The sequence below is a fragment of the Gracilinanus agilis genome, chromosome 6, assembly GCF_016433145.1.
Source record: "Gracilinanus agilis isolate LMUSP501 chromosome 6, AgileGrace, whole genome shotgun sequence".
Lineage (NCBI taxonomy): Eukaryota > Metazoa > Chordata > Mammalia > Didelphimorphia > Didelphidae > Gracilinanus > Gracilinanus agilis.
Window position 1 is genome coordinate 193,215,515 of NC_058135.1, and position 144,179 is coordinate 193,359,693.

At 35.8% G+C, this 144,179-nt stretch overlaps 2 protein-coding genes across 2 annotated transcripts; both read right to left on the minus strand.

Annotated features, from left to right (window-relative positions):
- Positions 1–1,477: 1,477 nt before the first annotated feature.
- On the minus strand, positions 1,478–42,659 carry ANAPC4 (anaphase promoting complex subunit 4). The gene is made up of 28 exons (XM_044680618.1): positions 42,552–42,659; positions 37,482–37,587; positions 34,560–34,692; positions 33,355–33,429; positions 33,199–33,225; positions 33,066–33,110; positions 32,191–32,275; positions 31,179–31,289; positions 29,258–29,341; positions 28,047–28,133; positions 27,475–27,539; positions 27,281–27,323; positions 26,826–26,902; positions 26,071–26,171; positions 25,942–25,993; positions 23,124–23,179; positions 18,399–18,445; positions 15,928–15,984; positions 15,520–15,576; positions 14,736–14,829; positions 10,344–10,441; positions 8,826–8,887; positions 8,706–8,744; positions 8,508–8,609; positions 7,445–7,519; positions 6,022–6,195; positions 2,444–2,567; positions 1,478–2,119 (listed from the first exon to the last, which is right to left on the minus strand). Exons 1-28 carry the CDS (start codon positions 42,657–42,659, stop codon positions 1,895–1,897), a joined length of 2,409 nt encoding a protein of 802 aa, XP_044536553.1. The 3' UTR covers positions 1,478–1,894.
- A 2,849-nt stretch (positions 42,660–45,508) lies between these two features.
- ZCCHC4 (zinc finger CCHC-type containing 4) lies at positions 45,509–114,011 on the minus strand. The gene is made up of 13 exons (XM_044680570.1): positions 113,864–114,011; positions 112,328–112,446; positions 109,401–109,483; positions 103,617–103,892; positions 102,928–103,008; positions 91,330–91,402; positions 82,214–82,364; positions 79,139–79,239; positions 59,936–60,057; positions 59,607–59,682; positions 58,474–58,525; positions 56,623–56,767; positions 45,509–46,380 (listed from the first exon to the last, which is right to left on the minus strand). Exons 1-13 carry the CDS (start codon positions 114,009–114,011, stop codon positions 46,245–46,247), a joined length of 1,563 nt encoding a protein of 520 aa, XP_044536505.1. The 3' UTR covers positions 45,509–46,244.
- Between the last annotated feature and the right edge of the window lie 30,168 nt (positions 114,012–144,179).

Below are 144,179 nucleotides of genomic sequence, written 5' to 3' on the forward strand. Positions count from 1 at the left end.
CAATGTAGAATTGAATGGTAGGTCTATCAGAGCCTGATGGTATAAGAAATCGAAGGAAAGAACAAAATTCCAAGTTGAAAGTGATCACAGCCATATGTTAATGCCATTCATTTGTCCCATCTTTAGTATTTAAGTAATTATAGTCATTTTTATATAAAAGCCTATTTTACAGGTTCATCTTAATCTCTACTTTTTCCAGCTCAGAACTTTATCAAATAGATTATATGAAACAAATGAACAATCATAGCACATTAGATTCTTATGATCTCAAAATTCATTCTAAGAGTAAACATTGTATTTATCCTCTAAACCTGGAAATGTGGGAGTTTCATCACAAAATGCTCTCAGTACATAAAACCAGGGATCTGCTCATTAATGTTTAATAATCTGCTCTCTGGAAAAAAAAAAAAACAAAACAGATAAACTGCACCCATGAGACGTTTTAAGATTAATCTGCATTAATATTTTCTCCATCACTTTCTTAAGTCTAGATAGCCAACAAAAATAAATAAACTGAGCCCTGATTTGTAGCATTGGCTGATTTCCAAGGTGTAAGTGTTCATACTGAAAACGGGACTGGCTCTCTGACAAGCCAGGATGAGCTTTCTATCACATCTCTGTCTATAGCTCACACTTCTTCCAAATATCTCATCCTATCTTATAACTAAAAAAGTGTTGTAATATGGCCTAAATACTCATTAACAAGGAATTAATAAATCTATGAATGCCCTCTGTGTGGAAGGCATACTGTATTATGCTAGATACTGTCATATTCCAAAAGAACTCAATTCTGCAGTTTCAAGTTTGCCACAAAAATAATTCTCTTCCATTTTACCCAATCACTTCCCCAAAGTACAGAACAACAGACATTCTGACAAATCTATAGCAGTGTGCAAGGAAAGAAGCAATAAATTAAAGAGACAAACCATATAATAGTCTTACAGATGACCATTCATCTGGTTGTACTTTCCAGCATAAAGAAATCTAGTCTTTACAAACTGATTTTTATATGGTCCAACAAGCTGCAGCTAAGGTTGAGGTAAGAAGCTTTTGACAGTCGCACGGGAACCATACCCATTAATTTGGGAAAGAACATTAAGAAATCAACAGTGCACAGGAGTTCATTAACACTAATGCTAAATTATATTTAGTTGAACCTATTACTCCTAATGTTCCCAAGGAGTAAACTGTGCAGATGTCCGCTACACGTCCTTAATACCCAATCATTCTAGCCATGAATATTGTTGACTCAAAGAATTAAAAGCTCAAGTATAGTAACAGGATGAGGAAAGATGATAACGTAGGGACAAGCAGTATCTTTGGTATTTAACTGATAAGGTCAATATCAATCTTTCCATAGCTTACAACTCACCATTGCAGGTATTCACAATTTTAAACTGAACATGGAAATTTTAAAATAACGAAGACAACATTCAAGGGTCTTATGAAGAAGAAATGGAATAAAAAGAGAAATACATTTCACTGATTAAAAATTTTTTTAATGATAAAAAAGCCATTAAATAGCTTCCTTCAATAACAAATGAAAACTGTTAAAATGTGAATTCTTTGTGTTAACAGGAATAAACCCCTAACACTTACTTTCTATGAGGCAGAAAAGACTGAATTCCCTTCCTCAAATTCACTTTATGTTTGCTTTTAAAACTACAGTTCTTCAGGCATTTTAAAAAAGAAACAGCCACAAAAGGAAATGTTTTCCTAATGGCTATATTTCTGGAAAATGAAGCAGATTTAAAGAAGATGAGCACTGTTCTTGAACATAATTTACTGTTTATTTCTTTGGTACAAAGAAAAATTAAGGTGTTCTAAAGAAGCATCTTATTAATCCACCTCCTTACTAACAAAATAAGAACATACAAAATAATCGCAGCCTAGATTATGAATCTAGATTGGATTCATGTTCTTCCACTGAGTCTACCAGGCCAGCAGATCCATTGGCAATACTTTCTGGGTTATCCACAGACTGAATTAATCCTTCCTGCTCACCAGGAACATGATGGGATGAAGATTCCTCCTCCTCTTCTTCATCCTCCTCTTCTGCCTCCCCATCATCTTCTACATCCATTTCAAATACTCTAACATGACGGAGATTTGAACTTAACTAAAGAAATATAAAAGTATTTCATTTTAAGATATTAAAAAATTTTAAATCAATACCTTTAAGCAGCACAATGTACTTTTCCAGTAATTATAAAGAAGCAGAAAATGAAATTTTTTTTTTAAAGGAAAACTCATCTCAATTTATACCAAAATCACTAAACTTAGCTATCCAAAATATAAAAGGAGCACACAGATTATTAAAATTTTTAACTAAGTTTTAACTAAGTACTCCCTGAACACAAAACTAAATAGCCAAGGATCCAAAGTATCAATTTATCATGTCATAATCAACTTAAAAAAATCATATTAAAATTTAAATACTTACTACACAAGAGACTTTCCGAAAACCATTCACAGCAACATACTGTGCTTTCATATTCTCCAGTATTCTCCACTGACTTTCCAGGAAGACAGTATGTATAGGTATGATATCACTCTGTTCATCTAGCCTATGTAGAATGAAACCATAATAAATGGAATTAATTTTTTTCCTCATTTGTTGGAGAAAGAGGGAGGCAGTTAAACAAACCTATGACTGTAAATTGTATTCAAATTCATCTAGAATGGTTCTCTTGAGAAACTCAGAAAAAAAAATCAACAATTTCTCTCTTAATTTAGGACTACAAGATCATAGATCTAGAGTTGGAAGCAGTGATGGGCAACCTTTTGAGCTTGGTGTGTCAAAATTCACCAAAAAACCGAGCATAACTCAGGTGGTGTGTCACTTCAAGAAAAAAACCATAATTTTGCAATATTTATATTTTAAATAACAAAAATGTATAATTGTAATATATAACTGTATTTAATAAACCAAAATAGGTAAATTAATATAGGTAGAATTGTCATCTATAGTGCACAGAGTGTCTATACTACACTATAGCAAATGTTTCATCCTCAGCATATAGCCCCATACTTCTCTGAATGTAGCCACGTGCAATTGAAAATGGCCATGCATGTCAGTGCTGACATGTGAAAGGTTTGTCATCACTGGTTGGAAGGGACCTCAAAGTCCATCTAGTCTAATCTCCTCATTTTACAGATGAGGAAACTGAGGCTCAGGCAGGCTAAGGGACTTGTTCAAGGCCTTACACTTAGTAAGTATCAGACGGACAATTCAGATTCAGGTCTTTGGCCTGGCTAAACAGAAGTTAGGAAAATCAACCTTGAAAAATCATTCCCCTGAATAGCTTCTATTCAGTAAACAATCACCAAGTCCTTTTTATTTCTCATTATCCCACTACTCTTCATTTCTAATACCATTGCTAGAACCAGCAGAGCCTTATACACAGAGACAGATACACTGTGGCACAATCGAATGCAATAGACTTCTCCACCAGCAGCAATGCAATGATCCAAGACAATTCTGAGGGACTTATGAGAAAGAATGCTATACACATCTAGAGAAAGAACTGTGGGAGTAGAAACACAGAAGAAAAACTGTTTGATCACATGGGTCAATGGGGATATGATTGGGGATGTAGACTCTATAAACGATCACCCCAGTGCAAATATCAATAATGTAGAATTAGGTCTTGATCAATGACACATGTAAAACCCAGTGGAATTACTCATTGGCTATTGGAGCAGGAGGGGAGGAAGGGAAAGAACATGAATCATGTAGCCATGGAAAAATATTCTTTTTGTTTGTTTGTTTTTTAAATAAAATTTTATTTTAATAGAAAATTTTTCCATGGTTACATGATTTATGTTCTTTCTTTCTCCTCCATCCTCCCCCATCCCCCTATAACCTATGCGCATTTCCACTGGGTTTTACATGTGTCATTGATCAAGAACTATTTCCATATTATTGATAGCTGCATTGATGTGGTCATTTAGAGTCTACATCCTCAGTCATATCCCCATAAACCCATGTGTTCAAGCAGTTGTTTTTCTTCTGTGTTTCTGCTCCCACAGTTCTTCCTCTGAATGTGAATAGCACTTTTTCTCATAAATCCCTCAGAATTGTCCTGGGTCATTGCATTGCTGCCAGTACAGAAGTCCATTACATCCGATTTTACCACAGTGTATCAGTCTCTGTATATAATGTTCTCCTGGTTCTGCTCCTTTCATTCTACATCAACTCCTGGAGGTCATTCCAGTTCACATGGAGTTCCTCCAGTTCATTATTCCTTTGAGCACAATAGTATTCCATCACCAGAAGATACCACAATTTGTTCAGCCATTCCCCAATTGAAGGGCATGCCCTCATTTTCCAGTTTTTTGCCACTACAAAGTGCGCGGCTATAAATATTTTTTTATCATGTCCTTTTCCTTATGATCTCTTTGGGGTATAAACCCAGCAGTGGGATGGCTGGATCAAAGGACAGACAGTCTTTTAGCGCCTTTTAGGCATAGTTCCAAATTGCCATCCAGAATGGTTGGATCAGTTCAGAACTCTACCAGCAATGAATCCATGTCCCAATTTTGCGACATCTCCTCCAACATTTATTACTTTCCTTTGCTGTCATGTTAGTCAATCTGCAAGGTGTGAGGTGGTACCTCAGAGTTGTTTTGATTTACATTTCTCTAATTATAAGAAATTTAGAACACTTTCTTATATGTTTATTGATAGTTTTGATTTCTTTATCTGAAAATTGCCTATTTATGTCCATTGCCCATTTATCAATAGGGGAATAGCTTGATTTTTTGTACAATTGATTTAGCTCCTTATATATTTGAGTAATTAGACCTCTGTCAGAGTTTTTCGTTATAAAGATTTTTTTTTCTAATTTTGGTTGCACTGGTTTTGTTTGCACAAACCCTTTTTAATTTAATGTGAACAAAATTATTTATTTTATGTTTTGTGATTTTTTTCTAACTCTTGTTTGGTTTTAAAATCTTTCCTTTCCCAGAGCTCTGACAAGTATACTATTCTGTGTTCAACTAATTTACTTATAGTTTCCTTCTTTATATTCATGGCATTCACCCATTCTGAATTTATCTTGGTGTAGGGTGTGAGATGTTGTTCTAAACCTAATCTCTCCCATACTGTTTATGGAAAAATATTCTAAATAAATTAAATTTTTCCCATTTAATTAAAAAATTAATAAATTATCTTCTAATACCACTGCTAGTTTTAGTCTTCATAATGCTTCAATTTCAAATAGGTAAAATACCTGTAACACTAACTTAGCTAACAAAGTTATATTTTGATTCCCTTACAGAAAAGTTGATAACTTTCAAAACAGGAGTAAGTATCTGGTTCCTCAAGCCTCAGTCAATCCAAGACATTTCCTTCGAAGGTGGCAACATATGGTTTTTATAGTCCCGAGGATTATTGGGTATGGCTTCTGATATTGTGCTACTGTGATAAGCAAGATTAGAAAGTGAGAGTTCTCTTTATTCTACTGTCAAGCTGACATCTCATTTTGAAAGATCTCTTTGTTTTAGAGGCAGGAAAAAAGTCAAAATCAAAATAACTAGTCTTCCATTATAGCTGTGTTAATATTGTTCCAGTACTTTCTTGGGATGTCAATTTGAGAAAATCACTTAATTCCACCCAATTATTGTCTCACTTTATTCTAAGAATTTCTCCTCTATTTCAGAAGGTAGAAGAATAGATGAGGAATCACTGTTTTTCTGTTTTTACTCAAAATTATAATGCACATATCAATTATACCTTAAATATTTGGGACTACAATTTATTTTATTTTTTTTTTTAAACCCTTGTACTTCGGTGTATTGTCTCATAGGTGGAAGAGTGGTAAGGGTGGGCAATGGGGGTCAAGTGACTTGCCCAGGGTCACACAGCTGGGAAGTGGCTGAGGCCGGGATTGAACCTAGGACCTCCCGTCTCTAGGCCTGACTCTCACTCCACTGAGCTACCCAGCTGCCCCCTACAATTTATATTTTTAAAAATACATTTAACTTTTAGGTGAGAAGTATCATTATTAGTGTCTGTACCTTTTACAAGTTGTCCCATTGTACTCCTTCTCTGGAATGTTTTCTCTAATATATACCAAAGACAATGGTAGCTGGGCCAAGACTCTTTCTTTGCCTTCTTGTTCTTCATTCTCCTTGAGAACTACAGTTATTGTTTCATCATCATAAAAATGTGCATCAAGACAGCTGTAGGAGCTAGAATAAAACGGATTATACTTAGAGATCATCTATTAACTGCATGATCACTTAAAGCACTGGCACCAAGAAGAAAGACAGATTAAAAAAAATATTAAGTCATACTTATTTAAGAATATATATCAAGATTCATTTTATTTGGATTCATTCTATTTTCTTCTAAATTCCCACTAACCTGCTATTCTCTGAATAAAGCTAGATAAGTTCACATTCACAAAACCAAGAATACAGAGAAAATTTGTTCAGGGTCATAGAACCTGCTTGAGATCAATGTTCAAGCTTTAAGCCCTTACTCTATTCAATCAGTGGCTCTGTGGAGAGCCCCAAAGGACTAACTCAGTGTAAGTATGCCTTATGGTAAACCTAGCTGTCCAGCACTAAGGTGAATCCTAGGTTTAAAGGCAATTCCACTTTACTCGAATTACAGGTTTTTACAATTTGCAGGAATTGGAGGAGTTGGAGGTAAAAGTAAGATTTCATGCAGGAAGATATACAATTCAAAACTTTGTCAAAAAAGTAATACTTCCCTTTTTTGGGATGAACAAGAGAATGTTTTGTTTTGTTTTTAAAGAGAATCCTGTCTTTAGATTTTCTGACTCACTTTTGTCAGCTGACAATTCTGAAAGATAAGTTATTTTTAATCCAAATTATGTACATAAAGAAAAGCAGGCAAAGTAATGGGAAAGATCTTCAGTACATATTGAATTGGATACACAGTAAATCTGGTGTGGCCAGGACCAGAACTTTCAGTAACCATACTATCTGTCTCTTTAATCGGTTGGCCAAAACTGCCTCCTTGGCACACAAACCTTAAACATCTTAATTACAACACACCTTTTCAAGTATGTTTAGAGGCAGCCAACAGATGGAAAGCCAGCCGCAGAATTAGGAAGACCTTCATCCCAGAGCTCTAAGCAACTCCCTAAAAATAAGTTGCAAAGAAGGGTCCAACCTACATAGGTAGAGTTTTCTCATCTGGAAGTTTCCTATATCATTGAAATCCCAAGTCTAGTCCTTATGAAACATACTACCATAGAATAATTAGTTCAACTACAAATTAAATTATTCTTCCATGTACAAAACAAAACAAAGTGTAAAGGATCTTTTTATTGCCATAGTATTTACTAACATTATAATATGACTGATGTTCCTTAAGTTCAATTTTAGATCACTGAAATATAAGTAAAATACTGGTATTCAAGAGCAAACTATAATGAATTGTTTCTTCTAGACAAGGCTCAAGATGTACCTGCTTTCCAAGCTTTCATTTGTTGTGTTCACAAAATTTCCAAACTCAACAGCAAGTAGTCCATTATTGACAGACCTTGGAGGAAAAAAGACAGAATACTTTGTAGGCCAATCTAGATAATTCAGTAATTCCAAAGCTTTTTCTAAGATTTGACTGGAAGATTCAGTATATTACTTACATAATATATTCTACTCTAAAGAAATCTAAATTTAACTCTCACTGCAGAAAATACATTAGTTGGATTAAAGCATCAAGATAAATAGAACCTATTATTAATACTTTATAGCTCCTAAGATTATGTTGTGAGTGAATTAAGGAGGATATACAACCACCATTTTTTTTCCCTTTTCTCTTCAGTCTCAAACTACCTTCATGAGATTTCCTTCAAACTCAGGCATAACACTTCAAGTTTTTAAAGAAAATGACAGACACTATAATCACTACTCTTTTAACTCTATCACTGGCCTCAGAACAACAAACGAAGTCATTAGGAGCAGGAGAGTGGAGTACACTGCTCCTCAGCTTACTAAAGGCAAGTCTGAAAGCTGAAGTTAACCTCAGTACTGCAGGAAAAAAGAAAATTAGACATACCAAGGAAACCTAGGTTCTCTTCCTGGCTTTGCCACTAACTGGTGTGATGATGGTCAGGTCACTTAACTCATGTGCCTGAGTTCTCCCAATTGTGAAATGAAGGCCTTGGATTCAATGAGAGAGATCACAGAACTCTAGAATTCTAAGATCTCTTCCCAAGGCAAGAAGTAGTCAAACTCTGCTGCTTCTCAGGGAGTTCATAAGAAAAATGTAACACACTAGTCAATTTTGGGGAATTTTTGTTTGTTTGTTTCTCCTTACTGCAGAAGAGACTACACTTAAAGAGCAGATTCCAATGCACTTTCCAATATCTAGAGAATCACAGAATTAGAGACGATCTTGTCCAAATCTTTCATTTTACAGATGATGAAGCTGAGATCCAAAGAGATGAAGTAACTTGTTCATGGTCATACAATTAATTAGTAGCAAAACAAACATATTCATTATTTTTTCATTTTTACTTAATACTCACTTTGATATGTCAGTATGTCTCCTCAAAATATAAATTTTAGAAGCTGAACTATCTGACATAGTAAAGAGTATGTAATGTAGATTTGAGGATTTGTTATTCCAGCTGAGAAAAACAAAGAAAAGTAAAATAAATTAAAATATGGAATTTAATAACTTCTACTATGAAAAACTGTCAAAGATGAACCAGATAAAAGCTTACAGGAAGGGCAATTTGAACAATCTAGGTGTAGAGTCCTCACTGAAACAAAAGAAAAAAAGCCAAGTCAGCAAATTCCAAATTTGCTGCTGAATTATACAATGAAAATGTTGAGAAAAATACCTTCTAGCAGCTTTGTATAAGGGAATACAGACAGCTTGATTCACTGATCTTCCAATAACATCCTATAAAAATGAATGTATTTTAAAATTGAATAGAACATATTTCTTGGGACATACACAGGTGTTCTAATAAAAATAAATCAAACTATAAAAAGTGACTGATGGTTACAGTCCAGGCTGCTGTATAAAATTATCTGATGATAAGAGTCTGTGTTTATATAATATTTTTACCAAGTATTTTCCTCACAGTATTCTCATAAAGTATGGAAAATAAGTAAAGTATCTGCCATATTTACCACTTTCTTCAAAATTTCTTTACCTTTTCACCTAATCTTCCAGTTTTCAACCTCCCCTGTCTCCAAAGCACATAATAATATATAATTATAATAATATATAATAATATATAATATATAATAATACTCCTAATGCACTAGTATTCCCTTGCCCTAAATTCACAAGTTTCCCGCTTGACTCAATCAGACTAGAATCTTTTTGGCCAAGTGTTTTTGGACTATCACAATGTACCCCTATTTTGTGTGACTATTTTAGACAACTCCAGTTGCCATAGGCTACTCACTATTTCCTAATCTGCAGCATACAAGCCCCGGCATGAGATCCCCTTCATCTCCTGCCTACAGAATTCAAGGACTAGCTCCGGTACTACTCTCTCCGTGAAGCTTTCTCAATTCTTCCTGTCTAAAAGTTCCTTCCTCCTTGAATAGTCTGAAAACCTCTCCTGAGGACTTAAATGATATTCTAACTTGTTAAAGTGAATACATTTAAATACATAACTCTTCCATTCTACAGATGGAAAGCTTCCAGAGACTCTATCATTTTTCTTCTTCATTTCTTCAGTACCTAGCCTAGAGTTGCTTATAATAGGCAGTTGCTAGCTCTTTATTGAGTAGGAGGGAAGCTCAGAGGTGAAGTGACTTCTCTGTCCATTGCTACAGAACTAATCAGTGAAAGGACCAGAAACTCAAACCCAATCTTCTGATTTCAAATCCAGTATTTTTTTCAATAAATATCATCACAGTGCTACTCAAGCTCAAACTTCTTTTCTCAAATAATCTGAATGTGTAACAGAAAAGAAAAAGACAATAAAAGAAAACTGTCCTCTCTTAGCTCACGTCACCCATTAGCTAGCTATCCCTTTAGACTAAAATGAAGACTAGAGTGGTACTAATCAAATCTCTGCATACTACTACTGTTCATAATGAATTTGTGTAATGACTAAAATACTCCAATGTTTTCAAAATGACTCTTAATTTTTCCACCCAAATTTTTTAAACTAATCACAACAATAATAAATGATTATTTGCATAAGTAAGATATATACATATTCATGCTCGTGAACTTCCTAACACTGTCAAAAGAATATTCTGAATGAAAGGTCCATTTCTTTGCTTAAAAATTATCAATGGCTCCTAATATTCTATCAAATAAAAATAAAACTCCTAGAATTCTAAGTCTTCCATAATCTGGCTCCAACCTACTTTGAATTTTATTTGAAACTTACTGCTGGTTTTTGTAAACAATGATCGATAATGCTTTCCATCTGTCTTTTCACAAAATGCAATGACTTTTCAGGATAATAGGGAAACAGCAAAGGACTTTCTGTAAACAAAAAGTTATGCTTTAATATACAAAAAGATTAGAAGGATGTATCAATAAATAAGTAGACACAACCAACAGTCCTACTATTACTACAGAATTCAATTTGAGTATTTCATTATGCTCACACAAATTTGTTCAGTCAACAGGAATTTAAGTACTTACTCAATATATTTTATTGGATACATTTTAAAGAATTCCATAAATACTAGTTAAATTTGTTCTTAAGTTTTGTCATTAGGAGGGCAACCATAATCTGGAAAATTCAATTAAGTGGAACATTTTACATTAACATACAAAGTGATTTCAATGGTAGAGGGAACTCCCAAGAGAAGAAATAATTTCTACCAAAGAAGATGGACACCTTCTCTGCAATTTAACTAAAGAAGTGCCTGAAACTCAGAGAAGTTAAGCCATTGCCCAGGCTCACTCAGCTAATTTTGTCAGAGTTCAAATGTGAACCAGGTCTTCCTGATTTTGAGACCGGCTCTCTTCTGTCTAGTATGTTATATTATTTCTCACAATACATATAGAAAAGAGTGAATCATTGCCCTTAAAAGTCTCATATTAAGGGAAAAAAATCATCATACAAAGTAAATAATTTTTACTTACCTGTAAAAGATATTTACTTATCTGGTTATATACTATTATTTCTCCCAATCCATTAGACTATAAATTCCTTGAGAGCAGGGATTTTGTCATTTAAACAAAGTTTTTATATCTCCAGTAGTATGTTGAATAGGAAAAAAAAATTATAATTTAATTTTAGATTTATTCTCAAGAAATTCCAGTTCATGTGGAAGATAAAGGCATAGTCAAGCAGTATCTCTTGTAATAAAACACTAGGATCTTGGGGAATAAATCATCAAATATGTCCATCTTGAAATATACACCATCAAATATGTCCATCTTGAAAAATACACCTTCAGTCAACCACAGTATCCACTCAAACGCCCATTCTAGATCTTTCCCCTGTTAACCAAACCTTGAAAAATCTGTCTATTCTCTCTGCCTCTAATTCCTCTCCCCTCAACTGCACTTCAACCCTTTGCAAACTGGCTTCTGATCTCATCGCTCAACTGAAAATGATCTGTCAAAGGAACGTTATCAATGATTTTTCTTTATTTCTTCTTCTTTTTTTAAACCTTTGCCTTCTGTCTTGGAACCAATACTATGTTATTGGTTCCAAGGCAGAAGAGTGGTAATGGCTAGGCAATGGGGATAAGTGACTTGCCCAGGGTCACACAGCTAGGAAGTATCTGAGGACAGATTTGAACCCAGGACCTCCTGTCTCTAGGCCTGGCTCTCAATCCACTGAGCTACCCAGCTACCCCTCCAATGATTTCTTAATTGCTAAATCTAATGGTCTTTTCTCAGTCCTATCTGCTGTGCTTCATACTGTTGGTCATCCTCTTTCTAACAAAAATCTTTCCTCTCTGATTCTTTATGATACTCCTCTTATTGATTCTCCAGCTACCTGTCCAACAGCTTCTTGGAGTCCTTCATTAGCTCATCATTCATATCACACCCCAGTGATAGGTATTCCTTAAGGTTCTATCTTAAGCCTTTCCCCTCCCCTACAACCATTCCCTTGGGAATCTCATCAGCTCCCTGGGTTTAACTATCTTTTCAAAGCAGATGACTCAAAAGTCTCTCCCCTGAACTTCAGTTCTAAACCAACAACCAACAGTGGACATTTCAAAACTCCATGCCCTTTTGATATTTTAAACTCAATATGTCCAAAACTAAATCCTTCCCATTACCAAACATCCTTATTTCTGTCTAATGTAACATCATCTTTCCAGAATTCCAAATTAGTAACCTTGGCATTATCAATAACCTCCTAATCCTCCTCCAACTCATATATCCAAGGAGTTGTTAAATCCTGCCATTTCTACCTTCATAAAGTCTCTCACTCTTTGCTTCTCAGGCCCTACATCTCAGCCAAACTCAAAAATGGTCAATCCTTGATCCTGTTATCACTCATAAATGTTATCACCTCCACATTAAAGAATCCTGGAATCTCCTTATCCAACCATAATCTATTGATTTATCAGCTCTTCCTCTGCCTTTCCTTACCAAAACCCTCCTCCTCCTCCTCCTCCTTACCATTATCTTCAATCCCTTGACCCCTCAATTCTCTTTCAGACCATCTCCCCTGCACTTTCTCTCTTTTTCTCCCCATGATGACCCCTGGTGAACCAATTCATCTGTACACTGTTCTCTCAGTCCCTGAGAGACTTTCACTTTATTTCACTGAATTATTCAGTGAATATGCCTTTATTTCACTGAATTTGCCTTGCTAAGCTTCAGCCTTGGAGTTGGGGCTGGCTTACTCTGATTTTGAGAACCCCCTTTGGAAGACCTCATAAGGATACAAGGACACACAAATGCTGCTTAATGAAGGCACAGGAAATCATGTCCCCATTCTGACCAGATCTGCCTCCAGTCTCAACCAGGCCTTTACTGCTGCTAGGCAATCCTATTATGCTTCCTTAGCAACTCACTATCCCATTCTCTAGAGCAACTCTCGAAAACTTTTTCATCCTTCCTTAAACGTTCCATGGCTTAAACCTTGTCTCATATTTTAGAGAAAAAATGGAGGCCATGTGTTAAAAACTCTCTCCTCTCTCCTTTCTCAGCTCCTCTCACTCTGGTGCCTTCTGCCACTCTCTCCTCCTGTGCTTGTCCCACACAATGAAGTGGCCTTACTCCTTACCAAAGCTATCCCCGCTGCTTGTCTGAGTCACATTCCCTCCTGTCTCCTCTCACAGACTGTCCCTTCTGTCATCTCAACTACCTCACTTATTTTCAATTTCTCCTCCTCAACTCTACCCGCTGGCTCCCCTGACTTCCTTCAAATGCCAGCTAAAATCCTGCCTTCTCTGGGAAGCTTTCCCAGACTCTTAATTCTAGTCCCTTGCCTCTTGGTCCCATAACATGGCTTGTTTGTACACATTTGCTGTCTTTCCCATTAGAGCTCCCTGAGGACAAGGACCCTCTTTTGGCTCTTTTTGTACCCCAGCCTTTGGCACTGTGCATGGCATAGGCAAGTGCTTAATAAAAATGTTTGCTGGTTGATTTCATTCTCTACTCACTCTTCAGTTTAAGGCCTCCTCCCTGAGCTCCATGCCTCAAGCCTCCTGCCCCTCTGGGCTGTCCAACATGCCGCTGCTAAAGAAATTTTCTTTAAGCATAAATCTGGCTATGCTGTTCCCCATCTCAGCTAATGTCCATGGTTCTTATAGCCTCTAGGATCAGATATTAACTCTTCAGTTTAGCTTTCAAAACTCTTCCCAAACTGGCTCTGATCTCTCTCTGTTTCACTGGCCTCCACTCTCCCTCCTGCACGCCATGTTCCAGCCATACTGGCCTTCCTCACAGAGGCCATTACATCCTCTGCATTCATGCCTCTGCACTGCTTAGCTCCCACATCTCCACTTGGCCTCAGAGGGGCCTACTCTTTAAGATTCAGCTTAAGGGGCAGTAGCCTCAGACACTTTCTAGCTGTGTGACCCTGGGCAAGTCACTTAACCCCCACTGCCTAGCCCTTATCACTCTTGTGCCTTGGAGCCAATACACAGTACTGATTCTAAAATGGAAGGTTTAAAAAAAAAAAGATGTAGATTAAGCAGCATCTTCTTCGTGAAATCTTTCTTCATCTTCCCAACAGCTAGTGTCTTCTCTTCCAAACAACACTGTATTTAACTATTTTGCATAATTTGTATTTATTCAATTTCATGTGTATGTGTTCATAGTATATGGTATATATGTATACACACATATATGTATTTTCTCCTCTATTAGAAAACAATATAGTATGTGCACTTTCTATTATAGAACATGAACTCCAAAACAAAGCTCAAATCAACTTCTTTAAAAATCAGATGTGTGGTAAGCAGGCTTTAATGTTCACTGATTTACTCATTAATCAATTAGATCTATGATGGCATCAACTTCCAAGCAAGCTCTTTGTTTCATTCTTTGTACTTGTATCCTTTGTGCCTAGCACAGTGCCTGGCACATAGCAGGTCATTAATAAACGTCTATTGACTGACTGACTGCTTTGAGCTAAACACAATTTTATAGTTATTTATTCATAGATCTCATATTTGATTCCTATTTGCTCTGTTCCATCATAAAACTGAAATGAACACAAAAGAACTACTGTCTACAAAGGTGCTTGGAGAGGGTTAATATATGTGCTTATTAAATAGTTGTTGATAAATTAACTGGGCTTATATAGATTTCAATGTGGCCAAAGCCTACTTATTGTACTAATAATATAATTAAATACCTTTAAGATGAGTGCTATTCTGAAGAAAATCATACCATTGGTTTCCCTCAATATTAGGTGGTGACACAAGATCATCATCTTCATCTTTCAAATACTAGAAATAAATTATTTAGAATTTAAACTCAAGAAAATAAAGAATTGGGTCAAAGAATAAGAAGTGCTTCTATTTAATGTTACTCTTGTATAGAGGATTATCCATTTCCTTTTTTAGATCATCTGGAAATGATTCATTACTGTTAGCTATTCAAAGTCAGGTAACCAGTCATACCAACTATAAAATTACTAGGTAATAAAGATTATTATTTTTTTTAAACCCTTACCTTCCATCTAAGAATCAATACTATGTATTGGCTCCAAGACAGAAGAGTGGTAAGGGTAGGCAATGGGGGTTAAGTGACTTGCCCAGGGTCACACTGGGAAGTGTCTAAGGCCAGATTTGAACCCAGGACCTTCCATCTCTAGGCCTGGTTCTCAATCCCTGAGCCACCCAGCTGCTGCCTAGCAATAGAGATTATTATACGCTGTAGTCAGTAAAAAAAAAAGATGAAATATTTAAATATGAAACATTCTATTTCTAGGAAATAAAAATTTTAATACTGTTATTAGTTATATAATCATTTCAAAATTAGTTATATAATCATTCTACAATTGTTTACAAATGATCATTATCTATTGTAGAACGTAGCATACTGTTATTTCTCAAGTGTTAAGACTGATAGTACCATAAGTTTTTATAGATTGACAGAAAAATAGCATGATAACTGAGTTCAATAAAAACTTTTACCTGTCCAACTCTTTCTACATTGAAGTACTTTCCTTTTCGATTATAAAGCTCTGGAGCCTAGAGAAAACAAATATACTATATTACTCAAGACAAAATCAATCTCACTTATTTTTAAAAGTAAATGAACAGTTTTACAATATAGCACGTGCATTTTCCATTATAAAATGTGAGCTCAAATGCAGCTTAAATTAGCTCATTTACGGTCAGATGTGTGGTAAAAAGGCATTACTGTTACTGCTTTACTCAGTAGCCAAATGGATCTGTGATGATGTCAGTTTTCAATATTTTAAAAATAATACAGACTTTTATTAAACTAGAATATACGTTGTTACTTCTTTTTTAATTAAACAGGGTCACAACTTTGGTTCTCAGAAAAAAGACAACTTTATAAAAAATTCTGGTCCCTACCTCGTTGAAATGCTCAGTAAGAAAATCAGCAACAAATGTGATATCTTTCTGAGTCATCTGCCAAAAACAGAAAAAGAACAAAATTTTTTAAGAAAAAAAATCTATACAAAAGGAAACTTCCCAAATAAATGTTGATTTTTCACTTAATGAATGATACAGAAACTCATGTAAACTTTTTTCCAGAGTAAGCTCAAACATTTAAAGTTCACACAATTCTAAAATTATGAATTCAATTCACATGGCTATATGAGATTTGGATAGGCATGTATTAAGAAACAAAAAGCCTACTCCTTGAAACAACCAAGCAAACAGCTCTTAAATTCCTTTTATCCTTAAGAAGTTTTTGAAGGGAGTTCACGGGACCAAGAGTGAGTCAGTTTCAACACCAAAAAGAGCCCAGGGAACTATTCTCTACAGCATTATTATTTTCTCTAATACTATCTCTCTCCTCTTATTTGGGATGAAGTATGGCAGCTTCAAATATCTTGACTCTGATTTCACCTTGATCTTTTACAGGTTATGATGCAGTTATGATTGGGTCACCTTTTTTAACCCAAATGAGGCTCTCTAAAGCTATTACATCTCAGTATAAGGAACAGAACTGAAAACTAGTAACCCATCTGGAACAGAGTAAGTACTTAATAAATGTTCATTGACTAACTGATCACTCAGTTTAAAAGTAATCTGACAGAAGACATACAGAGCATAGAGGATTAGGGAGATTGATTTTGTTCAATAAAGGCTGATTTAGTCCATCTGGCTCCAGGCTAGACAATACCTAACCCATCGTAGTCACTATTTTCTAAGATACTAAAGGGAAGGAGATTGCACTGCCAGCCATTTACATATTTCATAGTTCCAGAATTAGAAGAAAAAATTTTCATCACCAGAAACCAAAAATAAAGTATCTAAAACATATCATCAAAAGAAGCTACAAAGAAAAACAGACTTCAAAAAGGTAAGATGAAGACCATAAGGACACATTCTGTGTACAGTGAGATCACTGATTCATTAGAGCAAAGGTCAAAATGAAAACCAAATTAAAAGGATAAAGATGAGAAAAATGAAAACATTCTAACCTGATCTGATGACAAAAAACAGGAAATTAATAAAGAAAAAGAAACTGATAGACTATTTTTGTTGCCTACTGACATCTAAGTAATTGCAATAACTTGGTCAAAGAGCTAAGAAATTCTTTAAGCCAGCAAACATATATTCTTTTTAAACAGAGGATGGCAGACAAAAGAAACACTAATTTGGAATATAAACTTACATGAAAAGTGTTAAAGAGAAAAGACAGTGCAAGACTATGGGTAATACTACCTCCGAAATGAAAAGTTTTAAAAGGGAAAATTACTCTACAGAAAGCTTGGCATGAGATCCAACCAAGACAAAATTATCAAGAACTTTTAGAGGTAAAACTAGAAGACACCTAAAAGGGGAAAAAAAGATATGTTGGCACTGCCATGACAAAGATAAGCTTGAAAATCCACAAAGAGAAAACCAAATGAATGAATTTGCTATATGACCATATCATGGCAAGCAGCTGGATGGACAGCCTATTGAGTTACTCCAACAGTACATGTATCTTAGGCAGGCACTACAGATGACCAATGAACTGAGCACAGAATTGAAGGAAGAAAGTAAATTGGATTAAATTTGGAAAACTGTGAAATAGTATGGTGTTTAGCACATAATTAAGTTTGGTACTTAATAGATGTTTACTGACTAAGAAAGCATCTTCAAAGAGCTCGAACATAAAAAGTTTTTTCTTTAAACACCAATGTTCTTTTAATGATGCTATATGACTACAGCAAAAGAATCCTACAATCTCTGAAGAATCAAAATTGTTGGTGACCCAAAGGACAAAAGAGATGTGTATACAGGCTGCAGCATATTGCCAATGATGACTTACATGCAAGAAGTAGTATTAAAGATATTCAGGAAATATAAGATCAGAAAAGAGAAAGGATAAATCATATATAAAAGAAAGGGAAGACAGATGGGCATCCCAAGGGCTACAACTGCTAAAAAGGCCTCCAATGTGCCGAGTTGATTCTCGATGGAGGTTTCATGGAAGAACATGTATAAGAAACGCGCAAGATTAAAAAGGCATAATTGGGTTGTTATCAGCACCATGGAAAGGGGTATATACAATGATTAGATCATGGATTCTTTGAATTATTAAGGCATAAATGGCTAAAATTCAATGATTATTATACTACACTTTGTAAATAGAAGTTAAATAGTTTGACAAATCATATCTTAAATCTCTCTTGAGGCAGAATATAAATCTTGCAGGAATTTTCTTTTAGAAAAAGTTTGATAATGTATGTATACAATGTTGGCTATGAAACAGATGCTTGACATTTACTGAACTTCTAGATTAATTGTGTAATGCTGCTTGGACTGCCAAGATAGCTGGGGTCTCTAAATCCTAGCAATTATCTTCACTAGGAAAATATACCAACCTTGTTCAGTTCTGGAAGCACATGGTCTTCTGACATTCTCAACATTGCTGAAAAGGTAAAGTAAAAACTATCTTTCATCGAAAACTACAGAAACATTTAACAATTAGAAGAAATTTAGTGTATGCTTTTTCTTTCATGGAATAAATTTCCCCTTTCAAAATAATACCTTTTAAGCACACAGGCCAGCTTTTATCTCAGTAAGAAATACTTTCCTTCTAGGACTAGACATTACAAATTAGGATTAAGTTCTTCCCTGGTTCAGAGATGCCCTTCCTTCTTTATTCTGTTCAATTCTTTTATTCCATTTGGACAAATATCACTGACTTTTCATCTATTTTTCCATTCTGAATTCTGTCTTCCTTTGTTCAAATGAAGTTATTTGACGCATATGAAGTGCTTTACAAACCATAAAGCACTATATAAACGTTACTTTCCATTATGATAATGATAATGTTTATGTTTATAATCACTCTTCCTCCTTAGTCAGAAAAGCTCAATCTAAATATTTCAGATTTTTTCCCCACAAAGTTTGTTTCCTGTAAGGCATTTTTTTTTCAAAGTTTTCACTCCACTACAAAAAAAAAAATTGAACTGTAAATTATATAGAAACGCTTCACTTAAATGTGGCTAATATTTTAAGAGTTGTTTACATGTCACAACCTCGTCACATCTACTTTTAGGTATTACCTAAGCAAATGTACTTTGTACAATGCCCGATCCCAGAGATTATTACAAATAATTATTTAGGGATTTTAAGAGTTAGATGTGATTTAAGAAATCATCTGATTCAATTCCCTCACTCCACAGATTAGAAAACTAAGGTCAAACTACAAGTTAGTGGTAGAGCCTAACACAGGACCCAAGCCTCTTGTTTCCTCTCTTTCCTCATATGAAACTATGATGAAAAAGATTAAGCAGAAATTGCTTTCTTTTATTATTGTTTCTGTTACAGTTAAGACTTGCAATAAAGAAATAAAAAAGTGTCATTTCAATAAATCTCTGATTTAATCCAAGTGTAATTCCTCAACCAACAAAGGTTGTGACCTCCTACTCTTTAGTAAATGGTATTTGAGAATTGCAGCAAACAAGCAATAGTCATCATTTAGTGGCTACACTTCAGGCTCTGAGCCCCTTCATGATTAATGAGGCTGATCCTTAGGGAAAAGATCAAGTCTACTGCTGGGCTCATCAGCAAAGCCTTTTCAGCTTGACAGATTCTACTGGTTGCTGCAGCACTGCTGGCGCAGCACTCCAGAACCCAGGCTCACCTTCGAGGTAAGATCAGCAGAGCAGGAATTCAGGAGAAGAAATGGCCAATCACTATTACATAATACAGGCAAGGCAGTGGGGTATAGTGACTAGATGGCCAGGACTGGAGGAAAAGATGAATTTAAAGCATCCCTCTGACATAGGACAGCTGGCTGTGTGCACACGGGGAGTTACAGCTCTCGGTATTCCAGGCAACACTCTAAGACAAGTTACAAAGAAGTTGCCAACCTACATTGGTGCAAAGAGTTTCTACCCTGGGAGTTCTCTCATAAAAGTAAAATCACATGTCTGGGCCAAAAATAAAAAAATGTACAAAAAAGTATCTGTAGAAGTATAATGCTGACTTTGGAATTAGGAAAACCAGAGTTAGAAGCCTGCCTCGGATATTTGCTAGCTGTACAATCCTGAACAAAGCACTTCACCTCTGCCTGCCTCAGTTTCCTCCTTTATAAATCAGGGATAATAGTAGTACCTATTCCATAGCATTATTCTAAGGCTTAAATGAGATCATGTATGTGAAGATCTCTTCAAGATTTTAAGCACTATATAGACATCTGTTATTATTATTATTGTCATTTATATAGGAATTCTGGTAAAGACCCTCTAATTCCTCACTAGGCACCTCACCAATCTGAGCCTCATCTCTCAATTTTTTCATCTGAAAAATAAAGATAATAATAGCACCAACACCCTAGGGTTGTTGTGAAGCTAAAATGATATAATAGAGGGGAATCTCCCTACAAACTTTAAAGCACTATATGTATAAATGTATAGGTATAAATGGAGCTAAAGGGCCAACATTTGTTTTGAGCACAATGCAAAGCTCAAGTGTTAAATGCCTTTATTTTGAGTTTGGAGCTTCATTAGAAATGAACATTTGAACATTACTGCACATAAGGTTATTAACCTTTTTGTATTTCAGGAAATACTGAGTTTTTTTCCTCCAAAACTGAGAGTTGGAAGGGATTTGAGTCCACCGTACATCTAAATAAGAAACTACAGATTCCTTGACAATAAGTGGTCTAGCCTTTGATCTGCCTCTTTTTTTTTAAATGTTTATTAATATTCATTTTTAACATGGTTACATGATTCAAGCTCCTACTTTCCCCTTCACCCCCTGCTCTCCCCCCACCCATGGCCAACGCACATTTCCACTGGTTTTAATTTGCTCTGCCTCTTGTTGTGAGGAAGATTAGGTAGTTATTAATTAAGAAGGAACCCCCCACATACATCCTAGGGAAGCCCACTTCACTTGGAGGAAACAACAGTTTTTTTCTAATAGCAAGCTCAAATTCACTTCTTTGCACCTTCGACCCATTGCCAGTCTAATTCTTCTTTGGCATGATATTAAACACTTTAAGACAATTCTTACATTTTCCCAAGTCATCTCTTCTTTAGGGTAAACATTTTCTCATTCCTTCAACCAACCCTGATATGACACAATCTTTAGGTTCTTCACCTTTATACATGCCATTCTGAAAACACTGTTCAAATGTGGGCATAATCCTTCCTAAAAGGTAACACTCCCACTGAGCACAATACTCTAAATGTCATTTGACTATGTCCTTTATTATAGTCTACAATTACACTGACTTTCTGGGCTTCCAAATTCCACCACTGACTCATAACAAACTTACACCAAAACCCCCAAGGCTCTTCCAAATGAACTGCTTTCCAGCCATACCTTCTCCATATTCTACTTATGAAGCTAATTTTATTGAACTGAAGTAAATGAGATTTTACATCTACCCTCATTAAATTCTACCTTGTTAAATCTGGATCAAAGTTCCAGTCAGTCAACATATTTTGGGATCCTGAAGCTATCCAATGTTAGTAAATTGATAAAGATGTCACTTATGCCAATCCCTTTGTAATCCCCAAACATGCTCAATAGCTTGGGGGCCATGCACAGATCCCAGAAGCAATGTGTAACCAAAATCTTTCTTCTAAATTGACACTGGGCATGTTGGGTCCTGCTATTCCCCTGACCTATCCATATAATAGCTCTGTCCAAAAAGAAAATGTCACATTCATTCATCTTCCTCTCTCCCTCTTCTCTCCCCTCTCTCCCACCTCTCTCCCCTCTCCCCTTCTGTCTCTCTTCTCTCTTTTCTCTCTTCTCTCTCACCTTCCATCTTAGAATCAGAACTGTGTATTGGTTCTAAGGCAGAAGAGCAGTAAGGGCTAGGCAATGGGGGTCAAGTGACTTGCCCAGCGTCACAAAGCTAGGAAGTATCTAGCCCAGATTGGAAACTCGGACCTCCCATCTCTAGGTCTTAACTCTCAATCTACTGAGCTACCCAGCTGCCCCCGTCACATCCATTCTTGAGGAAGCCACACCAGCCTTCTGAAAGCACCACTGACTGGCCCAATAGTTTTCAGGCTTCATTCTTCCCTCCTCTTTAGAAAATACAAACAAATTTGTCCTCCAATCTTGCAGCACTCCTCCATTCTCAATAACCTTTCAAATATTAATAGTAGCAACTCAGCAATTAAATCTCCCATTTTTTTTGTGCCATAGGAGAGTTCATCTGGATCTGGTGACTAGTTCATCCAGAGCAACTGGCTGTTTTCCCAACCTATTCTCAGTATCATTTTTCTATTAGCCTTTCTTGTTCTGTTCTTACCTGTCATTTCTCCTGGCAGAGAAACAAAAACAAAATAAGAATCAAAGAGCTCTGCTTTCTCTATAACATCCATTAACACTATCCATTCCATCCCAACCATCAGCTCTACCCTTCTTTCATCTTCCTCTTTTCCTCTATATAGCTAAAAAAATCCCTATTTTGATATGTAACTTTTCTTATCAGCATTGGTTCTCCTCACATGTGCTATCTCAGTGATCTTAGACAAGTCCCTTAACCCACGTAGGATTCAGTTTTCTCACTGTAAAACAAGGGGGCCAGGACATATGATCCCTTAATACCCTTTCCATTCTAATTTCTAAAGTCCCCTGAAAAAGAAACTAACAGGAAATGATACTCAATACTTGCAAAATAGCAATAGCATTGTCTAAGAAACTGGTAGAGATAGAAAGCAATAAAATACTAGGCCCTTGTCCTCAAGGAATAAGAAATGCATACATTAAAAATTAAAGAGTTTTTAAAAAATACAAAAAAATACAAGGGATGACATGAGCATATGTATTATATGCATATATATAAATACATACGTAATTATGTTATGAATAAATATATGTGTTCTTTTTGGCCCAAACTTGTGATAATAGGAACTGTCAAAATGAGTGAAATATGTAAAAAATGTCAGAATATAGAGGGAGAGAGATTTAAAAAAAAATACAAGTTAGAGTTATACAGAAGAGTATAGCTACTATTTCCTGTTCAGTTGAAAAAATAAATTATTTTAGTAGAGTGACTTTAGAATTAAGTTATTGCCCTTCACATAAAGAACTGAAAGAACTAAAACAAGCAGGAAGAAATATTCAGATAATCTTACCTACATACAGCCACCGGAAAAATGCTTTGAAGTTTTTCATACTACTATCTATAACTCTAAACAAGCAAAATAGAAAGGGTTAGTAATAAGTTTATTTTGTGTACTTACACTTATTTTTAACTTAAAGTGAGGTAGAATTTGTCTAAAAATTAATGTGCATAATTCTCATTGCTATACTTCATTTTAACTACATGACAAATAGGGCTTTAAGGACAAAAATCATAAACCTAACAAATATAGAAATAATTCAAAAAATGAATACGTTTCCATTTTAACATCAAGGCAAATGTCTCAGATTCTACATGGTTCAAAGAAAACCTGCCATAAAATATAACATTTTCTCCCAGCATTCAGTAAAGTGTGTAATCCTTTTCTAACTTTGCAAATAAAGGAAATCAGAAAAACTGTTTTCAGCATTATCCTCAAAATTCAAAAATATGCTCACTGGTCAGTATAAAGAAAACACATCAACACCAAGAGAAAATCATTATTGTGGAATTTCTACTGTGGTAATTCCTGTGGTCTCAAAGGACATTATTTTTAGAACATAATTTCTAATGCTCACAAGTACTAATAGGATTAGGAAAAGTGAATTTCCCTCTGTTATATACAAACTTAAACCAAAAATAAGTTCTGTAAAGCAATTTTCATTTTGCTTAAAACCTTTTCTGGATACAGAAGTCGGAGCCATTTAAGCTTATAAATGTTAAGATTTTTCTTAAAAGTAAAAAAAACCCATGATACTTATACTGCATTTATCTTCTCTAAATCTCAAAGTCCTTTGCAAACATTAAAATCAAATATTTCCTGAGGATATTAAGGTCAGTATCTTTGACCCTGTATGTAGTAAGAAATTATTAGGTGACATTTTAGGTTTCTGAATAGCCTCTATGAGCACTGACATGATCACAACATCATTATTTGCAAGATAAAGAACTTCTTATCACTTCTATGAAGTTCAGAAATGTCAGACTAAAACATAACACCCAAGAGTTGGAAGAGATATTAGACGTCATCTAAATCTAATCTTCTATCCCACTGAGGAATCCTATCCATTCAATTCAACAAATTTTTATTAAGCATCTACTAGGCGCAAAGTATTGTGCTGAAGCACTGACAGGTGGTTATCTGACCTCTGCTTAGCATCTCTAGCAATGGAGAAGCACTACCAGAAGACACTGACCATTCCATGGCCAGCCTTAGCTAAATTTCTCTCTATAATTTCTTTCTTTTTTGCATTTTTAAAACCCTTACCTCCTGTCTTAGAGTCAATACTGAGTATTGGTTCTAAGGCAGCAGAATGGTAAGGGCTAGACAATGGGGATGAAGTGACTTGCCCAGGGTCACACAACTAGAAAGTGTCTGAGGTCACATTTGAACCCAGGACCTCCCATCTCTAGGCCTGACTCTCAAACTATTGAGCCACCCAGCTGATCCCTCTCTCCATAATTTCTATAGTTGATCCTCCTTCTGTTCTCTGGAATTACACAGAAGAAATTTAATTCTACCTTCTCAAATGTCAGCTCTTCAACTATTCAAAGAGAGCTACCGTGTTCTTCCAAGTTTTCTCTAAAAGTCAGTATCTCCCTTTGTTTCAACTATTCCTTGTAACAGGTTCCTCCCTCTAGCATGGTGACGAGCCCTTCTCTGGCCAGGATCCAGGCTCCAGGCCAGAACTAAACACAAGCAGCCTCTTGCACCCAACAGAGCAGAACCATTACTATTCCTCGCACAGCCAGCACTCAGGCATGGATGCAGGGAATCTCACCCAGCAGGACTCCTTTCACCACCTCTGTGTTCCTCAGCAGGTTCTAACTCATAGCTTTAGGGCCGGAAGGGTTGGGAAAGGTCATTCTGTTCCACCTCACTTATTTTATGGAGAACAATAAGGCTCAGAGAGAGTCAGGGATTTGCCCACAGTCACTACAGGTTGCAAAAGGCAAGTCCTAGGGACCTGCCTGAAGCACAAAGGTTAAATAACTTGCTCACAATCACACATTTAAGAAGTGACATTTTTAAAAAACCCTTCCCTTCCATCTTAGAATCAATACTGTGCATTGGTTCCAAGGTAGAAGGCCGGTAAGGGTCAGATAGTGACTTGCCCAGGGTCACACAGCCAGGAAGTATCTGGGGCCAGATTTGAACCTAGACTGCCTATCTCTAGGGATGGCTCTCAAATCACCAAGCTCCTAGCTGCCCCCCATTAGAAGGATTTTAAACAAGGTCTTGCAGACCTCAAGCCTAACATTTTATGCTCTATGCCAGGGGTGGGCAATGTATGGCTTCGGGCCATATCTGGCTCCACCTCCTAACCAGTCAGTCGGGGCAGAGCCCCAGGATGTGCCCCAGGGGGCCCTTCAGCCCCCCGCCCCATATTCCAGCTCCTTCCGCCTCCATCCTCCTCCTTCCTTCCGAAGGTGTTTATGGTTCTCAGGGCCAAAAAGGTTGCTGACTGTTGTTCTATGCCATACTACCTCTATACTTGCATGTAGTAGATAATTCACAAATGAATTCATGAGACCCAAGTCTACATTAGATATGTTTTTCAGTGATATCAGTCTTGATTTATATTGATTGGGTTGCATTCAACAGATACATCGAGGCATTCTTCCCCACCCCCCATTTTTAATATATTTAATCAATATTTAAGCATTTCTTCCTTTTCCTCTAAATGCTGTATCTCAACCACTTGAGTATTGGGACGAGGTATCGTGTTTAGCAGCTTTGCCCAAGTGATGCTAGGCTAAATGTATTAAACTGAGAGCTTATCATTTATATTAATCATTAGAAGGAAACCTTCATAATTTCTGATACTTACTGAAGAAGTTCATTTGCCTTTAATATGAAAGAACCCACAGAAGTAATAGCATCTATGAAAAAAAGACAAGATTTTACTTATAAGCAAAAATAAATTTTAATGTAATCAACTGAGTAACAAAGTGACTACCTTCGATTCCAGTAGCATCTAGTCCAAGAGGTTCATATTTTTGTTTCCAAGAAGCCATTCCTTTCAATTCACTTAAATGGTACAATAAGGCCTCAGAGCCACTATACCAGAGCAAAAGAAAACATAATTTCTCAGTTATTTTCATCACAACCTACCATCATTATAGGCACCTAACACACAGTCTAAAAATTTACAGTTTTTTAAAGTAAAAACTGACAATAAATTTATTTTGGGTTTTATTTCTCAAGGCTACCCTTAAGAACTTGAATGTATCATTCCATCCTCATGTCTCCTTAGGGATAAAATTAAAATGCAATTCAAATTATATTACAATGTCCCATGCTGATGTTATAAAACAATCTTATATTTAAATCTAAAATTAAAAAACTCAAAACCACTAAGATCGTGGGTAGGTTTTTACCATAGTTTAAATGTTAAATTCAACATTGCTTTCTGATTTATTTCATTTCCCCAAGGCAAAGTAACAATTCCATTTCCAAATCTAATAAAAACAGGTAGCAAAAAAAGACATCCAGTAGAGAAAAGTGTGGAGATGAGAGACAACTCAACCATTTGCTCTTTAAATTTTACTACTGTATCCAATTCAATGACTGTCCAAACAAGATGACTGCCTCAAAAAGACAAGAGAGTATGAAGCCATAGGTAAAGGATAGTTCCTGGGTGATAAATCACCATAAGATTTGAGTTAAGTAGATTTCATAGCTACAATGCTAAAGTATTCCAAAAAATCATACCTCTGCAAGTGACTTATGACCAATTTTTGTATACTGGAGTAGGAAGACTCTATAGACTGGCCAAGCTTTTTTAAGCCCTAATTAAGAAAAAAGAAATCATTTAGCATGCACCTAAGAGACTAGATGCTGCTTTAAAGGAAGCAATTAAACGTGTGTTTTACTTTCATAAGAGGCAACATGGCATAATTAGGATAAAATGCTAGCCTTAAAGCCCAGAAGACCTGGTTTCAGAGTTTCCTCTGACATAAAAACTACCTCTGTGACCCCAGGCAAACCACAAAACCTCTCTGGGTTCCAGGCAGAACTAAGACTATGCTTATAAGATGCTGCCCTACAGTGGTACAAGGGAACCTCCTCATCTGGGAATTCACCAATGAAAGTATAGATTCAATCCCTAGCCTTTGAAATTAAGTCATTTCCACACACAAACACACATACTGTATTATTAACTATACCTTTACTGTTAACTGGTTCATTAAGAGGGATTGGAGTTCAAGGCTAAAATTTAAAAACAAAAAATAGAATTTTGTTAATTTTTCTTTATTTACAACCTCAATTTCTCCTTTACATTTTTGAAACTCAAGGCACACAAACTCCATGAAAGAATATAGTACTCATTTATTGGACAAACTAAAAATTATCCCATTACCTTGCTTTCCCCCACAATAGTAGTTGCATGAATTCATCTTGCACCGATGTTGTTGTGTTCTTTTCCTGGTAGTCAAATATTATTGTGATAATTATTTTTATTTTACCAAGGAAATATTTATTAAAATAACAAGAATACAGTCCTCACCTTTATTAAGCCTTCCCTAAAAATTTATATTTAAGCTGGTCACTAGAATATTGATGAGTAGTTTCTATAGCATTTACTCTTCCTCGTTGTTTTCTTATTTTAAACATCCTGGTCTGTCACTCTAATCCCTATCTAATAATCCTCTCTGCCAACTTTCCTCAGATGACTACATCATTCTCACAATAAAGAAGTCAAACATTTCATATAATTAAGGTCAAAATGGAAAGCATGAATGACATTTTACAGGATAACTATTCTCTTATTTTTAATTTACTTGAGAAGTTAGATCAAACAGAAAAATTATAATTCCCAAGCTAATGTTGCTGTACTTGTGGGTTTTCTTAAATGCCTGATTATAAGAGCTAAAAATAAGTAAGGAAGTTAATGCATTCTTTAACTTTCAAATGGAGACTCAATAGTAATACCTGTACAAATTTGGTAAGACGAGAATCCATCTGCATCAATATTTCTTCCCAGGCCTCACACATGCATGTCAATGATAACCTTATATACTATTAATGAAAAAAGCAAAAAAAAAAATTAAAACAATAAAAAATATTTTAACCCTAGATGTTAATTTCAAATTTATGTTTTGATTGCTATGATTTATTACAATTTGAAATTTACCTTCCAGTTAACTTAGCTTTGGGCTTCATAGGAAAAAGACAAAAACAAAATTAAAAGTAGCCAGTGTCAAGATATATTTCCAGGGGGTGACTAAATGGCTCAGTAGATTGAGAGCCAAACCTAGAGATGGGAGATCCTGGATTCATATCTGGCCTTAGACACTTCCTAGTTTTGTGGCCCTGGGCAAGTCACTAAACCTCCATTTCCTAGCCCTTACTGCTCTTCTGTCTTGGAACCAATACACAGTATTGATTCTAAGATTGAAGGTAAAGATTATTTTTAAAAAGATATATTTCAAGGGGTAGCTCAGTGGATTGAGAGCCAGACCTAGAGACGGGAGGTCCTAGGTTCAAATCTGGCCTCAGACACTTCCCAGCTGTGTGACCTTAGGCAAGTCACTTGACCCCCATTGCCTACCCTTACCACTCTTCTGCCTTAGAGCCAATACACAGTATTGACTCCAAGAAAGAAGTAAGGATTAAAAAAAAAAAAAAAAAAAAAAAAAGATCTATTTCAAAGACTATCCTATTAAAGATATGGATAGACCTTCTGCTGAAATAACTATACTTAAAACATTTCTACAAATATATTTCAGATAATACTAATTGCTAAAATGAATGTTTGGTCAAATCATGAATGTTAATATAAACCAAGAGTTCTGAAGCAGAACTTAGATTAGATACTAACCTCCAAAAGTAAGTACACTGCCAATTGGACGCAGGTAAATAAAATACTGTATAGTTTACAATACTCTGTGGGATGTTTTCCAAATTAAACCTTTAAAAATTCTTAAAAGTAGCATTTCAAATGTCATAAAAAATGTTCAATTTTTTTTTTAAAGAAAGTCTCAATAAAATTTCCATTCCTTAGATTCATACAAAGTGATCCTTACATAAGCTATCATAGTACTGAAGAACTTCAAGAAGCCAAAGTTTATGTACTTGGCATATATGGGACTGAAGAAATCAGCAAACTTAAAAGTTGCATAAAACAAGTTTTAAATTAATACCTGCAAAAGAGTTGAAATATGAGTAAATTTTCTAGCCATCCGAGTAACTTCAGGTAAGTAAGTAGACAACAGGCTAGTATCAAGCTGTAAAGCACAAAAGAAGAAATTACAGTGAAAACCAGATATTTATTCTTTAACTTTATTTAAAGCTAAATCACTATCAAAAGATGTGTCCAGGGAAACATACTTCAAGAATACTTGAAGAATACTTCAAGAAACACAGATCATTTAAGGCAGTTTAGTGACCAAAATCCAATCCTCTACTTCAGATCTCCTGGCATTTTTTAAGGATCAACAGGTGACTAGTTTTTGCTAACTTTAGTAAAACATGCACACATTATATGAAATTCTTTTCTAGTTGTAAAACATGATGATTTTATTACCATATGCAAAAGAATGTTTTAGAAACAGTTTGAACAATGTTGGTTTTAAAAATAATATTTCAGTAGCTGAGCAAAAAGAATACAAATCCTAAGGTTTTTTAATATAAAATGGCAATAACCTATTTTAGAAGAATATGAGAGTTACCTAAAACAAATTACAATTCACATGGATGATTCATTCTTTAAAAATACATTGAAAAACAATCAAAGTGCACATTTCTGACCACACATAGCACTATTTACCTCTTATCATGTATTATTTTTATTTATCATAACATCTCACTAGTTGTAAGCTCCATGAAAGCAAGAGCTGTGTTTCATCCACTGTTTCTTTCCTGCCTGGTAGCGCTCTCTCTACACAAGGCATTTATTATTCTGCTGAACTGAAATGAAGAAGGGAGGCCAGATGTGTAAAGGTAATGGGATAATTTTTAGTTTGTCCAATAAATGAGTACTATATTCTTTCATGGAGTTTGTGTGCCTTGAGTTCCAAAAATGTAAAGGAGAAATTGAGATTGTAAATAAAGAAAAACTAACAAAATTCTATTTTTTGTTTTTAAATTTTAGCCTTGAACTCCAATCCCACTTCGTTTATTCCGTTTTCATGGGGGCTTTGTAGAGGTGGTTCCATACTTGAGGCAGGGAGAGCACAGGGAAATTTCTACATAATGGCAGGATTACTGAAATATAAACCATTCAACTTTGTCATTGATCAGTTCTCCTGTTCTATTAAATAAGATACTTGTAAAGCATTTAGTATAGGGATTGGCAACAAAGTAGGCATTTAATTTATGCTTCTTTACTTCCCTTAGCCTTATCCATACCTAGAATGTAAATATATAACAATCAAGTTTTTGTTATTTTCTGTTTGGCTCAGTTTTTTAAATTACTGAGTTTTTTCTGTTACATTATGACCATGGAAAAGACTCAAAGGGCAAGATTATTTGGTATATAAAGACTTCATCATAACCAGACCAACAATAGTACTGTTTTTATGGCCTATCCAACTAGGATACAGAACCAATTCTAATGTTTTTTTCTATTGAAATGACAATTCCCTGATGGTATTTTACTTACAAAAAATCATGGGAATTCTAAAGGAGAGCAAATGCTTCTTTTGTGAAAGATATAGTGACAGGGTATAATGGATGTGTAGCAGTTTTTATCATCAGAGAAGAAATTCTGGATTCACATTCTATCTCTGATAAAATATGTGTGTGGACATATCATTTTGACTGTATAACTATGGACAAGTTATTTTTCTCTAAGCCTCAGGTTTCTCATCTGTAAAATGGAGATAATCACACTTTTGGTACCCACCTCATATACTTATAAATGAAGCATAGGAGGCACAAATACAATAATATATGCAAAGAGCTTCATACATCTTAAAGAGCTCTTTAATTCTCAGCTATTGAAATTAAGCCATAGATCATCAAAATGGTCCTTAGTCACTGGAATTAGCAAATATAAATGGCATAAATGGCATAAAAATAAATGGCATGAATTACATTGCTTTGAAGTTTAATTTTACTCACCTGAAAATATGAAATTTCTGATATAATACTGTTGGAATCTCCCATCTCTGTAATAACTGATAATGATTTCAAGTCACCTGATAAGCATAACCCAAGACAGGAACCAGAAACCTAAAAAAGTAAAATATACCAGTCATAAATTTTATTTGTTCACTTAACACAAATAGTATTTTTAAACTTAACGCATTACTTTATCTTTATGTGTAATACACAAGGGAAAAAAACCTATGTAAAACCTAGAAAATAGAACAGCTCATGAACCTAAATCTCCCTTGTTCAGGTGCTTGCCTTCCCTCTGTTGTGGATACGTGGGGGTGTCAAACACACCTGCACATTTATACATTCAATGCAGAGAAAGGATCTTACTTTGCTTCTTCTCTCCCTTCTCCCCCTTGGTGTCAGCTACCCTAGCTAAAGTCAGTTTCCACAACTGAGTAGATCAGCAGCAAAAATCAGCACCTCATCCCTCACCAACTCTTCTTTCTCCCCACCAGGAGGTTTAGGAGACTTGAATTTAGTGGAGAATGAATGCAGCACTAAGCATTTAACTCTGGTGACAGGAAGAAAAAGAAAACTAGTTTTGATGAATTTAGCTCAGCTGTGTTTTAACCAAGAATTCTAGCTTTTGTTCTCCACAGGCTGGCAAAAAACAAAAACAAAAAAAGTTCATAGAGCAACTACAAGCATATCAATCTTTTTTTTAAAGGTTCCCTTTATTTCCATTAACAACTAATAGCTCCTGCTCTTTATGGAAGCCATATCTCTTATTTTTACACTCTGTATGAAATAGAAATGAAATCCCTAACTTCCAAACGGAATCAATTCATAGATTATAAGAAAATATGGTTTATTTCTCCTTCCTTTCAGAAAAAATATACATTTAGCATATTGGAAATTTCAATTTCAATCATTGAAAATGAGAAAAGTTAGTGTTGAAATCTTCTCTCATAAGCCAATCAGCTGCTGCATTTAAAAAGAAATTGTAGGGAAAATATAAAAAAGGAAAACTTACCCCTGTAACAGTAGCAATTTTGTACATTCCATAAGCATAGATCTCAATGAACCCAGAGTTTCCTCCAAGGACAAGAGCATTAAGCCTAATTAAAAGTAAGGCAACAAGCTGAGGGCCAATCAACAATAGAAATAATCAAGTTCTAAAACTCAGCTCTAAATGAGTACTCCTATATAATCTACATATTAAGGCTCTCCTGCAGTGGGAATTGATAAACCAAAACAAGGCTACTGATTTGTTGGTCAAATTTAGCTAAACATGCCTCGTCTTTTCAAAAGAAGAACAAAAATTCAACTGTGAAAATTAGCAAGCTAGTATCTCACAGCTCTACTATGATAACATTGACATTTTAAGATTTACAAAGTACTTTGCATACATTATCTCTTTGGATTCTCATAACAAGCCTGCAAAGTTGTTATCACAACTATTATTATCATCCTCCCTCTTTACAGACAAGTAAACTGAGGCTTAAAACGGCTGAGTAACTTGTCCATACTATGTCCCTGGCTCTTTCCCCTATATGCTACATGCTGCCTCCATGTCAAAAGTAAGTATATTGGGGTTGAAGATTTTAAAAATGCAATGCAACTTCCAGCTCTAAAACTCAAAGATGATTTCTTTAGACCTTTAATTTTCTTTTTTTACTGAAGAAAACACAAAAGGGATATTACAAGACTTTCAAAATTATTTAAGAATTGAAAAAATGAAAGGTTTTAGAGTAAAATCAAGTTAAATGATATATGTTGAAAGAATGCTTAATATGAGCAAAAAAACTATACAAAAGAACAATATATTTAAACATCCTCCTCAAATTAAGTGATTTTAAATATAAAACATTCATACTTGCCATCAGGGATATTTCCAAGAATATTTACCTGACATCACCCAAGAGCTTCATAATTTCATCTGATTTTTCTTCACTAAAATATGAAAATAATCATTACAACTCAATTTCTAAATGAAATAATAATACTCTTAGTTGAAAAAGTACCAAAGAACCTTTCTTACCTAAAAATTTTTGCAGTGGTGCTATAGCTGTATTAAAATATAAATTAAAAAATATTTTAAACAAAAAACTAAGCAAAATACTTTGACATATAGTTAAGTTTCAAATGAGTAAGAAAGTTACAACTAATTACAAAGTTATCCAACTCTGATACTTACTTTTTTGGCAATGCAGGTAACTTAGGCAGGAGAAGATTTGATTCATCCTCAGCATTATAAAAGGATGTTAAAACACTAGAGGAAAAAAAATGAATGTTCTAAAAACCTGAAGATATGACTTTTGTTTACAATTTTAAAATATTTTAATCTTTTAAACAAAGAGAAATGCTATAAAGTAAACAGTAGTCAGGTCATACTCATACTTAAAAACAGAAATTTTGCTATCATATTCAGTATGAATTAAGAATAAAATATTTATATCTCTTCTCTGTTTAGAAGCATGTAATTTTCTCAGTACTCAGTTCAAAATAAATGCTATGCAGTAAAAATGAAATATTACCCAAGCTCTAAACATCTATAGCTACGATTTATGTTATAAAAAAATCACTAAGACTGATTTGGGCAAAATGAACATAACAAAGATTTGGGTAAAATAAGCAAGGTTAAGCAACAAATTTTATAACAAATATACTGCATTTCCATAAGAAGGAATAATTTAAAATAACAAAAAAAATTAAGAATGTTCCTTATTCATAAACAGCTTTACTTTTACAAGGGAAAAATATTTTTAAAGAGGTAAATGACTTGTCTAGGGTCACAAAACTGCTATATAGACATTAAAATTATAATTTAGGAATTCTATATGCTCATCTAAGAGTCCATATCATAGCTCTAAGTAGCAAGATTTGTTTTAAAGTAAACTGCTATAATTATGTTAGCTTAGTTGTCAGTTCTATGGTTTACACACAAATTTTCATTTTAATAATTTGGCAAACAGGTCCCCATTTAACAAAGTAATCCTGAAAGTTTTTAGTTCCTCATCATAATATTCACAAATTGGTATATGAATTTTTCTTACTAGAATAATGTTTCTTTGAAAATTCCTAAAAAATCAATGAATTACAGGAAACTCCTAATTACTAGAAATAATAATTTACAAAAATTATTTGTCAGTCACAGCTTACATTGCATTTTAAAGCAATTTAAATTTTTTCATGATTTAGAGACTATCATATTTTATATATTTTTTTGTCATTAAGATATTGCTGCTTAATAAAAAAAGAATTTAGCAGAGTATTAGGAAAAAAATCTATTTCAGTAAAGTAGAAGATGACTCTAAAAGTACTCCTAAATTACATTTAAAGTTACCCTTGATATACATTTTGAATTTATATAAATGTAGATTTTAAAATTTCTTGAGCTACCTGCTTTCTTCAGTTACTTCCATCCAGTGCATATAAGTAATAGGCGTATTCACAGAAAAAGAATGCAAGCTTTCAGGCTTTTCAACATCACATAAAATAACTTTCTTGGTGTCAGCAAGACCAAAGGCCAAAACTATAAGAAAAAGGCAATTAAAATATTAGGTGATTAGCATTTTAAATGTAATCATAACAGAAAAACAATAAAGTGAATTTTTATTCAAAATTCCTGAATAATTAATATTTTTATTTCCTACTGTACAATTTTGTCTATTTAAAATAAATCTTCAGGGGGCAGCAAGGTGCTTCAATGGATTGAGGGCCAGGCCTAGAAATGAAGGTCCTAGGTTCAAATCTAGCCTTAGACACTTCCTACCTGTGTAACCCTGGGCAAGTCACTTAACCCCCATTGCCTAGCTCTTACTCCTCTTCTGCCTTGGAATCAAGACAGTATTGATTTTAAGATGGAAGGCAAGGGTTTAAAAATAAAATAAAATAAATCTACATCATAGCTGTTGTTAGAATTAAAAATTCTACCTTATGATAATGCTGAAACTGTTAAATCTCCTGAAGATTTTTAAAGGAAAAAAAGGTCATAAAGGATTTTTAATAGTTTAAAAGTCAGCCTATACACTTTCATATACAGCATTAATATAACATATACATATATTTATATCTAGAACTTTCAGTTGCAATCCAACACTTTCTCTTATATAGTATTATGCACTGAAATAGAAATTGTGTCATCTCAAGCAAAACATTTAACATAAACAATACTATATTGTCATACCATTGCTTTTTTATCACCAAGATATAGTGGGCTCTATAAACAAGCCTCGCAGAAATTATTTGCCCTTTCTAGTTTTTAAAACTTTTTCTTCTCTTTATGTTCCCTTAATAAAGGAGAACATGGGAATCAGAAGTACATTCCTTTCTGATGACAATTAAATTTTCCAGTGTGGAGTCTCTGAATGGGGCCATTACGAAACATTTTTAATACATCAAATTATTTCACTGAAGTATTTACAAATCTATTCAAGGTCCTGGTAAATTTCTACCTCTCCTCCCTAAAAACAAACTACTTAAAATAGACTTTATTTGACAGAGACACTCATATTTAATTTTTTTAGTGGCAACTTATTACTCATTATTTAACCAACACTTATTTTGTGATCTTTCACAATACTTTGTTTCCCTAGCACTCAATACAATGCTTGGTACACAGGAGATGTTTAATACTCATTAACTGATTAATAATACTTTTGATTTAATGTTACATGTTCATTTCATGGTTCTTTCCCAAGACCAGTACTCTGCACAAATAAAAAAATACAGCTGAACAAAATTTCACAAATTATGTGTTCAAAGGAACAAGGGAGAACCCTAATATCAATAAAATATTCAATGAAATTAATTTTAGTTAATTCTAATTAATCATAAAAAGAGACATTCTTTAGCATTTTAATGTATTTGCTCTCATAGATGTGAATATTATTATTTCTCCATGCCTTCTTATCCTGTGTGATTCCCACTCATATCCTATATGAATACTAAAGAGGATCGCTCCAAACATACTTCTATCATACCTAATGCTTTGTGAATTTCATGAAAACCTTCAGACGCTGTTATTATTAGATTACATTGTATGACAAATGAATCTTCTCTAGTCACAAATATCTTTGATGACATTCTATACGGAACATCTCCCATGCAAATCACTACTGGTAATAAATTGACTGCAGCAAACTTGTGCCCACAATGTATCTTTCCATTTTGCCCTTTTAGTTCCCCTCAAATTTGATTTTTATAAGACTGTGGTATTCCTGGACTTGTAGTCATGTAAGATTACTGGAGAAAACTGAAATTTGCTTTGGTAACATGGAACAGACTCTGATTATCAGAAGCCTTATACTATTTCCCAAATGCTAATCAGTTCACTCTCATCCTATTCAATTATAGGCCCAATTCACATTCTAATTGAATTGCCTATTCAAGATATATGTTCCAAATGAAGTAAATTAAGGACTACTCACAAACTGCATGTCATAATCTGGAAAAGACACATTTTTCATTTGCTTTTTTTTTTTTCTATATGGCTTTTTAAATTGACTTCATTTGAGTAGTTAACTATTGAAGTCCTATAATACTACTGTTAGGGGATCAAAGTAATCAGCATGATGTAACCTATAAACCAGCAACTGAAGAACCTCAATACCTATTAAAAATTTACAGAGTGCCCAGAAGCAGCTCTGAAAACAGCAGCACAAACAACCTGAAGCTTGGAACAGTGTCCCATCCATCCAGAGACAGAGCTTAGTTTAACATTAAGTTAAAAGTCAAAAAAATGAATAGAAAAAAAGAGCAAACACTCAAAAAGGAAACTGATCGTAGATAATTACTATGGTAATAAGGAAGATCAAAAGACAACCTTAGAAGAAGATAATATTAAAACAGCTACATCCAAAGCCTAATAGAAAAATATGAATTGGTGTCAGGTCCAAAAAAGAATTCCTGAAAGAACTCAAAAGGGATTTTAAAAATCAAAAAAGTAGAGGAAAAACTGGGAAAAGAAATGAGTGATTCAAGAAAATCATGAAAAAAGAGCCAAAAAGTGATAAAGGAGACAAAAAATATCTAAGGAAATAATACCTTCAAAAAACAGAATAAGCTAAATGGGTAAAAGGGGTACAAAAATCTATTGAAGAGAGAAACTTCTGAAAAAGCAGAATTGGACAAATGGAAAAGGAGGCACAAAAGTTCAACAAAGAAAGTAATTTCTTCAAAATTAGTATTGGATATGTGAAAGCTAACCACTCCATCAGTCATCAAAAAAGGGGGGGGAAATCAAAAGAATGAAAAAAATAGAAGAAACTATGAAACTCCCTTTTGTACTAATAAAAATTTCTACAATAGCATTATCATTACTTTTTCCATCTGGTCGCCAAGCCAAAGATGTCACTTCTTTTCCTGTATTTTCATTTGGTGGCAAACTCCAAACCCGTTGAAAGTTTGCTAGTCGATGAAGTAAAACCTGAGAAAAAGACAAAATGTCATTTATTTTTAAAAGAATTTCTTGCCTTACATATGCAAAACAGATTTTTTTAAAAAGAAAATAAACCAGTCAGGAACTAAGCATTTAATATAAGTACTAACTATCTGCCAAGTAGTATGCGTAGTGCTGGGGGTAGAAAGGCAAAAACATTGCTCCTGACCTTAAAGCTCACATTCTAATGGAAGTTAGCCTGTCTGTAACTATATACATGCAAGATATATATAGGACAGAAAGAAGGTAATTTCAAAAGAAAAGGAAGGTGGCTAGGAAAAGTCTGCTGCAGAAGACAGAAGTTGAATCAAATCTTAAACCAAGCCAGTAACAAAGATTAAAATTCCTATTTTCTAAGTCATCTACTACCTATGAATGGAGCCCATAGTTGTTCACAGATGGTAGTCTCTAAAAGAACTGTAAAAGTATTTTAAAAATAAATTGAGGAAAAGAGAAAATCTAATTTAATTATGCTCCAAGTAAATTAGCTTACCTTTTTTGTCAATAGAAGGCCAATAATTAATATCACAAATTAAAATGTGCTTTTTATTAGTGGTGGATGTGGAAAATTACATAAGTATTAACTCTTTTTTGGCCCATAACAATTAACCCTACATCTAGCAGAACTGAAATTCAGTTTCATCAATTTTAGTATAAAGAATAATTACATGTGCTTCAACATATAAGGAAAATAAGGTGACTCAATTGGTAACAAATTAATAAAATGAAACTTCCTGAAGAAATACTAGTTCATCAAGAATTCTTTAAAAATTAAAAAATACCTTGCAAAATAAAAAAGACAATTTCAGTTGTTATAAAAGGAGGTAGGCAGCAGATGGCCTTAGTTTGAGGTAGATAAAGTACATCATTTTCTTCAAACACCTGTTCCAATAAATCTCAATTCTGGCATCACTTAGAATAAGAGCTTTTGTAGAAATAAATATTAGTAATCCAAATTATTTTATGACAGGGAAATCAGCACATTTTGGCTAAATCTGACAATACTAGACTCATCCTTGGGTCTAGTAACACTATAAAAGCCATTCTTAATCATTTTTATATCAAAGTCCTATTTAGTAGTCTGATGAAAACTATAGAGACTTCTTAGGAAAATGTTTTTCAATTAATAAAATACATAAGACTACAAAGGAAACCAATTATACTGAAATATAGGTATCAAAATATTTTTTAAAAGTTCATTGAGCCAAGAAGGTTAATAACTCCTGCTCCAGAAAATCAGATCTCNGACAATTTCAGTTGTTATAAAAGGAGGTAGGCAGCAGATGGCCTTAGTTTGAGGTAGATAAAGTACATCATTTTCTTCAAACACCTGTTCCAATAAATCTCAATTCTGGCATCACTTAGAATAAGAGCTTTTGTAGAAATAAATATTAGTAATCCAAATTATTTTATGACAGGGAAATCAGCACATTTTGGCTAAATCTGACAATACTAGACTCATCCTTGGGTCTAGTAACACTATAAAAGCCATTCTTAATCATTTTTATATCAAAGTCCTATTTAGTAGTCTGATGAAAACTATAGAGACTTCTTAGGAAAATGTTTTTCAATTAATAAAATACATAAGACTACAAAGGAAACCAATTATACTGAAATATAGGTATCAAAATATTTTTTAAAAGTTCATTGAGCCAAGAAGGTTAATAACTCCTGCTCCAGAAAATCAGATCTCTGTTTTTTTATTAATTGCTTTTCCCAAGCTTGACAACACAGTGATCTAACTAGGGTATCCTAAAGGAAGTTTTCAGAGTTTAGTTTAGCCTTTTCAAGAACTGATCATTTAAGAACTAGTGTATAGGATACTAGGACCCTGACAAGTAATAATCCATCAATAAGCATTTTTCTCCTTAAATCAATACCTTCTGTCTTAGAATGGATCCCAAGTATCATTTAAAAGGCAGAAGAGTGGTAAGGATTAGGCAATGGGGGTTGATTGACTTGTCTAAGGCCATACAACTAGGAAACATCTGAGGCCACATTTGAATTTAGGTCCTCCCATCACCAGACTTGGCTCTCTATTTATTGAGCCACCCAACTATACCTCAACACATATCTATTAAGCACGACTACAGGTCAGGGACTGCACCAGCTAGTAGGAATACAAACACAATAAATAAAACAATTCCTACTCCTAAGGCACATATATCTGACAATATGAATATATGTTTATAAAAATAAAGAGAATATTTAAATGCAAAGTAGTTAACTACAAGGTAGGTTTGAGAGCAGTTGCAAAGTTCAGTAAATGACAAATCATGAAGATGTTAAAGATGTATTCAAAAGCTGATTCTAATGAGCAAAGGGTTCATAGATCAGACTTATCTGGATATATTTCTAATATTTCACATGGTTGATAAATACTGAATCTTTCTATTGGTTTGGATGTAAAATTGTTGGGCTTAAAAATTGTACTTGCAAAGAAATGAAGCTGCAGCTGGCAGACAGACTGAAAAAAGATCCTCTTGAATCAGTAAGGCTTCCACTTAAAATCTGAAAAAGTGTTGACCAATGTTCAGGGAAGACAGAAGTTTGTCACCAGTCAGGAAGGACTTGCAAATTACTCTTCCTGGGCACCTAGCTAAACAGCTGTGTTACTACCTGTTTCATTATCCTTGTAATATTATGTTAAAACCTTTGCTGTTTCCTTTGTTTGATGGACACCCTGAAAACCCCCAATGCTAAAAAAGGTATAATAAAAGGGTCAGTGAGTGCAGTCTCTCTCAGACTTGCCTCTCTGACACCAAGCTGCATCTTTCTCCATTTCTTTTTCTGTTATAAACTCTAAGCATCTCCACTCTTAAAACCCTTCCCATTCGCTTTCCCAGTCTTTGGCTTCCCTCCTAGGTGAAAGAATCCACACAGGATTTTTGGAGAGGCTGGTTCTTGTTGAAAGTGTTGCTTAAGCTGCATTTTGAAGAGGGTGAGGAATTCTATGAGGAGGAAGTGCATTATAGTCATTGGGGACAGTCAGTGCAAAGACATGGAGAAGGGACATGGAGTATCTCTCATAAAGAACTGAGACAAGGTGAGTTTGGCTAGATCCCAGAGGGTAGGAGAGAAAGTCATGTACAATAAGGCTTGAAAGGCAGGAAGGGGACAAGGTTATGAAGGGCCAAGGTGACAAGTCTAAGAGACTGAAAGCGAGGTGATGTGTTGAGTTTGAAATGTTCTAGACAATCCAATTTGATAATAAGCCATCTACAAGTTTTTGCAAAGGACCTACAATGTGCTAGATTCTATGTTAGGGGTTGGGGGCACAAATATGAAAAATAAAGTTATCTCTAAGCCCAAGGAGTTAACATGTACATGACAAAAATATTTACAAGTTCTTCAATACCTCTAGCATTTTCCTCTTTCTAGCCTAATTCAAACTCCCAGAGTTGCCCTTCAGTGTCAAAAAGGCTCATGTTCAATTATTCCCTTTGACACATAATAGCTGCATAATCATGAAATCAGTTAACCTCTCTGCACCTCAGAGTTGCCTTGGCCCTGGCAGAGGAAATTTCCTCAATAAAGTTCCTCATACTGATGAAATCAAAAAAAGTCCAAGACCCTCTATAATGTAGTTCCTACTACAAGTAGCCCACCTTTCCAGACTCATGTCACACTACTTCCCTTGGCATATTTAAAGGCTCAAAAATGTAAAGCTGTCAGTCAAGAAGCATTTCTCAAGCACTGTACACATGAGACACTGAGCTAAGCTCTAAAGGTAGAAAGACAAAAATGGAACTGTAGGCCCTGTCCTCAAAGAACTTACATTTTAGTGAGGGAAACAAAATATACACATATAAGTTAGGTGGCACAATAAAGAAGTACTCTACCCAGATTCAGAAAAAACTAATTTGAATACAGACTCAGACATTTCCTAGCTATGTGACCCTGGACAAGTCACTCAACCCTGTTTGCCTCAGTTTCCTCATCTGTAAAACTAGTTGAAGAAGGAAATGACCAACCACTCCAGCATATTCACCAAGAAAACCTTAAATGGAGATACAAAGAATCTGACATGAGACCTTGATTCAGCCCAGACTCAAACAAGCAGAAATTAAAAGGGAGTCCATCTTTCTTTAACAACTAAAGCCCTAGGAATTACTTAAGGCTCAGTAGAAAAGCCAAACTCTGCCTCTCTTCCCTGTTCCATCATCTTCCTCCTCCCCAAAAGTCCAGAACATTTTGTCCCGAGATTAAGAACAGCTCGGTCGAGTATTTGCTGCATTACATTGGGTAAATCACTTCACTTTTCTGAGGCAAAGCGGGGCTGTATTTTGCTTTTCTTTTTATCTCCAGAACTTAGTTTGAAGCTTTTTCTAGATGCTTGCTGACTGAACCTCAGTTCCCTTATCTACTATGAAAATAATTCAATCTTTTAACCTCGTGCCTTGGATAATAATTTTTTTTGCCTTTTTTTTGAAGGGCAGACAATGAATAAAAGTGTAATGTGTAACCTGTTTAAAAATCATTACGTTTTTGGAAAATGTTTTAAGTTGGATGGGAAACTAAAAATCACATACACCACACCTTCCTCCTTTCCTCCATTTCAGTACCTGTTGCTTCTTTTTTCTAATATGTGCCTGCATTCAATCTTTCCCTATGAAAGAATTCCTAAATGGAAAGAAAAGAAGCAAATCTGCTTTATGAAAAAAAATAAAGGAGAGAGGCCTTTTGTCTTCTACATCAAAGTTTATTTTTACGAAGTTTTTCAGAGGCTTCTTTACTAGATTATTATGAGGGGAAAATGTTGTGCCGCTATCCATGAGTTAGTGATAATCTTCTTTTGTACTCCTCCTGGGGCCTAGCACACACAGCCCCTTCCCCAAAGCAAGGGCTCTAGGATATCATCACTGACTTGGGTCTAGGGAAGGGAAGAAGGGAGAGGCGCAATCCCCCTGGGGCATTGGGGGGGGGTGTCTACCCGCCCCCCTTTCACTTACCTCCCCCACTTTGTTGGCTAAGGCAATGAGATCCCTCTTGGGAGACCAGGCCATGAAAATGATCTCCTGGGGCAGCTGTTTCTCTCCCACTTGTCGAAAGGCCGGCATCGTGGGGGTGATCCTGCAATGACAGATGCCCCAATTCAAACCGGCCCGCAACTCCCTCCCGGTACGCTTACCCGGCCCCTCCAAAAATCCCCGGAGTCCGCCTCCCAGCCACGCCCCTCGCCCACGCCTCCCGCCTCCGGCCTCCTGCGCAGCCGCATTACCGGGCAAGTTCGCCCGGCTGCGGCTCGAACCCAGGCCGCGTATCCCGCGCTCCGGAGTCGAGCGAACCCAGCAGCTGGCCGGAGTTGAGAGGCACTTCCGGAGCCGGGACTTCCTGCCGCAGCGCCGCGCGCGTGTCCGCCCTCACGTGCGCGCTCCAGGCCCCGGCCGACTAAATGGGTTCAAGCTGGGAGGTGACGGATAGTTGGGGGAGGGGAAGGATTCTGTTCTTTAATTCTGATTTGCCAGGGCAGAGCTACACTCTCTTCAGAGGAGGTTCTGTCCTTTCCCTCGTGGAGCTTACAGGTGAACAGCAGACAAAACACTCCTATTGGAGGCCAGAAACTTCATTCTTACAAGTATTGGCCGGGGGCGGGTAACAGTGCGTCGTGCAGAAAATAAAAGTATGTGAAATCTATTTTTCCAAAAGGAACATTTTATTGGAAGTTATAAAAATATTTTTTTTTAAATTCATGGACCCCAGGTGAAGAACTGCTTTGGAAAACCCTATTCCTGTTATTTTATTATTTGTACCCTTCCACCCGGAAATACAATGATCTGCCTAGAGTTCCTTCTAATTAGGGTTCCAGCTAAGGGGAAGTTTTTAGTTTACAAATAGCCATTGCAAAAGCTGAAGTCACCATTACCAGGTCCTCCCTCCATACTCACTGAAGAGAACAGGCAGCAAATCAATATTTCAAATAGGAGTGCAGAAGAAGACAGGCAACCCCAAACACCTCCCGTTTTTTAAAAGGGCGATTGTGCATCGTCCTTAAAAATGAGAACCTGGTTTTCCTAAAACCCTATACTTGGGCTTGGAATGGTCCCTGTTCTCCACTCCCACTATTGACCTGACTTCAACTAAAACCTCCCCCTCCTACAGGAAGCCTTCCCCAACTCCTGATTATAGTGCCTTCCTTGCATTATTTCCCATTTATCTTGTACTTAGTTTTTTATATATGTTTGCATGTCGTCTCCCTCTAAGACTGAAAGCTTCTTGAGGACAAGGACTAGGTTTTGCCCTTTTTTTGTAACTTTGGGACTTAGCACAGGGTAGGTGCTAATGTTTATTGAATGAATGATGCCAACACTCACAGTCATAAGTGTAGAATGCTTTTGCCTGTGGAATTCACAAAGAATTCACATAAGAAATATGATTTAGGTATAATTCTGCTGAAAGGCATGCTTTCCCCAAAATAAGGGATCAGAGTAGATGATGAGCTGACATGGTCTTCTTTTCTGAAATTCCCCAGTCCTGGTTAGCCACTGTCCTCTGGCAGGATTAGGTATTCCATGTCCTTCTAGCACAGGACTTTTAACTTTTTTTTGGTGTCATGAAAGCCTTTGGGAGTTACGTGAAGTCTAGGGTCTCCTTCTCACTGTCTCACCCCCTAAATCCACTTGACAGGCCTGTGGATTCCTCCTCTGCAATCTCTCAAATAGGCTTCCATCTTTCTTCTTACTGCACCGCTCAAGGGCAGACCCTCATGGCCTCATGCTTTGACTATTGAAATTCTGGATCTGCCCACCTCCAGTCTCTTCTCACTCCAAACCAACCTCCATTCAGCTGCTAAAGTGATTTCCTGAAGCTAAACCCCAAACTATCACCCCCTTCTCCATAAACTCCCAATAGGATCATATAGTAAAAATCCTGTTTGGCACTGGAAGCCCTTCCAAATCTTCCTTCACCCACTAGCTCTCCAGGCTTCTTAGAGCTTCCTGGCCACCCTCTGATCTCCAACTCAGTGCCCCAGCTCCCCTCCCCCCCCTTCCTTTTTGCTGTCCTACAAACATCTTTTGGCACTCTGGGCATTTTTTCTGGCTGCCCTTCATATCTGGACTGTTCCCTCATCATCCCTGCTTAATGGCTTCTGTGACTTTCTTGAAGGCCCAACTAATACCCCATCTGCCACAAGAAGTTCTTCCCACACACCTGAATTCTAGAGCCTTCCCACTTTTAATTATTTTCGATTTTTCCTTGTTTGTACCCATTTGTAGTTCTCCTTCAATAGATCTGTGAGCTCCCTAAGGGCAGGAACTGTGTTTTGCATTTTTTTGTAGAATCCCCAAATGCTTATGATGATAGTCCTTGGCACAAAGTGGGCAGTATTAATTGACTGACATAGTAAATGAAACTGCAGGTCTCTATAATGGACAACTTATTTATAAAAATATACATATTCCATATGGCATATAATAAGTTCATTATGTAACTTTCACAACTCCCCTCTACTGTGATTCTGCTCTTCCTTCCTTTTGTTGTTTTTGTGTATTTTGAAGATGCTTCAGGGACCCTCCATTTTTTGCCATCCTACCCTTAGCCATTTTCTCCCTCCTACTCCCTTCCCAATGGAAAAGTAAAAGCACTTTGTCAATTGCTAAGCAATCTGCAAATGTAAAATGGTACTATGGGGTAATGGATTCAGGCAACAAAGTAAGATGTTTTAAGAATCACTGTTACTAACTAGATAAATAGACTGAATTTACCTTTCAAAAATTTGATCTGCTTGGTTTATAATGCTGTCATCTCCTACCATCTATTTCAGATCATAATTATCCTAAATTGCAGAGGTTCAAACAGTAAGAATAAGTTATCTTCTGGTCTCTGCATTGACTCTTGTGGATGAACCTTACATGATTAAACCAAAATTGTCTTTGATTTACCAAATAAAAACCTCTCATTTTAAAAATGTAGTTGATTTTCCTTTATATAAGCAGTTCTCAAAGAGTATGCTGTGTACCAATTCTGTTAGGTGTGCTGTGAAGTTCTAGATATTATTGGAAAAAACTGCATAAATAATTTTACTTACCTAGCATACATCACATCATATAGGAAGAATAGTTTTTACCCAACAAACAATATTTCCCTATTACTAATACACACTAACCTCAAAACACATCAGACCTTGAACTCACAAAGACCTCAAAAAAACAGCTGCTATTATTGAAGGAAAACTGCAGATGCTCCAGCAGTCTCCTTATTCTCCCATAATTGTTGCCAACTTAACTGCTCAATGTGCCGTGATTCCTCACTACAAAGAATACTGCACCATGAGCAAAAAGTTTGGGAATCATTGTTTTACATTCTCTCATGATCTCAAGTACTTTCTAGAATTCCCCCTTCAAAATCAAAGTTGTTAGGATTTAAATGTCAAATCATGTAATTTTCACAGTATCATAGAATTTCAATTGTAAGGAACCTACCTCCCTGCCTGACTTAGTTTTCCTATAGAGTCTGTTTTATGAGGGGGGCACAATAAATAAAAAGATTAAGAACACCTATACTAGAGAGAGCATACTGCCAGACAAGACTAAGTTTCTCAGGTGCACATCCCTGAAAGTAACAGAATTTAAGTCCAGTGGAGCACTTTAAGAAAATGGCTCCAAAGGTTAAGCTGTAAATCTTATTCTCAGGTCACTGGACATTTAAGAGCAGGGATATTGATGTCCTCTTCTCTTCTTTTTCTTTTTCCTTCTAACAGTTGCATGATTCATAGATTGTCCTTTAGTGGTCTCCATTTTCATCTTGTTCCTTTTTTTTGGCTTCTGTTTCCTGACAGCCCTGAAAAACAAGGTGTTAAATTACATTATAGGAAAAGCACAGTGAATTACAAATATGTTGCCATCCAATTAACCAGCTAACCAAATAAGCAAGTACAAGAGTTGAAAGAATTTACTGTACTACAGAAGCCCATAAAATTCTAAATGTAATAACAAGAAGTTAGAGGCCTTAGCAAGCAAAACGTTGTTTGGGAAAACAAATTTCTTTGAAAGATGGTTACTAGTGATTCAGATCAGTCTATCCAGGACAAACAGCACAGAGTTAAACAGACAAGCCAATGAAAAACTATTTTTTAACATCCATACTGCTCAGCTCAGCACTTCAATCTTCAAATCCTTGAATTACATTTTCTAGAAAAAGAACTAAGAGTTGGGGAGTTAGCAAAGTGAAAAAAAAAAACACGCAAAAGCATAACAGATGGGGATGACAACTGAAGGGCCCGTTTTATAAGCTCTCTAGTTAATTTTCCTTTCCTTATTAAATCCAACAACTCTGACAAATGCTACACAGAGTATATAAAATACATGGTCACTGTCTCCTGGAAGCTTGCAGTTAGTTTAAAGCAATGAATAATGAATACCAATGACCTAAAGAAGAATTAACTTGAAACTTGCTCTATTAGAATATGAGACCACAGTAAAGAATACTGAATCTTTTGATCTGGAATCCTCCAAACTGACATTAGATTGTAAGCCCCTTGAGGGCAGGAATTGTCTTTTGCTTTTTTTTACACAGTACCTGGCATGTGAGGCCGCAGGCTTGATCCCTGCCACCTCTACAGAGATACACTGTTTGGCAGCTGAGTGGCACAGTGTATAGAATGGTGGACCTAAAATCAGGAAGACCCATGTTTTAATCCAGTATCAAACATACACTTAGCTGTGTGACCCTGGGGAAGTCACTTTTGTTTGTCTTAATTCATTGGAGAAGGAAATGACAAACCACTCTAGTATCTTCCAAGAAAACCCAATATGGGGTCAGGAAGAGTCAGACATGTCTGAACAACCACAACAATATAGTAGGCACTTAATAAATGTTTATTGATTGACATCAGCAAATTAGTGTCTAAAAGATTTTGGGTGATTCCTGACACTTCCCACAAATACAAAAGAACTTTGTAGCTTATTGTCATGCTTCTGAAGAAACATACAGGCTTATGAATTTGTCACTACCACAGTCTAATAGCAGGGTCTCCTTCCTATGGCTAATCTATAATAAAAGAGTTGTATTCACTTTTCATAAAATATAGCAAGTTTCAGGGTAGCAGAGCAAAGCCTTTTCTTGATACGTCAAAGGTGAAAACACCTTTGTTCAAAGTTTAAAGGCTTCATGAGCTTGTCAGCTACTCCAACTGAGCTGTGTCCGATTTCCTCTAGCTCCTCACTGAGGTTTTCCCATATTTCCTTAGAAGTTACATGCCTTTGATTGAAAAGGTCGAGGTCAATGATAGAAGGAAAGTGAGGAAAAAAGAGAATAAAAGGAAAATACAGAAAGGGCAATACCATCTTTCATTTTAAAACTACTTAAGAAATAATAGTGTCCATTTAGGCAAATGCAACATTTCATAAATTTCATTCTAAATATATAATGGGCCTTCTACCTGTCTCCAAAATCTGAATGATCTTAAAGAAAATACTAATGAAGACCACTGCTATCAACTGCTTGGGGGTAAAAACTGCCAAATATTCTGCAGGCCAGTGTTTCTGCTCAGGTGGCCAATGTTATAGATCTCCAGGAAAACACAGTGGCTTTTCACTGCTGCATTGTCCATGTGCTACTAGATTTTCAAGAAACAGGTTATAGTATTCAAAAACGTTCTAAACTTAGAAACTTTTATCTTAAAATATTTTCTGGCATAGCCAAATCTGATAAATGTCTTGAAAATATATAGCCAAGTAGAACAAAAATATTTAGCAAGTACATTTAAACATTCCAGCTAGCCCTCCTCCCATTTATTTGCTAATTCTCTACCTCTTGGAAGTAAACTGAGGCAGACAAAAACCTGTCAGTGGAGTAATGGTGAGAACTTTGTTGCTCTAATATTGAAAACATGCTCTTCCCTTTTAAGATGGTCACTGCTATGGAAAATAAAGTATGTAGAGAAGGAAAAAGTCAATGGACTGGAATGTTGGTCTTGGAGTCAAAAAGATATTAGTTTAAATTGTCTGTGAAACTTACTAGCTATGTGACCATGAGCAAATCACTTAATCTATGAGACTTGGTTTTTTAATCTATCTAGGAAAAATAACCATATAGTACCTACATTTATGTGAGCCTAAAATAAGATGCAACATGTAAAAAGCTTTGTCAATTTTAAAGCAATATATACCCACAGATATTGTGTTACTATTGTTGTTGTCATCCTATGTCTGATAGAATTCAAATAGTTCTGTGACATGTTCTTAAGCCATTTTTGTTCTTTTGTGTTTAATGTTCAAAAAAGAGGATAAATGATTTTTTTTTATAATTGGATAAATGTATTAGAATGTAAGTTTATCTTCTGCAGGACCACTGAAAATATCTTCAGGATAATTCCACTTGCAAACAGAATAACAGAAGAGTTTTATACTTCATCCTGTTACCAAATCATTTTAATTTCTTCTAATAGAGCTTTATATTTTGAGAGCTTTTCATTCCTTTTATTTAGAAATTATAGTGTTTAGCATAGCAACGTTTATTAAAAACAATGCTCCTAAATTTTTATAGGTGTGACAATTTTGTTTATGATTATGGTCTGGTTCTGATAGTTTATTTACTAATTCTCAAGAACATTTTGGGGTTTGAGGAGCTAGGTGGAATAATGGATAGATTGCTGTATCTGAAATTAAGAAGATTCATTTTGAGTTCAAATCTGGCCTCAGGTACTTAGTAGCTGTGTGACTGTGGGCAAGTTATTTAACCCTGTTTAGCTCAGTTTCCTCATCTGTAAAATGAGCTGGAGAAGGAGATGGCAAAGCACTCCAGTATCTATCTCTACCAAGAAAGTCCCAAACAGGGTCACAAAGAGTCAGACACAAATGAAAAGCAACTGAACAACAACAACATTTGGCGGTTTACATTTCACAGAATCATAGTGTTTGGGAGATGGAGGGAACTTCAATGGCTATTTAGTCCAATCCATAACCCAAATAAGGAATCTTTCCTATAACCCTCTGCTTGAAGACCTACAAAGGGGAACCCATCACCTCTGATGGCAGACCACTTAATTGCTGTTGTCACTAGGCAGTCATTTTCAGTTGTGTCTGACTCCACGACCCTTGGCGTTTCCCTTGGCAAAGATACTGGAGTGGTTTGCCATTTCCTTCTCGAACTCATTTTGCAGATAAGAAACAGAGGCAAACAAGGGTAAGGGACTTGCCCAGGATCACACAGCTAGAAAGCATTTTGAGGCTGGAACTCAGGTCTTCCTAACTCCAACCCAGATGGTCTATCCACAATGCCACCTCAACTGCTCTAAAATGTACTGACATGAAGCCTAACCTTGCCTCTGCAATTTATACTCATTCATCATGGTTCTGTCCTTTGAACTAAAGAGAACAAATGTGATCTTTCTTTCTCATGACATCCTTTCAAATACTTACACACAGCTATCATGGTTCCCTAAGTTTTCTCCTCTCCAGCCTAAAATACTCCATTTCCTTCAACCAGTCCTCATGTGGTCTAGATTCAACGCCCTCTGTTATCCCAATTGCTTTCTTTGGGATGTTCCCCAGTTAACCAATATCCTTCTTAAACTGTAATACACACAATGGAATATAATATTCCAGATAAAATGAGATAAGGCAAGGTTTAAAGAGACTACTACTCCCTATTCCTGGAAGCTATACATCTCTTAAATGTAGCCCAAGATTCAGTGAGGTCTTCCAGCTGTCACATTATCCTGGTGATTCAGATTGAATTTACCATGCTCTGAAACCCCTATTTTTTTTTCAGATAAACTTCTATCTAACCAGTATAACAGAAACAACCCATCTTATACTTGTTGGTTTGATTTCTGTGTACCCATGTTTAAGACTTCCTATTTATCCTTCTTGAATTACATCTTATTAGAGTCAGCCTGACGTATCTAGAATGATGGCTAGCACTGCCACCTTAATATCATCTGTACTCTTCATGAGCCACCTATGCCCTTATCTAAGTCAATGATAAAAAGTTAAATGGAATTGTGGCTCCCTGGTACTTGAATTCTTTCTTTCTGGCTGCTTGCAGTATTTTTTTTTTGATCTGGAAGCTGAGGTTTCATTCAGAAGGTGACTGGTAGATTCTATTTCCATTTTCTCCTTTGGTTTTAAGAGAGCTGGACAGTTTTAAAATGTCTCAAAATGTGTTATCTAGACTCTTTTTTTTTTTTCTTGGCATGGCATTCAGAAAGTCCAATGATTCTTACTTTTTTTCTCCTTGATACGTTTTCCAAGTGAATTGTTTTTGCTATGAGGTATCTGATATTCTCTTCTATTTTTTCCCCCATTCTGACTTTGTTTAACATTTCTTCTTGTGTTATGGAGTCATTGGCTTCTATTTTTTAATTTTTAGGGAGTGTGTTGCTTGGTCAATGTTCCGAATCTCTTATGCCAACCCATTAATCACTTTCTGAATTCTTTTCTCCATTGTTCTCATTTCTTTTTTTTTCCTCAAGCCCTCATTTCATTTATAAAAACATTTTAAACTTTTCTTTTTTCCTTTTAACTCTTGCTTCACTCACCTCTTCCAAGAATTCAAGTTGAGTTTGTACTCAAGCTCTGTTTTTCTCTAAAGCATTGCTTAGACATGTTTCGGAGTCTTTTCTTATATGTTTGTCTTGAGAATCCCTATCAGTCACAAGACTGATAGGTCTTAAAAGCTCATTACAGGGGGGTTCTTTTTTTGTTTGCCCATTCTCTCACCCTACTTCCTGATCTGATGTTAGGACCAGGCTCTGTGACACTTCAGAAGGAAGGATCTGGGGTTGGTCCTATTGCTGTGTTGTGTTATCTTAGAATCACAGGCATAGACATGCAGGCTTTCAATGCCTCCAGAATGCTTTGATCCAGGGCAGAGTCTGACTGCTGTCTCCCTAGTGCGAGCTCTGCAATTTTCTGACTTGGATTTTGTTCAGAGCAACAGTAGACTGCTGCTGGATTCAGCTAGGAAATTCAGCTGGTGTAGACAGAATTGCAAGTACCTCTTTGGTCTGGGATTCTTGTCCTGGTGATTCCTCTGTAGACCTTGCTAGATTCTTGTAATGAGATCCCATTCTGCTCCTGGGATCTGAGTCATATGCTAACCACCTGTTTATGAACATCCTCTTTTCTTGGGACACCACTCAGGACCACCCCTGTACACATGCTCCCTTCTCAAAGCCCTGCATATGTGACCCAGATCTGGATAATAGGTGAAAAGCAGCCAGCTGACACCTGTCCCTATCAGTGTGCCTTGGTATGTATCTGAGACTTTTTCTTGCCTTGGTGTATAGTCTCTCCTTGGGCTCAAGAGTGCTCCAAGTGTAGCATGCTCCTAGTGTGATCCCATCTACAGTGTTTGTTACCCTAACTGACCTGAGCCAGACAAAGAATTCACTATGTCCTTTTCTACATTACCCTACCAGGATTCAGATTGGTGCATTTTCTAGATTTGTTTAGAGGAATTGTAGACAGAAGTTCAGCTATATTTATTCCTGTTAGTCCATCTTTGCTCCATACTTTTTGTATTTGTATACATAGCACCTAGCACAATGCCTGGAATATAGTAGGAACTTAATAAATGCTTATTGTGTGACTGACTGATGTTACCTTTGTTAGGGTATAATCCTTAATTGATGCCTTTGGGTTCCATTTTTTTATTTTAACATTTGGATTTATCACAAGGTAAATCAATATTAGTTACATTCATTAAGTCCAATCATATGTATCTGTTGTCACCTTTTGTTCTGGGAAGTAGTAGATTTTATTTTGGAAGTATTTCTGAAAGTTTTCAACCTGTTTATCATGAAATCTAAGAATGTCTATAAAACCTGTTCCTTTCTGAGGGGCAAACATTACTTTTTTTATAGACTGTTGTTATTATCATTTTCATCATCATTATATTAAATACAAATTTTTATGGGGGAAAAGGGGTTGAAGAATTAATGAGAAGGGAAAAATAAGGAGGCGGTACATAGACAACATATTTACATAGCACTTTATCATTTACAATCCCTGTGGGACAAGACCTAGAAACAATAACAATAAGAAAAATTCGGCTTTGAGAAACTGTGACTTGCTTAGAATCTCAAAACTTGAAATTGTCCAAGGTAGGATTCTAAATTTGGCTATCTAAATGCAAGCCAACCCCCTGTTCTTACATTGCCTCTTATTTCTACCTGACTACAAAGCATAAGAGTAAAACTTCATAAGGGAACAAATACAGATTATTCTTCAGATATCTTAATCAAGTCTCACTTTTATCAGTCTAGCTTCATCATAAGCTTTGCCCAAAGCTTTAACAACTCTATTTTATATTTCCTCATATTTATATTTCATAGTATAGTTCAGGAGAAAAAAAGAATCATCTTTAAGTTTTTATGTGCCAGGTATGTAAACAGTTCTGCTTAAAAAACACACACACACACACAAAACAGACATGGGACAATTTTGTAATTAAATATAAATAGATACATGTAAACTTATATAAACATAAATATAGACATATAGAGAGATGTAGATATATATAGACAAATATAAATAAAAGATATGTGCAGTCAAATATAAATAAAAATAGATGGGATAATTTCATCATTAAAAAGTAACAGTTTAGGAAAAAATAATAATAATAGCAAACTCAGTGATCTCCTGAAACAAAACTCCATGTCAGCTTTAGATAGAAAATTCAAATGTAAGATAACAACAAACAAAAACAGAAGGAAAATTTTATTTTGAAGAATATGCCTACTAATATTTCCCTTTCAAATTTTGATTTAGGGTGTGAATTTAAATTGGATAAATAACCACAAGAGGGAGTCAGTCTCATTCCAGTTCATTACCAAAAAAATGTAGAAGCTGTAAAAATGTGATTGCTTTTAAAATAATTTGGGTTATATAAAGTATATATACCAAAAAAGGGCATGAAAATTCTATCTAGATTTATGAAATCTTTCTTAAAATGTTTAAAAAATGATCATTAGTTTTAGACTAGAAATCACTAAACCTCAAGTCAAGAAGCATTTTAAGCTCCTACTACGAATGAAGCATTGTAATTTCACTATAATTAAAATACTTCGAAAGCAATACTTAGGGTTAATTGGGAACAATAGCATAAGCAGGAATCTTCAGGGAGAAAAAAAATAAAGTACTATTTTAGACTTATTCAAGCATATCAACTTCCCCACAGGATAAATTCTTTATATCATACTGAGATGATGAAATCTCCAACAATGAATAAAATTGAGTAATCTGAGTTACTAAATGATGTCCCTCAATTAAAGTGCTATGTACTATCATCAAATAGCCCACCTGGAAGGAAATTCAAAGAAACAGGCTGATTTATAAGAAACAACAAAGAATGAAAATTTGTTGTTAATACATATAGTAAATTTTCAGGCATCCTGCTGCTAGTAGAATCACAGAGTTGGAAAAAATTCAAAATGCAAAGTCTAGACAGTCTGCCTTCATGCAGATATATATTTAAACTATCCAGACAATAGAATGTGTATCTTATTGTTAAAGAGATCTAAAGAAAAATATTTTAATGTGATTTTGTTCAGTTAAAAAAAAATCTTGAAGTTATTATCTGTGAGACAAGGGCAATTCTCTTAACCTCCCTGGATTTCAGTTTACTACTCTATAAATTGAAAGAGTTGGACTGGATGACCTCTAAAGATCCCTTCAAGCTCTAATGATGATTCTGTGTTGATTTAACAGAAAAACAGAAAGAAAGTTTATGAAAACGAGTGAGAACTAGTAATGGACGATATGAAGATTAAGAAAAATAACCACATATATTGAATGCTTTTAGGAATACAAAATAGTTTCCTTATAACAACCCTGTGAAATAGTATAAAGAGACTAGAGTACCTTGATGAAATCTGTGGTCTCAATTATGGAAGTATTCCTTAAATGATACAAATTGCAACCAATCTCATATCTATCTCATTCTTCTCTCTTCCATGTCCTTCTATAAATTTGCCACTGGAGGTCCCCCCCAACATGCTGAGGACTTTTTCTTGAGTTTTTCTGATACCCTAATGCAGGCTGTCAATCAGTTATCTTTCACTCTCGATACTTTAATTATATATTTCTTTGAGGAAATCCTTTATATTTTTTTCTTCTTCATAATCCTTTGCTTGTAATATGCTATACTGCCTGCTCATGCCATCCAAGTACCTCTTCACTGCCCTCTGGATGATGCTCAATTTTAATGACTCATAACCATGCAACAAAATCAAAAGAATATGGATATTAAAAAGATGGGCCTTTATTTCAGGGGAAAGATGGGGATCATTAAAAGAATTCTGCAATTTCCTGAAAGTAATCTAGTACAATTTCTTCCTCCTATTTAATTCTGGGCCTGACTCTTTATATATTTGTAATGTCTTTGAAAGAGACAGATAGATAGAAAGAGCTGGATAGATAGATAGATAGATAGATAGATAGATAGATAGATAGATATACAGATAGACAGACAGAAGGTAGGTAGATATAGTAGATAGATAGATCTTTTTCTAGAGAGAGAAACAGGTATCTATGTACATAGCTATATAACTACTTCTAGATAAATCTTAACATTTTTGGATGATTATCGATTTCATTTAGGAAAAGGATCTGCAATGTAAAGGGAGTTCTTACTATAATATAAACTAAAACTAGGAGCATCTGGAAGTTTTCACCATCTATGAACAATCTTCTTTGATCTAGAATCTGTGACAGTGATGAATAACTTTAGTGAGCATATAGCAGTCAGTCAACTCGCAGTGATTAAACACACAGTGCCTATGTGTTAGGCACTGCACTGAGCACTGGAAAAACAAAAAGAACAAAAGGAACACTCCTTGCTCTAAAGAGGTGCCTATCCTATGAATGGAGACTAATTATATTTATACTTAGAAGTATTTCCAGACGAAAAACAAAATAAGTGCGACATACATACGAGGTAGTCAGGGAGGGCAGGCAGAGAAAGGCTTCATGGAGGTGGTACCTGGGCTGACCATTCAAGGAAATGAGGGATTTTATGAAATAGAGATGATAAGGGATCACATTCCAGGCATGCTGGTGCAAAGATGGGAAAAGTGTAAAATGGGATGTAGGAAAAAAAATAGAAATAAGGACAGTTTGGCTGAATTGTAAACTATGGGAAAGACAATAATGTAAAATGAGAAATCCACAAGAAAATAACTTTGGCAGCTAGGTGGAATAGAGACTGAAGTAGGAACAGGCTTCAGATAAGGGGACCAATGAAGAGACCACTAAAAGTCCCAATGGGAGATCATGAGGGTTTGAATAAGGAAGGGGTGGCTACATAAGTGCAGGTAAACAGACAGGCATGAGTGATATTATGGAAGTAGAAATGACAAGATTTGGTCAGTGTGGAATGAAGGACAACAACAAATTGAGTATAAAACTGAGGTTACAAACATAGGAGTCTGGAAAAACAGCAGTGTCCTCAACAAAAACACAAATTTAAGTAGAAACATCTTTCTTTTGGATATTGCTTGATATTAAGAATCAGAGTTTTCAAACAAAGTTGTCATATCTCAAGAAACTTTGAATAAGGCTGAGTAACATGACTTCTACAGTCCTCTGCAGGTCTAAAAATATTCCATGTTTCTACAAACTAAGATACGAGTTTAGCAGGTACTTAGCTGAAATAATGAGGTTTTATTTTTCCTAAGTAGCTTATTGCCATTACTATAACATTCCATTGTTAACTTATTAGCAAAACAGGGCTGGGAAGAAGAGAGAAAAGAGACATTTGGGGGTGGGAGGAAAAAATAAAAGGAAAAGTATAGAAAGAATAAAAATAAGCTGACTTAAAGAATCGGCATACATACTTTAAGATTGCTGAAGACATAACCCAGTTTCCATCTTCTGATTATGCAAGTAATTATAATAAAACTATATGAAAAAATATTTAACATCTTCTCATAAATAATTCTAGAAACAGTTGATTTAACATGTATAAGTTTCATGACCAATGAATAATTTTCTGGCTATCCTTACAAAATTACATGAGAAAATTAGGCATATTATATTGTCTTTTTTTTTTTAAAGTAAGCAAAATAATTCAACTAACTTGTTAGCTCTTTTTGGTGCAGAGGAATTAGGACATGTAGTACGTTTGTGATCTGCCTCGCCACATATAAAGCAACCATCTTTAGCACCCGCACATGAATGATTTGGAAGTGCACAGTAATTGCAAATGCTGCAGTGAATCCAAGCTGCAAAACAAAAACTAGATTTTAGAATACAATTCCAATTTAATAGTTTGTTGAATTTTAACAAATGCTAAATGATATTCTAACGTAAACAACAGAGTAACCAGGTCATTTATTCTCTTATTTAGAGTACAGTGCTGTGATTATAGATTAGAATCCCATGTAGATAAAACAGGCTTTACTATGTTTTCTGGCCATACTTTGTATTTAACTCTAACCAAGCCAGAAACATTCCCTCCAAAGTATCATTAGTTACAAGGGAACACTGAAAGGCCATCACAATCACCGAAAATGGAAACAAATGTCCTATTGACATTGACAAATAATCAGTTGGTTTGACTTCATAAAATGAAGATGAAACATACACAATATATTCATCCACACATATGTATATGTAGGTATATGTGTATATTTGTATATGTGCGAGTATATGTATATATGCATGTATAGTTAAACACTAAATATGCATATACACACATCACACATACATAATATAGCTCTATTCAAAAGGAAAAATGCAATTTGAGGGGGAAAAGTTAGTCGGTAATAATAGATATAAAAATAATGGTATCAAGAAAGCATTTTTAATGTACAAAAGAAAAAAAGGAGTAAAGAAGGAGACAAATACATAGAACAATTTTGTACTACCTAGTCAAAAGATTATAATTACATGTTATATATCAGAATTTCTACATATATTAAAAAAATCTGTACAGAATTTCAGTTTCTCATACAATACTCTCCAGTGTTTTGTGTATTGAAATGTTTGAAATAATTAAATTCACACCAAAAAAAAGAAAATAGTCATAAAAACCCTAAATTTTTTACCACAATAATGTCAAATAACACAGAGGTCTTCAAGTGTCTAAGTTACTTATTTTTCTATTAAGAAAATAAAAAAAGAAGTGGCATAGTGGATATAGAGCCAGTCTTTAATTTAGAAAATCCTGGCTTCTAATTCATACTAGCTGTGTAATTATGGGCAAGTCACTTAATCTCTTAGTTTCTCAAGCAAAATCTCTAACACTATAAGTTTCAAACAAGTGGCTGATCAGCAACAGTGAACAAACTCGTTCTAGAACAAAATAAAAAAATTGTCTAAATGAAGCAACATACTATAAAACTTTTTAAATGCATCAAGCATTACATTTTAAATTGAAAAAAAAAAAGTTACCTACTGATGAGCCTATTGGTAATTAGCTAAACTGGTCTTTAGGTCTACCCCTAAAAGATTTCCATCTTGGTAGAATTTATCAGATTCTGGGATTCAGGATCATAGTTTTTCAGAAACCAGGGTCACCTCCTTGGGTGACTGCAGAGAGGCAATAAAATAGATTATTTGTGGCTCTCAATTACTACCTCACACAATTTAGAGAAGCTTCATAAAAATTTGGTTCCAGTGTACCAAGGCTGCCTTGAATATATTTGGATCAACTGATCCAAATATATTCAAAGCCATCAATACACTGGAACCTAAATTTTCAAAATTTATTATGTACTTTGAAAAAGGGGTTCACTTTGGGCTCAGTCTAAAGTGCTCATTATATTCAGTCTCCACTACAGATACAAACTATAAGAAAATGTCATACTGTAGAGACAACCAAAGAAGATGATTTAATTTTTAGGTGAATATTTGTATTATTACTAGGTGAATAACAAATTAAATAAAATTATAATCTCTCAAAGAAAAAATGTTCTCTAGTACTTACATGGCTTAACACATTTTTTGCAAAGAAAGCAATGCTTCCACCTCCTGCCATCCTACCGAAAATAATTTTTTCGAAATGACGTTATTTAGTTGGCATAAGTGTGTTAAATTTACCAATAGAAATCAAAATAAATCTTACAAAATACAATGTCTTGTTCATTCATATCTATTTTTAACTCTCCCAGGATTTACAATGAAAACTACACTCACCTGCTGACTGATCAAAGTATGAATATAACAATAACATCTATTATATTTTTAAAATTGAGAGGATCTTATGTACACAAATTTAAAATATACTATGATTTATTTTTACCGAAAAAAATGCTTGCAGATAAATTCAGCACAAATTAAAAGAATATGTATTCTTATGAAGTATATGGTATACTAGTCACATATAATGACTCAATATTACATGTAACACGATATTAACTACATGATATAAACTTCAATGTTTCTATAGGTCTACTCTACCAATATAATAGATGTATTATTCATTTAAGAGAGAGTCATAAGTACTTATTGTGCCTTTACTATATAATCTAGTTTTGCTTGTTATTTTTAAGATCCAATTTCAGGACATGACAACTTCCTAAAGAAAATGTTATTTTATTAGAGCACAAACATAGTCATTATTATTATCAGCTATCAACCATTTTGAATATGGTACTACAGTAAGTTCCACAATTTTTGTCTTTGCTATTAGGTATGTTGTAAAATTCTATTGAATTCCTCAATACATAACAAAAAATAGTTGCTCAAGTGGCAGCTGGGGGGGCTCAGTGGATGGAGAGCCAAACCTACACAGGGGAGATCCTGGCCTCAGACACCTCCTAGCTGTGTGACCCTGGGTAAGTCACTTAACCCCCATTGCCTATCCCTTACCGCTCTTCTGCCTTGGAACCAATACATAAAATTGATTCTAAGATGGAAGGAAAGGGTTTAAAAAATAGTTACTTAACCATATAAATATCAAATTTTACATGTTTTGTACATACCTATTATACACATTAACCATAACAAATATGTTTCTATACATATGCATATATATACATATATATATATACACACACACACACACACACACACACACACACACACACAAATGCATTTCAACTACCTGAAACACCTTACCTTAGATGTACATAAATTGCAGATCTCACAGTGTTGGTTTTCTAAAGAAACATAACGCTGACACATAGTACAAAACCTAGAAAGAATTAATTTAAGACAGTCAGTTACAAATATTTATTGAGTATCTATATGGTACATGCATAGCATTTATATGAAACACTATTCATATCAAGTGAGTGATCTACAAATTCATTTAAAAATGAAATTGAACAATTCAAGTTTAAAAGGATAAATCCATTATAAATGAGTAGGTAACCAAAAATAGTTATTAAACTTAAATGTATAATTGCAATGGATCAAGAAAACTTGAGTCCCCTTCATACCCTTACCTGTACCCTTCTTCTGCTGGAAGAATTATTTTGTTGGGAGGAATATTGGTGAAAATACGCACAGGAGACTGTTTTCGTCCCGTTTTTCCATGTTTATAAAGTGTATGATTATCATAATCTACCTAGAAATTTGAGAATGTAAGCATAATTACTTAAATAACATATTGTTATTGAAATCAACAAATGAGTATAGAAATAGTACAATAAAGTTTAAATAAAGTAAAAATAGTTAATAACAAATTAAATAAAAGCCATTACATTACATAAAAATGAAAAAAGCGACAGTTCATTTTAAATCTGGTGACAAGGAGACCTAAGGTTCAATGAAATGTCATTAAGACATGTTAAAATATTTTTTTTAATAGAAGGAGAAAGGTTAAGGAACTGAATGATGTAACAGATGATAAATGGACAAGTTGAGATTTGAACCCAAGAGTTCATCTGAATTAAAATCCAATGCTGCACCTTCAATATTTAAGCTTTAAAATTTTTTCTACTTGCTGAGATTTTTAAAGAATTAACAAATGAACTCTAATTGCAGAAAATCCCAGCTTTTTGTTGAAAATTTTAAAAACCCTGGTCCAGATAAAGTAACATGAATTTTATCAAACATTTGAAGAAAGAGTACTTGTGCTTCACAAATTAATCTCATAAATCAAGAAAGAAAACATTCTATCCAATTCCTTTTATGAGACAAATATGGTCCTGACACCTAAACCAGGAAGGTATACAGCAAAGGAAAGAGAACTACTGATCAATAGCCTTAATGAATATAAAAATGATCAAATAAAATCCTGGCAAAAAAATCTACAGCAGGGGTTCTCAACCTTTTTTGTGTGTGTCATGGACCCCTTTAGAAGTCTGGTAATGCCTAGGGATTTCTTTTTAGAATAAAATTTTTTTTAAACTAAAAGAAATGCTAGATTTTACTTAGATATTAGTGAAAATAAAAATTCAATTTTCCCCCATTCATTTTCATGGACCCCAAAACTACAAGACAGATGTGAAAATGTGTGACTATGATACACACACACACACACACACACACACATATATAACTTTGAACAAAAGTTATATTTCTTGTCTTGTCTCTCCTGCTGTGAGGGCTTTCCCTCTGAAAATACCTTCTAAGTACATCTTATAGGTCTCATGTATATACATAGTTATTTGCAGGCTGACTTTTTCCTTCAGAATGTGAGCTCCTTGAGGGGAGATACAAATTTTTTTGCGTTTTTTCAGTATCTCCAAGGCATATTACAGTAAATGTCACATAGTAAATGTTAATTAATAATACTGATTAATTATACCAGGTATTCAAAAATGGTTCTGTCTTTTTTTCAACTTGTGATTTCATCACAATGCAGATTAGCACTGTCTCTATAGCCTGGTATTAGAGTTGCTTGGCTGCATTAAAAGCTTAAGTGACTTGCATGGGGTCACACAGTCAATATACTAAGCATTGGAGGCATGGCTTGAACCTGTTAAATTATCCTAACTTTGAATCTAGTTGTCTATCAACTATATCATACTGCCCCTTAGGTCAATATTAAAAAAATAATTATCATAATCATATCAAAAACAAAAATATTCCCCAAACAAATGATTAAATCAATAGATGCAAATAAAATGCCTTTAACCAATACTCATTAATGGTAAAACTGTAAAAAAGCTGTGAGTCAGAGTCTATTTAATAAAAAGCATCTACATAAAACCAAAGCTAGTATTATTTACAAAAAGAAAGCAATACATTCTTTCTCAATAAATAAAAAGGAAAAGTAGCAATGCCTCCTCTGTCCCCACTATTATGTGATCTGGTTCCAGAAATATTAGTTGATATCAATAAAACAAGACAAAAGCATACACTTTGACAAAAGGGAGCTAAAAATTCTCCCTATTTGCAGGCATGTTGGTTTATTTAAAAAACCCACATGCAATAGCAAAGAAGAGAAATAATTAATGGCTTCATCAAAGCAGAAGGATACAAAAATCAATAGTATTTCTATATAGCAATAACAAAATCCTAGAGGAAATTCTAGAAAGGGAAACCCCAATCAAAATAATTATAAAATGCATAAGACGACTGGGAGTCAATCAATCAAGGTGTACTAAAGACAGGAGTAAAATACTTTTTAAAGAAATAACTCAAATAATTGGAGGAAAAGTATCACTCATGTTTAGGCTCATCAATATATCAAAATCATTAGGATATACACAGACAGGTAGACAGAGCAATGGATAAAATGCTGGACCTAGAGTCAAGAAAACCTAGATTCAATTCTAGCCTTAAAGACTATAAATTGGTACGTTAATTAATCTCTGCCTCAGTTTCCTTGCCTATAATGGGGATAATAATTGCACCTACCTCAAAAGATTGTTATGAGGATGAAACAAGTTCTATTTGTAAAGCACTTTGCAAACCTTAAAGTACCATATAAATGTTAGTTTTGATAATAATGGCAGTAGTGATGATGATATAACCTAAATTCAATTATAGATTGAGTGCTCTCTAAAGTACCAAAAGGATATTTTATACAGCTAAGATAAAGCAACAGTAAAATTATTTTGGAAGAACAAAAAGCCTAGAATCTCAAGGGAAATAACAGGGTTGGAGGAGCAGAAATTTAGAAATGATAGCACTTTCAAAGATCAAATGATATTATAAAGCAATACTGATGAAAGCTATTTGGTAATGTTTAAAAAATTAAAAAGTAGATTAATAGAAGAGATAAGAAATGCAAGATTCAGAAGCAAATTAATTCAATAACTCAGTGTTCAACAAACTCAAGAATATAAACTATTTGGGGAATAACTTTCTATTTAATGAGAACTTCTGGGGAAATTGGAATAGATTTGGGAAAAATTAGGTTCAGATCAGCTACTTAAAGCACATGTGACAAAATCAAAAGGGATACAAGAACATGAATATATAAGATCTCCCCATAAGAAAAACAGAAAAGAACAAAATCACCTACTTTTTACTACTATAAATACAGGGAAAATTTTTTTAACTTGACAAAAGACTAAGGAAAATGTAAATGATAAAATAAACCATTTCACTTACATATAATGGAAGCTTTTGCGCAAACAAAATCAATGCAGCTAGGTTAGGAAATGGAACTAACAGCTGAGTGAAATATCTTTGTGCAAAATATCTCTGATCAGATTTCAAGAATATATGAGGAAACAACATAAAATTACAAAACAAAAAAAAACACTGAAGTAGACAAAGAGAGCTAGGTAACAGTCCAGGAAGAGATAAAAGAAAAACAAATCTTATTCAATGTGACTTCACTTCTAACTTTGACATAGTCCTAGTTAGAAAGAGGATTTGAGATGCTAGAACTAAAGCTTAGGGGAAAGGAAAAAAAATCACATTCCACCGCTGTTCCTATACCTTCTTAAACACTGCCAGAAGGACTATGGCAGAGTCAGCATCTGCGAATGGGAAGGAGAAAAGGGAGACTATGCAACGTGGCTATATTCTATCCCTCTCTATCACATCTCATAATGACTTCTCCCTGACCAGCCATCCCCTCCAGTCCCTTTCTTTTCTTTCTTTTCTAGCATATGCCCCACTACATAGTCACAAACCCTGACTCCCACCACATGCTTCTATTCAAGCCCTCGCCCAAAGCCACATTCAAAATGACTTCGCTTCTAACTTTGACTCAGTGCTAGTTAGACGATTTGTGATGCTAGGACCAAAGATGAGGGGAAAGGGGAAAGAATCACATTCCCTAAATCAGGGCCAAAGGGCTGGAACCTGGGGGGCATGTGTCACTGGCATCCTGTGGCTCACCTGAGAATACATTTTTCCACAGAAACATTATTCTAAGCAGTGGTCCATGACACCATTAATACCAGACTTGAAGTACATTATATTTTCTGTTTGCTGGTCTTGAAATGTGAGAGAGAGAGACAGAGAGAGAGAGAGTGTGTGTGTGTGTGTGTAGGGGGGAGGGCAGAGTTATATATATATATATATATATATATGTATATATATATANCATATGCCCCACTACATAGTCACAAACCCTGACTCCCACCACATGCTTCTATTCAAGCCCTCGCCCAAAGCCACATTCAAAATGACTTCGCTTCTAACTTTGACTCAGTGCTAGTTAGACGATTTGTGATGCTAGGACCAAAGATGAGGGGAAAGGGGAAAGAATCACATTCCCTAAATCAGGGCCAAAGGGCTGGAACCTGGGGGGCATGTGTCACTGGCATCCTGTGGCTCACCTGAGAATACATTTTTCCACAGAAACATTATTCTAAGCAGTGGTCCATGACACCATTAATACCAGACTTGAAGTACATTATATTTTCTGTTTGCTGGTCTTGAAATGTGAGAGAGAGAGACAGAGAGAGAGAGAGTGTGTGTGTGTGTGTGTAGGGGGGAGGGCAGAGTTATATATATATATATATATATACATATATGAATTGTAAATAAATTATATAAATTATATCATCAAATAAGTTATACATAATCACATAAAGTATATGTATATACATACTCCACACGTGGGTATTTATATGTACATACACATATGTATATACCTATCTACAATCATACAATACATAGACACATACAACATTGGTCCTATGGGTCATGAAAAAATACTTCCAAGTTAAGAACTGACTTACGAATGAAATGCTGGAAAACAACTTATTTGTAACTTGGGGGTCGATTATAAGTACTCCAGTGTTTTTATGACTAAAGACTCCAAACTTGCTCCTGCTCCATTTTCCATGGCTGAATGAAGTGCTGAATCTGCAAATCACCAGTATTGGTTAAAATCACCTTGAAGCAATGTGATAGACTAGGACTAGCAATGGATTTGGAGTCTGTGAGACTGTAGAAAATGTCATTTATTTTTTATGAGCCTCAGTATCCCCATCTGAAATGAAAGGCTTGGACTAAATCATCCCTATGATCTCTACTAGCCCTAAATCCTATGATCCTATCTAATGTTTCATCTCTTTATTAAAAAAGGGTATGAGGAGTGGTAATTCTACCAATCCCAGCTTAATGCAGATGTAAAAGCATCACCAAAGCATCTGATTGCATAAAGAGAACAGATTTTTCTCTCTTTTTTATTTACAGCAAACACCAAAAGATTAACATATACTTTAAATAAGGCCAACTACTTTTACCTCTTAGAGACTAAAATAAAAACATACTTTCCCTCAAAAAATTTTACTGAATTAAATAATTTTACTTCAAAATATATACACACATAACCAAAAAGTTTAAAATCTAAATAATTTTTCTTTTAAAAATATTCATATTTATAGGAAGTATATATATCTTGGCTAATCTCAAATGCCAAAGTTGTTCTAAACATGTATACATATCAAAGCAAACAACAAGAAAAAATGGTCTTCTTAAGAAGGTTTTCCAAAGCTTATGAAGCAATGGAAAATGAAATTTAAGAAAGGCAATAGATCTTAGTATATGACAAGTTCCATGCAATACAAAAGAAAACAGATGGAAGAAAGGGGAAAAAAAGAGGGAAATTTCTTTATGGTTACCCAAGGAGTCAAAGAATGTATGTGTCTGGAAAGTGGTTGATTGCACAGTTTTGCATAACCTAATTGCGATTATTATTATTTTTAAATGTGATGTTGTTGTACTAATTAACCATAAACATATGGGATGTAAAATGCATGCTGCTAGAGAAAATTAATGTACCTCTAACATACATCCATATTTCATAGCCTGAGCTACAAAAATGAGCCTCCTATGGAAGGGCAGGAAAGCAGACACCATTTTACAAATTGCATATCACTACTGGTGATGCTGATACACCATTTTTCCCTCCATTATCCTTGACATTTCATTCACAGTGATGATGAGAGGCTTTTACAAAGAGAAAATTTCACCCAATGGAACCAATTAATGTGATGAAGCTCTATTCGAGAATAAAAACATAAAAACCACTCTGACTCCTAATTTTTAATTCTAATTTTATTCAGATATTTCAACTGAAATATGCTATTAATTAGATTTACTGAAATCAAAATTGTACCCTACCTCATTCTAGATACCTAAGTTTTTAGGGTCTTCAAAAGGTCCTAAAGTATTTTGGTAGAGAATTATGGAATAATAATAGTATATTAGGACCTACAAGATCCCAGATCTTTACATAAACATCCCCAGTAAAGGTCTAAAAAAATATACTACATTGAACAATGGTAAAGAAAACCAAAGAGAATCAGTTATAAATTCCTCTATCTAGTCCAGGTCTAAACAAAAGGATGGCCAGAATACTGCTGAAGCCCATCTACAGAGGTACACCAGGAAAGGGAGAAGGCAAAGTCAGAATAGCTCAGTGAGCAGGAGATAGCCAGAGCAGTGTCCATGGAGCCCCAGCCTGACCCAATTCCAGGCAGGCCCATTCTAACCCTCATCTAGGCACTCTCATCCCAAGCCAGGAAGCCTGGGCCTGAACTACAGAAGGAGACAAGGTTGGATGACTGCTGTAGGATTCCAGCCTCATCTTATCCAATAAATTCAAGATCAAATGGGGCCTATTCATGTAATCCAGAAGTAGGAGAGCAGAGTCCGTCCCAAGAAAAGCCCCTAGACCTTACCTAACAATTGAACTATGAATATTAGAATGAGCCAAACACAAACAGAAATATCAAAACCGAAGAATACATAAAATATATTATCAAGAACAACTGACCAAGGAAGGATAATCTAAGAATCATTAAACTAACTGAAAATCACAGCTAGAATTAAAAAGCTTGGGTACCATATTTCTAGAAATTATATACGAAAACTCCAGTTCTCTTAAAACCATATGGCAAATCCACTAGAGAATGGCAAAACAAATTTGGGTATTTGGATGAAATGGAATATTGCTGTGTAATGACAAATGTGGAAAGAAACAGGCTCAGGGAAAGCAGGAAAGACCTGTATGAATTGATGAAGAGTGAAGGGATCAAAGTCAGGGGAACATTTCATATGATACTAACACTATAATGAAAAACAACTTTAAAGACTTTAGATCTCTTATCAATGGAATAACCAATCATGTTTCCAATGATGATCTATTACTTACCACCAGAGAGAGTTATGATAGATTCAAGATTCAGAATGAGTCATACATTTCTGGACATAAACAACAAAAATTTGTTTTGCATGACTGTATATTTATTACAGGGCTTGTTTTTCTTTACTTTTGTTTTTTACATTTTAATTGAAAGAAAGGTTGTAGGAAAAAAAAATAAATTCATGTTAATAGAAAAAAAATTTTTTTAAAGAACCAGAAAACAAAGGGAAAACAGAAAGAACGCAACAATCACCTTCTAATAGAAAACTCAAAATGAAAACTCCCTGGAATATCATAATCAAAATTCATAACCTCAAAGAAAAAAATACTGCAAGTAGTACCCCTCTGCAAAAAAAAAAAAAAAAAAAAAAAAAAAAAAAAAAAAAAAAAAAGATTGTATATTAAAGGAGTCACAGCCAGGATCTCTCAAGTACTGTAAAGGAGAAGAGAACCTGGAACAAATATATAAATAGTTCTCACTTTACACAAATCTGACAGCCTAGTGGGTAGACATCAGAACCAGGCTCCAGCTCTTGGGCTACCATGGTATGTTAGCAGGAGTAGTGGTTATATCACAGTTCCTCCACTCATGTCCTGAAGCTGCTCTGGCCAAGGTGTCAGATGGAGCCATGCAAAGGGCAGGGGAGGTCTAAAGAAGGGTCCATTTAATGTTAAACAAGAACTAGCTATTTTCCAAAAGACAAAAGAAAAAGGCTTATGACAAAAAATAGGCTATTGGGAAAAATAGTATAATCATACATAAAATGAGCCTTTAATGAAACAGATTTCCAAGCTTCCCTGATAAAAAGTCCAGAACTATGCAGACATTTTGAAATGGAAATGCATAAGATGGGAGAAACATAGAAAATGCACATATTTTGCTATGGGAGAAACATACCCAAATAGCAGAGTCTCCCCTCACGACCAGGAGACTCAAATTCCATTCAATCCAGAAGTAAGAAAAGAATTTTATTTTAAGAAGAGGTTTAGGGTGGCTGGTGGAACAGCCTAGAGCCATGATGGTGAATCTTTTAGAGGGACTAGACATATGAGGAATGTCCTCAGGCATCCTAGAGAAGCAGAGGGGAACAGTCTGCCCCACAATCCTCTGGCTTTCTATTAACGAATGCTGGTACACTTTGTGCTGGGGTGATGGTGTGTGTGCCCATAGAGAACAAACACTCTGAGTGCCCTCTCTGGCACGCGGACCACAGGTTCACCACCATAGGCCTAGGGGCTAATCAGGTAGCTTGGGGCCAATAGAGTAACCTCTCTGGAGCTGACACAATAGCAGATGCAGACAGAATCTCTAGGTGCAGAGTAGCAGCTCTGGAGCTGATGGAGTAGCCCAGCAGATAGTGGAGAAGCATCCCCAAGTATGGATTGGGGTTGGCACATATATTCGAGTCTAGAAGCTTCCAGAGAAATCACCTTTTCTCAATACAGCCCCAAAACCCTGGAAAACGGCCCTGGCCAAATTCAGGGGGACATGTGGTTTGGGGTTTGACACATACATCATAAGTAACAAGGAGCAGGCAAGGGTTATGGGGCTCCTTCTGGAATGCCAGAGCCCTTAGTGCACAGATCCCACATTCCCCCCATTGTCTACCTGTCATCATTTGTCAGAGTAGGAGAGGTATCACTACCCTTCTGGAATGGGAAAATGGGGCAGGGGAGTCACAGGGGGCAGATACAACATGGCCCAAACAGTTAAGAATTAATGTAAATAAAAGACAATCTGAATAATTAATAAAAAAGAATAAGTAGATTAGGCACAAGGCTGGTAACTGGTACCGAACATTACAGATCCAGTATAGGTGATTGATGATACAGAATGGGTAACAGATCCACAATACAGATTTCACAATTCATGCTTGATTAATGCTGAAACTACAGATTTTGCAGTGGATGTTTAACTAGTGCTCACTACTGAGACATACCAAATTTCAGAGCATGAGGGTCCTGTTCCTATTACTGCCCCTTATTGCCCACTGCCAAAGTCCATCAATTTGATTAATTGGAAGGGGTAATGGAAGGATGAATTGTTTACTTGCTAATAGGAAAAAAGAAGTAACATTTCAGAATTCTAAATGTTTTCAAAAGTCACAGAGAAAGAGGGGCCCATGGCAGTTTTTTGCCTTTTTTGTCTTCAAAAAAGATCCTGAGAAGCAATACTTGGGAGGAATAAAGGAAGAGGAGGGAATCACAATGTCTCCTATAATAGGAGTGCACAGTATGAAAAGAAAACAGAGTCTATCTGCTAAAACAAACACAGGAATTATACAAACATAACTACAAAACACTTTCCACACAATTAAAATTAGATCTAAACAATAGGAAAAACATTAATTACTCATAGGTAGGATGAGCTAACATAATAAAAATGACCATCCTACCCAAATTAATTTATTTATTTAGTGTCATACCTATCAAACTACCAAGAAACTTTTTTACTGAATTAGAAAAAACAAAGTTCATTTGGAAGAACAAAAAAATCAAGACTATCAAGGGAAAAAATGAAAAAAAAAATGTGAAGGAAGGTGGCCTAGCAGTACCAGATATTAAGCTATACTATAAAGCAGTGATCATCAAAACGATATGGTACTGGCTAAGAGACAGAAGAGAGGATCAGTGGAATAGACTTGGGGTAAGTGACGTCTGCAAGACAGTCTATAGTAAAACCAAAGAGCCCAGCTTTTGGGACAAAAATCCACTATCTGCTGGGAAAATTGGAAAATAGTATGGGAGAGATTGGGTCTAGATTAACATCTCACACCCTACATCAAGATAAATTCAGAATGGGTGAATGACATGAATAAAAAGGAAACTATAAGTAAATTAGGCAAACACAGAATACTATACTAGTCAGATCTTGGGAAAGGAAAGATTTTAAAACCAAGCAAAAGTTAGAAAAAATTAAAAAATGTAAAATAAATAATTTTGATTACATTAAATTAAAAAGGTTTTGTATAAACAAAACCAATGCAACCAAAATTAGAAAAAAATCTTTATAACAAAAAACTCTAACAGGGGTCTAATTACTCAAATATATAAGGATCTAAATCAATTGTACAAAAAATCAAGCTATTCTCTAATTGATAAATGGGCAATGGACATGAATAGGCAATTTTCAGATAAAGAAATCAAAACTATCAATAAGCACATGAAAAAGTGTTCTAAATCTCTTACAATTAGAGAAATGCAAATCAAAACAACTCTTAGGTATCATCTCATACCTAGCAGATTGGCTAACATGACAGCAAAGGAAAGTAATAAATGTTGGAGGGGATGTGGCAAAATTGGGACATTAATGCATTCCTGGTGGAGTTGTGAATTGATCCAACCATTCTGGATGGCAATTTGGAGCAATGCCCAAAGGGCACTAAAAGACTGTCTGCCTTTTAATCCAGCCATACCACTGCTGGGTTTATACCCCAAAGAGATCATAGATAAAAAGATGTAGAAAAATATTTATAGCTGAACTCTTTGTAGTGGCAAAAAACTGGAAAACGAGGGTATGCCCTTCAATTGGGGAATGGCTGAACAAATTGTGGTATCTTCTGGTGATGGAATACTATTGTACTCAAAGGAATAATGAACTGGAGGAATTCCATGTGAACTGGAATGACCTCCAGGAATTGATGCAGAGTGAAAGGAGAAGAACCAGAAGAACATTGTACACAGAGACTGATACACTGTGGTAAAAGCAAATGTAATGGACTTTTCTACTAGCAGCAATGCAATGATCCAGGACAATTCTGAGGGACTTATGAGAAAGAACGCTACCCACATTCAGAGGAAGAACTGTGGGAGTAGAAACTGTAATGCAAGGTGGCTAACAGAAACTTTTGCTTCTGTAATTTGTAACGGTCACAAAAAGTCAGTTAGAAGTCTTAGAATCTTCAGAAAGACAGAACTTAAAGCTATAAATAGAGGTGAAGTTCCAACTGACGAGGCTTTTGCCTTCTGGCTTTTGCTGTGGCTGGGGGCTTTGCTTTGGCTTAGCCTGTTAGCTGTGGCCTTTTGGCTTGGCTTTGGCCTAATTGCTTCGGCCTTGGCCTGTGCTTATTTGTCTTGGGGAAATTTAAACCTATCCCATTTCTCTGGATCTCTCCATCTACATTCCCTTCCCTTCCCCTGAATTTCCTTTGGGCCCTTGGTGGAAGGGAGGGCTTGGTAATTGAACACTGTGGGTTTTAGTTTCTATAGACAAGTAGAATATCCTCAAATAAGTTACCCCTAGTTTTTTTTGTTTGTTTGTTTGTTTGTTTTTTCTAAACCCTTACCTTCCATCTTGGAGTCAATACTGTGTATTGGCTCCAAGGCAGAAGAGTGGTAAGGGTAGGCAATGGGGGTCAAGTGACTTGCCCAGGGTCACACAGCTGGGAAGTGTCTAAGGCCAGATTTGAACCTAGGACCTCCTGTCTCTAGGCTTGGCTCTGAATCCACTGAGCTACCCAGCTGCCCCCAAGTTTACCCCTAGTTTTAGTGATTTAATAAAGACTTTACTTAAAAGGCAGTCAAATCTCCGGACTGGGAGAGCAGGCTCTCTCAGTCTAAACCTCTCTGTGACTCATCCCCCACCATCACCCCTCTCCCTAGCAGCAGTTAGAAAATCCTGAACCCCTTTCCCTCTGACTAACCTGAGATTAATAAATCCCCTCCTTACCTACTCAAAGCCTCTGGTGAATCATTGTATTGAAAATTGGGACAAGGGCTAAAGAGAAAAGGAATCATTGTCTTTTTATTTCTTGAGAGAACTGGGGGCATCCATTTTGGCAGGAAGTACCTACCAGAGACTTCCTCCAGCCATCAGTTTGACTGGCAGGGAGGGGCCCTCTTGACTCCTCCCTCAAGAGACTTTAGAAATTAACAAGAGAAACCCTCCAGCCAAAACCTAAACATTTCTTACTGGCCCTAGTTTCCTCCCTGTATTCTCTGTCTCAAGCCTGTGGGAATAAACCTGTTTGAGCTGCCCTCTCCTACATAACCCATTTCCTTTATCTCCTATATACCTTCCCTTACCTTCATTCCTCCTCCAATCACCTTATAATCACCTAATATCCCCTTTATCCTTCCTCACACCCAAATTGCCTCGTTGACCCACTCAGATTACCTTATTTACTTCTTGATAACAAAACGCAGAAGAAAACCAACTGCTTGAACACATGGATTGATGGGGATATGATTTAGGATGTAGACTCTAAAGGACCACCCTAGTGCAACTATCAATAATATGGAAATAGGTCTCAATTAATGACACATGTAAAACCCAAAGGAAATGCACATTGGCTATTGGGGGGGGGGGCCAGAAGTGGGGAGAAAGAACGTAAATCATGTAACCATGGAAAAATTTTCTAAAAAATTAAAAAAAAAAAGAATACAAACAGAGAAAAGGTTGAAAGGAATAGACATCCCATGAATTTTACTTTGAACTGAATTAGACAAAGGAAAAGTTGAGTGGATGCATTCCCACTACTTCTCCTTCTTAATATCTTTCTCTGTCATTATTTCTGTCTCTGTCTATCACACACACACACACACACACACACACACACACACACACACACACACACACTGGAGAAATGCATTAAATTCAAGAAAGAAATAAGTGAGAACTGGCTACAGAGAAAGAATATATTAAGATGGAGTAGTAGATGGGAGGATTTAATCATAAGCAAAAGAAATCCCAATGTTAGCAGAGCAGGAGGAGCATAAAGGCAGATTTAAAAGGAGAGAAAATAGAGTAAAAACCTATGATGAGGCAGAAGAAAGAGAATAAGTACAACAGATAGCATCATTTATAGAGCACAAGTATCAGGTAAATTTCCTCTGAAAAGAGGTGATGAGGTTCAAAAAGAAAAGAGTATAAAAGTATAGGATTAGAAAGAAATACTCAATTAACTATGAATATGGATAAAACATACTCATTCAAAAAATGTAAGATGACAGCAAAACTGATTAGAAAGCAGAATCCTATAATATACCAATTATAAGAAACATACTTGAAGCATAAAGATTAAGCAATTAAAATGAAGAGTTGGAGCAGAATCCATTATACTTCAGGTAAATCTAAAAAATAATAGTAGTAATCATGATTTCAGTCAAGAATATAGTAAAACCAGACATGAAAAAAAACCTTAAAAAAAAAAAGACAGAAAAACAACTAAACAAAAAACCTCAACAAAAACCCTCAAGAAATTCTGAATATCAGAGGAGATTTAACAAAAATTGAAAGCAAAAAAAAAAATCCAATCAATTAAATAAAAGGGTTTTTTTGGGGGGGAGGGGGGAGGGAATGTTACTAAAAAAGTAAATAAAAAGGGGATAAAAAGAAATAAGCAAGAAAATCATATTATACTTAAAAGCATTACAGAATACAAATTCTACATAGGCATTCTTAAGAGAATTTACTTAAAGGAAAAGTTAACCAAATTTCAGAAAGAAATAGGTAAATCCATATTAGTGAGGGGTCTTCAGTATATCCCTGTCAAATCTAGACAACCTACCAAAAAGATAAACAAGAAAGAAGCTAGAGACAAGAATGCTTGGATAGAAATTTGGAACAATTAGAGATGATAGATTTCTTCAACTTCCAAATGGGTACAAAAAAGACATTACAAAATTCTCAGGCATTCATTTCACCATTGCAAAAACTGACCATGTATTGTGTGAAGGAAATTATTGAGGGGACTTTGATAACGAGAATAGAATTGTAACTATGGTGCCCCTTGTAGTTAGCAGGAAAAGCCAGCAATTGAGGTGGGGGACAAAAAGGCAGGAGGCAGGCTGGATGGCCCCCTGGGCAGCCCAGGCAAAGAAGAAAGAAACAGTTGGCTCACAAGGTATAATGTGTAAGAGTCAGTGGACGGAGATAAAGTTTGATAAACTGAGACAAGACTGGATTTTTGACCTCTCAATTTCCATGCTGGTATTGACTGGGTGGCCCACATGGCTACTGCAGAACAGCAAGCTAAATGGGGAAGCTAGATTTGGGTAAATCTTCCATAAAAGTTATCTACCTCCTCCCTCTCTTTCATTCTTCTCCCCTATTCCTTTCTAATTAATAAAATAATAAAATCCACGACTGGTCTCTCAACTTTAACCATAACAGTACTGAGACATAAAAGTATACCAGACAAATTAAGGAAAGCAGAAATAATAAACAAATCCTTTACTGACCACAAAGCAATAAAAAATATATTCAATAAAGAACTTTTGAAGAAAAAATAAAACCTGAGACTAAATTATGTAATCTCAAAGAATTGAGTCAAAAAAAATCACAAAAACAGTAGAGAATTTCATCAAAGGATATGACAAGTAGACAGCACACCAAAAGAAAAAACTTATGTATTTAATAATTTCAATCAATTAAAGAAGAAATGAATGAACAAGACATGCAACTAAAGAACCCAGTAAAGCAACTAATCTAAAAACCTCAAGAAAACTCTGAAGAAATTCTGAACATCAAAGAGATTAGTAAAAATGAAAGCAAAAAAAAAATTTCAATCAATTAATAAATGAAAGTAGTAGACTTAGGTTTTTTTTTCCCCCGGAGGGAGGAGGGAATTACCAATAAAGTAGATAAAAATATCTAACCATTCTAGAGAAACAATTTGAAACTATGCCAAAAAAAGTCACTCAGCTATCTATATAGTCTTTGACCCAATGATTCCAAAGCAAGCCCTCTAGATAAAGAAAGAGTAAAAGGATCCATATGTATGGAAATATTGACAGGAGCTCTTTTTATAGTAGCAAAAAACTGAATACAAAGAGAATGCCTACCTTTTAGGGAATGAATAAACAAATTATGGCTTATAGATATAATGGAATATTATTGTATCAAAAGAAATGAAAGAGAAAGATCCAGAGAAACCTGGAAAGACTTTTATCAAATGGGAGGTAAAGTAAGCACAAAAGGGAAAATAACTGATAAACAAACAATAACATAAAGTCAATGTGAAAGTCTTAAAAACTTTGATCAATGCAATGACAACCCATAATTCCAGAAGAGCAATGATAAAGCATGCTACCCACCTCTTAACAGAGACATGGGTAATGATCTCAAGATGCAGAAAAAGGCATTTTCGGAAACAACTCACATGAGAATGTTTTTCATGACTCTAAGTATTTTTTTTACAAGAATTTTATCCTTTTCTCAACTGGAGTAAGGATGAAAAAAAGGTAGACAAAGGTAAATAATGACTGGGTACCAAAAATAAAGAAAAATAACAGAAAGAAAAGAAACCAGAGACATTTAAAAAAAGAAACAACATGCAGAGAGCAGAAAGAATCATAGACAATCAAAACAGCTTTAAAAGCTACAGGTTGTACACTTTTTTAAAAAGTTGTTAATAGAGATTTGCAGTTTCATTTACATATTCTTTTTTCAATTCTACTATATAGATGGAGATGTCGATTTGGGAGGGAGGGTACTTAAGTTCAAAATTAAAATAATCAAATTAAAAATCAAAACTTCCCAAAGTCACTGAAATATGTTGTTTTTTAAATGTCTTCTATTTCTATCAACCATTACCAACTTAGAGCAACACGGTTTACCATTCAATTACTTATGTCAAATTAAACTAACTTGTTCTTTACATGACTATAATTTACATGCCCCCTAAATTTATACTTTTCTCACCATAAGAATTGAAGAAGAGAAAGAGAGGAAGTTGAATTATGATTGGAAATTGTGCAGTGCTTTCAGTAATCCACAACTGCCCTTTGGGTCATATGCAATTTTTTTTTTAAATCCTTACCTTCTGTCTTAGAACCAATACTAAGTATTGTTTCTAAGGCAGAAGAGTGGTAAGGGCTAGGCTATGGGGGTTAAGTGACTTGCCCAGGGTCACACACAGCTAAGAAGTGTCTGAGGTCACATTTGAACCCAGGACCTCCTATCTCTGAGTCTGACTCTCAATCCACTGAGCCACCCAGCTGCCCTCATATGCAATTTTTTAAACTAAATGTTTTATTAAAAATTAATAGTATACATTGATGTAATTATCTAAATTTCCTTAATAACGATTTAGCTTTAAGTTAATTTCAAAGTGTAAAATACCATGGTTGATAGAAATAGAAGATATCTATATAGTAGAATTGAAAAAAGAGAATGTAAATGAAACTGTAAATCTTTATTATTAACAACTTACTTTTTTAAAAAAGTGTACAACCTGTAGTTTTTAAGGCTGTCCTGATTGTCTCTGATTCTTTCTGCACTCTGAATATTTTCTTTCTGTTATTTTTCTTTCTTTTTGGTACCCAATCACTATTTCCCTTTGTCTACCTCTTTTTCCTCCCTATTCCATTTGAGAAAAGGATAAAATTTTTGTAAAAAGAGAGTCAAGAAAAGCATTCTCATGTGGGTTGTTGACACCAGGCCTACCTGGCTGCTTCAGGTGCTATTTTATTTGACAGAAGTAAAGTGACTTGTCCAAGGTCACAAAGCTAGTGACTCCCTTTTAAATACTCAGCAAGATACTGTTCATTCATTTTAAGAATAAGAAAAATTTTAATAGTTGGCATTTATTGCAAAGGTTTAAAAAGCTCTTTACAAATAACTCATGTTATTCTTACTATAGAGGTATGTGCTATACTTTTTTTTTTAAATCCTTACCTTCTTCTTAGTAGCAGTTCTAGGACAGAAGAGCAGCAAGGGGTTAAGTAACTTGCCCAGGGTCACACAGCTAAGAAGTATCTGAGGCCACATTTGAATCTAAGTCCTCTTGACTCCAGACCTACCTAGCTGCTTCAGGTGCTATTTTATTTGACAGAGGTTAAGTGACTTGTCCAAGGTCACAAAGCTAGTAAATGTCTGAAGTCAGATTTGTACTACAGTTTTCCTGACTCCAGATGTAGCACTCCATACATTGCTATATTTTATAAGATTTCTAGTGTGTCTTCTTTTCAAGCCCTGCTTTTTTTTTTTTTGCTTTGCTTTATAAGTTTCTTTGTATTTTTCATCCTTACCAATCTTAATAGCATTATATTTAATTATATTAATATGAGTAATTAAATGCATAAAGCATTGATGTACTTAATATATGCAAAGCACTCCTTTAATATACTGCAATTTAAAATTGTTCTCTTGGACATTAAGGTTGCTTCCAGTTGGCTTTTTTTTTGTGTACAATTGACTAGAATACTGCTATGTAAATCTTTAAATAGAAAACTGTTTTTCCTTTTTGATATTACTTTCAGGGTATATACCCATCAGTGAAATTACTGGGTCAGAGGGCATGCTTATTTGGGGGGTCATCTGCAATTCTTATCCTTCTAAAGATGAGATATTTTATGATTTGCAGCCATATGGTATCAATGGGAAAATAATGATGTTAAAAAAGATGGGCTTTTGCAGCAGTGAGCAGCTTGTGATCATGGAAAAGCTTGCACTTTTCCCAAATGCAATCTGTCTCACTATGCTCCTCATACTCAATTCTGGGCCAAATTTACTGTCCATCTACAGAAGATGTCTAAGTTGTGTGTATATAATAGCTATGTACACACACACACACACACACACACACACACACACATATAGACACATGAATACACACACGCTACATTGCTGGACTAGCTCATCTGGTTGTCTATCTACAGGCCAAAAATAAGCAATAAAAATGTTTCCATTGTGTCTGGTTAAATCTTGCTTGTATTAGCATCTCCACACACTTAGCAGAGTTCCTGGAGTATAGTAAACAATTAATGAACCAACCTTCCTTCCTTCCTTCCCTCCTTCCCTCTCCCTCCTTCCTTCCCTCCTTCCCTCCCTCCTTGCCTCCTTGCTTCCTTCCTCTCTTCCTTCCTTCCTTCTCATTATTTCTTCTTAAGGATAATTAAGAAGTTTGTTGAAGAGACTTTGTAGGGTTCTGGGACTAGATGTACCATGCCATCAGCAAATAGGAACTGATCCTCAGATGACAAACATGTCTGGCATCAGCTTACACTCAAAGCCTTTCCTGCTTGGTAGAAACTCCCAGAGCTTGCAGCCTTATGGCACAGCCTTTGAAAACTCAATGTCACCTGTATATCACAATGATTTTTCTTAATTAATTTTTTTAAATGAGAAATATACTAGAAAAAAGATAAAATCAGTTTTACTGGGTTAATGTTATCACGAGTTAAAAGGACTACCTCCTTTTAGCTTTGTTTGAATTGTGTTATACAGTTAGCTTTAAAGTATCACATATTTTTAAAATGTAATTAAAAAGGTGAGGAGAATTTGTCCCATCACAGGGAATAAATGAATGATGAATCACCAAATAGAATCTAGGCAAGTATGTGATCTGACTGAAGCATTCGGTGAGTGTGGGATAGTCAGGGCTCTCTCTGCTCTAGGAAGAAGAGAAAAGTGGTAGGCATTCCTCAAAAAAAGACACAGGAACTTGGAGAATAGCCTAAAAGGGAAAATAAGCTTTGAAATCTGAGGATGAACTAGGAAATAAGATTCTGCCTGTATCATATAATTAATGTGATGTTAAGAAATCCTAAATAAAAAGAACATCTGCCACTGAGACCACAAGACTCCTAGAGATATTTGACCAAGATGCACTGAAGCCCAGGGTGGGAATCTTTGCAGGTGAGCCTAATCAGCAAGAGCATCCCATCCTTATTCAGAGATTTGGGAATGCAGGGACCAAGGCCAATATGGAGAGTTCACAATAATCATCCATTTATGGCAATAAATTGGATGGTACTGATTCTCTTGTAGCATAGGAATGAACACCCTACCTTTCATATCACTAAGCCATCTCTCTTGTATATTACTTCCCCATATCCCTTAACACCTAATAGGCATGATAAAATAAAGGCTTTATTTGGCAAAGATTATCAACCAGACATTGCCATTAACTTTGTACATACAATACAATGATCATTGAATTCCATAGGGACTATGATGTAGCACTATACAATCCAGAGGTAATTTCTGGATCATTTTAGAAAGATAAGATTGTGTTCAGTGTAAGTTTGGTTTTGTGTGTATGTGTGTATATAACATTTATATTTATATATGACATAAAAAATTTAGCAAATAATAGCATAGTATAGCATACATAATGCACTACTGTTAATCAATCAGACACTTATTTTATTGGAACATCTATTCCCTGACCATCCTAGGAAACAAGTTTTACTGTACCTGATAATCCAACATGCTGAAGCTTGGGAAAAACTGAAGAATTCGAGATTCAAAAAAATAGGGGAAAATCCAAAATACTGGTAGTTCCTTGCTATTATTATCTAAAAGCAACAAGAAAAAAAATTGTACTTTGAAGAGCAAAATAGTCAAATCAATTAAAAAAAATGTAATAATCTTCTTCCATCTGACAGGCATAGTGCTAAGTTTTATGTATTGTGCTAAGTCCTAGACAGATAGATATGAAAACTGCCAGATGTTCTATGGACAGGATCTAGAGCACCAATTTGTAGACAACCCTTGAGGAATGATGTGTATAAGTCAATAATTAGTAAAGATTCTTAAAAAAAACAACAACCCTATATACTGTATATGAGGTCCAAGGCAGAGGAATGGTAAGGGCTAGATGATGGGAGGTTATATGACTTACTCAGGGTCATACAGCTAGGAAGTATGAGGCCAAACTTGAATCCAAGACATCTCATCTCCAGGCCTGGCTCTCACAACCCTGAGCCACCTAGCTGCCTCCAGTTACATAGATTCTTAATAAAATCAAAACTGTACCACATAAGCAGGTTGTGTTATCATTTACTGACTGTTTATCCCTTAAGTTTTCTATAAATTTCAGCCTGTACCCAAACACAGTTGCAAAGACTGCATAAAAAGGATCTTGATATGATAGCTACTCTTTCTGAAAATACAAGATATTCTAAAAGAAATATTTAAAAAGGAATATCATGAGTTTTGGTTTTAAAAGATTACTCTATTCTAAAAATGAATAATATGGAAAAAGGTATTGAGTGATAACACATGTATAACCCAGTGGAATTGCTTGTCAGCTGTGGGAGTGGGGAAGGAAGAAGGTAAGGAGAGAACATGAATCATGTAACTATGGGAAAAAACTTTAAGAAATAAATAAATAAAAATTAAAAAAAGAATGTCACTTGAGATGTTCAGTCACATTAAGAAAAGTATGGCATATATAAAATATGATCAGTCATAGAAGAGAATTTAAATCACTGTTCAAAAAGATGATTTGATAAATTTTTACAAGAATATATTGGTTTGATATAGCCCCAACACATATTCTTCACAACTCAAAAATTTACATTTAATTTTTAAGAAATAAACCCTGGAAAGAAGTGATTTTTATTATTTTTATAGATTTCAGCTCCATCATGAAAGCAGATATAAATTTATGTATTTGCAGTTATTGCTGCAAGATATTCATAGAAAGGCAATGAGAAGTCAAACTTTCTTCCAATAAAATTGTTTTTCTTTCAAATATGTGCCATCTTTTGATGACTATCAGATGAACCAGAAGCAACACCAAATACAAGAGACATTTAAATTGATTAAAACAAGACATGTAAAGTATTATGGTTATATATATTAAATAATATGATTATTTAACAACACAAATATACATTTTAAAATCAACTACTTTATGTTAATTTTAAAACAAAAACTAGACTTTCAACCAACAAGATTCAAAATACATTTCACACAAGACTCTTTAACTGGTTCTCACACATATTTATATGAATATCATTCATAAGAACCATATTTAATTCCTCATCATGATGTGAAGGTTATCCTTCTTGAAGAACATGACAACATAAATTCTGGAAAGCTCTACTAGGACAAAAAAGCTTTAAGTACAACTGATAAAAGATTACTATACCTATTGTCCGAGGACCAGCCTAAATGGAGAAGTACTCATCATTAGCAAGTTGGCCACTTAGTGATGCATTCTTTATTCATGGATCTATTAAATAGGTTTAAAAAAAGAACCACCTTGTAGGAGGGCAAAGCCCGAGACTCTATTGAGCAAAGCTCTAGAGACATGGAAGGCAAAAAGCCTGAGCCCCTATTAAGCACAACCCTGAACCATAAAGCAGCTGAAGTCTGTCATGTGTCTCAACTTTTCACCCCAACGCCTACAGCCACAAACTTCCCCCTCCCTCTCACCCTGCAAAATCACTGATGTATACATTTTCCTTGGGAAACTAGGCTGTTACATGTTGATTAATTATCTTATAGAAACCATTGTGTAGACTCAGTGAGGTAAACAAGATTACATTGTATCACTTTACTAATCATTTACTTTTATGTGAAAATTTATGTGAAAATCTTGTGCTGGAGCCCCAACTTGCTTTCTCCCCCATATAATCCATAAACTCTTGTTAAATAAGATTAAAATAACACTTTTTTGAGTAATTACAGATCTCATCCAGGCAGAGTGACATAATCAATAGAGTTAACCTCAAAGCCAGGAAGACCTAGGTTCAAGTCCTACCTCTGACACTTATTGGCTTTGTGATCCTAGGCAAGTCATTTAACCACTCAGTACTCTTGGCAACTCTAAGAAGGAAAAGAGTAGGCTAAGATGTATTGGAGAATTATGTAGTGCTATTAATGAACTTAAGTTTCTCCAGGAAACAAAAGCCCATTTTTTAAAAGAATGACATCCTTCTGATAATACTACACGATTGTAAGTCATGCACTATCCCAACTTTCAAATAGCTGAAGTTGAGGTTCCTCCAAAAGACAATGGAGAGGGATGTGGTAAGCATGAATCAGAGAGATAGTCAGCTCTAAGACATTATAAACGAAGATTTGTACAAGAGAAGTATAAGAATGACATAAAGAAATTAATGATTAGAAAAGAAATGATATAGAGAAAATGAAAAACTGGTAGATAGCTCACACATTCTACTAAGAGCCATACAATGTTGAGAGATCTAGAAGAATTCCAGCATGATGGGTGAAGTTCCTGTAGAAAAGTATAGCAGATATGGACACGAGTCACAAAGAAATAAAAAGCATGGCTGAGTTGCCACTGGATAGCGTACTGACACACACAGATGAGATCATGGACCCACTGAGTTATCAAAGAATAGGCAAATACAAAATATTCATGACAAGTTGACATACCATCAGAAAAGCATTTTAAAGAGGGTAAGAACATACAAAATTATTCCTGATTTGTTAAAGTCATTTCTCTGGCCTAAATCTATTTTTTATGACAATGGAAGTAATACTGTATTTATTCAATAGGTGTCATAAATTACATACCTGGGCTTTGGTCCTCTCTCCACATATCCATAAACTTCCTGAAAGTAACAGCGAGTGGTTCTACCAAGCCTCCAAAAGGAGGATCTGCCACCAGAATGAGTCCTACACCTTTATCTTCCTGCAAGAATTTCCTACAAGTTTCAAAAGCAGCCTATAAAAGATACAAGTTCATTTAAAAAATTAATATAGCATATGAGTACTTACTCTTACTTGGACAAGTATGTACTCAGAATAAGTTTCAGTTACCTTGTCATAAAAGTAAATACCCATATTGCCATGCCATCGACATACTTGACTACTATTGTCAAGGCAAAAAATTTGTCTTGTTCAATCTGCATATGGTACTGTCTTTGACTTATGGCAAGCACATGTTTTGTTTTGTATTTTTAAAGCAAATTTCGACAGCTAAATATTCCAGCATTATAATTGTCAGAGGGCAAAACTTTAAAAAATTAAATTTGTTACTCATACAGACTACCAAAAACATTATCATTTTCTTACTAATTCATCCACTACCATAAATAATTTCAGTTTAACATCTATAACTAGCATTTCTATTTTGCCAAATATAAGATCATACAGGGGCAGCTGGGTAGCTCAGTGGATTGAGAACTAGGCCTAGAGATGGGAGGTCCTAGGTTCAAATCTGGCCTCAGACACTTCCCAGCTGTGTGACCCTGGGCAAGTCACTTGACCCCCATTGCCTACCCTTACCAATCTTCTGCCTTGGAGCCAATTGGCTCAAGACAGAAAGTAAGGGTTTAAAAAAATAAAAACAAAATAAAAACAAATATAAGATCATACCTTCTCCTTTTCAAGTTATTTCTGTTATTACATTTAGAACATATCAATGTCACATACATTAGAATCATCTCAACATACATAAAACACATGATTTACAAAATTTCCCTAATCTCTTAAACTGTCCCCAGAAACATGGTTATATCATTTTCTGAACATGATGATGCCTAGAAGCCTTCTTAATGAAATAGTCTTCATGATATTGTTTTGGGAAAACAAATAAAGCTATAAAATTTCTAGGCTACTGACTTTGCAGTATATTTCAAGCTTTCTATTACGGTAAATCTACCCTTTAAGGAGACACAATGATAATAGGTTTTAGAAATTATTATATTTGTATATATTCTCCATTGAGAGAATAATTAAATTCAATTTAGAATTAATACTTGATGGACTTTTGAAAACTTCAACACCTATATCCTTTCCCCCATCAGAGTATTTGTAAACTTCCTAACAGAACTCCTGCAGCACAAAATGGTTGGTTCATTCATTCATTTGCCAAGAAGGTTTAATCATCTTTCAGTATAGCTAAGTCACTTCTTCTGCTTGCTCTCTCATATGAAGAACAAGGGATAAATAATGATGCTGAAATCCTTTCAAATTCCATGTTCAATTAAAAAAAACATTTTTAGGCACCAACTATGCACAAAGCATTAAAGATATAAAGCCAAAAATGAAAGGGGATTCAGGAGATATGATGGGCACACAGGTAAATAAATAAAGGAATTGGAGGAGATAAAAGCCCTGACCAGTTGTTAATGAGAGGTCCCTGAAGAGACCTCAAATAGAAAGTAGCACCTGAGCTGATTCTTTTAGGAATCTGGGGATTTTGAAAGTCTGTGGTGAGAAGGGAACTCATCTCAGAAAAAGAAGATAGGCTATACAAAGGTACAGAGAGAAGAAGGAATGTCAAGTTTGATCAACACCTAGTTGGCCAATTTGGTTCAACAGAAAGTGTATGAAGGAAGATAAAATGAAGTAAATCTAGAAAGGCAGATAAGCCAGGGAGTGGAAGGATTAAAATGATATGCTGAAAAGTTTGTAAGGATAAAATAAACAAAGAAGATATTCTGAGTTGGCAAGTGACATGGTCATATTTGTATCTTTGGGATATTTACTTAGAATATTCACTTATGGAAGATCAACAGCAGAGAGGAAAGACTGGAATCGGGGAGCTAAATTAGGAGACTAGTGCAATATAGTCTAAGTGGGAAGAAATAAGAATCTACACTTGTATAATCTCTCCATAAGTCGGGCAATGGCCCAGATATGAGAGATGAAGTGAAGACTGACAAGAGCTCACAAATGACTCAGTCAAAGCAGAGTAAGAAGGGTCAAGAATCTAGGGAAATTCAATAGTTGCAAAACTGAAATAATGGAAAGGAAATGTGGAGGTGAGGTAAGTTTACTGGTTTAGATGTATGGGTATAACATTGAGTGTCCCAGGTAATGTCCTTCAGGAAGCTACAGAATTTAGGAGAACAATTAGGTCTAAATATATAGATTTGGAAGTCATTCTGAACCGAGGAGAGATGATGATATCAAACTGGAAGAAAGTATGAGAAGAAATCCAGGATAGACCCTTGAGAAGATCTATGCTTTAGAAAAAGAAATTGAATAATGATCCATCAAAAGAGACAGAAGAGGAAAACAAGTGATAAAGGAGTCACAAAAATGAAAGGAAGAGAAAATATTCTGGAGAAGGGGGTGGTTGAGAGTGTTAAAAGCTATGTAGAGGTCAAGAAAGATGAGGCCTGAGAAAAAGCCATTGGATTTAACAGCTGATAACCTCAGAGAAAGTAGTGTCAATAAAATGGAAGTCAGGAAACAGTTTTAAAAAGGTTGAGAAGTAAACAGAAACTGAGGAAAGAGAAGCAACAAATCTAGACAAATTTTTCTGGGAGTCAGGCTAGGGAAGGGAATATGGAGTGATGAAATGAGAGGACATTAAGTCAAGGTACTTTAAGGCATACAGAAGATTCTGACATATTTGTAGTTAGCAAGGAAAAAAAATAGTAGTTAAGATAAACTAAATATGAGAGAGAGATCAATTGTTCAAAGGAAAGAAGTCCCAGAAGGTAGAGAGAAAGGATGGAATTGACTATATAAGTATAATCTTGTAATGGTTAAGGATGACCTCTTGCTCAGGGCCTGGAATAAAGAAGTAAAGAGTTGGGGGTAATACAGAGGGGTTTTTAGCAAGGGTATAAGAGAAAAGAGAGTTAATGGCAGATGGTCTTTAGGTAATGCGGTCTTCTGGTAAAGGGAAAGATGATCATAGTGATATAGGTAGCTTGAGGAAAGAAGGGAAGATTTGGAATAGCTGCTGAAAGGAGAGTGAAAATCAATCAAGAGGTGGAATAGTGGCTCAGTAGATAGAGAGTCAAGTCTGGAAAAGGAAACTCCTGGGTTCAAATCAGGTCTCAGACACTCTCTAGCTCTATAGGAGCAAATCATTAACCCCAACCCTAATCCTTACTGCTCTTCTGCCTTGGAATCAATACACAGTATTCATTCTATGATAGAAAGTAAGAATTTTTTTAAAAAGTAAATGACACCTAATCAAAAAAATAATTCTTTTTAGCGGTTAGGCTCAAGATCAATGGCTCCTCAAATTATTGGAATATAGTTGTTAAGCATCTGTAGAAAGCAAGAAGTTGCTCTCTACTGCTGCTAGGCCTCTGGATTCCTTCTTCATCCATAGCTATTGTTTTTTAGTATTCTTCAAACAGCCACAATCATCACTACTTGAATTTTCTCTGCCTTAATCTTTGCAGTGGCAATAGCTATTCAACAACAAATTTATTATCCAGAGGCTGCTTCTAAAATAGGAAGGCTTAAAGACACTTCTTTCTTCTACTGAAGATAAAATGAAATCTGTCAGTCTCTGAAGTTCACTTAAATAACTACAACTCCAATAAAAAATTAGAGATAAAAACTTTCCTAGTAAAAACTGATTGAATTGCCACATACTCCAATTTTTCCCCCTTTCTTGCTAGACTATCTTTGTTAAAAATTAATTTCATTTGTATTTTGTCTCTAATGTTCAAATTAAAAGGCAAACAGTATAATAGTTGCTGGAAACGTGTCTAGGAAACATCTTTTCTGTTTTTAATAATACTATTATTCAGCTTTCCTCTATGAAACTGATTGAAAGAAAGGTACATATGAAAAAATGAATACACAGCAGTGTCCAGAGAGGACTAAGGAGCATCATTATGATAGGTGCTGAATATACCAAAAAAAAAGTGAAAACAACATGTTCATTGTTGAATAAATACAGGATATGAAAACAAAAACAAAGCCAGTGGGGAGGTGATGAAGAATGAGGGTAATCAGGAAAGTTCTTCAAGAAGATGACCCTTGAACTGAGTCATGAAGAAAGGTAAAGGTTCCAAGAGGCAGAAGGGAGGAGTGAAAGCAATCCCAGCATGGGAGGCCAAGCTAGGCAAAGACATGAAGATGAAAGGAGGTGAAATGGGGCATAAAAGGGAACAGATAGTATAGAGTATGTGAGAGGGAGAAGGGAATAAACATTGGGAGAAGATAGTCTGGAGCTGGGTTGTGAAAGGCTTTCAATGCCAAACTGAAGAGTTTGTTCTTAATCCTAAAGGAAAGAGAGAATCAGTGAGTGACATAATCAGACTTGTGCTTTAAGAATATCTCTTTGGCCAGGTGAAGAATAAGTTGGAGAGAGGAGAGGTTGAGGGCAGGAAGAGCAACTGGTTTTTTCCCTTCATATTCAAAGATGACAAATGGTGTCACCACACTGAGATGGGTATATAGTGTGAACATTTGGGATGGAGATATCTCTCAATTTGTGCATCTCGCGTTTCTTTTGAGCTACTGTAATTCTGCTTTTCACACAGAGCACAGGGTCGTCTTTGATGCAGGCATGTCATACAGGATGGTCCTGTACCCATGTCTCCCATGTCTCCCAATCAATACCGAAGTTCTTCAGAAAGACCTTGAGAGTCTTTTTATTGCTTCTTCTGACCTCTATGTTAGCCTTGCCTTGGCTGAGCTCTCTATGAGAGCTCAGCCAAGGCAAGGCTAACATCAGAGTTATACTTTCTGTAGTAGAGTTTGAATGCTTGGCAGTTTGGCTCAAAAAAGGACCTCAGTGTCCAGTAACGTTTTCTTGCCAGGTGATCATCAGAATCTTCCCGAGACAATTCAAATGGAAGTGATGCCATTTCCTGGCATGGCATTGGTATACTGTCCTGGTTTCACAGGTATACAGCAATGAAGGCAGAACCTTCAGGTTGTCAGACAGCCCAACATCTCTTCTTGCTCACACTTTTCTTCGGAGTCTTCAAAACTGAGCCAACTCTAGCAATGCATGCATCAACCTCAGCATCTATGTGGATATCTCTGGAAAGTATAGTGCCAAGGAAAGTGAACTTTTCCACAGCATTCAAAATTTCTCCATTTGCCATAACTGATGGTTTCCATTAATGGATGGTGCAATGCTGGTTGGTGGGAACCTCTATATTCTTCATGTTGTCAGGCCAAAATCAGCAAAAGACAGAGAGACCAATTAAAAAACATGAGAAGGGCAGAGGTGAGGGGTCATGAACTAAGATGTTCTGGTACGAATGGAGAGAAGGGGATGGATTCAGGGATGTTAAGGAGATTAGAGAAGAAAAGAGATCAGGGTAAGTAAAGGCGAAAAGTTGCAAACCTGGGCAACTTGATGAATAGTTCTCAATGGACTCATGAGCTCTGCTTTGGAATTAAGATAGCCAGTTGGACATACCAAGGCAGAAAGAAATAGACAGCAAAAAGCACATAATACACCATAATCTATGGTATCATACACATACACACTCACACTTTTTACTATAGCCAAAGAGACTCAAAGTTTGAGTATAGCTTAAAGCTACATTAAGACTTTGGAAACAAAATGGGACAAAAAAAAAAATATATATATATATATCAATATTTATATAGGTTGTGTGTGTCTACATATACAGACACATATATGTCTATATACACACATATAAAAGAGCAGTCTTAGAAAGAATGAAAGTTGTAATCCCTTGACCTTTGCTCATATGGATGTATGGGTGGAGAAGATCCCAATGAATGAAAAAAGATGAAATGAAGAAAAATGCTGAAAAGTTACACAAATATGCATTACTTCATATACTGAAAAAGAAAGATATGGTATAATTGGAAATAAAGGCTAATGTAAATAGTCCTTATCTAAGGATTTATTGTACTGAATTAAATTTCATACAGAAGGGGTAATGAGACATTGAAGGAGCAATGGTGAAAAACTAGCTTTTGAGACAAAGGATCTGAATTTGAACCCTGGCTCTTTTACTTCCTACTTGTGTGACCTTGAGCAAAACACTTAACTTTTCCTGGGCCTTAGTTTATGTTTGGTAGGTCTTTGAAGTACATTCACTAAGGTGAGAAAGTCTTATGTTACAACAGAAAGAGCACAAGCTGTAGTCGGAGGACCTGAGTTCATATCCTGCCTCTGACATATTTCTGTAATTCTGAGTGAGTCACTTAATATCCCTAGGTCTCAGTTTCCTCATTTAAAAATTAGGGGGTTGAATGAGATAGAGATAGACTCTGTGGTCCTTCCTAATTTTAGTCCTATGAGCAAATCTAAATCAGATGGAAGTAGATTCCAGATCTGTCAGTCTCTCTATTTTCCTTCCTCCCTCTCTATACTATCATGTGCCTCAAGGATCTGACCAAGCCCCTCCTATTGTTGACACTGTTCTACCTCAGACTTATAAGTAAACAAAGTGGGTACATTTCTCTAGCATCATGGATGAAATTAAAGGCAGCCAAATATTCTCTAAAAGTAGACATACAGTAAAATAATGACTTTTAAAATAAGACAGAACTTCTAGAAATAAAAGGGTTTTATAGTCCATTTGCCCTAGGAAGTCATCAAATCATCAAAGATTTATTCACAAATTGTTCACCAAATTTAGGATTATTAAAACTCTAGGGTTGTTCTAAATCCCTCCTAATTAGAGAAATGCAAATTAAAACAACTCTGAGATACCAGTTTACATCTAGCAGACTGGTCGATATGGCAGCAAAGGAAAGTGATAAATGTTGGAGGGGATGTGACAAAATTGGGACACTAATGCATTGCTGGTGGAGTTGTGAATTGATCCAACCATTCTGGAAGGCAATTTGGAATTATGTTGAAAGGGCTTTAAAAGAATACCTGCCCTTTGATTCAGCCATACCACTGTTGCATTTGTACCCCAAAGAGATAATAAGGAAAAAGACTTGTACAAAAATATTTATAGTTGTGCTCTTTGTGGTAACAAAAAATTGGAAAATGAGGACATTGATTGGGGAATGGCTGAACAAATTGTGATATCTGTTGGTGATGGAATACTAATGTGCTAAAAGAAATAATGAAATGGAGGAATTCCATGTGAACTGGAAAGACCTCCAGGAATTGATGAAAGGAGCAGATCCAGGAGAACATCGTACACAGAGATTGATACACTGTGGTAAAATCCAATGTAATGGACTTCTCTATTAGCAGCAATGCAATGACCCCTGACAGCTCTGAGGCACTTATGAGAAAAAACGCTATCCACATCCAGAGAAAGAACTGTGAGAGTAGAAACACAAAAGAAAAACATGTGATCGATCATGTGGTTTGATGGGGATATGATTGGGTTTTGGCATTAAATAATCACTCTATTGCAAATATGAATAACATGGAAATAAGTTTTGAACAATAATACATATGTAGCCCAGTGGAACTGTTTGTCAGCTCCAGGAGGGGAGAGAGAAGGGGTGGGACAGAAATAATGAATCATGTAACCACAGAAAAATATTCTAAATTTAAAAAATTAAAAATTTGAAAAAACTCAAGCTACCTTTCAAAGCTTTAAAAAAGGTTACATAACAAAGTAAGCTCTATGTTATATGGTAAATAAGAAAGTTAATGAACTGGTTTCCCCAAAGACATGATTTTAATTGAAAATATAGAAAACTAAGAAGAGTTTGGGGAAATTTATCTACGACATCCATAAAATGTTTGATCCTAGAACAGAAGAGTACCAAATTTTTGGTGGAGCCTCAGGAAAAAAATCCTCAAAATTTAAAATGCTCATTTTAAAAAGGAGATAATTGAGGCCCAGAGAAGTTAAAGATCTTGCATGCAATAAACCAACAGCACAACTGAGTCAAAATACAGTATTTTTGACAATTAAGATCAACTATTCCAATAGAAAGCTTAAATTCTGGAAGGAAATGGTTAAGAATTATAGTCACCTTTTCCAGGTACCCAGCAAGGGATCAAATTTATGTATTATCTATGGCTTATGCCTATCTGAACCTGAGAAGCAAGCATTAAAGGTCACGTACAAGCAGAATCTGAGTTTGAGGCTAAAGGAATATACACTGTTATGCCATTACAGCATACATGTTTTGATCAAAATATGTAACAATGTTTTTCCACAATAGTATTCCAAAATACTTTTATAATTTACAACTTTAGATAAAGAGATTTTCAAAAATATCAATAGAGGCACCAATGCATTCAATTTACATTTCAATACAATTTCATTATTCAATTTATAATCATTCAAATTAAAATTCAATACAATTTAGTAATCAGAGAAATACAACCATATAGCTGCATATAGTTCTGAAAATGTAAATCTCTGTAAGGCAAAAATCTAGCTTATTTGTTACTCACTATTAATTTTGGGAGGAAAAATCCACAAGCATTTAGTTTTATTTATTTATAAACCCTTACCTTCTGTGATAGTATCAATTCTCTGGCAGAAGACTGGCAAGGAGCAGGCAATTGGGGTTACATGATTTGCCCAGTGCAGAACAGCTAGAAAGTGTCTGAGGTCACATTTGAACCCAAGTCCTCCCAACTCTAGGCCTAGCACTCTATCTACTGTGCTACCTAATTGTCCCAAAACCTCTAGTTGTTTTTTTTAAAGTAAATATTGTTATAAGTGGTTACATAAAGTAGCTTTAAAATCTCACCAAGGAGTTGCCAACAAGACCTTCAAAGTTTGTCTCTTTTTTTATTTTCCATTTTCAACTAAGAAAAAAAGAAATCCCAAACTTCTAATTTGTTATTCTGAAAAGACTATGGATCTCATTTTCTAGTGCCAATGGTATGTTTTTTAGGTAAAAGCTTCCTTAGCAAGATCATTTGTTTTATTTTGTTTTTCTACAACTCTAGGCCTAATTAGTTAGCTTTAGTTAAATATCCTGCTCTCTCATGATTTGGGTTAAAATTATTTTATTAAGCTACTAAACACCATGTTGCATATGAAGTAAAGAATAATCATGATTCTTACCTTTCCATTAAAGAAATGATGATTAAACATGTTGTAATGGCAGAAACTATCTTCCATATAAAATTGTGAATACCTACAAAAAATTTTTGTTATAGCATTTGAATAATGACAAATGTTTTAGAGTAAACACTTTCAAACAATCAACTCAAAGAATTTGTAAAAGGTATTTTCAATATCCAAATTAACTTGGTCTTTGGCTGGACCTGATTATTCACCACCATTCTTTCATTTGAGGAAATCAAAGTGTTTTCCAAACATGAAACTAACTTTCACAATCACCAGATTGTGTCATTAGACCCTTCTGTTCATATATGATTTATATATAGATACATATATATATATGCATATATATATACATATAAATTGTTTTTACACCATGCATATTTAGCAACTTTCGAAAATACTTCACCAGTACATTTGATTAGCATCAGTTAGTCATAGTCGCTTGTGATTAACAATGGAAAAAATAAATATTCAACACCAACATTTTTGTTTTCCAATATTAATCAGCTCAGCCTTATATTTAATGGCTATCAATACATAAAAAAGTTGGTACATACTATATTCAGTGCAATCAGTACCTAGAAAAGGTAATGCTTATTTTCTGACTAGATTATTTTACTTTCTGACAAACCCTCTAATTTATTTAACAGCATAATTAGTAAAGCCTTTTTTGAAAAGGACAACTGTGTCACATTCCTCTGATTATTGTTAAACAAAGAATAACACAGTGAAATGTAATCTCACCAAAGGTATTATGTAGGATGTCTTGAACAAAGTCCCACCCAATAGAAGAGGGGTTCTCTATAAAATGGTGAATTTCTCTAGATGTTACACTATACAGAAGACACATACTAAATGTAGTATCCAAAGAAATCAGCTTAAGAACCCATTTAGGAAAATCTAAAAGGATAAAATATGACTATCACTCAGATGCAATGCTAGTTAAACGAATTAGTCCATTAATTAAAAAATATATCTGGACACTCTGTATGGGCAGAATTAGAAAAGGGCTAGAGAATGGGCTGGATTGATTTGGGAATTTGAGCAAGGTAACAATGCTAAGATGCGTCTCAGTCCAAAGACTTGTCTTTTTAAAATAAACACAAATAACAGTGATGCTGTTGTGGCTGTGCATCTTGAAATGCTACAATCTTCAAAGCATCAGTGAATAATAGAGAAATGGATGGTGAACATAAGCAAAAGTTTCAAGCATGATTTATACTCAAGAAAAGACATATGGAATATAATCTGGGAAACAGAAGATCAAAAAAGAAAGTGAACTGGACACAAGTCAAAAGCAAATTATGTCATTTAGTAAAAGCAAGGGGTGTTCATCTTTTGATGGACAGTCAGCTACTCCAGGAGGATCTATGAAATGTAAAAAGACTTAGAGATGGCCACATTTTTCTCTTTACCATGAGGATTAAAATGATGTGAGCCTTAAAAAAAAAAAAAAAAAAAAAAAAAAAAAAAAGACAAGAGAATGTTGGGTAGAAACATGGTTATTCATACATGAAAAAACATGGTCAAGAACCACAAAAGATGCACTAATTCAGTGATGGGCAAACTTTTTAAAGAGGGGGCCAAAGGAAAGGAAATGCTCTGTTTCTAAGATAACTCTTTCGAAGTTTCATTGTATTGTATCCTAATCATTGTATTCGTCACATTAGGAATAAAGTCAAGGTGATAGAACATTTCAGGGGGCCACATCTGGCCCACAGGCTGTAGTCTGCCCATCACTGCACTAATTGAAGGGTTATCCATATTGATGAAATCATTTTAATTGGCTATATTGAAGTGCTGAAGGATAACTCATTTACTTTATTCAGTAACCTAAAGCTGAATGTGTTGACTGTTTTCCCTGGAAACAATCAAGAAATTGCTAATGGAACATTCAAGGCATTTACTTCCACTGAATGTTTTTAAAATATTTTTTAAAACCCCATAGCCTCAAGTCTTTCCCTGCCCTAATCTATCCTTGACTGTTAAAGAGATTTTTCTTAAAAACTCAACTGACTCCAATGGCTCCCTATATGATTCTAGATTCCTCTGTAAAACTCTTCACAACTTAACCTCAATCTGCCTTTCCAGGCACATAAGTCAATCTCCTTCCTTTTGTTTCCCATATAGAAAATCCCTGGCATGTAATAGGCAAGAAGCATACTAAGTGATTCTTGACTTGCCTCTACAATCCAGTCAAACTTCCCTTTTTATTTGTTTCTTGCACCAATCTCCTATTGCTAAGCATTTGTATTGCTAATCCCCTATGTCTGAAAACCTTAACCTTCACCTTTAAGAACCTCTTGTATCTTTATGAAATTCTTTGGCACCACCTTCTACCAATAAATTTCCTGATCTCTAGTGTCCTCACTAACTACCTTGTATTTTATTCTGTCTATACTTACACATATACACGTTGTCTCTCAGAAAGAATGTCAGCTCCTCAAGAACAGAGACAGTTCATTTTTAAACCTTTATTCCCTGTATTTCCAACATATGGCACAAGTATAGGCACATAGAGTAAAAATTTGACAAAAACTTGTTGATTGATTTTTTTAATCAAATTACCTCCTCTAATAACTATTTATACTTACCATGAACTTTAAAATTTTAATGACTTAATTTTGTTAAGCTCACAAAAGTCTTATTACAAAGCCTCACAGTGGTGTAAAGATGACCATGGGTCCTCAAAGTTTATTCCACTAAAGCCCAAACTCTAGCAAGCTAGAAATCCTTCATATATAAAGGCGGACTGTGTCTGATTTCCAAGAGCTAACCAAATTAAGAACAGAGAAACACACCACTAATGGGTTAGCTCCTATGTGATAAATGTCTCTCAAGATTTAAGAGTTCTTCCTTTCCCCTTGCCAACTTCCACTGTCAGGGATGATGAAAGAGAAGCAGCAAAGAGAAAGGGGGTCCAAAGAAATATTTACAAATATTCATTGAATTCTTGGTATTGAAGTGTGATACCTCTGTCCAACAACCAAAGGTGATATACTCCTGAAGGAATCATTTTAATATTGATATTCTCTCTACAAATAAAGGCAGAAGATATAAAGAAGCTACATCTAAACAAAAACACAGCTCACAGTTTCTCCTTGAAGAAACAGAGAAATCAGTTTCCCAACCATCAAAAGGCATCATCATTCCATGAGACGCCTGGCTGTCTCACATTGAGGTATACATAGTAGACATGAGACAAAAGACTTTCATGAAAATAATTGCAGCTTACATACTATCATCCATTGCAAAAGATGAAAAAATTCTCTTAAGAATTTGACAAGAATCTCTAAGCCAAGTCAACAAAAACTGTGAGATGTGCTCACATCGATGTAAAGGTGGGCACAGGGAAGATAGCTAAAAATTTGTTCAGAAATAAAGGTCAAAAGCTTGTAGACTATTCAAGAGTCTCACAGTTGCAAATCATGAACAGTTCTCTAAAGAAAAGGAAGAAGATGCCTGATTTTTAAAAAGCACCAAACATTATTTTTAAAAATAGAAACTAAATAATTCAACAGATAGGAAACAAATGGTTACAAAGTAGAATCATTTCTGAATCAGTTCTATGTGTGTAGTCAGATCACAAAATACTTAGAACTAAGGGCAAAATCAATACCAAATTAGGATAAAGACAATACAAAAATACTACATACAATTATAAGAGCTTCAGCCAAAACTATTCAAATAAGCTATTGACTGAAAAATGGTAAATGAAAGAAGAAAAATGACATCAACTCTGATAATCATCATTTATTATAGAAATTTAACTAATATAAAATAGTCACTAACACAAGGGGATCAACAAGGCCCAAGAACTGACTCGGGCAATAAACATTTAATCACCTTGCCAAAGAGAAACACTTGGTAGCCAAGTTTAACACTAGCTTAGAATACAGGCTCATTTGTAAACTATTCAAAAGTAGAAAATTACTAACAATATTGTCTCACATAATAGTTAAAAGCAATGAAGGAGAAAATGAAGTTAAGGAAAGTTGGCATAATATCCAACTGTTATAACACTCCAGAGTATTCATAGAATAAATTGAAAAGAACCACAAATAGATGTAAAACAAAACAGATCTTCCTGGATTTGGGGAACAATTTCATCCTCAATGACAGATGAACCATAATGTTTGTCTCCAATGTCTCAATCCCTGATATGCTACAGAAGGAAGTAGAAATGGCAATTAAAAAGATGCAGCAAGGAAGGGCAACTTATTTAAAAGAAAAAAAAAAGGCCAGAAAGAAACAATTTTTTTCAGGATATCTTGAAAAGAAAGTTCCAAATGATTGGGATGATATTCTCAAAAAAAATTGCCAAGAGGACATCAGCAATGAATGAGTCATACATACATATATATATATGTATATATATATGTTTTCATTGCTATATGATATTTATGAGAATGATTTTACACATGACTAGAAAAGATGAGTTAGTCATGTAGCAACACTGATGGACAACTCAAATCTGATATTGTTCCTCATGAAATGTTAAGAAATCTTGAAAGATCTCAAAAGGAAGATCTTCAATATCCCAGGGAAAACCTCTATAGGGAGGGAGGATATCCCTCTTTATGGGAGAATTTAGAAAGAAGTATATAGGATGAAAAGGTATAGATGGGTGATGATATGCACCACTAGAAACAGTACTACAAGGATGAGATTATAACATCATTGAAGTACTTAAGAAATTTTTTAAAATTCTAAGTAGTTGGGCAGCTGGGTAGCTCAGTGGATTGAGAGCCAGGCCTAGAGACGGGAGGTCCTAGGTTCAAATCTGGCCTCAGACACTTCCCAGCTGTGTGACCCTGGGCAAGTCACTTGACCCCCATTGCCTACCCTTACCACTCTTCTGCCTTGGAGCCCAAGACAGAAGGTAAGGGTTTAAAAAAAAAAAAAGTGCTTATTTACTTGATTGTTGATATCATGCCGCATGAACTTCTGAGTTCCCCTGTTGCTATTGGTGACTGGATCTCACACTAGATACTTTAATCTTTCCTAGACCTGCTTTAACATTATCATTACAAAGTTTTTCATCTTGTTATCTTGTTTAAACAATATCCTTCCTTCTTTGGTTTAAACCCACTTCCTCTCATTTTATAGTCAGTGGAGATGCAAAAGAGCATTACCCATAACAGACTTCTCTACTAGCAGCAATATAGCAAGGCTGAGAGACTTATAAGAAAGAAAACTAGCCACATTCAGAGGAAAAACTGTGGGAGGAGAAACACAGAAGAAAAACAATTGCTTGAACACATGGGCTGTTGGAGATATTATTGGGGATGTAGACACTAAATGATAATTCTAGTCCAACTATCAATAATATGGAATTAGGTCTTGATCAATGATACACGTAAAGCCCAGTGGAATTGTGCATCAGCTAAGGGGGGTTAGAAGGGCTTCGGGGAGAGGGAAAGAACATGAAATATGCAACTATGGGAAAATATTCAAAATAAAATTTTTTAAAAATTAAACTCAGAAAAAAATAAAATGACAATACAAAAAAAAGCTAGTTACCATTCTCTGTACAATCAATATTCCTTAATATTCTTGAATACAATGTTAACCTATTGATTCTATAAAAGTTTTTACACTGATGAAATGAACACAAGACCAAGGAAAGAGGAAAATATTTAAAATATGCTAAGTGGACATGAAGAAATAAACATAATGCCACTACTGATTACTATTTCAGTATAGTGATTTAACTAAATTTCAACTTATTATTTTCAGTAGAAAATATGCAAATAAAATAGGTAACAAGAAAGTCATAAATAAAGGAGGCTATCCTATAGTTGATAACTTTTTCTTATTTCAAAGTCTAGAAAAAAACACAACTCTTTTCTATAACACTTTGGGTTTTTTTTTCAGTTTCCTAAAAATAGTAATATCTTCCTATAATAGCATCCATTTGATCTTTTTTTAAATTAAGAACTAAATAAAACTAGTATCAGAGGGCACCTGCACAATATATTGCAGCAGTGGAGCACAGTCAAGAGAAGGAGCCAAGATTTCAGTTCCAAGCTTTCATCAAGTTAGGAACAAGTGGGCATAATTATTCATATTTTAAATTATGAAAAATCACTCAACAATACCCTCTTAAAATGAAATTGGCCACAAAGAATTATTCTCTACACTGAATAAGGCAAACAAAACCAATCAGGGATGAATGCACTAGAAAGCTACTCAAAAGGACATTCATTTAATTTGGCCATTCATTCTCCTTAAATAAGAGTCAGTTACCAAATGTGAAACATGTACTATACACAGGAAATGTAATCAAGAACTGAATGAAATTAGTTCATGAGATCAACCTAAGAGATTCATTTTTTAAAAATAACTATATTCAGATGATAGGCTGCCAAATGCAGTCTCATATCTTCCAGGCTAAATTTATAATTAAAACTTGCAGGAATCTATTCTGTAGCAAATATTAACTCTCCTTTTCCCAAAAAAGAATCCTTATGCCACGTCCATATAGCCAAAATGAAACTATAATCAGTCTAAACAACCCTTAGTTTGGCTTTCTACAAAGGCACAAAAACCAATGTCTTGAAGTAGAAGCAAAAGAATTGCTCAATGTCACACAACCAAGGTATATCAATATTCCAAGAATCTGTGATTTTGTGAGTGTGGGCACTCTATCAATGCTAATCACAAAACCTCATAAATGGACTTTAGAGTTGCTGTGGTCAAAAAATTCATATCCTTGTTGCCAACTTGGTGATTGGTCTCTTTGAGTTTAGCCCAGCTGACCCTTGAATCCAGGTTGCTCAAACAATTTCAACATATGGGCTATTTATTCTATTTGTTCTTAATACATGAATGTATATTTATAACAATCTGACCATATCTCTCCCCCAACTCCTTTTAAAAGAAGCATTTATTAAAAAATTTCTTGGGGAATATTTCTCAACTAATAAATAACATTTTCTCTATGACTTCAAACAGAACCAAGTTTAGATCATATTCTCAAAGAGCACAAGGTTATCTACAACAGAATGTAAAAATCAAATGCTGTTCTTCTGGATAAAAATTTAAATCTAAGAACAATGGGAAAATTTAAAGCTCTTTGAACTTGAATAAACTGTCTGACACTGTTTAAGCTCATACGGCATTAGAATTCCATCCTGATTTCTTCCTAGAATTCTGCAACCTATTCCACACCACAGACAAAACTGAAAAGTACTATAGTTGTTGAGAACATTAAGAAAGAATCAGATTACTCTATTACAAAAATGAATAATATGGAAATAGTATCTGAGTGATGATACATGTATATATACATGTATAATATAACCCAGTGAAATTGCTTGTCAACTCTGGGAGGGAGGAGGGAGACAATAAGAATCATGTAACCATGGAAAAACTAAAAAAATAAACAAAAAAATAATCAGAATCACTAATCAATTTAAATTTAAATACAAAACCAAAAGAGTATATCATTGGTCCTCAACTGAGCCATGATCTCACTGAAGTAGATACACCCTCCAACAAGGAAGCTTGCAACCCATCTACACAATCACAGCCTGGGTGGCTCTTCTTCACATTCTTCTAGGAAGAATCCATTCATAATGGAAGCCTTTCTCTAGTTGTTTACACATTATGTGAGAACCAGGGTAGTAATCCACGTGGATCTGTTATCTTTCACTCTCTTTCCAAAGATAAACATTTAATTTTCTCATCAGACATTTGTTGAATAATATTGTCTATGCCTCTGCTTACCATCACCTGTAACACTACAGAAATGCAAAAGCCAAAATACTAAAACAAGGAAGTTTAATTCTGACTCTTTCCCTTACTAAAGCTAAAGATCATGGATTTAGAACTAGAAAACTCCTAAAGGTTCATCTTTAAAGATAAGGAAACAAAGGCTCAGAGCAGAGAGTTAGCATTTTCCCAATATGTCACAGCAAGAATCAGACTCTGAATGTTGTACTTCTTTTACAGAGGGAGGCAAAATGGCAGGATACAAAAAATATTGGATATGAAGTTTAAAGACCTCGCATCAAATCCCAACTCCATCGCTAAATACCTATGTTCCCTTGTGCAGATCATTTAAATCCTCTGTCTCTTTTTCCTCATCTGTAAAAAGTGCTTGCTTTCTAACAGTTTATAATAAAAGCATTTATTAATGCAGTGTGCTAGGTGCTGGAGATACAAAGATAAAATGAATGATTCCTTGCAATAATGAAGCACACATTTTATTAAAGAGAAACATCATATACACAGATAAATAAATTTGAGATATATACTAAGTAAGGGGGCATCTCGGTGGTACAGTGGATAGAGGGCCAGGTCTAGAGTCAGGAAGACCTAGGTTCAAGTCTGGCCTCAGACTCTTCCTAGTTGTGTGACCTGGGCAAGTCACTGAACTCCACTTGCTTAGCCCTTGCCCTTCTGCCTTAGAGTTGTTACTAAGTCAGAAAGTAAGGGTTTCAAAAAATAAATATATATCAAGTAGATACAAGGGATCTTGAAATGGAAGACATTAGCACCTGGGAAGCTTAGTATTGGCATAAAGAAAGTGGTATTTGAACTGAATTTGAAGGAAGGTAGGGATTCTCTGGGGTAGAAGGGAAAAAGAAGTGCATCCCAAGAACAGTCATTATAATCCCTAACTGATTCCCCATAGAAAGCTATTACAAACTTCCCCTTCCCTCCTCTAGCTTTCCACACTTCCCTATAGTCCTATCATTTGATTGGTGAATCCTTGTTTGTGAGGACTACATGCAATGCTCTTTTGATTCCTGGTTCTACTCCTTCTCCAGGCTCCTTCATCTCCTTGCCCACATGCAGCTATCCCTCCTCCCATACTACACTTTTCAGCATTCTTTAATGTTTCTTCATCTATTCAAATATAAAGTCCTTAAAGGTAAGGATTGCATTTTGTAATGTCAGAATTTCCTATATCCAATATATTCAAATATGATCTCAATGCAAAAGATTCCAAGATCTATATAACTAAGCCTTGCCTCTCTCCTGAATGTCAATTCCTTAGAAAATGGGAAGGGAAAGTGGGGAGAACATTTATTAAATGTTTATAGGCACTGTGCTAAGTGCTAAGCATATAAAGAATAACAAAAACATCCCCTAACCTTAAGGAACTTGCATTATAGTGATGGGGGAGTGTGATTGGGACTTGCAGTAAATAGCATATAAATAACTATTTACATACACACAAAATACATGCAAGCATAGGTGGAAGGTAATCCTAGAATAAAGGCACTGGAAGCATGGGGGGGGGGGGACTGAGAGAGTCCTTCTGCAAAAAGTGGTGTTTGAAGTAAGTCTTGAAGGAAGCAGAGAACCTAAGAGGAAGAGCGCAGGAAGGAGGATATTCCAGGTAAGAGGGATAGTTATTACAAAGGCATTAATTTGGGCGACAGAGTGTCCTGTGAAGATTCTAGAGCATGTACACAGAGGAGTCAAGAACAAGAAAACTGGAAAGTTAGGAAGAGTCAGGTTGCTAATGGCTTTAATGTCAAACAAATGCCTTTATATTTTAGCCTGGAGGTAATAGGGAAGCACTAGAGTTTGCTGAAAATAGGGTAATACAGTCAGGACTACATGTGAAGAAAATTACTTTGCCAACTGAGTGGGAAAAGGAATAGAGTAGAAAGAGACTTGAAGCAGAAAGACTGACTGATAACTATTGAACTAGTACAGGGAAGAGGTGATGAAAATATGCACCAGGGATGACTGTATGAGTGGAGAGAAATATATACGAGAGATAATGGGAAGGTGGAAACAAAATCTGACAACAGATTAAACATACAAGATGAGAGAGTGAGGAGCTGAGAATGACTGGGAAGATGGTTGGTGCCCTCCAAAGTACAAAAGGGGAAGAGGAAAAAGCTTTAGGTAAAAATAAGTTCTGTTCTGGACTTGTTAAATCTGAGATGCCTAGAGAACATCCAATTCAAGATGATCCATAGGCAGCTGGAGATGGGAGGACTGACTCAGAAGAGAAATTAGAGATGAGTGCACTGATCTGGGAATTATCTGGAAGAGACAACGTTGAAGCCTTGGAAGTTGATGAGATTATCAAGTGAGCGTAGAAGAAGAGGCATAAAGCCTTGGGAGATATGTACGATTAGTGGGCATGACATGAAGATACTGCAGAAGAAATGGAGGAGGCATGGTAGAAAGATAGGAGGAGAATCAGGAGAAACCAGCTTTATGAAAACTTAAGAGTGGACAGAGTATCTAGGAGAATGCAATTCAGCAGTGCCAAATGCTATAAAGCAGTCAAGTAGGATCAGGATTGAAAAAAGGCTGACTAATTTGTCCATTAAGAGTCACTGGTGATTGTGGAGAGAGCAGTCACAGTTAAAAAATGAGGTCAAAAGGCAGACTGCATAGGACTCAGAAAGGAAAGCTTTTTTTTCCTCTCTCTTTCTTCCTTTCTTTCAGCCCTTACCTTCTGTCTTAGAATCAATACTGTCAGTTCCAAGACAGAAGAGCGTTAAGGGCTAGGCTATTGGGGTTAAGTGGCTTGCCCAGGGTCACACAGCTAGAAGTATCTAAGGCCAGATTTAAACCCAGGACTTCCCATCTCGACCCAGCTCTATCCACTGAGCTACCTCATTGCCCTATAGACAGCATTCATAATGATTCCAACCAAAAAGGAGAGAAAAGATGGAATGAGAGCTAGTAGGAATGGTCAGATCAAACAAGGATTTTTTTAAAGATGGGACCATCTGGGCATGTCTATAAGCATCAAAGCAAAAGTCAGGAGAGAACAAGAGACTGAAGAATAGAGAAAACAGGAATAATAATCAGGACAATCTGCTGCAGAAGACAGGAGGAGATGTGATCAAGTATGCCTGTAGTGAAATTGGCCTTGGGTGAGAAGATGGGCCACCTTTTCCATTAGAGATAATAGTAAAAAAGAAGATGGTAAAGGATGGTGTATGCTTGATGATATGAAGAGGGTTAATGGGATCTTCATTCAGAGAATGGGCTCAATATTTTCAGGGAAGTACACAGTGAAGTACTCATCTGGGAGGGTGAGGAGAGGGAGTGCCACGGAAGACTTGAGGAGAAACAAAAAGGTTTGCAACAGCCAGCAAATGAAATTATAGCAAATCAATTATTCTCTAGTTGCTCTTCATCTTCACTCCAATAAGCAGCCAGTGGAGGGAAATAAACTCTTCTCCATATGAAATGGACCAAAAAATTTATGTTTTGATGTAACTTGAAGATCTGGTGATGAAGCAAAATTCTACAAATTCTTGCCTAAGTAAAAAGGAGCTCAGCATTCACTTCAGGATGAAACAAATGAGAAATTTCACTCAATTGGAAGTCAAAATATAAAGAACTTTAAAAAACAAGACAGAACTATGTTTCACAGGAAGTAGATTAGGCAAAGCACAGAAATAGACTTTGTCTCCCAAGATACAAAATGTAACAGACTAGGTATCAAGTTCTTGTGTCCAATAGCCAAAATGTTATCATATAAACAACTACTGCTTTTGAGACCCAGCTTGAGGGGAAAAGAGATAATAAAAACCTAGATAAAGAAAATTGCAAAAACTAGGATATGTTGGGGAAAAAAAGCACAAATATTATGTCTTGTAAACCTACCTAAAATCAATATCCAGCAGAAGGCTTTTAACGTCAGACTCTTTGTCGCCTGATGCTTTCAATCTGATCAGCTCATGCAGCCTGAAGCAATTAATGAAAGCAATTTAGTAAGAAATTACCAACACCACAGACAGCAAAAAAAAAAAGCTGCAATGATCAATTTTTTCCAATGTTGGAAAGCTTGGTTCCACGAAACTTTCAATGAAGTAAGCAATGGGATTTGGGCAGTTTTCTCAAAATCAACTCATTCATTTTGTTAATGTTTAAAAGATAGTGGCCTTTTCTTTTCTGAAACACAGAACTCTGAAATTGTAAAAGCCAACCAGAGATAAAAAAAATATCTCATAAATAAGACACAGCACATAAGCCTTTCCAAGGAACGCAAAATAAATAAATAAATGAGTGCTAAGTATCTCTTTCCTTTCTCTTAATGTCCTGATCTACATTAGGCAAGTATAGCTACCTTAGTGAATATGCTAGCATATATGAAATCTCCAATGATATATGACTTTGTTGGCCTAGAGGTGCTCCCCCAAAAAGAATAATAGACACTGCTACTACCTCCTTGATGTCAAGAACTATACTATATATCTCATATACCCTGTGGCTGGTAGTAATAACTTGTTCATATTAGGTGCTCAATAAATGTTTGTTGCTAAGGATGACAGAACTTTTAAAAATTAACATACCTTGGTGTTCCAACACATAGCACTTTTCTGAATCCAAGAGTGCAAATTAGGTCCAATAAGAATTGGCAACTTCTCTTTGTGAACAAATACTGAGCATTGGTCTTCTTATTCTCCAATGGATGTAAGAGTTCACTGGGTCTCCTTAACTGAGCAATGGAGACATCACAAAGTACCCGATGATCAAAATGCTTCCCCCAATCGTCGGGCAATAGCAATTGTTGACATGTTTGGCAAAACTTCCTTTGAGATAAAGGCAATTCAATAAACTTCCAATACCTTCACACAATGCAAGAAGACAGAAAAAAGATTTGAAGTCACTTTTTATGGAAGACATTGAACTATTAAGATCTTTATATTCAAAAGTACTTTTTGAAACCCCAAAGAATTACATTTTTAAATGGACAAGAAAAACACATTGGCTATAATTTATATTTGGCTGAATAACTATAAAGTAAGAAAGAATCAGCAATTTCATAAGAATGAAGATGCTCCAATTTAGCCACTGAATGAAGATCAATATCTATTTCAAATGTGAATTTAATATATAACTCCATCTTGGGTCACTATTACAACTATAATGTTTAAACCTATTGACAAATCTATGTATTTCTGGCTTTAAATGTTAAAATAGTTTCACTCAGGGTATTAGTCATTACAAAATGAAAAGTTAAGGTCATTCTTCAAGCTCTTATGGCATATTTAGCAAGAAAAATAACCTTCTAAAGAAAAGATGTTTGCTATAAAGGAATTCTACTCTCAGCAGTATTGATGAAACCCAATTAAAGGGTGATTATGTGCTCCAACCTTTCCTCCCAAAAGATAGAAATGAGTCATAATCCAAGATTACATTCAAAGTCTACCTCATGAAAGAGCTGACATGACTTTTTTTCTTTAAGGAGATTCATTGGGACCAAATGAGACGTTTCCAACATTCTTACAGCCACTTTCAAAATCAGCATTCCTTATAATTTACTGCTTTTATGTAGAAGAAGGCTGAGGGAAAACCTAGTCATTGTCAATGTTTTTTGTTTTTTTTTAAATTAGATTGTTTTTATGCTTGTCAAAGCACAACAGTTATGAAGAAAAGGAAGAAGCAATTATAAAGGACTCACTATGGGCCAAACACTAGATTCAGGGGCTCATTAACCAACGTGGGGAGAGGACAGAAAGGGAGAGAACAAATCTGTTAGGGTCATAGGCAGATAATAATATCTAAATCCAGACACATCAAATGGTCCTCCAAAGAATCCCTAAAGTTTGGGTAGATTCCTATGACTTCAATGGATCCAAATACTGAGACTTCACTGAGTATGCAATGAACTAAAGGTAAAAATCAGTATAACCAATTCAAATTTCAGCTCCAAGTATTATGTCAAGCCACCTTTGGGCATGGATAGAGGTGCTCTGAAGCAATGATGTCAAAAATTTTTAAATCATAAATTCAGAATTGAGGCTTAGGTTTCCTAGTTCAACACCCTCATTTTACAGATGAAACACCTGAGACTCAATGGAGTAAAGCACCTTATAACATTACAAAGAAAAGAAGTTGAAGAAACTGAATTCAAACCCAGATGTACTGACTGCACATCTGATACCCTTTCCCACTACTAGTGGTTGACATGACAGGAACACAATTGATTCTGTTCCTGTAATTGTTCTCTGTACAACCTTATCTAGATATCAAAAGAAACTTCAGTAATTCATTCTTAATCAAAGCAGCAGTAGGGGAAAGGGCCAGTGAGTAATTAAAGGCAGATTTCACTTATTATTTTATGCTTTTATTCAATAAGTAAGCACCTCAAGTGGCTTCTGGTGAAATCTTAGAACAATAAGTTGCCTTTATATGAGCAAGTGCTCACAGGGCCCCATTCTCTAGCCACAGACAAATCCACATTGCACTCCCATGATCTTCCTTAAGTTCAACAGGTAAGAGCACTCTATGTGATATTCTAGGACCTCATTTAGGCCAGACAGGAAGAGGCAAAGAGTAAAGAATACTGGATTTGGAGTCAGAAAGACCTAGGTTTGACTCCTGCCTCAGATGTTTACTTAGCTGTGCTACTCTGGGCAATATACATAGAATTAACCTCATCTGTAGAATAAGAGGGTAAACTTGATTCATGAGTCAATGATCTACTAGGCTCATGTTGGTGGGCTATGGCACACATGCCAGAGGGGACTGCTCCCTTCTCCCATGCACCTAAGGAACTCTCTCATCACCTGCCCCACTGTCCAGCAGCCTAATGGGAGCACTTCCTCCCTCTCCTGTCTAGGGTAAGGCAGGAGGCTCACATGCAGTGTGAGAGTGCAGTTTGGGCACTTGGTCCCTAAAAGGTTCACCATCACTATACTAGGCCAAATACAATTTGTGAATTATATTTACTGACTCCAGTCCTTGTGTAATCTGACTGTGTTTGAACAAATATATGGATCTAGAGAGAAAATCTGAATAACCAAAAATTTATCTAATTCTCAAAGAATATTAGTTTATTATCCAAACTCAATTCAGTTGTATGATCTTCAGTAATAGCTGACAGAATGAATGCTTGAATTTATTTAAATAATATCCTTCTGTTTCCTCTGGAGGTAGTGTGGTATTTCTTATTGAGAGATAATCAATGACAGGAAAACCAAAGTTCAAGTCCCACCTCTGATACCTACAGCTGTGTGACCCTGGGCAAAGAACTGGGCTCTGTGGTGTCCCCAAGACCATATGTTGCAAAATAGTTGCTTATTTGTACTGACTGAAAAACTTTCCTCACTGGTATTTCCCTACAACAATGAAAAGGCCAAAAGCTTTGTCTAAATCTCTATCCAAGCAAAAATTTGATTAAGTCTTTATAAAGCTTCAGTTTTAATGTTTACACTAAAAGTCTGTAAAGGACATATAATGATCATTTCTTTCAAAGGCACATTGCCAAATCATGAGATAGCTAAAAAAAAAAAAAAAAAAAATCCAGAATTGTATTCAAATCATCAGCTACATTAAAGTGTTTTTATTTTGATAAAATTTGTTACCAAAATGTATACTGTAATATTCCAAGTTTATAGCAAATGGATCTTATTTTCCTTTTTTAGGAAATATTTACTCTTATTGGCATAAACTTCAAGGAATAAACTTTATTCCTACTGGCACTAGTTTTATCATTTTTTTCTTGGGGAATGTTAATTGAGTTTTTTATATGCTTTCTTTCAATACAAGATAAGATAATCATTTGCATAAAATACTAAATTAAAATAATCAGATATAGGATTTTTAATTTTTGGTTAGGAAAACATGACAATTTTGAAGTGGTGTTGATTATTCCACTTTCCTTCCTTATTCATATTTACTACACATACCTAGGAAGGAAAAAAAATATTCATTCTGTTGCTCAGCTCAGCATGATTCACAAATTGCAGGCTAGCATTTTGAAATGTCATTTTTATTGATCTCCATTTGATGTTCCATTTGCCTTTCCCAGAGTAGACAAATTATGTTTATGGTATTTCCCTAATAGCAGACTTTGAAAATCCAAGTTTAAATGAGCACTGAAAAAAAAACAACCAAATGAAATATCAACTAAACAAAGCTATCTGGATGCACATAAATTAATGCTGATTTTAGCATTCAAATATGTTCTCACTAGGACTCTGTAGGTCATAATAAGAGTGTGTCAACATCTTTGGTAACGGAGTAATGGCACACCTTCAAGAATCTATCTGAAAACTAAAAGGAAAAGCTGATATTCAATCACAAAAATATTAATACATCTGTTTAACTTAATGCATCTAAAAGCTCATCCCAATAATGATGAGCAACTTTGTTTTGTAGAACCCAAAGAGGTGGGCAATTTTGTCAGCTCCTTAACACAAATTAGAAAACACAATGTTTTACTTTTTTTAGCCACCATCATTCTTTTACTAAACTATTTAATCAAAGCATAACAAAACCTTGTTAAACTAAGAATAAGGAGAAAGACCAATCTTATTTAGATAACATTCTTCTTCATAGAATTTTTAAAAAGAAATTTGATTTTATTCTTTTCAAGCAAACAAATAAATGAATAGGCACAGAAGTGTTTTTTAAATTACAATTCAAAATCATAATCCTACTGATAAGTAACCACAAGCATTAAAGTTGTGTAACATACAGGGAAAAAAAAGAATTACTGGAAGGAAACAATTAAAGGCACACTAAAGGAAGACTTAATTTCTTAAGCCTTAGGAAAAGTTAAAATTTTACACTGCAATTTTTTAGAGACAGAAACTATTTCAAACTCTTGACTCAACATGAATCATGTAGTCTACATCTGAATCCTGCAATCCTTCAGAGGAGTCATGATTCCTTTCATTGATATGGGCCCTTCTCTAATCTATGAAGACCACAACTCCCCCATACCTTAATCAAGAATTTTATGAACTATTCAAATCAAAACAATCACTTGACAGCCAAACTTCTGGTAATAAGATGTCCAGATCAGCATATTCCAAAGTAACAAAATTATGGTGTCAAAAAACTTTTAAATCCTTTAGAGTTAGCAGAAATAGTTCTTCATTCTTAAAACTTTCTCTGATTCCCTGCCCCACTCCTCTTTCTGGTGCTTAGTGAAATGTCTAGCATAGACTAGGTACTTAAATCTTTGCTACATGACTGGTGATTCATATGGAACTTATCACATATTACCCTCAACTGTATAATCTATGTACCTTCTTTGCTGATAGAGTTTTTGCAGATATCATCCTTCAAGTCAAAGAATGAAACATTATTTAGCACATAATAGGTAACAAAAAAGGAATAGCTAAAAGAGTCAGGCCTTGGAATCAAAAGACTGGAGTTTGAATCTTGACACTTCTACTGACTTTCTATGGGATCCTGATAAGTTACTAAATGCTTCTAGGTCTCACTTTATACACAGGTATCATAAGGGAGACGCTCTAAAGCCAAACTTAATGCTAGATCCTTGGACCCTGGGTGTTTAGTTAAAAAAAAAAAAAAAACTGACAACAGAAGTATTTTAAGTAAAAAAGACTATGGATTTTAGCAATCATTAAGAAGCTGAAAACCATTCTCAAGGAAGAGTACTGCCAAATTATAAATAGATAAACACTCTCATTCTGGGAGTTCTCTACTTTCCCCTCCTTTTATTTCAACAATTTAATATCTCACCAGAGTACTTTATAGAAAAAGAGGATATCAAATAATGCAAATTTCTGCTAATCTCCTGTAATCCCTCCCCCCCCCCCCAAAGAATCACATTCTGGGAGGAGAAATGTAAGAGCTCTAGCTGTAGGCTGAGACCTTTATCCCTGAGGAAAGATAATAAAACTGTCAAGATTTTTATAACCATCCCAAACTTAACATTAACTTCTTTACATTCTTATCCTGCCTAGCCCCAAATAAAATCTACTAATTCATTCTTATTTACTAAGCAAAATATTTTACAGGCTCATGGTTTCTCCTTTTACTTCCTTAATCTGTGGGGAAGGAGAAAAAGGAGATGATATTTTAGTATCATTTAAAGGTTTAGCCACAATAGTACTTAATATTAAGAGGAGAAATTACAGTTCAAATCATAATTAAAAGCAATACAACAGGAGGCAGAGCTGGGTAGCTCAGTGGATTGAGAGCCAGGCCTAGAGTTGGGAGGTCCTAGGTTCAAATCTGCCCTCAGACACTTCCCAGCTGTGTGACCCTGGGCAAGTCACTTAACCCCCATTGCCTAGCCCTTACCACTCTTCTGCCTTGGAACCAAGACAGAAGGTAAGGGTTTAAAAAAAAAAAAAGCAATACAACATCAGCACCTTTTTACATACTGCATGTGAGACAAGGGAGGTTGGCAACGTCTGTTGTAAATTTCTCGGGCAGCAAGTCTAGCTTCTGACAACTGAAAGAAGAGGACAGATCATGTAAATAGAAATTCTCAAATATTCTAAAACAACTCTAGGCATTTTTTAAATGAAAAAACATAAAGCTCAATTAATTAAAATACATTGCCTATTCATTTCAAAAAGAAATGTAAGAAACCAGATGAACCTAACAGTTTTTAGCAAGGCCTTTTTAATCTTTGAAAGCACTAAAACTAACTCATGTAGGAATCCTTTTTTGACTGGCAAAAAATAGTAACAGGATTGACCTTGCCCTAAAAAAATAATGCTGAAAACTCTTCCTTAAAAGTGTTAAAATTTCTGTAGTCTTCCATACCATAAACATTCTCTCCACTATCTCAGTCTTCCTTTAACTAAAATTCATCATCCACAATTCAGAAATACATCATGGGAAATGAATCACAAGACATATTCAGCAAAACTGAAGGTAGAGTTTTTTGTTGGCTCTGGTCAGGACCAGTCTTCAACTGCTCTTCAGGATAAATAGTAACCAATCTTTTGAGTTAATATTGGCATCAGCACGTATAATTAGGACAGGCACTGCAGAAAGACAATAAACTGGCCCCAGAACTGAAAGAGAACAGCTAGATGGCATTGGGGCAATTTAAAATGTACTTTTAATGATCCTAGGCTGCTCCCCAACACAAAAACTCATCTTTTTAACATCTGTGATGTCCCCTTAATAATGTAACTTGAATAAAATAATCTTTTTTTTTTTAAAACCCTTACCTTCCGTCTTGGAGTCAATATTGTGTATTGGCTCCATGGCAGAATAGTGGCAAGGGCTAGGCAATGGGGGTCAAGTGACTTGCCCGAGGTCACAAAGCTAGGAAGTGTCTGAGGCCAGATTTGAACCTAGGACCTCCCATCTCTAGGCCTGGCTCTCAATCCACTGAGCTACCCAGCTGCCCCCTGAATAACATAATCTTGAAAAAAAACAAAAATTATAGATTACCAAAAGGGCAATCAGGAAATGCATGAGTATAAATAAGCTGCGGCATAATTCCAACAATGATTTTTGTGAAAAAAGTAGTGTAAAAGACAAAGAATCCAGAAAATGTATAGTTGTTAAAATGGATAGAAGACAGGGCAGCTGGGTGGCTCAGTGGATTGAGTTAGGCCTAGAGATGGGAGGTCCTAGATTCAAATTTGGTCAAATTTGGTAAGAATCAGACAATTCTTAGCTGTATGTCCCTGGGCAAGTCACATAATCCCCATTGCCTAGCCCTTACCATTCTTCTGCCTTAGAAGCAATACACAGTATTGATTCTAAGACAGAAAGTTATTTAGGGGAAAAAAAAATAATAAAATAAGTGGAAGAGTTCTTGTGGTGAGAGTGACAGAGTAAAATATAGAGAGTCAGTACTACACTGGACCTCACAAATATATAATTTGTATATAAATATATACAACCATATATAAAAATACATAAAACCATAAAAGATGGCTTCCAGCAAACTCTCTATATTCAAGAAAATGATAGGTTGAAAAGATGCAGTTTGGCTGTACCACTGATTTTTCTTATCTCTCATAAATATTGTTGCATCCCTAAATATTCTTTTAAAGAGACTTTTAAAGAGTTTTTGATTGATTAAGGCTGAATCCTTTTGATGAAAGCCTTCCTTTTAATCCTAGTTTTGCATGTCTTCAGTGTTTCGTCTTTCAACTATTTCCCAGAATTTTGGTGACAGAATATAGAATTTGCGTGTTGTCAAATATTGGAGAATATTAAATTAAAAGCTTTTGTTATTTTGTATTATGTGTATTATTATATATCATACTTTATATGTTTTAATTATATGCTATCTTATATACATATGTAGTCATATATATTTATGTCATCTCAAATCTAAAAAACATTTATGTCATCTTAAATCTACTCAAGCATTAAAAGATGAAAAGAGTTCTAGATTTTCAAGACTATTTCAGTGACTAGTAATCAATATCTTTATCAATAACAAAAATTCACTAACCCTAATCTCTAGAAATAAAAGGTTATTGTCCCATGTTTGTGGTATAATGAGGAAAAGATATATTTGATGTGGAATCAAAGATCTAGATTTGAATCCTGGCTCTTCTATTTACCAGCTTTGTGGCCTTAGCCAGTAATATCAATAATAGCTGGCATCTATGTAGCGTTTTAAGATTTGCAAAATACTTTATATAGACTCTCTTATTTGAAACTCCCAATAAATTTGTGATGTAGATATTAGTCAAAAGCGTGGCCCTCACCGCTTCAGATTCTATACCTATAAAATGAAGAGATTGGAGTACATCACCTCAAAGGTCCTTCCCAGCTCTAAATCCTTTAATTTCTCTCAGACTTATCTTAAAGCATAGGGCAGTAAAAATGTTGCGTGACTGGGAGTCAGAGACCTGAGTTCTAATCTTAGCTTTGTTATTTAGTAGCTATGTTATTTAGAACAAATTCCCTATCAGTCACAAGTTTTCCCATCTTTAAAAACATGATCTCTAAGGTCTCTTGCAATGCTAATATTCTATGACATCCATAATCAAAATATATGCTATAATGATGCATTCTCAATACAACCATATCACATATCAACACATTAAGGATTTATGATTTCACCACTGTGGGAAATTCCAGTTTAGGAAGTGGAATTTGATATAGTACCTTTGTCATATACATTCTAGTTATGTTGCCTAAGGTTCAGAAAAGTTGTCTGCCACATCCCACATCTACTATATTTCAGAAATCAGACTTGAATCTAAGTATTCATGACTGCAAGACCAAAATTCCCTCACATGGCTTCCTCTCCACATGTACAATCTTACCAAAACAGGGAACATGAAAAAACCATTAATGCCAAAGACTCTCATACCTTTTCATCTTCCCATTGAAAGAAATTACAGTCTTTCCTATCTCTACAAGCTGAACAAGCATAAAATCTTCGAGCCTCTTCTTTACCTTGGCTCACCTTTACAAATAGAAGAGTAGGACCTAAAGAAGAAATATTAACAGCATCATCAATCAGTTCATGAATAAGGAAAAAAAAAATCTAGCACTCCACTTAGATTGCTAGTTTTCACTTTAGTGAACATTTTGGGTTTTTGTTTTTTTTCATTAAGAAGCAGCAAATAAAGTAGAGTATTTGGAATATAATACTGTGGGTTGAAATCCTAGTTTTGCTGTGTAACTTTGGGCAAGATATTTAACCTCCCCAGATCTGTTTCCTCACCAGTAAAATGGAGACAGGTTATTTCTACAATCCCTTTAACTTGAACTCGTCATGCTAAATCTATCATTTTGATTAATTTAACAAGATTTCCATTTCTAGGAAACAATTTTTAGGCATGAATAACTTAAATGCATCATCTTTTGAAAACTGAACCTACTTAGAAATGAATGCCAGTCTGAAAAGCTTAATGTGGTGAAAAGAAGCTTTTTTATTGTAAAATAGTGAAAAACTCACATTTGTAAAGCACTTTAAAGTTTACAAAACACTTCCCTCAAAACATCCTTTCAGATTGTACAGTTATCAATATTTTGCAGCCCAGAATCTGATATTCAAAGTTTAGGTGATTTACCCAGGATCACACAGCTATTAAATGGCAGGTGTAAACCCAATCCCAACCTTGGTTTTTCCTGACTTCCAAGTCCAACACATCAAGGCTCTCCCTGAGCATACTAGTGATGGCATTAAGGGATGCTGCGCGAAGCATTAGCATACTATAATGTACACCACCATTAAAAAAAAGTTATTCTTATTATAAGCAGCCAAAAGACACAAAATGGAAGATTTGTCATTGTCTTGCTCCCTGGTCGGCTCTCTCCTGTTCCCTAAATCAAACAGGAATCTATGGGGTGGCTGATAAATAGCACAGGGACATCAGCACCTACCACCTCCCCACCCCTCCAGTTCACCCATCAAGCTTACTGGGCGATGAAAGAGCATAAAGTCTACTCCTTGAAAAGCCACAATAGGACCTGACTGGGACTCTCTAAATCACCCACACCCCTGCCAAAATCAAACGCTGAGCCTGGAGGCACTTCTGGGGACCGTAGTCCAAAGGCAACTGTAAACAGGGCTGCTAAAAGACATCTGGAAGAGGCGCGTACACAAGACAAGATCCATAGGAAGCGGGTGGGGGAGGGGAGTGTATTAGAGGTCAGCCCCATTATTTTACAAATGGGGAAAACTGAGGTCCACGAAAGTGAAGTGACTTGTCCTGGTAGCGCATGAATTAAGAATTCGGACTGAGGACCTAATACTTAAACGGAGGGACCCCACAGAGAGGGAAAGAGGAGGAGAATTGATGATGAAAGCTAACCTGACCCTCTCCCCAACTTTGAACTCCGACCCCCATTACGCCGCCTGGGCTACGCAAGCCAAACAGATCCGGCTCCTGGGACCCACCATGGGGACACTGAGGAGGGGAAGCCGAGGTGTCCTGGGAAACCAGCATCTCCACTCCCGATCTCCGCCTCCGCCCGGGACCCTCAGCAGCCGCGGCTGCCGCCTCCACCGCCATGGTTGCTTTCTCCTTACTACTGGGGGCCGCCATCTTCCCGCTACTATCCCGAAAGCCTCAGCTACCAACGACGATATGGCACTTGCGACGGGCTAGAGCGTCACCGCCTGCGCCTGCGTAGGTATCTCCCCCTCCCCCGCCACCCCTACCCCAACTCACCCCACCCCGCCCCGCTGCCTTCAGAGGGGTCCTGCCTCAGAGGCTCTTTGCATCCTTGAAATGGGGCAGACAATGAGGCTCCTGGCCCCTCTTTTAGAAGGAGATAAATAATATTGTACCAGTTTACTTTTTCTGGGTATGGTGCCTTATTTTTTACAGTAAAAAATGTTAGAGGCCCTTAGAGAGAAAATTACACCTGGATTCGGGCACCTGAGTTCAAATTCAGCACTCTAACCCTCTGCTCGGGGGAAGTCATTTCACCTTTGGTTGCCTCATCTGTAAAATGGTGATAATAATACTGCTTATTTACCAGGGTTGTTGTGAAGTTCAAATAAATTAATATTTGTAAAGTGTTTTGCAAATCTTAATGCATATAAATCCTAACTAATTAACTAGTTAATTGAGGTGTTGACACTTTGTGTATTCTGAGACACTAAAAGAAAAATCATGGTATCTCAGAGGTGGAAGTGGAAGACTCCTCAGTGGCCATCCAGTATGGAGTTGGAGGACCTGGATTCAAATTCTCTTAGTGCTGCTTACTCCCTATATCCCTCAGGCAATTTACTTCTACTTCCCAGGTCTTTAATTCCCTCATCTCTACAATGAGGCAGTTGGACTGGAAGACCACTGAGGTTCCTTTCAGCTCTAAATTTATAACCATTGAATTTCTAGTGAAGAAATACCCAATACCTCCCAAAATAGTTAATTCCACTTTTGGATCGTTCTAATTGTTAGAAAGTTCTTCCTGATATCCTTCAAAAATCTCCCTCTGCAACATCCATCTATGGTTCTTCCTTCTAGGGGCCAAAGAGGACACATCTGATCCTTCATCTATTCCATCTATGCAAATACTTATCACGAGGGGGCAGCTGGGTAGCTCAGTGGAATGAGAGCCAGCCTAGAGACCGGAGGTCCGAGGTTCAAATCTGGCCTCAGACACTTCCCAGCTGTGTGATTCTGGGCAAGTCACTTGACCCCCATTGCCTAGCCCTTACCACTCTTCTGCCTTGGAGCCAATACACAATATTGACTCCAAGACGGAAGGTAAAGGTTGAAAAAAAAAATAAATTTAAATTTAAAAAAATACTTATCACGTGTCTGTCTCCCAACCTCAAACACCAAATTTTCACTTCCCCAGCCTAAACTTCTCTACTTTCTTCAATTCATTCCCACAGTACATAAGCTTCAGGTCCATCATGGGATTCAGACACCAAGGATGTGGAAGAGGATGACGGGCCAAGAGATTCAAACACCACCACGTGGCCCTGAAGATCAGCTTTCCTCTCTTTCTGGGAACTTTCAGAGCTCCAGGGATAGGAGCTCTCTGGGCAGCCCAACCCAGCCCCTTGGAAGCTCCACCCACTGGGAGCCGCCATCTTCCCGCTGCTATCCCGAAAGTCTCTGCTACCACCTACGCCGTTGGTAATCTGACCTGAGGGGCCAGATGCCAAGAAGAGGGTCTCAGTGTCTAGTCCCCCACCTTATCCTAGACAGGAGAGAGAGGAAGCACTCCCGTTGGGCTGCTGGGCACAGGGGCGGTTCACCCGAGAAATGCCCTGGGGGAGGGGAGCCAGCCCCTCCCGCACCCTCAGGCACCTAGAAGGCAATTACGAGGGATCTGTGTGAATCCATATGTGTATCAAGCATTGCTATTTCAGTATTTAGTGCCAACAAACATGTGTTTGACGCAGTATAATAAATATACGAACATACTTTTTGTGGACCGAGTAATATCCCATACTTTCATGTATTCTTTTTGGACCAGACTTTTGATTTCATTGGCTTAGAGAGCCCCGCCAATAAATTTCCTCGGCCAATGCAATTAACTAGTATATGTTGGAAACAGAATTCAACTCTGGGTCTCCCTTCCTCCAAGGCCAGCTTAATATAGCATCGGTATGCTAAAGTTGCCTCCTCTCTGTCATCTATATTTTAGAAATGTATGTGGAGGGAGTAAGGTGGCTGAGTGGATAAAGAGCCAGCCTGGAGAGGGAATTCCTGGGTTCAAGTCTGACCTCAGATACTCCCTAGCTGCGTGACCCTAGAAAAGGCACTTAACCCCAATTACCTAGCCCTTACCCCTCGTCTGTCTTAGAACCAATACTTGGTATTGGTTCTGAGACAAAAAAGAAAGAAAAAGTTGGATGCTGTAGTAAAATTTAAAAATACAAATTCTTTTTTAAAATTACTCAACTGACACCTTATTGTCATGTATTTTATCAAGGGATACTAATATTTTTTTAATGTACTTAACAAATGCCTACTATGTGCCAGGAACTTTATGGTTTTGTTTTTTTTTTTTGATCCTCACAATCACTCTGGGAGGTTCTATTATTATCCTGTTATAGGATATATAATATATATTACACAATAACATATATTTTATTATAAGTGCTATTATTATACTGTTATAGAGTTAAAGAATCTAAGGCAGAAAGATGTTAAGTTCCTTGCACAGGGTCACACAGCTAATAAATGACTGAGGTGGGATTTAAAATCAAGTCTTCCTGTCTCCAAGCCTAGCACTCTATCCACTACACTCCCTAACTTGTCCTCTGTGAAGAATTTTTTTTTTTACTTTAAAAAATTGTCTTTACATTCAAAAAGCTTGTAAATCAATAATTTAGACTAACTCCCTAATTTTAACAGTGAAGAGGCCAGTCCCATGGAGGAGACTTATCCAAGTTAACATGATTATCACACTGGGCCTTTGAAGTTTCTGAGAACTCGAGCTCTGAAAAGTCTTGTTTATTTTTCTCAGATTCATTTTGGGCTCTTTGGGGTAATAAATTTCACAAATCATGGCCCAAGCCCCAATCCATGCAATTCTCTCTATTTATAGACCCCACTGAGCTGCTAATCCAACAGCAAGAGCATTTAATTAAACAGAGTAAATAACAATGGGAAAGCAAGTGGTGGAATACAAATGAGATAATGATTGTAAAGTGCTTAGCACTTTGCTTGGCACTTAGGAGGTACTTAAATGCTTCTTGGCTCCCTTTCCCTTTCTCTGACTCCATACACAAGGATTTTTTCTATTCTCTATCTATGTTCTAGGTGGAGAATGAGGAAAAAATCTCTGAGGAAAATTCAAGAAAGGGATGAAAATATTGCCTTTATGTATGGTGGGTAGGGTGAGGAAACTATTTCCTCATACTTTCATTGGATTGCTTAGAGATTAATACTCTCCTCACCGGTAGAGAGAATGATTACTCGATGCTCCATCCTGTGTAATGGGTAGAACTGGCACAAAAGATCCCAAGCACTCCCCAAGTCTGACTCAAACACTAATAAGAACAAATGTCTAGGCTTGAACCACCGCTTATACAGCCACTAGGATTGGAGTGGCCTTTGTGAACAATGGCTTCAGGCCAATTGGGACAGCATGTGACAACTGATAATAGTTGTAGCCACAACCAAGGAGGACTTTTCAGTGCATACAGTGGAAAGAGAAAGAACTTTCAGCTTCCCTCTTTCTCTTCTTCCACTTCCCCCACCCCACACACACTTATACCTTTCTATTTTCAAGAACACTCATTAAATCTCCAAATACATTACATAAGCCTATGTATACGCATACGGTATAGTTCTTAAAAATAGTTGCTTGACTCTTTGGAAAACAAAGACTTTAGAACTGGGAGGAAATTAGAAAATGCAACCCAACGTAGTGAAGGGAATTGCCCAATGTCGGACAGGTAGACTAGCAGGGCATAGTTTCTCTAACTCCAAACCCAGCATTCTTTCTGCCACCCTGATTTGCTTGTCTCACTGCAGCACTCTGAATCCCAGTTTTCTCCTCTGTGAAATAAGAGAAGTTGAATAGATCATCTTTAAAGTTTCTTTTAGCTTTTCAAAATCTATCATTCTGTGATTATGATGATGGCCATGATAAGATAAAGAGAGAAATCGGGGACCCGAAGAAGCAGGACCTTTGGAATTTTCCATTTTTAAACTTTTAACTCAATATTGCTATGCAGTGTTTGCTAAAGCCGGCCCTGGGAAATCCTGAGAGCATGTTGGTTTTAGATATTTTGCCATAAGGAGATATCAGTTACTGATTCTACATCACTTTATTTCTGAGACATTTAACAGAGTGCTTCATGCAGGAAGGTACTGAACACAAGTTTTCTAGTATGACCTTTTTGACTTCACTTTCACCTGCTTGGATGAGGTTGACCTGTGAAACCTGGAATCAAAAGCCATTGCATAACTTTGTGTTCAATAATCCCAAAGACCCAAGCTTTGGGGGAAAGAACTCACTATTTGAAAAAACTGCTGGGAAAACCAGAAAGCAGTATGGCAGAGATTAGGTATGAACCAACGTCTCGCACCATACACTAGGATAAGATACTTGATCTAGAACACCACAAACAAATTATGGGAATATGGAAAAATTTACCTGTCAGATTTATGGATAAGGGAAGAACTTATGACCAAACAAGGCATAAAGAACATTATAAAAAATGAAATATGTAATTTTAATTACATTAAAATTTAAAGGGTTTGTACAAATAAAACCAATACAACCAATGTTAGAAGGGAAACAACAAATTTGGGGGGGAAAATTTTAGCAAGTATGTCTCTCACAAAAGCCTCATTTTTCAACTATATAGAGAACTGTGTCAAATTTATAAGAATACAATTTCTCCAATTGAAAAATGGTTGAAGGATATGAATAGGCAGTTTTCAGTGGATGAAATCAAAGCTATTCAAAGTCATATTTTAAAAATGCTCCAAATCACTATTGATTAGAAAAATGCAAATTAAAACAACTCTGAGAGATACTATCTCATACCTGTCAGATTGACCAATATGGCAGTAAAGGAAAGTGGTAAATGTTGGAGGGGATGTGGCACAATTGGGACACTAATACACTGTTGGTGAAACTGTGAACTGATATAACCACTTGGCAAAATGGAACCATACTCAAAGGGCCATAGAACTCTGCATACCCTTTGACCCAGCAATACCACTACTGGGTCTGTATCTCAAAGAGATCAGAGGTAAGGGGAAAGTATCTACCTCTACCAAAATGTTTTTAGAAGCTCTTTTTGTAGTGGCAAAGAATTGGAAACTGAGGAGTTGTCCATCACTTGGGGAATGACAGAATACTTTCCTGCATGTGGTTGTAATGGAATACTATAGTGTCATAAAGGAACAATGAACAGAGTGAGTTCAGAAAAACCTGGAAAGACTTAGATAAACTGATGCAAAGTGAAGTGAGTAGAATCAGGAGAACAAATGTATACAGTAACAGAACTATTATACAACTATGAAGAACTTAGCTACTCTTAGCAATACAATGAGCTAAGGTTATTCTAAAGGATGTGATGAAAAATGTTATCCCCTCCAAAGAAAGAACTGATGCAGGAGCAGTGAGGTGGTTCAGTGGACTGAGATCCTGGCCTAGAAACAGAAGGTACTGGGTTCAAATTTGACCGCAGACACTTCCTAGCTGTGTGACCCTGGACAAATCCCTTAATCCCAATTGCTTAGCCCATACCACTCTTCTGGAATGGAAGGTGAGAGTTTAAAAAAAAAAAAAGAAAAGAAAGTAAAGAACTGATAAGAGTCTGAATCCAATGCATGCTATTTTTTTATTTTCTTAATTTTGGGGGTGATATTTTTGGTCTAGATTTTCTTTTACAACATGACTAATATGGACATTTTTTAAATGGGAAAATAAAGTAGCTCTATAACATCATAACTGCAGCAATTAACAATTTTATCTTCAGTTATAAATTGTCCATTTCAAAATTTGTGATATTATCATTTCTGAGACTGATGGGATGGAAAAAATAATCCTGAAAAGATGTTTCTCAGTTACAACTGACAACAGCTATTAATTGCTTCTTTTGCTAAAGGGTTGCTTTTCCTATAACTATGGGGAAGCAGATTTAAATGATCACAGGAAAAAGATTTTATGCATCTGATGTGCAGATCATCTTGAAAGTACTCCTTTTAATAGGAACTCTTTGTTTTTAAGGGAACAAGTATTTATTGACTGCCTACTGTGTGCTAGGCACTATTCTAAGTGCTTTACAGATATGATTTCATTTCATCCTCACAAGAATCCTGAGAGCTAGCCTCCCTTTAAATCTTGATAATTAGATTTTAATATCACAACTTAAAAATTCTTTTGAGTTCTTATGACTATTAATAGAGTTTTAAAAAATGAATTTTGTGTTTCCATTTTTTTAAAACTAATACATTAGGGGAACATAGAATAGTCTACCTGACAGATCTTTGTAGAAGGCAAGAACTTATGACCAAACAAGAGATAAAAAGTATTATAAGATATAAAAAGAATAATTTTGATTATATTAAATTAAAAAGCTTTTGTCCAAATAAAACTAATCTAACCAAGATTAGAAGGGAAATCACAAACTGGGAAAATATTTATGACAAATATCTTTGATAAAGGTTTAATTTCTAAAATGTATAAAGAACTAAGTCAAATTTATAAGAATACAAGCCATTCACAAGTTAAAAATGGTCAAAGGACATGAACAAACAGTTTTCAGATGAAGAAATCGAAACCATCAATAATCGTAAGAAAAAAATGTTCTAAATTACTCTTGATTAAAGAAATGCAAATTAAAACAAATCTGAGGTACCACCTCATACCTATCAGATTGACCAATATGACAGTAAAGGAAAGTGGTAAATGCTGGAGGTGATGTGAAATTGGGACATTAAATGCATTGTCGGTGGAGTTATGAACTGATCCAACCATTATGGAGGACAACTTGGAACTATACCTAAAGGGCTATAAAACTGTGTGTACCTTTTGATCCAGTAATACCACTACTCCGTCGGTATCCCAAAAAGATAATTAAAAAAGGGGGAAAGGACCCACTTGTACAAAAATATTTATAGCAGCTCTTTTTGTGGTGGCAAAGAATTGGAAATTATAGGACTGACCATCAATTGGGGAATGGCTGTACAAATTGTGGTACACATTGGTGATGGAATACTATTGTGCTGTAAGAAATGATAAGCAGGAGGATTTCAGAAAAAGCTGGAAAGATCTGCAGGAACTATGCAGAGTGCAATGATCTGGGACAATCCTGAAAGACTAATGACAGGGAATGTCATCCACCTCCAGGGAAAGAACTCTTGGAGTCATCTTTCACATCAGCATATTTGATGACTTTATTTTGAGGGTATTGATAATGTATGAGTTTGTTCTTACAACAATGACCAACATGGAAGTGTGTTTTGCATGACAACAAAAAGAAAAAAGAAGAAGAAACTACTATAGTTTCTAAGAGGTAATTTTGGTGGCAAATTCTATGAAGAATTTAGCTCTTTTTTTTTTTTTTAAGTTAGCTAGGTAGGTAGCATAGTGAAATGAGTGCTGTATTTGGAGTCAGTTCTGAGTTCTAATCCTGACTTAGACATTTACTAGCTGTGTGAACATGGGCACATTCCCTCTTTCCTATGCTGCCTACCTAGGTACCTTTTTTTTTAAAAAAAAAGAGCAAGTTACTCTGTTTGCCTCAATTTTTTCATCTGTAAAATGGGAATAATAATAGTACCTACCTTCCTGGATTATTGTGAGAATTAAATGAGATAATATATGTAAAGCCTTAGGTAAATGTCACTTGTTATTGTTAAAATGATAAACTCTTGGCAAAAGAAGGGATGTGTTTTATTAAAAGAGGTGAAATTTGAGCTTCCAAGTGTAATGAGAAAAGGATAGAGATAAAGCTAGGATTTAAGAGAAGTGGAAGGTTGTCTTTAAGGCACATACTAGGAACTATAGAGAAAGGATTTTAGCAAGCAGGGGGCAGAAGAGGAACAGTTTGGAAGGGACAACTGTTAGAGTGAGTGACTTCCTGTGGTAGCGAGGAGCTCTTCCTGTCCTGAAGGAAGGAGGAAAGGTGCTCTTGCTGGTGCTTGGCTACCTCAGCTTGTCTGTGGAGAAGGGAAAACCCTAAAATCATCTTGGGAGGTTCTCTGTTTGACTGGAGACCATCTAGCAAAGAATCCGACTATACCTGCTGTGGTTTTATCAACTTTCCAGAAGTTTTTGTCTAAAATCCTGTCAATTTGGCTTTGAGGTTCAGACCCACTAGGGTTGTACTTCGTCATTTTGAGAGCAATCATAACAGGTTTTGGAGACAGCTTATGAACTCAGCCAGACCAAGTACTGAAGGTAGCTTAGCTTTTTGGGGAACATCTAGGTAGAAATAGGGAGCTGGTAAGTTAGCTTGAAGACCAGAAGACTCCCTCTTGCGAGGTATGTAGTTTGTGGTGGGTTGGATAGCTAGACTCTTTAGAGTCAGAGACACCTTGTTTTTTTTTTTAAACATTTATTAATATTCGTTTTTAACATGGTTACATGATTCATGCTCCTACTTTCCCCCTCACCCCTTGCACTCCCCCCCCCCCCCGCATGGCCGATGCACATTTCCACTGGTTTTTACATGTCATTGATCAAGACCTATTTCCAAATTGTTGATAGTTGCATTGGTGTGGTAGTGTCGAGTCTACATCCCCGATCATGTCCACCTCAACCCATGTGTTCAAGCAGTTGTTTTTCTTATATGTTTCCTCTCCTGCAGTTCTTCCTCTGAATGTGGGTAGCGTTCTCTACCATAAATCCCTCAGAGCTGTCCTGTGTCATTGCATTGCTGCTGGTACAGAAGTCCATTACATTCTATTTTACCACAGTGTATTGGTCTCTGTGTACAATATTCTTCTGGCTCTGCTCCTTTCGCTCTGCATCAATTCCTGGAGGTCTTTCCAGTTCATGTAGAATTCCTCCAGTTTATTATTCCTTTGAGTGCAATAGTATTCCATCACCAGCATATACCACGATTTGTTCAGCCATTCCCCAATTGAAGGACATACCCTCATTTTCCAGTTCTTTGCCACCACAAAAAGCGCAGCTATAAATATTTTCAAACAAGTCTGTTTATTTATGATCTCAGAGACACCTTGTTTTGATCACATTTTATTGATTGATTTTATAACAAATGTCTCTGATAAAGGTATAATTTCTAAAATTTATAAAGAACTAAGGCAAATTTATAAGAATACAAGACATTCACCAATTAAAAAGGGTCAAAGGACATGAAGAAGCAGTTTTCAGATGAAATAGAAACCATCAATAATCATAATCAATAATAATCAATTCTTTAATAATAATACATTTTTAAATAATAATTTTTTTTAAAAATAGAGATACTGATTTTATATAACATTGTCTCCAAGGCCCAGTGAGAGAAAGAGATTCTGCTTTATTCTTACTAACAGGAGGCTAGACTACTCAGAGACCACGGCTGGATAGTTAGAGAGTTCTCTAAGTGGAAACTCCATCTATCCACCTGAGTTCTCCTATTAGCCTTCTGGGTTATTAGCTAGACATTCTGTTTTTTAACAAAGAAAAATAATTATCCCATTGTGTCATTAGACTGTGAGCTTCTTGAAGTCAGAAATTGCTTTTGATTTTCTTATATTCCCAATACTTAATGAATGTTTGTTGACTTGACTTGGAAAAAGAAGGAAAGAAAAACAGATTCCTGAAAACTCATGAAAATAATTCAAATCAATCCAAATAGAAAACAAGCAAAGAAAAATAACAACATGCTCTATTTAAAAAACACTGCAGAGTAGCTGAAACAATTATAATACTAGAAGCAACATAGATGAAAAAGGAAGAAAAAACCCACAATGTATTCCAAGAGATGAATGATCCATTTAATGAATTTAAGTAAGAATTAATATTGATAAAACAGTACAACAACAAATAAAAGAAAAGCTTATGGACATGAAAAAAATCACAAGAGGAAATGAAAGTATAATTAAAAGATACCCACCTCCCAAACTGGGGGAAATCATTTTTTAAAAAAGACAAATGTGGATAATATAGCAGAATAAAAATAGTAGAAGTAAACAATACACCATTATGAAAAATAAAATTGTAGACAACATAAACAGTAGAAAAATTGATTTATCAAATAGAATGGAAAACATATAGATATGAGGGACAGATGCAGAGGGTGGGTCATGTGTAACAATAAAAAGTTACTTATATCCCAGACAATTAAAAAATATGTTCACTAAAGTCTTGGAAATTACTGAAGAAAAAAATTTTAGAATTAATAAAAAAATAAATAACAAAATCAACCACAAAGATAACAATTACAGTTCTTATTTATATATCACTTTAAGGTTGACAAAGCTCTTTCTTCACAACAATCTTGTGAGGCAGAGGCTGGAAGTATTGTTATCCTCAATTTGTCAATGAGGAAACTGAGGCTAAGGAGAGGAGAAATGAATAGCAGGAGATTGTAAGAGTCAGAATCAAAGTAAGTTTTTCGGAATCAGTGAAATCTGCTCAGACTTAAAGAACTTTTATTAAGTACCTTCTGTGTGCAAAAAAGACATTGTGTTAGGCACCAGAGATGAAAAAAGAAAGCAAAAATAGCCTCCACTGGTAAGCAGATTACATTCTACAAAAGCCTCAGCAGACAGGGTCCTTGCCCTGGTGAAGGCTTCAATCTAAAAGAGAAGAAATATGTGGAAAATATGTTTCAATTACAATATGTATGAATCGTACTCCTATTTTCTTCCTTATCAGGAGGTCTACAATATTTCATGGCTTCAAAGATTCGATATGAGGGATGAAAATTAAAAGTGATTGAAAACAACTTTGAAAATGTCAGATTCTATAAATGAAATGGCTAAGGGAAAAGTTGTGAACTCCAGTGGGGTCTGCCAGTTTCTGGGTAGAAGTCCAAAAGCCTGGGTGCTAATTGTTAGGAGGAAAGAGAAGAAAGGCTTACAGGGTGAATGGAAAGGAAGCTGAAGCCACATAGAGTTGCATTTTCTTTTAAAAGGACTATTGATTGCAATGAGGAAGAAGGAAATGGCATGTTATGAGGGTGATTCAGGAAAACAAAAAGTCCTTGGCCCTGGTAAAAAGCAAATCAGGATGAGGTAAGTGGCCTTGTCAGCAACTCAGTTTGGTGATCACATGCATAAAATGTGAATCATAAAGTGTAAACAGGTTATGGAACAAGGACACAAGAATACTTTTTAAACCAATTATTTTAAAATAGAAGACGAGTCTCTCTTAAAAACTTCACTCCAATTAGACCCACGCAAATCTCAAGCAAGACTTTTTAGATCTCAGTGTCAGTATTACTGAATCTTAGAGCTAGAGCCAGGGAAGGGACTCTAAAGATTGGCTAAGCTAGTGATGGGCAAACTATTCCCCGAGGGCCAGATCCAGGCCATAGTTTGCCCATCACTGCCTTAAGCAATTCCCTAATCACTACATCTGGATATGGAGGTGTAGTGATTAGGGAATTGTTTAAGGCAGTGATGGACAATCTACAACTTGGATCTGGCCCTCCAGGAATAGTTTGCCCATCACTAAACTGACCCTCCTCATTTTACAGATGAGGAAACTGAGACTCAGAGAGTTTATATAGGTGGTTAAGTAGCACAAGCAATATTTCAACCCAGATTCTGACTCCAAATCCAAAACTCTGAAGATTGTAAATAATGATAGCCAAATAAAAGTCTCTACTTTGTTCCTTCCTGCCTGCCTTCCTTCTCTTCTTCTTTTCTCCCTTTGATCCACAAATACTAAGCACCTTCCACGTTCAATCTGTAGCCCTAAACTATACTGATATTAATAACTGAATTTGAACACTTTGAAAATATGCTTCTGCTGGGGATAAATTGTAGCATGCAATTTGGGGCTAGTCAAGAAGTATTTAGTTATGAAGAACAAAGAGAAAATCCCTATACTCAAAGAGTTTAGGACCTTAATAGCATATATTATAGGTAGTTATGTGATGTCAAAAAGGAAGAAATATGTCATTTTTTCCACTCAAAATATTTGTGATTTTAGACTGATTTTCACCTTAAAATATAAAACAGCAGGTTTTTCTTTTACTTTTTCTACTTTTAACAAATGTTCTTTCCCATCTCTCAAATACTCAAATGGTTATGTAATCTCATTGATTAAGGAGTTCCCTTCAATGCTGTAACTCTTGATTCATCAATATCTTTTTGTTCTAAGTATCTTTCATATGGAATACTATTGTGCTCAAAGGAATAAAGAACTGGAGGAATTCTATGTGAACTGGAACAACCTCCAGGAATTGATGCAGAGTGAAAGGAGCAGAACCAGGAGAACATTGTACACAGAGACTGATACACTGTGGTACAATCAAACATAACTTCTCTACTAGCGGTAATGCAAGGATTCAGAGCAAGGCTGAGGGACTTATGAGAAAGAAAATTAGCCACATTCAGAGGAAGAACTGTAGGAGGAGAAACACAGAGGAAAAACAACTGCTTGAACACATGGGCTGATGGGGATATTATTGGGGATGTAGACTCTAAACCATAACTCTAGTCCAACTATCAATAATATGGAATTAGGTCTTGATCAATGATACATGTAAAACCCAGTGGAATTGTGCAACAGCTAAGGGGATTAGGGGAGCTTGGGGGAGAGGGAAAGAACATGAAATATGTAACTATGGGAAAATATTCAAAATTAAAATTAAAAATAAAATAAAAATAAAAAATGAGTATTTTTCACATATATCCTCCCAAAAGTTTTCAATGATACATCTACCCAACATGCAGGAAGCCTTACTTCCTTTTAATATCACATGAGTATCAGCAAAGCACTTATAACCTCAATCCATTGCCCTTCACTCTTTTTTTTTTTTTTTAAACACTTAACTTCTGTGCATTGACTCATAGGTGGAAGAGTGGTAAGAGTAGGCAATGGGGGTCAAGTGACTTGCCCAGGGTCACACAGCTGGGAAGTGTCTGAGGCCAGATTTGAACCTAGGACCTCCTGTCTCTAGGCCTGGCTCTCAATCCACTGAGCTACCCAGCTGCCCCCCTACCCTTCACTCTTACTAGGTGACTGACCCATTTTCTCTTTCTGTTATATGATTCTTTGATGACATACTTTATTCCTTTTCTCCTTTAGAGAATCTTCTTTAGAGAACACTTCCTAGCTATGTGACCCTGGGTAAGTCACTTAACCCCTATTGCCTAGTGTAGGAATGAGATTATAGAGAGTTGAATTTTGATAAGAGCAAGTATAAGAGGACTAGAAATTATCTCCAAAGTGCCAGGAACCCTGGAGAGAATTCTGGAATGCAGAGAGCTGAGGAGGAAGGAGTTTGAGGGGAAAATTTCCACTTCCTGTTCCTGAGCTAGAAGAGGAAGGTGCACCTTTCCTGGGCTACCTTACCTTAACCTATTTGTGGAAGTTTGGAGGTTCCTTTTCAACTGAAGAGCATATTAAGGAAGATCTAGTCATATCTGCTATGTTTACCAAGTCGTCTGAAGTTTTTTATCTGAAGATCATGTCTGTTGGGCTCTGGAGTTTTAACTCAGGGTCAGACCCAGTTTGGGGTGGACTCAACCATCTTGAGGCCACTTAGTAGATTTTGGAGACAACTTCTTAGAGAAGCAACTTAACTAAAGACTGAGGATTATAGCCAGGTAGTTTAGTGAGCTTTTGGGGGAAAGCTAGCTAGAAACAGGGAGCTGGTAGCGTAGCTGGAAAAACAGAAGCGTCCTTTGTGAGAAGGACTTAGATTGGTTGGGAATAAAAAATTAGAATCAGGGTAAACCTCATAGTCTACCTTGATTTCTAATAAATATAGATACTGTTTTCTTATAACATAGTCTTCAAGACTTTTATGCACACTGGTCTAGTGGGGAGGTGTTAGGGACCAAGACTTTAAGAAAAGATAGTCACTCCTCTAAGAATAGATATCATTCACTCTTCTAAGATAAGATATTGATCATAGGCCCAGCCTTGCTTGGAGACAGTAAGACCCCACCAGAGATTTTCTATGCTCCCTTTCCGCATTCCTTTCCCCCTTAGTATCTGCCCACCCCCTTCTGTCCTCAGCGTATATATTCTTGTCATAGATCTCCAATAAACGAGCCTCGTATCCATCAAAACGACTCTGTGTCTTGCACGCGAGGTTTCCCCTCTTCTTCCCCTATGGGTAATTAGGTTGCCGTTTCCCCGGACCCCTCGGTTGTGTCCGGCTGGACCCGGACAGGGAGGGAAGTGAAATTTGCTTCCTTTCACTAAAAGGGAATTGTAATACTTATCAACAGCCAAATAAGTATCCAAACCAGTTCCCTAGTGTGGATAACACCATCTATCCACATTATTCCTTCAGTTAGGGACATAATTTCTTCACTAGCCCTTACCATTCTTCTGCCTTGGAATCAATACATAGTATTCCTAAAGAGGAAGGTAAGGGTTTAAAAAAAATTCAAAAATTTTTCAAAAGAAGAGAAAATATGGTACTTGACTTTTCTGTTTGCTCTCCTCCCCCTTTTCAATTCTAGGTCCATCTTATTTGCCATATATTACCTATCCCAAATAGCAATAGTGTTCGACAAGCTTTATAGCAAAGGTTTTTAGCCAATTTTGTATCATGGACTACTTCATCAGCTGGGGAAACTTCTGGACCCTTTCTCAGAACAACTTTTTAAAAATCCATTATTTAAAGAAATGCTAAATTTCAATTAGATGTTGGTAAAAATAAAGATTTTTTTTCAAATTCATGGACATCTTGAAATTTGTCCATAGATTCTTTATGGTTCCATGAATCCAGGTTAAGAATCTCTGTTTCACAGAGAAAGAAAACTATAGACAAATATACCTAATGAATATTGATGCAAAAATATGAATAAAATATTAGAAAGAAGATTACAGGAACATATCACAAAAATCATATGCTATTACCAGGTGGATTTTATACCAGGAATGCAGAGCTAGTTCAGTATTAGGATAACTATAAGCATCATTGACCATATCAATAACAAAAACCATATGATTTTATCAATAGATGCAGAAAAAGCTTTTGACAAGATACACCATGCATTGTTATTAAGTACACTAGAAAATATAAGAATAAATGGAACCTTTTAAAAGTGATAAGTAGTATCTATCTAAAACCAAGAGCAAGCATTATATATAATGGGGATAAGTTTGAAAATGTTCCAACAAGATTAGGATGAAGCAAAGATGTCCATTGTCATCACTATTACTCAATATTGTATGCTAGTGATAGTCTTGAGAAAAGAAAAAGAAATTGAAGAAATGAAAACAGGCAATGAGGAAACAAAACTGTCATTCTTTGCAGATGATATGATCTAAACAACAGGAGAAATATTAATTGCTCTTGAATAAGTCAATCCAGTATAATAAAAATGACAATTATACTTGAATTAATTCATTTATTCAGTGCCATACCAATTAAACTACCAAAATTTATTTCATAAAACTAGAACAAATGGTAATAAAATTCGCCTGGAAGAATATAAGGTCAAGAATATCAAGGGAAGCAATGAAGAAAAAAAAGTGAAATAAGGTCACCTAGAAGTACCAGATTCCAAACTATATTACAAATTGGTAATCATAAAAACAATAAAAACAACAACAACAACAAACTGGTTGTGGCTAAGAAATAAAGTGATAGATCAGTGGAATAGTTTAGATACATAATATATAGTAGTAAATGACCATAGTAATTTAGTGTTAATAAAACCAAAGATTCAAGCATTAGGGGCAAGAAGTCAACATTTGACAAATATTGTTGGGAAAACTGGAAAGCATTTTGGCAGAAATTAGGTATAGATCAATATCTTACACTATGACAAAATAAGGTCAAAATGAGTAAATAATTTAACCAAAAAGGGTGGCGCAAATAATTTAGGAGGAGTATGCAAAAATTTACTTTTTAAAGCTATGGACAAGGGAAGAATTTATTATTAAACATGAGATAAAGAGGATCATTAGAAGTAAAATGGGCAATTTTCATTGCAAGACATTAGTTTGCACAAACAAAACCAATGCATCCAAAATTAGAAGGAAATCTGCAAACCAGGAAAAAATTTTCATAGTAAGTTTTTTGATAAAAGTTCTAATTTTCCAAATAGTTAGAACACTGAGCCCAATTTATTAAAATGAGAACCACTCTTCATCTGATAAATAGTCAATAGAAATGAATACGCAGTTTTCAGAAGAAATCAAAGCTATCAATAGTCACATGAAAAAATGTTTTAAATCACTATTGATTAAAGAAATACAAATTAAAACAACTTTGAGGTACCATCCTCACAACTATTAGATTGGCTAACAAGACAGAAAAGAAAAATGATAAATCCTAGAGGGGATGTGAAAAAATAGGTACACTAATGAACTGTTGGTAGAGTTGAAACAAGTCTAACCATTCTGGAGAACAATTTGGAACTGTGCCCAATGGACTATAAAACTGTACATACCCTCTGGCCCAGCAATACTGCTATTTGATCTCTATCTCAAGGAGATCAAAAAAATGAGAAAGGGACCTATAGGCACAAAAAAAATATTTATAGCTGTTCTTTTTGTGATTTCAAGGAATTGGAAATTAAAGGAATGCCCATTAATTGGAGAATAGCTGAACAAATTGTGATATATGATTGGGTTGGAGTACTATTGTACTAAAAGAAATGACAAGTAAGGATGATTTCAGAAAAACCCAAGAAGACATATTAACTGATATAAACGGAAACAAAGTGAAGTGAGCAGAACCACGACAGCATTGTACACAGTAATAACAATTTTGTAATGATGAGCATCTGTGAAGGGCTTAGCTATTCTGATCATGACAATGATCAAAGAAAATTCCAAAGGACCAATGAGGAAAATGCTATCCACCTTCAGAGAGAGACCTGAAAAACTGAGTGCAAATTGAAACATACTTTTTTCACTTTCTTCATTTTTCTTCCTTTTTTTTTTTTTGCGACATGATCAATATGGATGTTTTGCATGATGTCATATGTCTAATGGATCTTATATTATTTATCTTCTCTAGAGGGTGGGGTAGGGACAGGAGGGAGCGAGAGAATTTAGAACTCAAAAATTTTAAAAATATAATTAAAAATAAATAGACAAATAAATGAATAAATAAATAAAGTGTGGAGGAGAGTATTCCAAATAGGCTAGAGCAGAAGTGTCAAAAATAAGTAAAAATGCAAAACAACGTAGGGAAAAAAAAAGACTTCCAGGTTGAAGAGGTGTTCATTCAGATGCATATTGAAATCTGGGTAATAGGCATGCTTTATCCATCAAGATCTTTCCTATCTAGATGGATAGCCCAAACTTCTCTGAGTGATTATAAATCTATTCCAGGAAATTCTGAAATGCTTTAGGCCTTGATAAAATAAACAAAAAGTCATCTGTAAATAGAAGCCTCTGGAAAAAACTTTTCATTCATAGAAAATAACTTTTCAACCTGGACTCTGGACTGAATCTCTTCCAACACCATCATGAATATTTTTGGCAAGGATACATTTGCCTATTTTATGCCTTGATTAATGTTTATTTTCAGCAATTTATTGAAAGGATTACTTCTGTTATTGTACTTCCAAGAAATCTCGAATGATCTTGTATTTGGATGAGAAACACCTCGTTGTGGAAGAACATAAGGTAGGATAGTGTTTTACCAAACTGAATTTTTTTGGTGATAAAAAAATTAAGCTCAATGGTATTTTATATTCTCTACATGTTTCATTTAATTGTAAGATGATGAAGATGTGGTCCTTTTACTTTGACTATTGCAATATCCATTAAATAATGTTTCTTGTTGTTTTGGGATGCATCATAAAATCAGTCTTGCCAACTCCATTATTTGCCTCTCAAGAGAGAACCTGTGAGGCCATCCTTCTATTTAGATACAATTTCCTTCTTTCTTCTCTTTTAACTTATAACAAGAATATTGAGATGAATATAATCCACTTCCTCTAGTAAGTAGCACATCCATTCATTGGTCATTAGACAAGGACTTCATGTTTAGTGTACCAGTAGCCAAATTAAAGTTTAGAGATATTCCCCAAATTGATTATTGACATTCTCTCCTTCCTTTTCTGTCACTCTGCTACCATCACAGAGTTTGGAAAGGGGCCTCTTGGGCTCAGGGTCATATTGTGATTTTCTTTGATTCGTAGGTTGCCATTGCTGAAGAAATCACCATTAGGTGACTAGTTCATATACTGGTAATGAGTTTCTCCATCTTTATCAAGGCTGGTCCTTGGAAAATAGACATCATCCGTTGCTGAAACCATGCCTACACCTTTCTGGCATGGTAGAACCTGTAAGATCATGTACTCTGCTGGCAGAATTAACAATGTTATATTCTACATAATATTCATTGAAATGTTATTTATAGTCATTTTACAGATAAGGAAATTAAGACTCAGGGAGGTCAAGGGACTTATCTGCAGTGCCATAGCTAAATTGCTCAAGGTTTGATTCAAATCTAGACCTCCTCTAAGTATGAGTCCAGTGTTCTTTCCGTGATTCTCTAATGTCGTGCATTAGATAAACTATTGACAAAGACAGACACTGCTTGACTAAGTCCATTCTCATTTGAGCATGTGGACCCTGACTATATTGCTCTCTTTATTCCTCACCGCTTCTCTCTCCTTTTGTCTTCTCATAGCAAACTATCTCTATTCCATACTAGGCTAAATAATTTTTCAGCAATATACTTAATCTTCTTTCATCCTTGCCAAAAACTGCCTAAAGCATGTGTTTGGGACATAACTTAATAATGAAATTGGTGAAATATGATTTTTCTTGGTTGGGTAAGAATAAGGGATAGAAAATGAAAGAATGTATCTTTTTCTCTATTGTTTACCCTAGGCAAGAATTACTAACAGTTTGATCAATGAGGTTCTTTCATATAATATTAGATGTCTATGTAGCTGGCCCAGTGAAGTTTATAATATGATATATGAGCAGTCTAAATCATATATATTTACTGAATTTTACTATATAATTATTCTTCTTATATAGATTTAAAAAATACAAACTATTTCAAAATAGAGTGCTCTGTAAACTAGAAATCATCATATAAATAGCAGTTATTATTATTATCATCATCCATAGAAAAATTAATATGAATAAAAGAGGGCAAAGAAGACAACTTCTGAGCTAAACTATTAACTCAGAGTAATCATTCTAATGTATTCCTCTAATCAGGATACTTCCTCTACTTTAAAACCTTCAATAGCTCCTTATTACCATAAAAAGTTCAGATTTCCTAATCTAGCATTCAAATCTAATTCCAGTTTACCATTGTGGCTTTATTTCTCCATATTCCCCATCACAATAATGCAATCTCCAGAGTTGGAAAGGATCTGAGAGGTCATTTATTCTAATTCGTACCTGAATAGAAATTCCCACTTCTGATCTGAAAAGTGATTGAGCCTCTAGTTGACAGCTTCCAGAAATCAAGAATTCAGCGACTGAGGCAGCCTGTGCAGTTTTGGGGCTACTCAGATTGTAAGGAAGTTTTTTTTTTTTTTTTTTTTTAATATACAAATGTTTATATATAAACCTGGGCAACTCCTCAACTGCAAAATGGGAAAAATAACAGCATCTACCTCCCAGGGTGGTTGTGAGGCTCAATTTGATAGTATTTGTAAAACACTTAATATAGTGCCTGACATCTAGCTGATAACAAATATTTCCCTCCTTCCTCAGAATCATTTCTGTTGCCCTTAGAATTCCATTTCTGAAAGTGTACCATTCCTCCTGAGACGATTACTTTGTTTTCAAACCTGTCCAATTCTACGTTAATTAAGCCTTTTCTCACACCAAACTCCAAGCCTAGAATGAACTCTGTCCCCTGATATCTACTGAAGTCTTTAACTTTGACTGTCCGTGGCATGATGTCTTCTCCAGAGGCTCTATCCAAAAACGACCTCTTCCTCCTTAAATCTTCATAAGTCCATTGTCTGTATTTCTCTTTATAATCTACATGCCAATTTCTATTGCAGGTATTTCTGTCCTTAGATGACAACTAGGTGTTGCAGTGGATAGAGTGCTGAGTCTAGGCTGAGGCAGAAGATTCATCTTCATAAGTTCAAATCTGGCCTCAGACACTCACTAGCTGCATCAACCTGGGAAAGTCACTTAATCAATCCTGTTTACTTCAGTTTTCTCATGTGTAAAACGAGCTGGAGAAGGAAATGGCAAGCCACTCCAGCATCTTTGCCAAGAAAACCCCAAATGAGGTCAAGAAGAGTCAGACACGCCTCAAAAATGACTGAAATTCTGTTCCTTCTTTTTTTTTTTTTTTTTTTTTTTTTTAAACCCTTGCCTTCTGTCTTGGAGTCAATACTGGGATTCTCTTTTGAGATTTCTTGGAGCAGAATTTAGAAGGACCCATTAGATATTTGACTCCAACCCGCCTCAGCTTTTTTGTTATTTTAGCTTGGCTCCAAGGCAGAAGAATGGTAAGGGTGGGCAATGGGGGTCAAGTGACTCACTCGGGGGTCACACAGTTGGGAAGTGTCTGAGGCCAGATTTGAAACTAGGACCTCCAACTCTAGGCCTGGATCTCAATCCACTGAGCTACCCAGCTGCTCCCAGGTTCTGTCCCTTCTAATCTCTCCCTTTAGAAAGCAAACTACTTGTGGGAAGGAACTATGCCAAACTGCATAGTTTACAGATCCAGGATCTTGCAAATATTAGGAACCTAATAAAAATGTTCATTGAATTGAATTGAATTCTCTGCCTCAGAAGTCACAGTGAGTTTTCTTTTTATGTAGCAGAAAGAAGTTATTCATTACCAAGAAGCACTCAGATAAAACCCATCATACCTCAAGACTGTATTTGCCTAAATTGCAATTGTTTCCTTGACACTTGTGGCAAATGTTATAATGGCATCTCTAAACCAATCCTGATTTGGACTGGGGAGCAGGGCTAATTCCCTTCCAAGTGAATGACATTCCCCTAAGAGGCTAGCCCAAGGCAATCAGTAATGAAACCAGGATTAACATTTAGATAACCCAATTCCAAGCCCAAACCCTTAAGCAGTATCTTTTTAAGTCTCCAGAAATACCTTTGCTGGTTTATGTCAATCCCTAGGGATAAAGGGATGGCTTTCCTACATTTTCTCAATTGCTGCATTGGGTTAGCTAGCTTCTCTTAAAGAAATTTAATTTTTTTTCTTATGGAATAAATGCTATTTTTATGGATTCAAATAAATGTACAATAAATTATGAGTCTTTCATCTCAATGCTTTTGGAAACACCTTTTTTTCTCCTAGACTTGAATATGCTCTTTTCATCTAGTAAAAGGAAAAACCAAGGCACTGAGATGATAAAAGATTTAGCCATGACCTTGAAGGAAGCCTTTGACAGAGATGTAAACAGGACCTCTGAGTAGTTACTCTAAGTTTCAAAACTAACTCTATCAAACATGGCGTGTTCATTAATTCCATTCATCCCATTCTAATTCAGTAGTCTCCAGTTTGGGGGTCCTGTGAAATCACCATAAACATATCTCCGACCATGAGCTACAGTGGCAGGAACTGGACTTTCCTTCTTTTGTAGGGAAACTTCAGGGAATGAAGTTGGAACTGAAATCAATAAATGCCAAGATTCATATCCCAGGAAGCATCCTTTCTAAAGAAGCAGAGAACTGTGGTGTTATCTCTCAACAGGACGTAAAAGTAGAGCCCTAGAGCAGTGGGGAAGACCCTCCCTGTGATCCTCAGCTTGACTTCATCTACCTTCAAGGTTAATATTTCTCTGATCGTTGCTGTTTCACCACAGAGAAAATGTCACCTCCAGTCAGATGTTCTGGTTATCTCCTGAAGCCTCTGAAGGAAGGTTTAAAGATTAGAGCAGATGAGAAACTGAGAGCAATGGTTAATCAGCCAATCAATGTTTCAAAGGGCAACAGTTAATAGATAAAATCCTAAATACCATAAGGCAAGTGTGTAGGAACAAGTCACATGAACCACAACAAAAAAGGTTAGGAGCTATAAGGTATAGGAAAAGCTAGGATAATAAATGAGGATGACTGGATAAAAGGAATTTTAAATTCTGAAACTGGAAATGGAACCCTTATGGTGAGGGCTGAGATGGGAGGAGAATTAAGTCTTGGAATAGAGTAGATTGAGTAAATGAAAAATTAGGAATTTGAGGGAACATCAATGTGCCTTCTCTCTCTTGTATTTGCTTTTTTCCTCCTATTTCTCCTCTCCCTTCTCTTTAATTGATAATATTAATGGCAATTATTTATATAGCATTTTGTTTTATGTAGCAAATTATGTCATATTATTTATATGAGCATTTTAAGGTTTGCAATATTATTCATTCGATACTCAAAACTTTATGACATCAGTGCTATATATGCTATTGGCATCATTTTACAGATAAGGAAATTAGGAGCTAAGTGACTTGTATTCTTTCCACTGCATATTTTTTCATAATCATTATACTTACTAAATAATATTTTAAATATTCTGTTCTTTTAAAAATAAAATTTTACTGTTTTTTTTTTATTGCTTAAATTTCTCCTGGTATGCCTTTGCCAACTTTCATGCAGTCAGGATAATAATAGCACCTTACTCTGCAAGTGGTTATGAGGATGAAATAAGATACTATTGTGAGAATTTATTTTTCATGTGCTATATTAATTCCTGTATATTAGGGAGAATTACCGTGTCTTCCTATGCCTGGGAACTGAGTCAGAGATACAATCTAGTCTGCTGCTTTTTGCATTTTCCGTGTCCTTGGGAATCCCAAGGAATGTCTTCCTTTTTAACAGAATTGGGTTAATAGATGGAGGGGAGAAAGTTTTTTTTTTCCTTGCATATCTGACCATTCTACCTGTGGGAAGGGGAAGGGCAGATTGGTTGATGGACCACCTCTTAATTAGCTATCACCAATTAAGGCTATATTGGGCTATTCAAGGGAGGGGCTTTAACCATAGTCATCAAAACAATATGGTACTGATGAAGAGACACAGAAGGGAGGATCAGTGGAATAGACTAGGGGTAAGGAAGACAGTCTATGATAAACCTAAAGAACCCAGCTTTTGGTACAAAAATCCACTATTTGACAAAAACTGCTGGGAAAATTGGAAAACAATATGGAAGAGATTAGGTTTAGATCAACATCTCACACCCTATACCCAAGATAAACTCAGAATGGGTGAATGACTTGAATATAAAGAAGGAAACTATAAGCAAATTAGGTGAGCACAGAATAGTATACCTGTCAGATCTCTGGGAAGGGAAGGATTTTAAAACCAGGCAAGAGCTAGAAAAAATTACAAAATGTAAAATAAATAATTTTGACAACATTAAACTAAAAAGATTTTGTACAGACAAAAACAATGCTATCAAAATTAATAGGGAATCAACAAATTGGGAAAAAAAATCTTTATAACAAAAGACTCAGACAAAGGTCTAATTACTCAAATATACAAAGAGCTAAATCATTTGTACAAAAAAATCAAGCCATCCCCCAATTGATAAATGGGCAATGGACATGAATAGGCAATTCTCAGATAAAGAAATCAAAACTATCAATAAGCACATGAGAAAGTGTTCTAAATCTCTAATAATTAGAGAAATGCAAATCAAAACAACTCTGGGGTATCACCTGATATCTAGCAGATTGGCTAAAATGACAGCAGGGGAAAGTAATGAATGTTGGAGAGGATGTGGTGAAATTGGGACATTAATGCATTGCTGGTGGAGTTGTGAATTGATTTAACCATTCTGATGGCAATTTGAAACTATGCCCAAAGGGCACTAAAAGACTATCTGCCTTTTGATACAGCCATAGCACTGCTTGGTTTATACCCCAAAGGAAAAAGACTTGTACAAAAATATTTATAGCTACACTCTTTATGATGGCAAAAAATTGGAAAATAAGAGAATGTCCTTCGATTGGGGAATGGCTGAACACATTGTGGTATCTGTTGGTGATGGAATACTATTGTGCTCAAAGGAATAAAGAACTGGAGGAATTCCATGTGAACTGGAAAGACCTCCAGGAATTGATGCAGAGTGAAAGGAGTAGATCCAGGAGAACATTGAACACAGAGACTGATACACTGTGGTAAAATTGAACATAATGGACTTTTCTACTAGCAGCAATGCAAGCATCCAGAGCAAGGCTGAGGGACTTATGAGAAAGAAAACTAGCCACATTCAGAGGAAGAACTGTGGGAGGAGAAACACAGAGGAAAAACAACTGCTTGAACACATGGGCTGATGGGGATATTATTGGGGATGTAGACTCTAAATGATAACTCTAGTCTAACTATCAATAATATGTAATTAGGGCTTAATCAATGATACATGTAAAACCCAATGGAATTGTGTGTTGGCTAAGGGAGTTAGGGGGGTTTGGGGAGGGGGAAAGAACATGAAACATGTAAATATGGGAAAATATTTAAAATTTAAATTAAAACATTTAAAAAGGGAGGGGCTTTATAATGAGCTCCTAATAATCTATTTCTTAAGCAGTCCCTGTTGATGTTGGCCTAACTAAAAAACCTGAAATAACCAATAAATGTATATTCTTACCCAAAGTTAGCCTCTTGAAATAATTTTAATCATAACATATTTATAAAGTGTTTTCAAGCCTTAAAATGCTATACAAATGCTAGTTCTTATCATCAAAGAATTCTCTGATTATTAATTTAAAAATCAGATGAATTTAATTTAGGTCTGTAAAGAAGACAAATAAGTATAAATTAGTTCCTTTCTGTAGTTCAAGATATTAAGATATGTAAACTCATTTCATACAGAGGAATATGTCCCAGCTGTTCCCCAAACTTGACACTCCATCTGCTGATAGTTACCTCTCAGATGATTTTTACACGGAGTCCCAAAGGTCTTGGTGCAGTTTTAAAGGCTTCCTGAAAATGGGTCAGGAATCTTTAGATTTAAAAAAAAAAAAAAAAAAAAGGTTCTCTACTCTTGTCCTAAAGATTCAAGTATTCATACCTGTAAAATTGGGAGTTTGGACTAAAGAATCTCACTGAGCTTTAAATCTCTGCTGGGTGACCAACTAACTAGCTGAGCAGACACAGAAATTAGCTCCCTTGGGCTTTTTTTCCCCCTCAATCAATCAGATGGTAAACACTAAGGGAACAAGTTTATATTTTAACCTGGCTCAAGTGACAGAATTTTAGTCCTGGAAAGGACCTCACAGGTCATTAAGTCAAACCGTCAAACTGATGCAAGAATCCTCTTTGCAGTCTCCTTGACAGACTCACTTGAACACTCCTAGGGATGGGCTCAGCTCCTGTGACATCTTCTATAAGACACCTTTCCCACTATCCCTACTTGTGAGTGTCCTGGTCCTCCTCCAATACACTTGCATAAGTTATTTATTTATATGTTGTGTTGTTCCGTGACCCTTTTTGGGGTTTTCTTGGTAGGAACACCAGAGTAGTTTGCCATTTCCTTCTCCAGCTCATTTTACAAATGAAGAAACTGAGGCAAACTGGGACAAGTAACTTGTCACACAGCTCCTAAGTGTCTGAGGGTGGATTTGAACACAGGAAGATGAGCCTTCGTGACTATAGACCCAGCACTCTTATTACTGTACCACCTACCCATATTCCTCAGTACGTTCTTTGAGTGAAGGAAGGACTTTTTAAATTTTGTTCCTGTATCCCTAGCATTCTTTTCACATAATAAACTCTTCTAAAATATTTGTGACATTGGGTTGGGTTGAATTGGACTTCATGACTTTAGGAGAGAGCCCATTTCATGCCCATTGAGCCCAAAGCAGCTTCCCTGTAACTTCTACCCACTGGTTTTAGCTCCCTCTAATGTGACACACATTATCTACTTTTGCTTACATAAGATCGCTCTTCAAAGGCTACAGTCACCATGCCCCAGACTGTCTTGCCTGCTCCACGGGAAACATTCTCGGTTCCTTAGGGAATATATTTTTGAGTCCCTTTATCAGTGAATGGTTTACAGAGCATCAGATGGTTAGTCTGACCGGAAAAATGCCTGGGCAGTTGCAAGTCCAGAAGCCAGCAGAGGGCAACAGGGGCCTGGACAAAAACATAACAGTAGCCTGAGGCTAGCTGACCAAGCCACACAGCTGATAACTGAGCGAACCAAAGAAAAAGTTTACTATCAGGATTTCCTCCAGGTAGGAAAGGAATGGAAAAGTAGATGTCTGGTTGAGTTCAGGGGCAGAATGAACAGTGAGGAGAGAGAAGAACAAAACCAGAAACTAGACAACAAGTCAATGAAACCAGGAAAAACTAGCCAAGAAAGAGTAAAGTTCTAGAAATAGAGGAACTGGAGAACAAATCATTGTTGAGTTGGACTGAGGAATGTGATCAAGAATGAGACAAATCCACTTCCCAGCTGTGTGACCCTGGGCAAGTCACTTGACCCCCATTGCCCACCCTTACCACTCTTCCACCAAGGAGCCAATACACAGAAGTTAAGGTTTTAAAAAAAATATTTAAAAAAAAAAAAAGAATGAGACAAATTGTTCAGGAGCAGTCCTGTGGGGTGCTGGGATTCCTTTTGACCAGACAGGGTCAAAAATCCTTCTAGTTATTATAGCAATCCAATCCATTACCGCTCTTTTGGTATGGTCATTCACCCTCCAGGATACAATGAAAAACCATCAAATGTTGGTACTCTATATCAAAAGAAATGATGGACTGTGGGTGTAGAATAAGACACATACACATAGGATGTTACAAAAGTCATATTAAAGTTTTAAACTACCCTAAGCCTTTTAGAACATCTGGCTTTTTTGGACATGGACAATGTGGGAATTATTGTTATTTTTTGCTTGATGATGCATATTTGTTACAAGGTTTTTACTTTTCTCTTTCACTGAAGAAAATAAGATGGAAAGAAAATCAATTTTTGTTCACGGAAGAAAATTTTAGTTAAAAACTTAAATAAAAAAACTATTGGCATAATTTGAAAGCAATAGTATGTGTATATATGTGAATGGATTTGGAGTCATACTTCATTTCATAAACTCTAACAAGACATAATTTAAATATTTTTAAATTTACTGTTTTAAAATAATAAAAGAAAAATGAAAATTTTAAATCTGGAGAGTTAGGAATCATTTTAAAGGTTAGGAAACTGAGGCCCAAACATATTAAGGGAATTATTCAAAATCACACAGTCACTAAGTGGCAGAGCTGAAAATTGAACCTAGCTCTCCAGACTCTCAAACAGTTTCTGTATGGTTTTTTTTTTCCAACATTGCATTAAAGGTTCTGCTCTGAATTTCTAGGCAATTCAGCCCTAATGATATTCCTGTGACTCAGGTGTTTTGACCATAAATAGGAGCAATAAGACTTGCCCCTGAACACATTAGAAAGATGCAATCTCAATAAATGAGCACTTTCAGCTATAAATTCAAAATATTAAGATGTGTAAACTTATATGATATTTTTTACCACAGGTAGAATATGTCCCAGCTGTTCTCCCAACTTGACACTCCATCTGCTATTTCCCCATAGTCCTATTAACTATTTCCCATGCCTGGAATGCATTCTTTCTTCATCTTTGTAGCTCAGAATCTTTTTCCTAAGATTCAACTCAAGTCCTACCTCCTCTGAAAACCTTATATTTTTCAACTGCTCCCCTTCCCAGTTGTCACTACTCTCTCCTTCCTCAACTTACTTTGTATTATACTTATAAGCTCCTCATCAGAGGAAGCTCTGATCCATTTTCCAAGTCCTGGCTAATCAACCTGATGAGCCTAAAATGCTTGGACCTTTTAGGAAAGACAACTTCTGTAGTGGTGAATGTATAGCTCTTGCACTTTGCAGAGATGAGATAGGGATTTTCCTTTGTTCCTCAGTGAATGGGTCTACCACAACTGAGGTAAGGAGGATAGACTATTTTTGGAAGAACTACCTTTGATAGGGGTTTATGAAAATGGATTGGAAACATTTGGGTCTTTTTCTTCTTCTTTCTTGGAATGCAGCAAAGTGAGTGGTGGGGAAATTCTCTCTCCCCAGGAGCACAAATTGGAGAACTTCAGGACAAACACTTAGTCTATTTGCCCAGGCAAGCCTGGAAGGGGAATTCCTGAACTTTCAGGTTCCTGGCTGTTGAGCTCTGCCTTGTAGCAATCAAACAAAAAGCCAGAGCAATAATTCAAGGAAAAAAGGAAAAGCCTGTCCTTAAAATTTGGAATGTTCTGGGGAGTTTTTTTTTTGCTGAGCACAGATCAGAGATTCAGAATATCCTGTGTCAAAAGTTCCCAACAGAACAAAAGTTTCTGAATTTAAGTATTTAGGACCAAGAATCATTAGAGAACAATATCCTCAGAAGGGAGATCAAAAAGAGAGCAATCTTGCAGCCAAAGGACTAGAGCTATGCCATGGGTTTAGGGGGCAAGAGAATTGATCCTTACAAATCCTACTATTATTGTACGTTGCTTGGCCAGTGCAGATCCACGGTGAATGTAGAGTATTTTTTCAGAAATATTCTGGGTTTTTCCCTTCCAGAAGGGAGCTTAATGGGCTCCTTGCATATATTGACGTACAGATATTCATGAAATGGGCTCAAACTTCACCTCACCAAGTTTACCTCAAGGTGTTACACAGCTGAGGAATGTATTATTTCTTTACTTCTAGGACAAGTCAATTCACTGTTGGGCTGAATCAAACAGGTTGTTCCTTAGGGTTGGCTTCTCACTAGATTTGGCTAGCTCTTGTTGCAGAGGGAATCGTGGAAGACTCCTAACCTTCCAAAGCTCCCTGGTTTCATCCAGGCCCATTTTCTGATACTCATTCACTTACAATCAGAAAAAAAAATTGGAATGAATACAACAGAGAGAGAAGAAACAGAGGTGCCATATGCTCATGGCTATCTGGTGACTGTAAGGATGGGATTTGTGCCAGGGGGGATGGGACAAAAGGAGCCAGAGAGAAGGCAGTTGCTGACAGTTGAGACCAGAGGGATTCTGGGAATTTCTCGGAGGAAGAAGAGGAGAGGTCTTCGGACAGAGGACTGAGAGAAGGAGGAGGGGGACAACGCAGCTCGGATCCAGTCCTGAGGGCTTCCTGAGGATCTTTCTTTGGAAACTGAAACCCTGATTCCCTGATCAAAACCATTCCATTGCATCTTACCTATCAAGACTTCAACCATCCAGTCAGCTAAGTTTGGACACCATTTTGGGAGCCATCTCTTATTCTCCTTCTCCCATTACCCAACCTTGTTGAGAGACCCCCTTTTAGTCAAAACTTACAATTATAGAAAAGGATAGAAACAGAAAAGGATAGAAATAGAAACAGAAGGAGAAGGGGTGCGGGAAGAAGCTTAGGAGTGGGAACCCCAAAGGTTCCCTCCTAAACAACAGACACCATAGAAATAGAGAAGAGGGCACTCCAAAATCCCTCTGCCCTTCACCCCTTCCTCCAAACCCTGAACTGTGAATAATAAAAGCCATACATCAGTCAGGTAGCATTCTAGAGTGCCTGAGAGACAACAAGGGAGAGGGGAACCACAGCTTAGTCTGGCTGCCTCCATCTTGAGGCCAGACCATCTGCTGTGAATATAACTGACTGGGGTGAGGTTTGTGTGAACCCCATCCTTATTCAGGATCATATTGGGGTACCACATACCTCCCCTTATAGGGAATCCTCTCCCTGGCTCCTGAGGGGTAGCACAAACATCCAGGTCACCCAGTTTTGGGGTGACACCTCCTTAAAGTGTCTCAGGGGAGACCTGGAAGAGAGACTCACCACATAGACTCTCTCTCTCTCTCCCTTCTATCATACATTGGTTCTTGGCTCTTTTAATTGTTATAATTTTGGCAGAGTCAGCTTAGGTAAAGTACCTAAATAATTCAGAAAAAAAGCCTCTTTGAACCAGATGGCAGCCATTTTTCTTCTATCTACAGCATAGCAAAGGAGACAAACTTAGACAAGCAAAGAAAATTTAAAGGCACAGTACCATAGAAATTTTACATTCAAACTGGCACAATGGATGCAACAATGGGGAAAATAATTTTTACCATGATGGGAATCCTTACATTACTATACAACTTTTTGACTATGATTTATAATTTTTGGATAGTAGCGATCCCAGGTTATATAATGGGAATCATAGAAATATATAATTCCCACCAATGGTTTACAATAGAAATAGGTTGGGTCTTTGCTTTCAAACCAACCGCAATTGTAGTAATCAATTCATTCCTCCACTTCTATTGGTCCTT

What these genes read in the sequence shown, in the direction of transcription:
- ANAPC4 (XM_044680618.1), bottom strand. Translation starts at nt 42,659, where the DNA reads ATGCCGGCCTTTCGACAAGTGGGAGAGAAACAGCTGCCCCAGGAGATC. An exon ending in TGAACCAGTTAACAGTAAAG is followed by an intron (nt 26,903 to 27,280) that starts GTATAGTTAATA and finishes TTTCTTAATTAG; the next exon opens with GGCTTAAAAAAGCTTGGCCA. An exon ending in TTATACAAAGCTGCTAGAAG is followed by an intron (nt 8,745 to 8,825) that starts GTATTTTTCTCA and finishes CTTTTGTTTCAG; the next exon opens with TGAGGACTCTACACCTAGAT.
- ZCCHC4 (XM_044680570.1), bottom strand. Translation starts at nt 114,011, where the DNA reads ATGGCGGCCCCCAGTAGTAAGGAGAAAGCAACCATGGCGGTGGAGGCG. An exon ending in CCCTCCTCAGTGTCCCCATG is followed by an intron (nt 112,447 to 113,863) that starts GTGGGTCCCAGG and finishes TTTCTTCTTTAG; the next exon opens with GTCCTACTCTTCTATTTGTA. An exon ending in CTGCTGGATATTGATTTTAG is followed by an intron (nt 91,403 to 102,927) that starts GTAGGTTTACAA and finishes AATTTTTTGTAG; the next exon opens with GTATTCACAATTTTATATGG.